Source organism: Xyrauchen texanus, chromosome 1 (assembly GCF_025860055.1).
Source record: "Xyrauchen texanus isolate HMW12.3.18 chromosome 1, RBS_HiC_50CHRs, whole genome shotgun sequence".
Taxonomy (NCBI): Eukaryota; Metazoa; Chordata; class Actinopteri; order Cypriniformes; family Catostomidae; genus Xyrauchen; species Xyrauchen texanus.
In genome coordinates this window covers 17,828,244-17,931,014 of record NC_068276.1, presented here as the reverse complement: position 1 = coordinate 17,931,014, position 102,771 = coordinate 17,828,244, and the positions used below count along the sequence as shown (strand labels likewise).

General features: G+C 38.5%; 3 protein-coding genes and 1 long non-coding RNA gene across 5 annotated transcripts; 2 read left to right on the top strand and 2 right to left on the bottom strand.

Annotated features, from left to right (window-relative positions):
- Positions 1-34,503: 34,503 nt before the first annotated feature.
- si:ch73-335l21.2 (RING finger domain-containing protein) lies at positions 34,504-63,515 on the top strand. 2 transcript variants are annotated; one of them, XM_052126895.1, is made up of 2 exons: positions 34,504-34,542; positions 62,397-63,515. In XM_052126895.1, exons 1-2 carry the CDS (start codon positions 34,539-34,541, stop codon positions 63,110-63,112), a joined length of 720 nt encoding a protein of 239 aa, XP_051982855.1. In that variant the 5' UTR covers positions 34,504-34,538; the 3' UTR covers positions 63,113-63,515. The 2 variants fall into 2 exon arrangements, with proteins under 2 accessions (XP_051982855.1, XP_051982863.1); XM_052126903.1 differs by lacking the exon at positions 34,504-34,542 and adding an exon at positions 52,520-56,211.
- Positions 44,117-45,626, bottom strand: LOC127643997 (E3 ubiquitin-protein ligase RNF182-like). The gene is made up of 2 exons (XM_052126983.1): positions 45,159-45,626; positions 44,117-44,868 (listed from the first exon to the last, which is right to left on the bottom strand). The coding sequence occupies exons 1-2, from the start codon at positions 45,568-45,570 to the stop codon at positions 44,810-44,812; spliced, it is 471 nt and encodes a 156-aa protein (XP_051982943.1). The 5' UTR covers positions 45,571-45,626; the 3' UTR covers positions 44,117-44,809.
- Positions 55,833-56,930, bottom strand: LOC127644012 (uncharacterized). Its single transcript, XR_007970613.1, has 4 exons — positions 56,600-56,930; positions 56,331-56,471; positions 56,078-56,243; positions 55,833-55,848 (listed from the first exon to the last, which is right to left on the bottom strand). It is a non-coding gene; the product is annotated as an uncharacterized LOC127644012 (long non-coding RNA).
- Positions 63,516-71,130: 7,615 nt separating the features above from the next.
- Positions 71,131-94,646, top strand: LOC127643864 (segment polarity protein dishevelled homolog DVL-2-like). The gene is made up of 15 exons (XM_052126786.1): positions 71,131-71,569; positions 77,620-77,689; positions 82,407-82,552; positions 85,531-85,640; positions 85,765-85,900; positions 86,629-86,716; positions 87,332-87,401; positions 87,565-87,704; positions 88,047-88,123; positions 88,261-88,328; positions 91,371-91,493; positions 91,675-91,806; positions 91,934-92,110; positions 92,283-92,501; positions 92,882-94,646. Exons 1-15 carry the CDS (start codon positions 71,409-71,411, stop codon positions 93,415-93,417), a joined length of 2,253 nt encoding a protein of 750 aa, XP_051982746.1. The 5' UTR covers positions 71,131-71,408; the 3' UTR covers positions 93,418-94,646.
- The last annotated feature ends 8,125 nt before the right edge of the window (positions 94,647-102,771 follow it).

The following is a 102,771-nucleotide window of genomic DNA, read 5'->3' as shown; positions in this document are numbered from 1 at the left end:
TATTGAATGAGAAGCCCCCCCCCCCACTCCACCCCTCTCAATTTGAGGAAGGATTCAAGAGCTTAAGTAGGAGGGAGAGAGGGTACAAGGGTGAGAAAGAGATGGCACAATGGGAGTGAGATAAAAAGAGAGACAGACAGACAGTGTGAGAAAGGCAGATGGAGAAAAGAAAGTGAAGGAAAGAACTGGGAAAATAAAGTGAGAAAGACAGACTTGAGAGACTGCAAATCAGATTAGGTTTCATGTCTGGAGGTAGTTGAGGAAATCTCACAAGTGGTTCAGGGTTCATTTGTTTGGGTTTTCTGTGCTATAGAGGGAACAACGATGAAAGCAGTTTCCCTGGCTGGACTCCAGATTTGGTCTCACTGGCAACATTCAAACTCCCACTAGCAGTCAATAAGATGGGACAGAAAATGGGAAGAATTAGTGGTTGCGATACAGGAAGAAATGAAGGGAAAGTTGTAGGAGAGAAAGTTGAGGATGAAAAAGAGAGAAGGGAGGAGTGGAAGAGGAATGCCTGTAAAATAAAATGTCTCTGGCTTAGGATGGTGAATGTATAGAAGAGTCTCTTTAACCCCTCAGGAAACCTAACTCCTATCAAAGAGGCGGTATGGCAAGCCACTTTTTAGATGCTGCTTTAAGTCTCTCATGCACCCTCAGACTCAGGAACAAGCCCATACACACACTGAGACTGTTTGAAGCTCTAGTGGCAAGGAGCCATGCTCCCTGTGTGGTAGTGCCACATGTGTTTCAGTGCTCCTTGAAGAGCAGTGGGTTTATGCATGCACAGCTACTGGCACTGATGGAGGTGAATTTCTCTACTACACCAGAGTGTTGGCGCAAGAGAGTGAGAGAGATCATTCATCCATAGCATAGCCGCAAGGCAGCAGTCATCCAAAAGGAGGGTAATGGGTAAAGTGAGGTGAAGCTGAGGCAATTTTTTAACCTCTTAATATCTTACAAAAATACTCATTACCACATCATTTGTATTCACATAGTGAGACGTAAGCTGTTTTGTAACACTCCCATGCACTGATAAAGTTGCTTAATTTTGAGTTATAAATAATGGCTTTCTTAATTCCCATGTGGTTTTTGCTTAACCAAACATATGCACACTTTCAGACACACATTCATTTGTTCAGAGAATGATACTTTCAATATATAAATGCTACTCTGGGACATAATTTGTGCTTTGCATTGATGAAACTGATTTTGAGAGGCTTTATATAACCTGTAATCCAATATTCAAAAGAACTGGCATTATTTTTACAGAACAAAAACCTAAATGATCAGAAATCCATCTAGGCCTGTACTGAACTCTAGCTTTTCTCTACCAATTATCTCACAGGTATGCATCAGAAAATTTAGCCAAAAAGGCCTTTCCATGGAATAGTCAAAACCCTAATGGGTGAATCTCACAAAAACTATCAAGAAGATAACAAGTCATATTTCACCCCAAAATCAAAACATAAATAAGAAATATTTTGCTTCAAGAAAATTCAAGAAAAAGGCCTATTTTTAGGACCATTGATATTTCAGATGATATACTACTTAAATTATGAAATGTTTAAGAATAATATTGCTATTTGTTGTTTTCTTTTTATGCTGATTTAAATAAATAAATAATTGTATTACATAACTTTACTTTAATACAGTAAAAATAAAAATCACCATTAAGAATAATGGGACTTACAAAAACGAAAACTCCTGGACACTTTTTGCTAATGGGAATTTGGGGGTAACGTGTGTTAGTTGTCATGAAAATGTTGTCATAATGCAAAAATCCTAATAGTATTTATGCAAAATATAACTTTAGATTTTGAGTTTAAATGTGAACTGGACATGCTTTCATGAAGTTCACACTAAAATGTACATAAAGATGGCCAAGTTTGTTTTTTGGTTGACTTTTAAATATATTTTTGACTATTTGACTATTTTGACTCTCTCTTTTTTTAGCAGTTTAGTGATGTATTAAGTAAACATTTCCAAGTTTATTTAAACCAATACCCTTGTACAGTATATTACAGTAACTGTGTACCATAAAATAGCTGATAATCAGTTATATAATAAATTAGTCTTTTATTGCAGATAGCTATCGTAAAATGTAGTCACTCTCGAACAGTAGCCAAGTCCCTAAAGCTCAGGCAGATCAGACAGAGAGAGAGAGAGAGAGAGAGAGAGAGAGAAAGAGAGAGACATGGAAAGTGTTAGTATACATGAGAGAGAGGGAGATGGAAAAAATATGGAGAGAGAGAGACGGACAAGGATTAAAGTTGACAGTAGGTAATCCACAGTTATTTATGCACATCAACGGGGCGGAGTAATGTATGGTCCCATAGGACTCGTATAGTGTTCCAGCAAACCCTGTGGAGCTTTGGGCAAGCCACTAAATCACCTGGGCCATTGAGTTCAAACTGAATAATCAGAATAGGATTATATTTTATTTAGACAACTGTAAATCTGTCTGAACTGCATTGATGCAAAAGTGCAGTTGGGTGTCCGAAAGAGGAATTTGGAATTTGTAGTATATCATTTAATCAATACTGTAGGCTATCAAACAAGCAAGAGTGCTGTTGTGCTGAATATCAGTATGGTTCCTTTGGCAGACTTGCACCTACAGCCAAATCACAGCCATGCTGATATATAGTAGAACAACACGATTGTGATTTGTGTTATTGCAGTTCTATAAACTTATAAAAACAGATATAACAGTTCTATAAACAATCAGTTAATATTGAGTAACTTACAACTATATGAGTACTTATTTTTTTCTATTTTTGCATTGTAATCAAAAATACCGGTAAGTAAAAATACGTCCAAACAAATCCAAAGCAAGATCAGTCATTGCATAAAGACAAGTTGATCTGAGAAAGTTGTGCTGATACATTTTCCTCAAAAAGGCTCTATATTTTGTAGCCATAGTTGTTAAGTAGCACTGGTCCAGGAGGGCACAAAGTAGGACAAGCTAAATCATGTAGATTTGGATGTCCTTATAGAACACCTGCGGCTGAGGGAGACGAACAAAGACAGACAGGTTTCTGTTTCTGTAGACACACCTGAGCTATATAGCTGCATTTTTCCTCCTCAAGGTTGTTTTTATATCAGGGTCTGCACTCTAAGAAAATATGGACTAGTTATACAGTTGTATACTCTGAAAAGCCCAAAGTTAAAGATCTGTGTGATATTGCTCAGGTAACAGCTGAAAAATCCTAATTTATTTAAACAGGTGAAGGTTTTGATTTTTCTTTTTATGTTAAAAATAATTTCTTTTCCTTTTTCTTTTCCAGAAACAACTATAAGTCATTCATAGTTTGACTTCCCCAAAAAGTGTAAACTCTGTGGCATTATGAAAACATTGGCTATGTTGGGAATGGAATACTACCGTACTGCATAGGGGAGACCGGGGATGAAAGTAACACCTTTTGTTTGAGCGTCAGTAACTCAGTGGTTGTTTGTGCTAGGTCTCTCAAATTTTGATACATACTACCCATATCTGTCTTCTACAAATATAACTCACTTGGACATCTATTACTCAATCATAGATTATGTGAGTTAGTGTCAAATACAAAGAGTTCCGTTGTTACAACCCACCCCACAACTGGGGTGAGTTGTAACACTAGCTGGGGATGGATGTAACAATGAGAGGTAATTTGCTAAAATAAGATTCACACTATACAAGAATATATTTATACAAGAACCAGTCATTTCCTGCCATGGATTTCTCCACCCATGACTGGGGGTGTTTACAGTGATTAGCCACTGCCAACTGGTATGCAAACTTCCTCACCTAAAAGCAAGTGATCAGTAAACATGTTATATCCTTGAATGTTGTATGACCCCTTTGGAGCAATAAGTAATAAACAAGCCACACTAATTGTTGCTGAAAAGCTCTTCATAATGGGGATAATAATTGTGGAGTGAAATATTTTCCTTAAACATATGAGTGCACCATTTTTTTTAATTATGCCTCTCGAGGGGTTAACCCATAGAACAGATCAGCTGCTTCTGTTAAATACTCTGTCAAGAGTTCCTCCTGTGCCTCACTGAAGACTTTCTGACTACTACGGTAGCCTACATGGGGCTTCTCACTTGAACCCTCCTCTCTTAGCTTCTTTGCGGCTTTACAATATCTGTACAATGTGACGTGACAGATGGAATGGGTCTTGGCGACTGATCTCACAGATTTTCCCTGCCTGACTTCAATTGCAGCCTTTCTCAAAATGTCTGCAGGGACACCCCTGTCTGTCTTACGCTTCCACTGCCTAGGCATGCTAGAAAAAGGTGAAAAATACTAAAGTACAAAAAACAAAAAAAAGTACAAAGTCATCATAAGGGGATGGTTGTAACATTTTTCATGAACTGTTACAACAATCCCCACAACAACCAGCCATTACATAGCTAACTGTTTAAGGTATGTGGGTTTAAAGTTAGCATGAATGCTAAGCATGAAATTAAACTAGAGAAACGGCTACTTTAGGTGATATAAGTTGCAACATTGTATCTACAATAGAATGAAAGCTAGGCAAAAAATAATCTTGATAAAAAAAAAATACTTTTTTACCTGAAAATCAGTTTTTTGGTTATAAAATTCTCAGTGTTTCTAACAGAGACATGCAAATTCTCATGTGAGCTCGAAAAGGAAATTGGAGTCTACGATATTGATGACATCATCGCAGCTCTTTTCTGATTGGTCAAACTGACAGCGTTACAACTAACCCAGTGTTACAACACTCCCCGGTCTCCCCTACTGCACAGTATACACTGCTGCCCACTATTGTTTTTTAAATAATACTTAACCAGAATTTCCCCATAAAAAGGAAAAATTTCAAATGTAAAATATCTAACAGTCTATCAGACAGTAATGAGATTAAATGGAGAACAAATCGAGACTTTTTTCTGAGGTCCCCCTTTTCTCAGGTTTTCTCCTGTGGAAAAGTCCAGAGTAATCTCACATTTATCTTCTTCAGTTTGATGTCTCAAACATTTTCTCAAACTGTGCTTGGATTTATAAAGATACCACAAATACCACAGTCTGCCATTAAAAGTCAGACATTTTTATATGAATTCAAACAAATTCTTATAAAATTTTTCAAGACCTAATCTGGACTATGCTGTTCACATTTATAGCCCTTTACTCTTACTCTATGTCAAGAATTGTCTCATTAGAGTTTGTTTTTTTATTTCTCCTTAAGAGTTTTTGGAGAAACATCTAACACAAAGTTGATCTGATCACAAGTGGGTAAACTGGGTCTAAAGCATTTTGTGATTACATCACAAAAATCACATATGAAGGTAGTCAACCAAGTTACGAATGAACTCTTTGGTGGTGGTTTGTGTGATCGGACTTATATCCACCTTGAATACTTCATGCCGGGCATTTACACTATGTCTATTCATAATTGGATAGCAATCCGATCAGTAAAAACGCACAAAGTGACCAAGTGTAAATACCCCCAAAAACATATGTGACCACATTGTATTTGAGGTGTAAATGCTAATCCATCCTAAATGCGTCCTGGAAAGAAGTGAAGCACCACCCCTCAATCCCCCTGTCAATGAAACGCTGCACTAAATAAAGAGTTTAAACTTTGCCAGTTTTGAGCGGCTTTAAAAGTAAAATTAGAATACACACACAAGCAAGAGAACTTCACAGATCTTCTTCAGTGTGTCTAATATCAACATGCAGGGACAAAGATGACAAGCACACACATCTGAAGCTCCGCTTAATACAGGTACTTCACTGTAAACAACAGATAATTCTGCTGGAAAATGTTGCGATTGTGCTTAGATAAAATTTTAGATGCAACTGTGACTAACAACGTGCCAGTTTTATTCGCTCATTCCTTGTCTTTTTGACTTTTTTGTGGTTCATTATCATGTAGTAACACAATGACATAGCAATTGATGCATGTCATCACCCTCGAAATCCGAACACAAGTTGTCACTGGAGACGTGTTTAAGCAACCAGGTGTAAACAGTGATGGGTCGTCTGACCACATGTGATCGAATCACCTGAGACGCATCTTAATACCAGGTGTAAACGGGGTTTGAGAACCCTGAGAACAGCAAGTCCTGGTTCTACTGATGGCCAGTCAATACCTGGAACCAGGACACTTCAGTCAATAGTCTAGAATGCACTATATTTAATCTTATTGTATCTAGAAGAAATAATTGAGATATTAAAGAGATCTCTTCTGTCTTATGGGAAGCATGTCACGGCAAGACTTTGGTAGCCACATTAGATATTTAAAAGAATGCTTAATGTAAGCTTTGCTTCAATACATACAGCATTAACCCAATAAAAAATGAATTTACCACATAAACTATTTATTTACTATTTATTTATAATTGCTATTTTCCAACACATAAGGGCCCAAATGTTTCAGCTTGTGTAACTCAGGAAAATAACATGGAAAAGGAACGTTTGTTTGAGGTCTTTTAGAAAAAGATTGTGAGTTGATGCCAGAGTTTATACAAAGTCACACGGCCTGAGTATTTGCAAGGGGCCCTTTTTTAATATTCTTCACAAAACCACACTCAGTGCTACTCCCCCAGCCTCTCAAATATTCTTACTCTCCAGGATACATAAACTGTTTTAGAGAAATAAAATGTTTTATTCCAGTGATACTGTGCTCATTGACATGCTTATGCAATCTATGTCATTGTAGTATTACAGTGTGTGCTTTTTACACTTGGCACGACAGCAATTACGTCACTCCAGCTGTCAGTAATACTGTCCCAGCTTCACCTACAGCTGTAACAATCCTCACAGGCTACAATGTGCTACAACCCGCCCCCCACCCGCTCCACACGCTTGCCTGTTTTGTGCCTGTTTGGCAGCCCTGCTTAACTCAGCAGATGTGAATGTAGAGTTGCAGTTTTGCAGTACAATAAAACAAACCAGGTACATTTTCAACCCACACATACTGATTGTGCAGAGTGTGTGTGTGTGTGTGTGCCCAACTATAGATGTAGTATACAAATGTCCAGCTGTGAGAGTATTACACATTGTGTGCGTGCGTGCATGCGCTCGAGAGTGTGTGACATCAGTTAGTGCCCAGAGCTACTATCTTTTGATACTTAATCTCCCATTGACTGCACACAGAGAGAGGAAATGGGAGTATTTCAGACTGTAAAGGATGAATAGACAACTCAGTCCCAATTTTAGGTGCTGTGAGGGACCGAGAAATAGAGAGAGAGAGAGAGAGAGAGAGAGAGAGAGAATAGGCCCAAAACATACTCTAAGCAAGTACATGAATGCAGACACTTCTAGATTTTCTAAATGTGTCAGAAACGTTCTTTGTCCGTCCAGGGGGGACCCTCTGAGTATTTCTCCAGTACAAAAGAGCTGCCGTACCAGCTCAATTCGAGCACTGGTCAGAACGCATTCACAACACAATGCAAGTAATCTTTCATTCTCAGCATTGCTGCAAGGGGTGTTAGAGCGGAAATTAGTGTGAACTAATTAGTGTCTTCAACGTGAGTTTTCTCTTTCAGGTCAACAAGTGCAATGGAGGAGCAACAGTTTGAAGAGAATCTTGCTGAGCATGTTAGATTTGAAATACCTGTTACATAACACATCTGTTTTAATGGCACAGACATTTGAGGTAACTCTATTCCCCCTTTGAGGGCAGAAGTTTGTTATTACCACAGTAACACTAGAACGAACATTAAGTATAATCAATGTTACTTTGGGCTTGCATGCATTTGCATTTGCGTAGAACAGGCTTCTGAACTAAGAGCGACAGAGAAAGTGCTGGAGAGTGAAAGAGCAGTTACAAAATCCCTGTGCACATGTGATCCCTTTCTTTTGGTCCTGATGAGAAACTGCAGCAGACATGATTTTAGTTCACCTCTTTTACTGAGCTGATCAGTTAAATTTGGGATCTGCACAACTAAAAATGTGGGACAATCATTTACTTGTACAGTTGAACTTATCTGCCCCATGACTTTAATAACTGATCAACATGGACATGGAAGCTTAAATCATCACATCTGAAGTGAGAATATTTCTTTCCTTTCCCCAGTAGATAAGGTGAACTTGAATAATTGAATGGACATAAAGGCAAAAAAAGGGCATTTCCATACTTGTATAATTGATAAGGGGTCCGCTCCATGGCTTGCATAACCTAAAGTACATAAATAATACACATGTCACACATCCCATGCACGTGTTGCACAGGACTAGCTAAACTCAGTTTGTTGTATTGAACAAGTAAGATATGAAAAAGACAAAAATAGTCAATATTTCTATTATTTACTAGCAACCAACGTCTTATAAATGGTCTGAATTCATTTCTTGTTTGTGCGATTTTGCCAACTCACTTAAGCGCATACTTGCATGAAAATTCCAAAACTTTATGGCCATGCCCACTGACTTACGCATATGCTGTTTCCCACTGCACTTAAGACATTGTGTTCTTAAAATAGGGTTCTACCCAGTGTATGCCTTTCATGTACATGTACTATTAGAAGATAAACATGACCAAACTCATTTAATAACATTTGACATTCATTGTAATATAAGCTTAACATAATTTTGGCGAACTTCACAAAGATTAATTCACGAGTTCACTGGTACATACAGTATAGTCCTGGTGCGCATTAAGGTAAACATATTTGGCATGCTGTCCATACTGGGCTTGATCTCTGAGTTCCCCCAAGACTAATGCAAGAAATGGACAAACAATTTTGAAATAATTGGTATAGACATTATATTAAGGTGGTGATGGGAAGGTGAAGGGATGCTGGAAGAATTGTTGCTGCTGCAAGTGTCTGAGCAGCATGTATATCCTTAGGAAAGGATTGGCAGGTCTAGATGAACAAGCTCTTCCCGAATTTGCGTTCGGAGCTTCATTTTAATTTCACTTTGTAACATAGCTGATTTGTGCCAGTGTCATTATCGTTTCCATGTCAAGTGTTAGATATGAAAACAGAGGCCATTGAAGTGCATTCTGAATATTCTGTCACATTTTACCTGCAGTATTTACCCACATAATACTCATTTACATTCAATTCAATGGTTCCATGGCACGATACAGACCAAGGCCAAACAATGACTCACGGAACATTCAGTAAGGAGCAATTATTTAGAAGGAAACCAGAGAGAAAGAAAAAGAAAGAGCAAGTGGGGGAGAGGGACAGGATGTTGTAGAGTTTGATCTGCTGTCTTTTTACGTCAAAGAAACATGGCTACACACTTACCATAGCAATGCTAAGTGACCTTGTCTCTGTTCCTCTCACTCTGTGATCTCAAGAGGCTTTCTGCCCAAGTTTTCTCTGCCAGTTTCATATTGGTCTTTACAAAACCATCTTTTTCTCTGGCACTTTTCTTTACTCGTTGCTGTCTTAATCTTATCTCTACTGCCTTTCTTATTTCTTCCCCTGAAACTCTCTTCCTTGTTATATATCTGTAAAGCAGTTCAATGGAAAGGAGGAGACGAGAACCGGCCTGGCGATTATAAACAATATTTTAATGATTAACTTAAACAAAAGACAAACACACACACGATAGACATGTCCGCAAACGATCTCTCTATCGTCGCACCACCGTCCGCAATCGGCCGGTATCCCTCTCGGAGGCTTAATTAGCCTGATAAGGGACCGGGTGTGTATAATCACGACCCGGGCCCGCCCTCCGCCCTCCGCCCTGCCACAATATCCTTGTTAATATTTATTTATGCAGTCCTGATATTTTCAAACCAGGCTATGAATTCATCATAATCTCAGAGATTTTAGACTATACATCACATTTACATTATCTGCATTTGTGAACATGTGGGTTTATGCACGTGTGTGTGTGTGTGTGTGTGTGTGTGTGTGTGTGTGTGTGTGTGTGTGTGTGTGAGAGAGAGAAAGAGAGAGAGAGAGAGAGAGAGAGCGAGAGAGAGAGAGAGAATAATCACTTCATTTCAGACCTGACAGGGCTGTTTCTGTTGAAAGTGAGGGTGCCAGCTCAGACAGCAAAGACAGAACGATGGAAAGATAAGAAGAGGAAAGTAAGAATAAGAAAAAAACAAGTCTATCAGGGTGGTTCTTTTTCTTTTTTTGGTTTGGTTTTACGGCCCGTGTGTTGGATTGTCACTGATTTTGTATCTCACTAAAACCATTGGGTGTGTAGAGAGAATGAGTGTGTGTGTTTCAGCTGTAACTAGAGTAAGTAAAGTATTTTTCAGATCTACTTTCACAGGTTAAAGTTAATGGAAAGTCCCACTACCCTTACACATTCCAGGTCATGTTAGGTTGTGGGTGCAAGTGTATGCATGGTATGGTTCTTCTTTACTTAGTTACGTCTCTCTTTGGGGTCACGGCATTGTTCAGCAAGCACTTCTATCGAGTTACATATCCTGAGTAGAGGTCGACCGATATTGTTTTTTTCAGGCCGATGCCGATATTTTGAAATCCGGGTCGGCCGATGGCCGATTAATGCAGCCGATTTAATTTGACCGATATGTGCTTGTTTTTAACCTCTTATTTGAACCTTTTATTTGAAAGATAAAATGTAACACAAATATTTACTTAAGATAGACAAAATTTCTCAACAAATACATTTATTGAACACTTGACCAATCTGCACTTGTACACTTAAAATTAAAAATGTATAATGTAAAAACATATTATATAAATAATGTACAACAAATATATTAAATAAACAAAGCAGGTGTTACGAACTGCTCCGAGACACGAAGGTTGAGATCCAAATGCAGCTTTAATTAAGGGGCAATCCAGACACGTAATCCAATATTCAGAGCATCCAAGAGAAGCACAGGCATAACTAGGGATGGGTATCGTTAAGGTTTTAATGGTATTACTACTCTTACCGATACTGCTTATCGATCCGGTACTTTAACGGTATTCTTAACGGTTCTTTTTGTTATATATATATATATATATATATATATATATATATATATATATATATATATATATATATATATATATAACACAAAGATAAACGCTATATAGGCACAGTGATTTAATTTCAGGAAGGTCTACTAACATTACTGTTCAGGTGTGGTCTAAAAAGAAATCTAATAAAGTAATCAATTGTAAAATAACACTGCATAGTTTATCATAGATAGATTAATGCAGATTAATGCAGAAGTTATTCATTCAAGAGCTGTAAGTGATTTTCTCTTTGCCTTTTGTTGTTTGATTCGCAGTAATGGCTCAATCGTCAGCGTGTTTATTAGACAGCTTCCCCTTTAAGACCGAGTTCAGATCTAATAGACTCCTGATGCAGCATATTTTCTCCCAACTATTTCCATAACTACATCCATTTAAGACATAAACTGTGTTTAAGTGAATCTCCAAGCCGGTCGTTTTGACATATTTTTTGTGTATAGTTGATCGTTTAGACGCATGAAACACAAAGTAGCCTATAGTTTGCTTGTCTCGTTGCGGTGTGTTTCGGAGCGCGCACCACCTTGGGAACGGTATCTCTTGCTCTCTTTTATTATTAAACGCGTCCCGCAATTTAGCAACAGTACCATTTTACAACAATCACCGATCGTGCTGATTCTGACGTTAAGTTTGAGTTTTAGGGAGAAATGTCAGTGCACCGCTGTGAAGGGAAGGATGTTGTGCTAGACAGAATGCGGCTTATGTATAAATATTCTTTTTATAATCTTTGGAAGGCGAAATATAAAATAAAATCAGACTAATATCACAGATCTAAACCAGGCTACGTTTGAATGTTTAGTTCTGTCACTCATTTAGCTGGGCTGTGTTGTGCTCGCTGTGCGCGAGATCTCTCTCTCTCTCTCTCTGACTGCTGAATAGCTAAATTGCATCACAGACAAATGGTTTCATAGAATTATTATACATAGAAATGGCTGGCGAGATAAAATAACTTTCTCTTTATAGCAATAATAAATGTATTTTCTTAATTTCTCCAGTACCGACAGCAGAACCGGTAACGTCCGAGCTTACCAAAGCCAGTCCTTCAATAGCCTATACTGCGTTGGTATATTTTTATGACTTATTTCTCTGCATTGAGTGACAACCCTCTCAAATATAAGACACACAAACAGAACAAATAAAAGTCTCAGATTCACTGTCTGTAATTGCAAAATTCTTGCTTACTTATTATGACATGATAGCAACCCTTCTGCTGTGATAATGCAACTTCAACTACGCTATCAATATCCAAAGTAGCCGAACGTCATGTCGCGTTTTTTCTTGAAGTTGGCAGTAAAATATCAAAAGTTTTTAATTAAATATAAATAAGTTATACAAATCTAATCCTTACTGTTTTCTCCAAGGAATTTAGCTCCTTCCTTAGGCACTGATGTCTGCTCACTCTGCTGGAAAATGACTCTAGGGGCAGTGTGCGTCGAACACGTGTTCCACAACAACACTAGGCTGCCCACAGATGCGCCTGCCTAATAATCGGCTTGATATACTTGGAAATTGGCCGATGCCGATTATGTAAAAAATGCTAAAAATCGGCCGATTAATCGGCCGGCCGATTAATCGGTCGACCTCTAATCCTGAGTCTGGAAAATAGATTCGATCTCTTACACACACTGCAGACACAGTTCTGATGGTTCTCTTAGTAGTCAGGTGTAGGTGTATTTACTGTATATGTGTTTGTGTTGTTGTGTTAGTGTGTGCATGCTTGTGTATATTATGTTTGTCTTTTCTGTACCAAAGGTTAAGCTCTCTTTATCTGAGCCGAGCCCTGTGGTTGGAGCTGTGATGCTAACACAGACAAAGAAAGCCTTTTGTTATTTCCCAATCATGTTCCCCCAATGGGCTAACCATTAGCATTCCCATTCATGTCATTGACAGTTGCTCAGCTGACACATGCATCGCTGGAAGTACGCTACATGGATTCTGTCCTTTTGCTTGCAATTACGATAAAATTTTTTAATATGCAACAACAAATTTTAAATCATTCGCACGTGTGCAATAAGTGTCATGTCTGCTTTATGAGGAGTGTTGCAACAAAGAACATGTGCAACAAGCCTGATGTCTGCCTTGCTATTGCCGAATCTCAATCACTCGAACTTTAGTGGGTTGCAGTAACGTTCCTTCATGTGCATTGGTCGTGGGGCCGCACTCAAGGGTTGTGCATTTACAGCCTGTTCACAAAAAAAGAGAGTGGCAGAAACATATGCATTCAAGAAAAACATTAGATGTTTGGCCTCAAAGTCTGCAGGTCTACTGTAGTTGCTCGGTTTCAAGAGGACAAGCTTTTTCTGAATCCATGGTCGATGGATGTGGGTTTTTATTTTAATTGGCCTGTTCTTAAATAATTCTGATTATTGTTATGTTAATGAGAATGATTCAGATCAAAGTAGGATTGTTTTTTGATTACACAGCAGGAAGTTGAACACAAGGAAATACAAATTCAGGATATGTGACATATCCTGAACGTGACCAGTAAACATCTGTCTCCTGCATTTAGTGGTTTTGCTGTCCCTTTTCCTCTTTTGCAATGTTTGATATTGCTTAATTCTGTTTCAGTGTTCAGTTGCTCAATTCTGTCTTTGTCCATGATCATTCTCTTTAAACATGTGCTCACCCTCTGGAGAGGAGATCTGGTCTCCTCTACACAAACACCAAATACATGTGCACACACATATTACACACTGGATCTTGGTGTCCGATTCTTTTGCCAACTAGGTTTGTGTGTAAAGAGCTTATGGTTTCCGTGCCTCTGGGAAACAAAAATTAATAAGGTCTGCTAATGAATAATTTTTTCCCACAGCCATGAGTTTGTGTGTATTTGTGTGAGCTAGAGATGAATATAAAAGTATTGAAAGATCAGACAGTAGTATTGTAGTGTCGCTCTGATCTTACAGAATATCTTAATAAAAAATGAGTGGTATTTGCTATGGCAAGCTTCACCATTACTATTGCTCATACCTATGAAACACCTATGAATGAATGACATGACATTATACCTCAAATTGTGCAGCTTGATGAGGAGAGGTGTGCTGACTTACTCAGAACCCCTTAACAACCTCATAACAATGACCTGGAAACCACCCACAACACCCTAGCAATGTGGCGGCCACTAAAATTGTTCTCGAAAAATGTAAAAATGTAGTTTGCAAAATTATTATACGTTTTTGTTTCCCCTTCTGTCACTCACTCAACGTTGTGTCGAATGAAGTGACACAAGGGGTCTTCCTGGGACGCCAAATGTGCCCCGCCCCGGACAGTAGCCGTGGAGGGCACCTTTTACTGCCCGTAACCGACCCCTCCGCTTGTCCGCTCTCACTACCATGGATGGTGGGGTGGTCCACAGGTACATGGATGTCCCCCAGGTGGATAGGGTGGTTGTGAACCGCCTTGTACTCCCCTCCAGAGCCTGTAGGATGATGTCATCATTGACCTCCAATGCCTACAGCGTCACCGCCTGCCCTGCATGCCATTGCTCTTCTGCAGGTCCATCAAGCCAAGGCACTTAGAGATCTGCACCTGGGTAGTCCCGACCCAATGTGCTGCAGGAACTGCGCTCTGCCACTGACCTCACTCTCGGCTCTCTTCGAGCCACGAAGATCACAGCGCAGGCACTTGGGTGGGCGATCCGGTCTCGACAGTTCACGTAACACGGTTAGTGCATGGCGTTTTTATATAGGACCCCTTGTGTCACTTCATTCGACACAACGTCGAGTGAGTGACAGAAGGGGAACGTCATGGTTACTGTTGTACATTGTGTACCTCCTGCCACAGCACTAGATCTACCACTGTAAACGGCCATACCTTATTTTCAGCTCCTCAGTGCAAAATCCTGACTGGCACTCGCTACACCGCTTCCCTTTTTACCCGCATGTCCGGGGCGGGGCATGCAAATTCTCTCTGCCAACTTGACATTGGCCTTTTCTCAGGTTCAGAGGTACGTTTGGCGTCCCAGGAAGACCCCTTGTGTCACTTCATTTGACACAACAACTCGTTCCTTCCCTCGGGAAACAGAGGTTACAACAGTAACCATGACGATTCATTATATACTATAAATATATAAAAACAATTATTTAACTAAATTGTACCCATCAGAGAGATGATAAAGTAAATGGAGAGTGTGTATGCATGCTCATACATGTTGGATATACAGTAAATCACCATTTGCACATTGTGGATGTGAAACTGTATTTTAGGAGCAGCTTACATTAATTGTGTGTAGACCCACTAGGACTGGTATAAAATTCTCTCATCATTTATTCACCCTCATGCAGTCCCATCTGTGTATGACTTTCTCCAAAATCCACATAATGGCAGCATAAAAGTAATCCATATGATTCCAGTGTTTAAATCCATGTGTTCAGACACAATATGATGGGTGTTGTTGAGAAACAGATCAATATTCATGTCCTTTTTTAACTGTAAATCTCCACTTTCACATTATTTTTCATCTGTTTTTGGCGATTCACATTCTTCGTGCGTATTGCCACCTATAGGGCAGGGAGGAGAATTTGTTGTAAAAAAACAATATTGATCTGTTTCCCACCCACACCTATCATCTCGCTTCAGAACACGAGTCATATGGATTACATTCATGCTGCCTTTATGTCCTTTTTGGAACTTCAAAGTTCTGGCCACCATTCACTTGCATGTACCTACAGAGATGAAATATTCTTCTAAAAGTCTTCTGTTTGTGTTCTGAAGAAGAAAGAAAGTCATATACAGTAAATGATGAGAGAACTTTAATTAATTGCCATTTTTTTCTTCAGAACAAAAACACCTACTTTGTATTTAAATTAGGCTTATTATAGATAGCATCTTATTCTCAAAAGTAAGCACTGTCTGCCGGACACAATTAATATTGCACTATTACTGCTCTTGGGCAGTGTTAGGTGAGTTACTTAAAAAAAGTAATCCAATACAAATGACTAATTAATTATAAAATCAATTACTTATAAAATCTTGATCATTGTCACATACAAGTCATACACTCATCAGCAGCTCATATTTCTCCCTCACAATGACTTCAAATAATGTTCATTTAAAAATATGTGCTTCAAAGCAATTTACGTAATTGAATGTCAGTAACTATTCTGATTACAAGAATTTAAAATGTAATGCGTTACACTACTTGACATAAAAAGTCATTTGATAACAGTTACTTATTACTTTGTAATTAGATTACACTTAGCACTGTGCACAGTAAGCAGGAGGTAAACTGAATTTTGTCATAAAGACATGTAGGCCTACATTTACTGTTAATCATGGCAGCAGTAATTCATCAAATGATGATCAAGTGATGGAGAAGAGTATATGGCATAATGTTCTAACACTCTGTATAGACAAGCAGACTGTCAGCATTTTAAAGAGCCGATTCATGTGCCTTGATCATAGCACCGCTGTACAATCTTAGTAAAGTGGGGAAAGCACCATGTGCCATGCAAATTATGTTCAGCACAAATTCTTGGGGCTTATTTGTGCCGGATTTGCACAATTCTTTTAGTTAATCAGGCGCTGAAGCAAAGCAGACAGCACATGCTGATAAAAAAGTAAGTCCCACCTAAATCTTTCTCATTTCTAACTGCTCTGTTCCCCTCTCTTCTCTCACTCACTGTCTGTCTGTCCGTGTCTCTGTCTGATATTGAATATGCATTTATATAAAGCGTAATGAAGTGATGAATGGAGTTGTTGAAAAACATTAGCTAGCTGCTTAACTCAACATTTGCGTCAGCTCCCCTCAGCCCCTCAGCGCTCCTGCTCTCCACCCATACACCTCTCCTTCCTCTCTGTAATTACCTTTAGTGCTCACACAGTTTTTTTTACTATCAAGAGATATAAAGGCCTTGCACCATCTCATAATTGCATCTTAGATGAGAAGAAGTGTAGATTTTAACCCAGTGACCCAAGCGGCAGCACATTCCAGGAACGATGGCTGTGTGTGTATGTCTGGGAGTGGAAACTGCTTGGCAAAGATTCTGCCTTTTACGCACAATATAAAACATGCCAGACCTGGGCAAATTCTGTCTGGTGTTTGTTTTTTATCTGATCTATGTAACAGTGCCTCTCTTTTTGTTTCTATGGATGACATCTGTGTCATTCATCAAGTGTGTCTTTGTGGGTTTGTGTGCTTGTCGTTTGCAGGTTACATACTGCAGGGCCTTTATGACATGCTCTATGAGCCACACTGACAAGAAAAAAATTGGCTTGTATTACCTCTCTTTTGCTCGCTGCTCTCTTGAACTCAATCTTTAACTCTTAGACACTTCCAGTGTATCTATATACTGTATACAGATGCCCCATAAAGTATATGAACACTTACAAATGTATGAATGTCATTGCATTAGATACAAAATATCAAACCAAATGGCATTCGTTTTTAAGAAAGAGAGTGCAAGAACACTTTTTTTAAGCAAAATATTTCACAAAAAGTAGTTTGTTAGGATATATGATAAAACAATAGGTATATTGTCCAAAATTACAACAACTTGTTTCTTATTTCAAAAAGGAATTCAAGCGTTCACTAAAAATTACCTTGGGTCCAGTTGATTTAAGGTAATTGCAAAGAAAATAAGAATTATTAATAATAATATTAATAATTGAGGAATGGTCTAGCATAACTTGTTTGCCAATTATACTTGTTATGATATTTTGTTATCTAATGCATTGACATTCATACATTTGTATCCATTAGTGGCTAAAAACTTTTTGGTCTCTGTAAATTAAATGTGCCATTATTTAAGGTTCTCTTTTATTCAAACAGCAGCAGATATGACAGACGTCCAGAAGTATCACCTAATCATAAAACGGCTGTTAAGGTGACAATGTTAAATGGTCTGCACTTATATAGTGCCTTTTAACCTTAGTGTTCTACAAAGCCCTTTACACTGTGTCTCATTCACCCATTCACGCATTCACTCACTCAAATGATGGCAGAAATGTCACGCAAGGCACTAGCCTGCCATTGGGAGTAACCCTGCGATTAGTGGACAACCTGCTTTACCACCTGAGCCACAGCTGCCCACAAAGGAAAAGAAAAGTACAAGCGGCAGAAGGATAGAGTTTGTCTCTGTTTTTGTCCCTCATTGAGAGATGAGTCGGGAAAGACACTGCTCATGAAAATATATTTGCCACAGCCTGTTGCCCGGTGTATGTGCGTGTGTGTGTGTGTGTGTGTGTGTGTGTGTGTGTGTGTGTGTGTGTGTGTGTGTGTGTGTGTGTGTGTGTGTGTGTGTGTGTGTGTGTGTGTTGACCAGACAGACGCTTAGCCTTAAGTTCTCACTGAAGCTCTGTGCTGTGAATCAAAGGACTAGGGTTACAAAATGTAACATTAAACTTGGAGGGGAAAGGGGGAAATGACAGAGAAAAAGAGAGGGAAGGAAAAAACAAGAGGAAAAAACTCTATTAATAATTAGTCATTTGATCAGGCGACATTTAGATCTGTTTTGGCATGGCTTTCAAGGGAATTGGTGTGTGTGTGTGTGTTTGTGTGGACGTTGGACAAATTCTGTCCAAAGCTGAAGCTCTGAAAAGCCCTTAGTCAGCATTGCTCAATAAATGTACTGCTTACTCTTGATTTTTCTTAATACCCTGAGCAAAACCCCTCCTAACTGTGAGCACAAAAAATAACTTCTTGACAAATTACTATACAAAACATTCTAAGATAAATGTTCACATACATACATATATATATAAGTATGTGTGCGGTATATATTGTGGTTGCTGACTTAAATTGAGCACTTCATTTTGAGCATTTCTATCTGAATGGGGGTGGGGCGGTGGGGGTTACTGCCCCTTGAGTCTTACTTTCGTACAAAATATAGGATGACCCATCTAATACATTACAGTTGGCAACAATACATTTTACACTGAAATCTTGATAAAAAAAAAAAGTGATTTGCCAACTATAAGACTGCCTACAATGAGCCTCGGCCGGCATGCCCACAGTCTGTCCAGATCGTTCACTGATTGTCTGATGCGTTTTTCAAACAAAACTGGAAAATAATTTCGAAAATTGCCAGCTCCGATCAAATTGCCGACAGCAAAACAGCATCTGGGAACTTTGTGGAAACTGACACACGACATTTAGATTTTTGTGGGTCTATTATTGTATCTACTATTTCAGATTTACCCATTCCTAAATGGCACATAAAAACAAAGCAAATTGTGGTTAGTAATTTTTAGGGATGCACCGAAATTTCGGCCGCCGAAAATTTTCGGCCGAAAATATGAGCCGAAAATATATACCTCCTCGCCCCGCCCCTCAGTGCTCAGATTTCACTCTGGATCGATGTAGCCCTTATCACAGCTGTTAGATAATTCCACAACGGCGCTACCAAACAAAGGCCGATCATGTCAGCGGTGTGGAAATTCTTCAAAGTTTCTGATAAGGACATCAAATTTGCGATCTGCAGTGTTTATTCAGCAGACCTTTCAAGATATATATATACAGAGTACAGCAAGAGATTCTACAGGAAAATGTCACAACTAGCGCAGCTACACCACAACTTGAGACGTATTTATCTGAACTACTCCAGAAGCGACAATCCCCTTGACTACGGGCGCATAAACAAACACCGCTTTCCTTTGCTTGCACGGATTGCGCACAGGTATTTATCTGCCCAAGCACCAGCACAGAGAGTGAGAAACTGTTCAGTGCAGCATCTCATGTTCTTGATGAGCTTTCTGACAGGAGAGACTGTCAGAACGTTTAGCAACTTTTGTTCTTGAAGAGAAACCGGTCACTTGTACTTAAATAGAAAGCGGTCCAATATGATGTGTATAGCAATTACATTACACTTGTTCTTCACTTGAGGATACATCTGTCGTTTACAGTTGAGGTTGGATTTAGTTCAATTACTGCTGTTTTGCACAATCATTTTCACTTAAAGTATACATACGTTTACATAAACAGAATAGAGCACTGATCTATATATATAATTATATATTATAGTTATATAGATCAGTGGAATAGAGGCCCTCTGCCATTCTGTGTTCTGCCTGTTGTTTTAATTAAAATTACTGTTGCATATTTAAACTTTTTGAAAGATGTTAGCTAAGTTCATTACTTGACTGTTGTTGTGCATATAATAGTTTTCTAAAACTTTACATTATTTGGATAATTGTTAATAAAATCTGTAAAATTAGATTTTTACAGAACTGAAAGAAGAATAATATTTAATATAGTTTTAATATATTTTTTGTCCAATTTTGTTGTGCTACTTTCAATAAAAGTGTGATTTATTTTATTGTTTTGTAGTTTTTCAATTCAGATTAATTAAATTCATGAAATTAATGAAAAAGTATCAAATTAATACAATTATACACAAAAAAATGTTTTTTTTAAATAGGTAAAATTTCGGTTTCGGTTTTCGGCCAAGTGCATCCTGGATTTTCGGTTTCGTTTCGCCCAGAATTTTCATTTCGGTGCATCCCTAGTAATTTTACACATCAGTCAGACAAGAATTAGCTGAAATCCATCTGTGCTCACTGAAATTCAAACCACTGCCCCAGTAGCCAAAGCTGGAAGTGTTGTTGAACGTATTGGTAAAAAGTATTTTAGTTGTCTTTTAGAGTGTCGGCAAAAGAAAGTTATAAAAAAATAAGATGAATAAACTCTTTTAATTATTAGTTGTTTGATCAGGCGACATTTAAATGTCGTTATAAAGCTAATTGTTTTATATGTAAATGATTTAATACATTCAACAGGAATTCATATTTTATTAAACCCACAATATAAAGGCCTGAGTATACTTCGGTTGTCCGCATTGCTTATCGCTCCATGCACAGTATGCGTAATGCAAATTTCGTCATCAGCACAATCCGTATGCCATGTTGGCGCATGAACTGGCCATTGACTGTACTAAAAGAGTATAAAAAATCAGCTGTAGTGGGCATGTGTCAAACACACAAACCGCAATGCAGAAAAACAAAGTATACCTGGCCTTAACCCCAACCTAAACCTAATGCAAATTGCACTCATCATTGATAATGTAAATGCGATTACTTCCGTGTTTCCATGGGACCAAAACACCTGTCTTTGCAGCACAGAAAAAGGTAAACACATTTGAATTAATGCAAGATGTCTGGTGGGAGGTGTCAGTAACTCGACAGGGTCAGTGTCAGGGTACCTGAAAAATCGGCAGCAACATGTAGCGTTCCCATGTGATGATGTTGGTCATACGATCTCTTCTCTGTAAGTGGATGGTTATTGGCCCGAATAAACAACACTGTTTATTGTGAGTGCGTTTTCATGCACGTTCTTATACTAGTTGTGCTTAATAAGCCAACATAGGTGGTCATGTAATCGGCCTGGGGTTAAATGTCCCGGTCAAGGATGCAGAAGTGAGAAAGACTGAGATCTCAGTGCTGTTACTTCACAAGATATTGAACATGCTAATGTATACTGTATGACATGTATGTGATTTACAGTTTGTAGTTTAAGTTTTGAGGGCTGCTTGGAGATATTTAAGGTATTTTAATGATATGGTGCCTGGAGTTTGAGATGGCTAAAGGGAGAAAGAGACATTCAGAGAACGATTTATGCTGCATGTTTTAGCAAAGCCAAAAAGTGGTTGATCTTGAATAACGAGAGGTTACAGATGAGTCGGCAAAGTGTGTGTGTGTGTGTGTTCATTGTTGGGTTTTTACCCACTGTCCTTTGCTCTAATAAAGTGTGTCTGCTTCATTCCTTCATTCACTAGGGCATCCCAAATTAAAGCAAGTGTTTACACAAGCACACTGATTTACATTTTACAATTTTCATTGCACCCCCACTCACATTTGTACTTTATCAGCTTAAGAAAAGAAAATGAGAGCGCTGCTTGCCTGTGCAAAACATTTGTGCGATTGCTAGGTGGATGCCCACTGGTCAATAGAGCTCACACCTCTGAGCCTCTAAGATATTCTGGCCACTAGATATGGCTCAGGTCCATTATAATAGTAATAGCACACCTCTCCTCAACAAGCCACACAATTTTCTCATAGCTTCCTCATGTTTCATGGTACTTTCACTCTTCTCACTTTCTTCAAGTCATTATGTTACTCATTTACTTGATCTCTCTCGTTCTTTCTTTAAGTATTTGCAGTGTGATGGAATACAGCCATGTGCCTTTCCTGAGGGTATTCTCAAAGAGCGAGAGTGTGTGTGTATTTGTGTGTCTGTGTGTATTGCGCTTTTCACAGCTGTTGTTTCATGTCAATGTTGCAAGTCCCGATTGTATGACACACACACACATATATATGCTCAAGTACACACTTATGGATAAACACATCGTTATGTCACTCTTAAAGTTTGATGTGAAGCTAATCAGTGATTGACCATCTCAAAAGATAAAAATTAACGTCACCGACATACTGTCAGCGGTGGAATTTTCAGTATGTCATATGTTCTCTCTCTCTGTCTGGGTCTTACACAAAGGCACTCAGATACACACATAGCTGTTCATACATTCTTTCATACACAGGAGGCATTACATACTGCATGCCAGTATGCGATTTAGGGAATTGAAAAATGTCAGCATTTCTTCCTATCTTGCGCGCTCACTCGCACTCACACGCACGGTCGACAGACATCCTCTCACTCCCTTACCGTACTCACACTCTCACTGAGCTAATGTGTGCCGACCCAGACAGACAGATAAAACATAAAACATGTCACGTAGCAGACAGAGAGAGAGGGAGAAAGAGAGAGAGAGGGAGAGATGGGACAGAGTGGTCCCAGAGGCATTGTAAAATTGATCAGTGTACAGATGGAAGGATATGTGATGAAATGGGAGGGATGGATAGATCTCATTATAGCTCTTAGTGCAGGAAAATGGCTTCTACCTGCAGCAATGCAGCTTTCATGTCCGATCTACTGTTTTCAACATTAGTTTGTCCAATAATTATTTTAAGCACTTGAGTTTGTGTTTTGATACATGCTACGGTCACAGTCAGAGTCAGTAAAGCTGCATTGTCATGTTAAAGGACTCATAAACCAGTGGTTTAAGTTGCACTGTCCGATATGGCAAGGAAGTCTTGGACTTACATTGACACCTGACCACGTGGATGAAGCATCTTGTAAAAGCAAATGTTTTCAGTTACAGATACCACTGTGGAAATCCACTATTTTCAATCAGCCAAGAAAGTGTCCAATAATATGGAGGATAAAGACATAAAATTAGTGGTATTCGGATGGTCATGCACCCAGCTCCATGTAAAATTCTACAGCTTTTATAAGGCTACTGATATGACTGGAACGATTTTAAACATATTTTTCATAAACTCTTTTCTTTCTTTAGGGTAAAACTTTTTAATGAGGAAAACATAAAATGTGCATCTTTAACATTTACAATATATGTGTAATATAAGTAAATAAAGAAATATAGAAATTATGGGGGAAAATAAAAATGGACCATGTTAAATTGGGAAAAATGTACATATAAAATTTGGTATGCCAAAAAACATATGTCTCATCAATTGAAGTGATAAGTAGAGGTCTACCGATATTTGATTTAGCTGAAACCGATAACTAAGGTGGTGGGAAAGGCTGATAACCAATTCATCGGCTGAGTTTTTAAAACTCTGACATTTAAAAATGTCACAGACACAGGCAATTTGTACTAAATGAATAAAATCCCAGATACAGTTTATTGTACAGAATTTACAGAAATAAAATGATTATTTGGTGCATAACGCAGGACTTTTATGTATAAACAAGCCTGAGACACACCAGGGACTCTTATTTTGAAAAGACTAAATTGTGAAAAACTATCCGAAAATCTCCATTGAATTTTGCAGATAACAAAAGTTCCAAAAAACAAATATCGGCACAAATTAATCGGTAAAAAAGATATATCTGTCTACCTCTATTGATAAGTGCTATCTCAACGTAAATCAAAGTGTTGTTTTTTTTGTCTATCCCAGCACGTTTTTTTTTTTTACACAGTTTTGCTTTGGAAGGGGCAAGTGATGTGTGTTCCTAAATGTTTGTGCATCGATGCTACTCTGATCTCTTTCTTCCGCACTCTCTCTCTCTACTCTCTAATTATTATTTGAGGGTGCGTCTCAATCAGTTCCCTAGTTCAGTAGTCAGGGCACTGATCAAGCAGTCAGAACTTTTGCAGTGCTGTCTCATTCGCAAAATTGTTCTAGTACACAACGTTTCAGTTCACTCCCTAAAAAAATCCCACAATGCTCCGTAAAAACCAGGGAGCATCATTGCTTACTATGTACCCTTACCGGAAATGTCGTCATGTCCTCTTAAGTGTAAAACCATGAAGTCCAAGCCTTATTTTCTCCTCAAAAGAGAAAAGTGAAAAAATCTTTTAAATGTTTGCGTTGTAAAAAGGTTTAAAATGCACTCCAATATATTTGTATTTATTTATTTATGCCATTTATCTGTTATAATAACACTGTAGGTTTGAATATCTTCAAGGAAATTGAACAATAGTGTCATTTAAACAGGTATGGTGCTGATTAATAACAGATGTGCTTCTATGTGTGAGCTCATTAACATGTCGCAGGTGATTGAGTCATAAGTGTTTCAATGTTCAGTACCCTTACCAGTGCCCGAATTTGTGTTCACGATATTCTGATTCACGACATAGTGAGCTAATTGACACCCATGGTGAGTCTCTCTGTCTCTGTGTTCTTGATGGAACGACTTGTTCTGGGGGACTAAATATAGTGCTGTGCAGAGAGAAACAGAAGAGAGAGTAACCGTTTCACAATTAGAGCCCAGACAAGACAATTGTGGGTAACAAGCAAAAGGAACATTGGTCAATTTTCAGATCATCAAATGTAACAACATGTAATTTTTTGTGTACGTTAATAACAAATTAATATGGAAAAAGCAAATACTTTTTTAAATCATTCTTCAGATGTTGGGTTTGATTGAGATTTTGCTTCCAGTTATAATGGAGATGGAAATGGCAAATGGTTGATAAACAGCACACGTAGTACTTGTATAAAATGAATAGTTCCGGTCCTTGATGCTGATTAGTCAATACAGTGTTCCAGCTGTGCTAAAATACACAATATGGTAAACATGCTAAATCTTTGCATTTGGAGCCTATACTGTATGTGCCAGATGTAGCCTATATTTCAAGCCGCCATTGAATACGTGGTTTAGTAGTTTAGAGATCATAGCTGGAGTTTGCTTATTTTGGTTCTTCATGGCAATTAGTGTGGACGTGGCACAGCATAGCATGGTATATTTAGGTTTAGTAGTGTGTGCCCACATAAAGGCTGTAGATTGGACCCATCAAATGTCGAAAGCACTCTCTAAATGAGTTGCTGTCTCTTCTGTTTACATTTATTGAAATTACTTTTATTATTTCCATAAATAGCTTGTAATGTTTGAAAATGACAGGATGTTAGTCAGAGCAAGGGGAAGACTGGAGCGGTTGAGATTAGGCCATTTGTTCTATAAATAATGACAATCAATGTAATATTCAGTGTCCACACTCTTTAGGGTGCGTGGTGATGGTTTTATTTATTGCAGACCACCTGCTGACGCACTTTAGATTGATTGGATGACTTGCACACACACATTTGACGTAAGCATGCTTTATGCATCTATGTGATTTTACCCATGTGTGACCTCAAATATACTATACACCTCTCATAAACACAATTACGTATTATTCACAGTAATATGGGTTTATAGTAACATATCATGGCTTATCATTCTCATTAAACATTATGGGCATCTGACCCCTTTTAAAATGTAATTACAAATAGTTATTCTGATGAGAACAGCTGCTGAAGAACATTTGTATTGATTTTTGCATCAGGGCAGATGAACTGTTTATGGGGTAACAAGATCTCTAGGCCAGAAGTTGAATTTACCCTATTCTGAGACTTTAAATGTAATGATAAAACAGCTCTTAATGCATTACTTTTACTTTTATTGCATTATCTAAGAAAACGGTTTGCTTGACAAAGGTTGAAATGCATTCAAGAATGTGATTTGGAGTTCAATGTTTATGTAATTTCTGTCCTTTTCAGAATGTTGACGCGTGTTCCTGCTACAGTGAAATTCTGGGAATGCTGGAGCTCTCTTGTGCACCTGAATGTGCCTGCCGGAACAGAACAGAGAGAGGTGTGTGCGGACAAAGCCCAAAAAATCCTTGCAAGCACTTTTGAAAATCTATACTGAAAAGATTTGTTGCTGCAACCAGTGGGAAAATATGTGCCAAAAGAGAAAAGCAACAGCTGCCTTTGCTGTCCAGACTGTCTACAGACGAGCACAATATGCAATCACAGAGGAGGACGAAGACTGACTGCCAACCCGGAGCCAATAACAATAACCCTTGATCTTCAACACTAACTTGAACAGTTTGTGTCTTACGTTCAAAAAAGGATTTAATCATTGGATGATTCAAAATGTTGAACGTATTATGTACAGTATACACACAAAAAAAGTGCCTCTTGTTTTTGATTGTTGCTTTTTGAATATAGACGTTCATTTCTTTCAGGCACTGACTGACGTGCTTGAGGATAAAAGGTTTTCTTTCTGTTACGTTATGTAAAACAGAACTGATAAAAAAGGTAAAAATCAAAAGGTAAAGATGGTCTTTGGGAGTGCTCTAGACCATTTTGTTTTTGCGATTGAATCAAGGCTGTGAGGGCTGGACTTACAGTCAATTCAATGGGTCGTACTAACTAAATGTTCTAGATCACATCTTATGGCAACCGATGATTTTGAGAGGGTTTTTTTTCCTCTGGATTTTTGGCAAGACATATTTTAATGTTTTTTTCAGCTGAACAATTGACACCAAACAGTACAACCCAGTTGAAAGACTACGTCTATACCTCACAGCATTGTTTTAATGTATGAGAATTTATATACAGCATCTCTTGGTAGATGTCAACAGTGTTGATGGTGCTGTTTTGGGTGATAATTATGATGATGAAGATGAAGTAATTATTAAACTCACGTGGTGTTCATCATTGTGTTAAGCTAACCTTGCCTCCCAGCTTTATTAATTAAATTCATCACCCATCTTTTGACTGGTTCATCCTCCCTTTTTTCTCCTCCCATTTTCCTCCCTTCTCCCTAAGCTTGATACGTTCCAGCTATGCATTAGTGCTAAAGTGCCTGTCTCTCATATTTCTCCCTGTCTCTCTTAATCTCTTCCTCACCCTTCTGCTACCTTCACAGTAGCGCCCTGAAAGGCACCGGTAACAGACATTTGGCTCAGTGACATTAAGCGTCTATTTTTACTCAAAGGGTGGGGCAGTTCTGTGATGGTGTCCTGCGGTAACTTACCTCAACTGGCACGCACCGATGCAAGCTGACACGATCTACACTGGACTATACCAATGACAGTCTCAAATGGGGCTGTGTTAAAAGGTTCATATTTGAAAATCCTCCCCATTCGCTGTATCACAGTAACACCCATTGCTGGCCAACAGTGGTAAATAAACACATGAGAGTTATAAACATGATTCTGAATGTAGGCATCTGCTTTCATCATTTTTGTTTTTGTGATGATGAATATGTTCATTAAAGATTTTTTTTTTTTTTTTAAAGAGCCCATGAAATGAGTTTTGTGGCATTTAATCCATGTCTGTGAGCTTTTAGGTGATTTATATGCTAGTGTACTCCTAAAAGCAGCTTTTATCAGATTTATCACATTTCAATTTAAAGTCTTTCGCCTTAAGGGAAAGCTAAAACATATTGATGACTCATCCTGCACTACACAAATTATTTTCTTTAAATCAGATTCCCCCTAATACTACCTGCCACCAACTAGCAAGTAGCAAATTATGGTTTGTGTATCATAATAACCAGGGCCTATTGGCTATTTTCTTTTTAAGTGATATGTCCCACCCTAACTTCCTGTTTCAGTAGGAAATACTTCAACACAGAAATGACAAGTGAGCTGGTCAAAGGGATTAAATTTCATGGAATGTAAGGAAGAAGAAGACATATTTTGCCCATTCATCGGCCTCTGAAAGACCTCAGGGATTAATAGCTACTATAATGAATGCATGAGTGCCTCAATATTAATGCTTTTCAATGTTTGATGTTACGTGTACTTGCTTAGTGTACATGTATAGTGCATTTGTTCCTTCCTCTTAAATTAACTGGTTCAGTGTGCTCTGGTCTGTCATATGATTGCTTGGTGCAGAACATAACAAATAATGTTTATTGGATCCAGATTGAGCCGGTCTAACAGAAAATCAGTCTTTCTGCATTAGAAAGTCTTATTCTGTGAGGACCCTGACACAATAGCTATAAACTAATGCAGAACAGGCCGCAATGCAAAGAAATGTTGAACATAACCGGGTGCTTGAATGAATTTGAATGTTCATTCAAATAATGCCATGCTTAGCTATGCTGTAATTTGCAGAGTTAATTTCAATAATCAGACACTAAATTGCCGAAGTCTGAAGCTGTGTCCTCAGGAGACCTTGTTTAAAATACATTCAGAACACAGAATAGTCATATTGAAACAATTTCTGTCTCATTAGTCCACAAAACAGCTTAAAGTCTTTAAGAGGTTGAAGTCACAAGGCAAACAATGCCGTCCTTCTCTAATGCAGTTTACAGTGGTAGTTTTGGCTTACTTGGTGCCCTAGGCGAGATCCTACGTGGCACCCCTAATTTAAAATGTAACACTCCCCTTCTAGTTTTCACTGATGCAAAGTCATCAATGACTTTGTCATATCTGCCCAGCAATCACATGGTTGATGCTAATTTTTGCAAGACCCTAAAGAAGATCCTGTGTTGGCCTGGGTAGCTCAGTGAGTATTGAAGCTGACTACCACACCTGGAGTCGCAAGTTCGAATCCAGGGCGTGCTGAATGACACCAGTCAGGCTTCATAAGCTTCCAGTTGGCCCAGTTGCTAGGGTGGGTAGAGTCACGTTGGGGTATCCTCCTCGTGGTCACTATAATGTGGTTCTCACTCTCGGTGGGGCATGTGGTGAAGTGTATGCTGCAGAGAATAGCGTGAGCCTCCACAGGCGCTAGGTATCTGAGGTAATGTGCTCAACAAGCCACATAATAAGATGCGTGGATTGACTGTCACAGACGCAGAAGTAAATGAGATTCGTCCTCTGCCACCTGGATTGAGGCAAGTCACTACGCCACCACAAGGACTTAGAGCACATTGGGATTTGGGCATTCCAAATTGGGGAGAAAAGAGAAGAAAAAAAAAAAAAAGAAGATCCTGTGTCATGGTGTAGCCTACCAATAGGCCTACAGTTTATCATGGTTATCTTATGTTCATAATGTAAGAATACATTATGAACATCCATAATCCTAAACATATAGAGCCTTTATGGCTGCGTAGCCTGTTGGGCACCTTTCTCCCATTGCGATCTTGCAAGCTGTGCGGGGGCAGGGTGGCACTATTTTTGGCACCTATCTCCATAGTAATTTTGTGAGCTCTGTGCGGGGGCGGCCTGGCAGGTACCCTGTCATGCCGCCCCAGAGAGCATTGCCGCCCTATGCCAGGATCCGCTACTGGCAGTTTATTAACACTAAGAGGACCATGTGAATATAGTGCAACCAGTTCATTCAAAATTGGCAGATTGAGCGAGGACAGTTTTGTAGGCTTTGCTGCTGTTTTGTCATTTTGTCAACTTTACTAAAGATATACTAATGCATTCTGTGTATGGTTCCTGTTGACAGGGATTGTGAACAATGTCAATGCTTATTATTATTTGTATTTTTTTTGCCTGTGATGTTTTCATGCTGCTTATAAAAAGGGCAGACAAGCCAATGTTGATGATGTTTATGTCTATTTTGTTGCTCTGTACAAAAAATTCTGAAAATGATATATAGACTGGATATTGCTGAAATATGCAGTAAAATATATATATATAAAAATACATAAAATTGTTCTGTTTCTCACCCACATCTATCATATTGCTTCTGAAGACATGGATTTAACCACTGGAGTCTTATGGATTACATTTATGCTGACTGTATGTGCTTTTGGCAGTTTAATAGTTCTGGCCACCATTAACTTGCAATGAATTGCAATTTTGTCATACATTTTTGGGTTAACTAGTCCTTTAAGTGTCCAAATACTTTGTTGGGCCACTGTATATATTCCCTAATATATTGATCTTATATCTGCCCTCACATCCATACACTGCCCTTGCACTCCCTCTCTGTTGACAGATAGTGTGGTAACAGTATCTGAGACTATTCCTTTATTAATGGAAACCAATTGACTTTCACTCAGGCCTGATACCTACAATATACACAATCTGAAAAGGTCACTCCACAAATCTTATGTGGACGATCTGGTTTCAACTTATTTAGTGCACATGCTTACATTGGTCAAAGGCTGTATGTCTAGAATTGGAAGTAAGGGCATATACTCTATTTAGAGGTGGCCTATTATTTTAGTACTTGTATCATTTAGAACACAGCACAGCCCTGGGACAGCTCTTCTCAAGGTAGACTCAAGGTGAATAAAACCCTGATCCTTAAGTAGAACAGCTCTAACACACACACAAAAAAACAACAACTTTAAACTTTTACTTGCCGTAATCTTTTGCTATGTAATAGCATTTTGTAGCACACATCATTAGGACATGTAGGAAAAACCAGACGACCCTTTGACAGCTTTGTGATGACACTCTCATCTACAGGTGAAAAACAAATCTATGGGTGTGCTCCACTTGTGACTTGGTTGTAATCCACAAGCATCTAGTTTCTCAGCCTGGTCCGCAGAGCCTGTGTCTCTGGAAGGCTACAGGAAAGTCTTTTGAATTTTTGACACGACAAACACACATTTGACACGAAGTGATAACATTGCACCACGGTCATTGGCCTCATCCGCGACGGTGACGAGTCTGCATACAGACAGGGGGCTGAACAGCTGGCTGTCTGGTGCAGTCACAACAACCTTCAGCCGAACACACTCAAAACAGTGGAGATGATATTGGACTTCAGGAGAAATCTTCCCACAGTCATCCTGGTTCCTGGGCTCTACCATCTCTCAGGACCTGAAGCTGCTGACTCAGTTCTACTCGGCCATCATTGAGATGTCCTGTGTACATCTATAACTGTATGGTTCGGTTCAGCCACCAAATCAGACCGAAGGAAAATACAATGGACAGTCAGGACTTCTGAGAGGATTACTGGTGCCCCCTGCCCACCCTCCAAGACATGTACATCTCCAGAGTGTGGGAACGTGCCGGTAGAATCTCTCTAGACCCCACACACCCTGCCTACTGCCTCTTTGAACTGTTGCCCTCTGGCCAGCGCTACAGAGCACTGAGCGCCAGGACAACCAAGCACAAGAACAGTTTTTACCCTCAGGCCATTTATTACATGAACAATTAAATCAGGACTTCAGGACTCCCATAGTGCAATAATGTATAAACTTGGCATGCACATATGTAAATTCACTCATATTTAATTCAATAATTGTACATACCCCTAACTTGCACATATATTACCACTTGCACATGTTCATACGCTATGCTATGTTATATGTCCTATTTTTTTGTATGTCTACTCTTGCCTTGTTTTAAATTCTGTGTCTCACTGTTATGTTCTGCGTGCTCTTGCTTGCTTGTTTCTCCTATCACCTTGTGTATGTGAGCACACTTGGCAATAAAGCTCATTCTGATTCTGAGATACTGTAAGTGAGCATCTCTTCTATTTTTCTCCAATTTTTTTCTACTAATAATATCCAACATTGTAAGTACAAGCATCACAGTAGATATATATCATATGTGTCATCTAAATAAAAGTTGTGACAATTCCCACCACAGTGTAATTTCCTCCACATCTCAAATTCTTTATTGAGCAAAACAGAACTCTGTGATGGAAATGAAATGTTCAATGTTAACCTAACATTTTAAGTATCCTAATAAACATATAAACAATTACAAATATTTCCACACTTAAATTACAGCTTAATTGGAAATGACACACAGTAAAACTATTCTGCTCAATAGTCCTATTCACCAATTTTTTGTGTGCTCTTAAAACATTACTGTCTCATATTTGATCTTAAGCATGTGCATCAATGACTCTTTTGTTGACTTGGTTAACAAGTACACTAACTTTGATATATAAAAAAGATAATTAGGGAAAAATTGGTGGCACAACTGTGGTAGGAGAGTTGCATATACATTTTTTTTAATTGATAGAAATATCCCCACATTTCCCCATGGTTTATGTTTATTGTCCTCTTTGTTTGATTATTAATTCTACACATGCATTCATTTGTATTTATTGAATCAGTTTTCATAGTTTAATATTGAAAGTCTGGGCCTATGACAAGGGTAAAATTGTAAGGTCTATACTAAAAACTAAATATTGAAATCTGTTAGTTTTATTAAAAATCAACCCCTGGAACCTGAAATTGTCTGATGTTGAAGAAACACCCACATCAAACTCAATATCCCATGCAACTGATAGAAATGATTAAATTTAGCAGATGCTCAAAAACACAGCTGACAACTTTATTTACTGCATTATTGTTTGTTTGTTCGTTTTAATTAAATTAATTTTGTTCAAGCACAGGTGTTGTCTATTGCTTACTTTTCATGTAATACACATTCATATTGCTGTTAATAGCTACAGCTCAGAAACCTAATCTCTTACAGCCCAGCCATACAGCCGGAAGTCTTCCTACTTTATTACTTCCCTTCTGGCTGAGCAAGGCAGGAAGACCAGCGAATAAGTGTATGTGCATGTGTGTGCGTGTGTGTGTGTGAGAGAGAGACCTAAGTTCAATTCAGAATGGCATATTGCCACTGTAATCTTACTATTTCTGCCATGTCTTTATACAGCTGAAAAAGTAATATTGGTAGTCGTATGGTAGTCTGCAACCCCAAACTCAGCCCTAGTCTTGGTTATTATCATAAGCCAATCCTTTCTGTTACATTGTTTTATACAAATTTCTCTCAACACCCGCCTACCATTAGATTTAATTCTTCCACAGTTATAGCCAGTCAGTAATGTGTTTAATCCATGACCCTAATTGATTGCTCAGTCATTTGAGTGGTGGGTCCAACCAAAGTTCACCAGACGCAGGTCGATTGGGAACAGTGGTTTTGCTGTGTGTACTCATTGTCCACGGCAAGGAGGGTAATTATGTTTTAATGCATTTGAATTCCCTGTCATTATACCCTTGTTGCCTGATTGCTGTAATATACGTAGCTAAACAAATACAGCTTTCTCTGTGACCCTATTCGCCTGATAGTTTCTTTGACTTAAGTTTCTGTATTTCTCTATCTCCTTTTGCCACAGAAATGTGGGCATATATTAGCATTTTTATGTGCTGTTGGACCACTGAGTGAGGACAGAAGAAGAGGGACTCTTGTCAAGCTGAGGTTTAAGATTCAGAAGTCAGTTGTATACAATCAAACAAAAGTACTGCCTGTACTCTAGCAGCACCCAAATTCAAGTTGTACAGAGTGTGAATAGCATAGCGGTGAGAGAGTGGGGAGGGGTCATGTCACTGCGGGGCCTCTATATTTTATTTTCCCCAAGAGCTGCCTGAGAACCCACAGACACATGCTACAGAAATCCCCCGCAGCCGGAGAGAGGAGGGACCGAGGGAGGGACAGAAGAGGGTATGGTGAGAAAACGATAGAATGCAACATGTTCACACACAAGGACCCCCCTTTTTTTGTTTTTGGTCTTTACATTTTTCAGTCCACCATTGCTTGTTAAACCAAATTACATTAGGCAAATGCTAAAGAAAACATTTAACAGGTATTAAATACAATGAAGCTTTAGATTCTTCTCAGTGTTCATGGCAAACTTCTTAAGAAATTGGAATGTTCCACTTTCCAAGCATTTTTAGGGGGAAGTGTGGTAATCCGTTGTATGATATATGCATTCATGTTTGACAGAAAACCCCTCTTTTTTTCTTCTTTCTTTGTCCTAGCCTCATGCTGAGGCAATGTGGATGGGACTTAGGCAAGGGGATTTTTACTTAGGTCTTTCTAATGGGAAATGGTTGGGGTCATTCTTACAAACGTGGTGGTTACAGCTTTGATACTAGGCTATTGTAGAAACAAGGCGCTAACTGTTATTAATGATTGTAATGTTTTTTGTTCATCCAGTAGCAATCAGATTTCATTTGTAGCATAATGGTTTATTCAGGTTCTAATCATCCCTGCAAAATTTTTTGTTTTTTTTTGAGCATCCATTTTACTCTCTGGCAAATTGGCTAGACCTGCTATTTGAAATTCATAAACAAAATGTACATAAATTCTAGACAAGTGAAAAAGTAATGGAAAAATGAACATGCACTACTATTCTTGTTCAAAAAACACATGCTTTTCCAGGTACCTTTTGCACACAGGTAGCAAGTGCTAATTCAAACAGAACAGAACACGTGAAAAACACTCCACAATGAACTCGAAGAACTCTGTGTGTGTGTGTTTGTACAGCACATGCAGCCCCATCTGGTGGCCATCTGAGACACACACACTTTGAGAATATTTTGGAACTGGCCACTTGCCACATTTTCAGTCAATTGTTGTTAATAAAAAGGCTGTGTCGGTGCTACAAAATATCATAATATTTTTTTATTCATCAGTTCTGCAGTTTTTAGCAATCATTGAATTGCTGGTTCGCCACTAGCAAGCAGGACTTCTCTTTCATTATGAGCACATGGCGCAGGAAACTCGGTACCAAAATGAAGACACTTACAAATGGGTAAGTTAATTTTCCATAACTCTGCATTTGCCTGCACAAGCAGAATCATAGTTTTACAGGCACAGCAGTCCTCAGAAAGAGCACATATGCTTGGAAAGTTTCAGAAGGAATGGAAAATCTTTTGTCAGCAAAATGAACCCGGATCCATGGCACTGGGGATAAACTGATGAGGGGGAAAATATTTATCAACTTACAGTACTGTGCAAAAGTCGTCGGAAACAGTTGTCTTGCTCTCTGTTTTTTCCCTTCTGCTTTAGTGTGTCATTTGGAAATATACATTTTAGATGTTCAAACATTCCTTTAGCAAATACAATAAAAGGAGTTCTGCAACCGATAATATGGCCCCTACCGAACCGAATATGAACGTCACCGAGTCAGTCTGGGATTACATGAAATGAATCCTAAATCCTTATTAGAATATTCTGGGTTCAGTACATGTTAAAATCAATCGACAGCATTAGTGGCATAATGTTGATTCCCACAAAAATCATTTAGAATCATACATGATCATAGGGTTTGTTGACATTACATCGGCAACAAAGTTGCACAATTTGCTATAATTTTACACAGAAAAGATTAGTAAGTGATTTTATCACACTAAAATCATGTTTACACACATATTGTTTGTGTTGTGTCTATACTTTTGAAACAGTGAGTATTTTACATTTACAGATTGTTTTTTTTTTAAGAAAAGTAGGGGCGAATCGAAATATATTTTATTTTTGTGAAAATCAATATGGTCACAAATGCTGTCGATTGAGCTTAACTTGTATTGAACCCGTAACATTATTTTAAATAGAACTGTGGCAAGTTTCCAAAATGCTTGGGATAACATATCAGCCAAGTACCTTAAGCCTTACATAGCGTTGGGGTCAAAAATGACCCCTTTTGAACTTTACTCCTTTAAAAAACATGGTTTCCTTCATTTCAGTGGCATTAATACATTATAATATATATATATATATATATATATATATATATATATATATATATATATTTGTAAATTAAAAATCAATAAATCAGCCACAATGCAGAACACATACACAGAAATGAAGGATTGATACTATAACACATCCACAATGTGTAATGCAACCCACACACAATAACACACAGAAATTAAAAGGTGAAACTATAAAAGATAGCATTTTTTTTATAGAAATTGTCAAATATGCCACAATGCAGAACACACACAGAAATGAAGGGGAGAGATCATTATTGATTTGGGATGTTTGAAATAAATGAAAGGTAACAAACATTTTACTCTAAGTCTTCTCTTTGTAACACCATGGTTTGTAATCATCATGGCACTTCAATTCAAACACCACAAACCAAATAAATGCTAAACTTTAACAAAAAAAAATTTTTGTTGGTATGATTACCAGTATGTCTAAATATATATCCAAATTCAGAACTTGCGATAAGATCTAATAAAATAATTATGTTTGCTACAAACAGGCAAATGAGTGGGCCTCAATATCAACAATATCAACTGATATGCATCAACCCCAGCAGTGCGGAGGATGCCATATGCCCCAGGAGCTTCTGGAAAAGTTTTAAAGGCACCGTTGTGCCTGGTCTGAAGGTGGCGAGGCATTTCAGCACTGACTGCGCGACGCTTGTTGGTGAGGCGCGCTGACATTGAGACTGAGTCTAACTCCATGCCGAGAAAAGAGATGCTCTGAACCGGGGGAGCTTTCTCTTTTCCCAGTTGACCTGAAGCCCTAAACGGCTGAGGTGCCTGAGCACCTGGTCCCTGTGGGCGCACAGTAACTCTCGGGAGTGGGCCAGGATGAGCCAGTCGTCGAGGTAGTTTAGTATGCGAATGCCGGCTTCTCGGAACGGGGCAAGGGCTGCCTCTGCGACCTTCGTAAAGACGCAAGGGGACAGGGACATGCTGAAGGGGAGGACCTTGTACTGATCCACCTGGCCGTCGAACGCAAACCGTACTCGATGTTGAGGCAGTATTGAGATGTGGAAGTATGCGTCCTTCAGGTCTACCGCTGTGAACCAATCTAGATGCCGGACGCAAGTTAAAATATGTTTCTGCTGAGCATTTTGAACAGAAGTTTATGTAAGGTCCAGTTGAAAACTCACAAGTCCAAGATCGGTCGTAAGCCATCGCCTTTCTTGGTTACGATGAAGTAAGGGCTGTAGAGACCGTTCATCTCGGTTGGAGGGACAGGCTCTATCGCGCCTTTGAGCAAAGGTGTTGTGATTTCTGCACGCAGGGACTTGGCATGTTGGCCGTGTACTGCGGAAAAGCAGACGCCTGTGAAGGGGGGTGGGGGCCTGGCAAACTGAATTGCGTAACCGAGTCGGATGGTCCTGGCCAGCCAGCCAGACGGGTTGGGAAGTGAAGCCACGCATCCAAGCTCCGTGCTAGGGGCACTAAAGGGACGATTATTTCTGACGTACCCGGCGGGGCTTTGCAGCGGTGTGGAGCATGTAGTACGGTGTCGGGAGGCGAAAGTGCATCCCTAGGCTCTGGTGCTAAGAAAAGACGGGGCTTGGCCCGTGGCAGCAGGGTTGCGGCTGGGCAGGATGTGTGAAATGGCCTCCATCTGCTTTTTCACCACGGAGAACTGCTGGGCGAAGTCCTCGACGGTGTTGCCGAAGAGGCCGAACTGGGAGACAAGTTCAGCCACAGATGACGTTCCTGAACCACAGGTGTGGCCATCGCCTGCCCGAGTGACTGCGCTGTGGCCTTCATGGCCCTGAGGGTGAGGTCGGTTGCTAAGCGCAGTTCTTGCAGCATGTCGGGATCAAGAACCCTCGTGCAGATCTTTAAGTGCCTTGGCCTGGTGGACTTGCTGGAGGGCCATGGCATACAGGGCGGAAGCGGCCTGTCCGGTGGCGCTGTAGACTTTGGCGGTCAATGATTGCATCGTCCTACAGGCCTTGGAGGGGAGCACAGGGCGCACCAGTCAGGTGGCGGCGTTCTTGGGGCCTAGGTGGATCGCAACTGCCCTATCCACCTTGGGAATCGCTGTGTACCCGTGGGCCGCTCCGCGGTCGAGGGTTGTGGATGAGCGAGGGGCTTTGTGATGAGCAGAGAGGGTTGCTCTCCATGCAGTCGTCAGCTCATCATGCACCTCCGGGAAAAAAGGGACCGGGGGATGGCTGTGAGCGGCGCGCAGACCCCAGGAACCAATCATCTGTGGGGAGGATGGAGGGTTGCCCGGGCAAGCATGTCGGACATCTGGGCATCGGCCTCAGCCTGGGCGTGCTGGCCCGAAGGCAGCAGCCCAGACAAGTGCTCCGTGTCAGATGCCGATCCGCTCTCCAATGCAGCGGCGAGCTCATCCAGCTCGGGGGGCTCAAGAGGATAAGCAGGCTGGCTGTGAGGCGAGCCGCTGTTGCCTCGAGCCCAGACGGAAATCAGCGAGCGTGCCAGGGGGGCGGGAGGTTCGCGTGGACATACCTGGCGAAACCGCGCCCGCTGCCATCCCCGGATTACCTCCATTGCCAGCCGCGTTGTCCTAAATCCCGTGAGAAGAAGGAGCAATGCTGGGGCCGTCTGGAGTGGCGTTCCTTCGGTTGAAGGAAAGCCGCAACTGCAATGTTACCATGGTCATGTTCTTGCAATGAGAACATGAACCATCCACAAACGCTGACTCTTTGTGATCGCAGCCCAGACACACGAGACAGCGCTTGTGGCCGCCTGAAGCAGAGAGCACTCTACCGCATCCAGGAACTACACAGGGGCGGAAAGACATCTTTACAAAGACGCGTCCTGAAAAACGTTCAACGCCTCTGTGTATTGCTCTTTTAGAGAGAATTATTCTTTTATACAACTCTTTTAGTATTGCGCTGTCGAAGCGCCCAGTGGCAAACTGCACTGCCGTGGAGAGAAGGAGAAAGCCACTGAAGTGCGCCATAGATCCAACAGCAGTAATCGCTCAGAGGTAGAGGAACAGGTGTGTGACTCGCAGCTCACTGCATAGCCGAAGGTTGTGTCCGAAGAAAATATCTGATTGAAACAGACGCATTTCCCTGCCTTTATACCCGTATGTCCGGGGGCGGGACATGCAAATTCTGTCCTTTTTTCATAGATCAGAGGTATATTTGGCACTCAAGAGAGACCCCTAGTGTCGCTTCTTCAACACAACGTCGACAAGAATGCACCCGTAACAAAGGGTACACAAGCGTTAAAACTGCACACAAGTGTACCTAGGAGAATTTGTGCTGTTTTAAATGCAATTGGTGGTCACACTAAATATATATTTTATATTTATGTTTACTGCACTTTGTATGAAGTTCATTGATAAATTAACTGTGAAAAATTATTAATTACATAAGAAAAATACATTCTCCCTATACAACTTTTTTCACAGCTGCCTTAAACTTTTGCACATTACTTTATATAGATGGAGAAGGAATGAGTCTGTATGCATGCTTGTACGAGCCCCAACCCACATTTCAACAAATTTTATGTGATATGTACACATAAAATTAGGTTTTTTTCTTTCTAATGCCTCTCAAATTATTTTCAAAGTCAAACTTGAGCTCCTGCTAAATTACATTTTCATTTTTATGCATTTGGCTGATGCTTTTATCAAAAGTGACTTACAGTGCAATTATTACAGGGACAATCCCCCCAGAACAACCTGGAATTATGTGCCTTGCACAAGGGCACAATGGTGGTGGCCGTGGGGTTCGAACCAACGACCTTCTGATTAACAGCCCTGTGCATTTTAATCTTAAGGGATAGTTAATTCAAAAATAAACATTCTGCCATTAATAACACAGCCTCATGCTGTTCATAACTGGGAATTCTCTTGGAGCACAGGAGGAGATAATAGGCAAAATGTCATTTTGTGTTCCACACAAGTCATACAGGTTTAGATCAACAAGAGAGCAAGTAATGATGTCAGGATGAAACTACCCTTGCTTGAGAAGAAAATGGTTATTATCGGTCACATTATTTCTCAATAATGTGTCTACAAAGGGAAATAAAGAGAGTATGAAATTTCAAAATTCCCAAGTTTATTGACCGGTATTTTGACAGATTTTACACCATCAATCTACAGAGGAGAGAAACATCTCACATTGGTCTGAAGTATTCAGCTTGTCATTGTGAGATCTAAATCTGAGGTCATTGTAACCATCACGGTGGAGGGTTTCAAGATTTCCTCATAAAATGGAACAGTGCCTTGTGTTGCAGGTGTGGTATGATCCCAAGGATCCAGCTCTGGCTCAGAGGAAAGGACAGCTGGTTGTGTACTGGCTTCGCTGAATGAGGGTGGGGAGTCTGTGGTTAAGTCTGTGGCGTCTGTTGGTATGAGCTCAGGAAAATGTAAGCCTGTTGTATTTCGAACCATTTGTTCTTTGATGTTTTGTAACGCTAAGGTTGTAGTGGAGTTGTCTGTTTTTGTGGCAAAGGGAAGTACTGTAAAGCTTTCCTCAATCTTTTGTGTTGAGTTGGTGAAGTTTTGAACACTTCTTTGACCCAACTCTTTCTTTGGCATGGTGTCCAAAGAGCGTGGTTTTAACTTATTGAAGGAGGCACTACTTGCTATATCTGAAAATATAACTGGTGTCAAATTGTGTAGGCCTGTTTTTCGTGGAGATGCACTGAGGTTTGATGTGGTTGAAGTGGAGTTATCAAATGTATTAAGATACTTTCCAACTACAAAGCTGCTTGTGGGTCTGAATGCCTGGGACACACCAACAGCACTGAGGTCAATGTCCATTTTGGAAGCATTTTTGCTCACAGAGATTTGAGTCATTACATTTCTTGAGAATATTTTTGCCATACCATCAGATTTGATGGCAGATCTGTGTAAGGTTGGCAGATAGGTGGACTTTACAGAGCTATTAGATTTATTACGATGACTGCCAGCAGATCTATAAATCACTGACTGATAAGTTGGGAAGTTCATATTCAGTTTTTTTAAATTTCCTCCAGATCTCATTTGCTCTTGATTGACTTCAACCCGTTTACCAATCACAGCACTACTTGTTGGTGTTAATGTCATGGTACTGTACTTCTCACTAGTATTTGCATGTGTTACTCCAGCTGAGTTTCTGTCCTCATGATTTTGACTTTCATTTGTATTAAAGTTCTGCTGTACATGACTATGAAGTGGTTGTACAACAGCACTCAATGTTTCAGGAAATCCAGTCAATTTAGTAGTAAGAGCAGGCCTATGAATTGGAGAAACAATGTCTGATTTAGGGTTATTCTTAAAATTGTTGAATTTGTCAGGTCTTAAACGGTGGGACTCGCCATTAAATGACCTGTGTCCAGTGAAAAGTTGGTTGTTATGATTGAAAACTGTACTCTGTAAACCCATTTTATGAAAGATGCTAGGGATTCTTGGTAAAGGATTTGATGAGATGCTTTGGGTGTTGGGACCAGCAAATCTTCCATTTGATGTTCTCACAATTGCAGGACTTCTATCAAGGGCATGAGTACTTTGGGGTGAAACAAATCTATTTGTAGTCCACATCTGGGATGTCCCTGACTGACCTCTGTCAATTTGAAATCCCTTGAAATCTCTGTAGATCCCAGGTTTGGCGTTAGAATCTTCTGAGAGCAGCTGGCCATGGAACATTTTAGGGTAGTCCTGATGGAAAACAGCTCTGTTATTTTGACCAATGCCCACTGAAGCATCTGGGCTACTGAGAGACCACAGAGAAGCTTTCTTTTTTTCAGCTTGACCTCTTACAACATGGTGTTCTGGAGGACCAGATTGACTCCTACTTGAGACTTCATAAGAAGAGACAGTTTCATGCTGAGCTCCATTATCAAAAGATTCTGACTGACCCTGCTCAGGTAGGAAAAACTTGTTGCTGTTAGATATCAAGTGATTTTGAGCTATTTTGAGCTGCTGTTCCTCATTTGGCACACTTAGGGCAGTATGGGGACGAGCAGGGGCATATTGGACAGCATTAGATAAAGTGCTTACGAGAGGTTTTTGGCTGGTGTGCACTTTTGTTTGTTGTGGAGAGGCCTGCAATGCAGAGTAAGACATAAATCCTTCAAAAGCATATGGCTTTTTAGAGGTAAAATAATATGGTCGATTTTGGCTACTTAACATGCCTGAAATTTTCAATATGCTTGGAGTACCAGACACAGACTGGCTAGTGCTAGCAGATAGGGGAGATTTGCTGTCGACACTCCTCATTGTGTTAATTGGCACAGGATAATTTTGTTTTGCACTCTGGCCTGAGGAAAATAGATATGCTACTTTCATTGAATTATGCTGACTTGACTCCCTTAGTGAAGGATTTTTTGTGACTGGTAGTTTAATATTGGGTTTCTCTGCAGTGGTTTCACGCTCCAAAAGGGCCAAGGAGTTCTTTGGAAGTTGGATCCCTGGCCCACTGTAGACCATGCTTTGTTTTGGCAAATTAGATACTGTTGACATCTGCGTTTGCATGCCGTTATTTTTAGCTGATAAAACCCCTTTGTAAGAGTGGGCACTATTAGCCACTGGAGGACTGATGGCGGACACATCTATGGCCAAAGGATCATATTTCCTTTGACTGTGAAATGTTTCAATGGGCCCAGCCTGACTGCTATGACCACCAGTTTGTGTAGATGTCAGTGGACCAAGTTGAAAGCCCCTGAAAGCATAGGATGGCATAACCGGCTTTGTATTTCCAGGCTCAAAGCTACTTGGTTGACTTGCTTTTGGAGTGGCAATCCTTTCAAAATCAGACTGCCCGATTTGATCATGCTGAAAAATTAATTGAGATTTTTTTAAGGGAATGATGTTATGGATTATTTTTGAATCTGACTTTTTAATTGTTGGAGCAGGGATCTGAGGTATGAAAATCTTGGAAAGAGCTACATCCTTAATGGCTTTTGTCCCAGTAGATGAGACACGTGGCAAAGGTGTGTCCACTTGATTTATTGCTCTTATAATAGTGAGAGAATTGCTTAGTGTTATGAATTGCCTTGATGTTTTCTCAATCTGCCCATTCTGAAGAAAATTTCTATTACCAAACAGGATGTTTCCATCACTTTCATTCCTTATATTTTGGTTCACAGTTAAACTTCTAGAATAATCATCAGTTGGAATTCTTTCCCCTGCATACCCTGGTCTGATGATTGGCTGTACAGAAATATTTCCATTTAAAAAGGCCTCGTTGAGTTCAAATGGTTGTGAAATGTCTGGATACATTTCTGATTTAGAGTTTGAAATGTGCTGATATTTCAATGGCCCTGAACTCTTCACATTTGGAGCTTGAATTCTGTTTGCCAGACCTTCTTTCTTTACCAGCTCTGAAACTGTATCAATATCACTGGAGCGCTTTTGACTCCCTGTAATGTCAAATATATTTTGTTCCTGCTGAACACTTTGGAAATCATATATTCTCTTGGAATCTAATTTGTTATTATGTTTGGTGCTGGTTAAATTCAGGGGATTACTCCTACTCTTGACCTTGGACAGGAGATTGTTTGGAAATTGGTCTACATGGTTGTAGACAACATCTGAATATCCACTTGTCTCATTGGGGCTAAAGCTTGGTTTTACATAGCCATAATTTCTTTCGCTGAATGGGATTGGGTTGATCCTGAGTGGCTGATAGTGGCTCCTATATTGTCCCAAATTTCTTTGAAGTGTTCCCTTTATTGGATTTTGTCTGGGTGGATTAACACTCTTGATATTTTCCAGCTGATGAATTTTGACCACTCTCGGTGGCTTTTTTCTTTCCTTGTTGGCTCCTAGGCATAGGTGTTATAGGGAACCAATTATATATTTTGTCATTAATGTATAAAAATTACTAGCAGTAAATATAAAGGGTGTTGATTTGCAAAACTTGTATTAAGGACTGAATTTACAATGCAATTAAAAAAACTGAACTGAATTTTGGGAATGCTAAACTCAAAGAAAACAATCAAGACCATTTTAAAACCAGTTATGAAGTTTGTAAATTGAGACTGAAACTTTTCAGAGAACTAAATGTTACCTATTGACAGTCCAGCAAAACATCCAGCAACACAAAGAGTCAAACAAACCAATGCCACTCTGAAATAAAGAAATAAGGAAACAGAAGTATAGTAAATCATTCCAATTCTAGTGGAAGGCTCCTATAGGAACTGTTGCACACAAATGAACTGAGTGCTTACCTCAGATAGTTTTGAGGACTCATGACTTTGCTGCAGATGCTCCTGCTCACAATTGCCCTTTCGATATAATTTAAATGTACATCAATCTAACCAAATTGCATTACTGCCTAAACAGAAAAAGTATTAGGGCTGAACTAAAGTTAAAAAAAAAGGTATCAGTTACTCAAAGCCAATACGTGAACACTGAAACACTAATAATGTTGATTATGATGATCAACATCATATTAATCACTGATGAGTCCCACCTGAATGCATTTAAATCTGAGGACACTATTCAACCTCACTCATTTTATAGGTTGTAACAAGAAAAAAAACATTGTTCATTTGTTTACACAGTAAGCAACCTCTGAATGTATACAACTTAAAAATATGGGACTTGGCCCTTGCTTAAAAGTGAGGGTTTTGTCACAGCACACACAATCAATTGGACACAGACTGACATGCTTGAAAATATAAAGAGAAGACAAGCAGTGCAATAAACTTATAAAAATGTGAATTTTTTATTTTTTACAAATGTAGCAGTACACAACGTATTTCCATCCTGTTCCTATAAAAATAACATAGTTAAAAATAAATACATGTAAAATAATGTCATTGTTTTTTTAAATAAAGATTGTTCAAAAAGACAAACATAATGGAACCTATCATTTTTATTCATTTGATACAAATATAACACTGAAATTCCCTCCTTATAAATTAAAAACAAAATGTAAAATGTAAGTGACAGTTTATAGTATTGGTCCATTATTGCAGGAGAAATCTGCCATGCATTGGCATAGTCCAATACACCTTTTGAATGATAACAATAATAATAATATTAAAAAGAAATACAATTATCCAGGCCTGAATGGAGAATAATCTGTAGGCAATGTGGTTCATTTCAGCTTTAAGCTCGACACATTTTATAAATATAGATTAATACAATATATAAATATTCTTGAATGTATCTGTTTGTTTATGGGTTGTGCTGGGATATCCCAAACTCTCTGTTATGACAATGCGACACACCCAACAGTAAACAGTACTCTTATGCCCGCCAGCACCGCTGGTGATGTTCCTACTTTAAAATGTGCTAGAACAGAACAACTTCTTCCAGGTGTTCCCATTGGTTCTGCAAGGTGTGGCCCGGGTGCTTGAGGGGTGCATAAGATACAATCTTGACACTTGGGATTATCTTGGTGTTGGTTACACAATGTAGCAGGACATCATTGCCAGGTCCCTTAAATCCTCATCAGTCATGCAGTCTGAAAACACAAAAGACAAGAAATCACAATGAGTGCTTTGGGTTCTCAAATCATTAAAAAGGCAATAAACAAAGTGAAAACATTTTTAAAGGAACATTCCGGCTTCAGGTTAAGCTCAATCGACAGCATTTGTGGCATCTTGTTGATTACCACAAAAACATTTATTGACTCGTTCCTCCTTTCCTTTAATTAACGCAAAAGGTTACAGTGAGGCACTCCGATTGAGTTTAACCAGTACTGAACCCGGAATATTCCTTTAAGTGAGCAGGTTATTAAGTTAAAATACTCACTTCTCCTACTCTCCCCGGTGATTTGTTTGAAGAGGCGCCTTATGGATCTCATCAGGCGTCCGCTTGGAGATCTCGGCGGCGGACTGTCCTCTTTACGCGGGCTGGACGCTTCCTGGTCCGGCTCCTCGGTGTCTTCGTCGTCATCCGTACACCCCTCCAAGCTGCCCGCGGTCACCATCAGCTCCAAAATGTCCTCGTCTACCGGCAGATTATCTTTGATTGTCGCCTCTGACAGAGGCGTGGAGTGACGGCACAGCGGACACATAATCCGGGGTTCGGAGCTCTCCACGGACCGCGCGAGCGTCACCAGGCAGCTTTCGCAAAATGTGTGTTTGCAGCTCAGCTGTCGTGGACACCGCCGAACGACGTTGAAAGTCCGGTAGCAGATTCCGCACTCGGTTTCTGAAGGCATGCTGTCGGTTTGTTTGTTTTTGTCGCGTACTTGAGCAGTGTTGATGTTGAAGTGCCGTTGAGTCGTGCAGGGGATTCTTATATAACTGAAGGCGGAGGAATGTGCGTAGGAGGGAAGAGGCGGGGATTTCTCTCGGCCAAACCGGTTCAAACCCTCTAGCAACCTGACTAACATTTGCAAACAAAGTGATGTCACCCTCTGTTTCTTGGCCCGGTGATGTCATTACATCCACGAGTGTCAGCTTATACAATTATTGACATACATCGTTAAAAAGCCTATTTTTGACTTCTACACTTAAAAGGCGTCTTCAAGCATTTTATTTACTTTTCCACATGAAGGAAAATACAATAAAAAAAATAATAAAGGAAGATCATCTTGTAAAAAAAAAAAACTAAAAAAACTTGTATTACATTTAGTGGGTGGAAATTCCCAATAAACAAAAAGTCTGTTGATTTTAACAGGCATTTCCTATAACGATTGAAGCAAAACTGAAACTTGCATGTCAAACAAAATCTATATTTACAACTCCATTATTAATAGTGAATTTTGTTTTGTCCTTTTCCAGTTCTGTCCTCTTATTTTGTTTTTCTGAAAAAATGTTGTCATTAGGGTTCTGAATTTATGTAGATAAACAAATTGGTCAATTTATAATTGTTATTTTTAAGTTTGCCCAAAAATTATAATTCTCTTATCATTTACTTACTCTGAGGAACACAAAGATATTTTGAAGGATGAAGGATGTGTTTTTGTCCATACCATGCAAGGGTCAATGTGGTCCAAAATTTTCCAGCTCCAAAAAGGACATAAAAGTATACATACAACCAAGTGGTTTAATCCATGTCTTCTGAAGTGACATGATAGCTTTGGATGAAAAACAAAGTACAAATTAATTCCTTTTTACCCAAAACGCTTTACTTCCACCCAGCTATCCTATGCAGGTTCATGAGAGAAGCTCTTGCGCTTGATGCATGCACGTTTGCATGCTCTCACGAGAACTTCCAGTTTGCACAACCCTCAGTTGTTGCAAGAACATGCAAACGCGAATGCGTCAATTGCAAGGACACGTGAACGAGGCTCTCTCATGAAAATGCATAAGAGAGCTGAGCGGAAATGAGGATTTTTCATGAGGAAGGAATTAATTTTGATTTCTCAGCAGGAAACCGATGGAGTGCGTACTCAATGTAGGGAAGGAGGTATTGCCCAAGTGAAGGAGTTCAAGTACCTCGGGGTCTTGTTCACGAGTGAGGGGACAATGGAGCGGGAGGTTGGCCGAAGGATCGGGGTAGCGGGGGTGATATTGCACTCGCTATATCGCACCATTGTCACGAAAAGAGAGCTGAGCCAGAAGGCAAAGTTCTCGATCTACCGGTCAATTTTTGTTCCTACCCTCACCTATGGTCATGAAGGATGGGTCATGACCGAAAGAACTAGGTCGCAAGTACAAGTGGCCGAAATGGGCTTCCTCAAAAGGGTGGCGGGCTTCTCCCTTAGAGATAGGGTGAGGAGCTCAGTCATCCGTGAGGAGCTCGGAGTAGAGCCACTGTTCCTTTGTGTCGAAAGGAGTCAGTTGAGGTGGTTTTGGCATCTGGTAAGGATGCCCCCTGGCCGCCTCCCTAGGGAGGTGTTTCAGGCACGTCCAGCTGGGAGGAGGCCTCGGGGAAGACCCAGGATTAGGTGGAGAGACTACATCAGTGTAATGTGAGCTGGTTAATGTGGCTCGGGATAGGGAAGTTTGGGGCCCCCTGCTGGAGCTGCTGCCCCCGCGACCCGACTTCGGATAAGTGGTTGAAGATGGATGGATGGATTGTTTCCAAAGCGATAATATCGATTTAGAAGGCATAGATTACTGTTGGATTACTTTTATGCTGACTTTTTGTCCTTTTAAGAGCTTGAAAGTTTTGGACCCCATTGGCTTACATTGTAAGGACACCATTCATTCTTCAGAATATCTTTTTCATACACATACATGTCATACACACCTGGGATGGCACAAGGGTGACCAAATGATGAGAGAATTTTCATTTTTGGGTGAACTATCCCTTTAACCAAATTTTTTTTATTTTTATTATTGGACAGTGAAAACATGTCACATCAGCTGCTCATATATAGAATTGTATTTAACAGTACACTAAAATGGTTGAAATGTTATTTGAGATTTAAATTCTTAAAAGTCAGAATCAATTGACTATTCATTTGTTAATAATAAACAAATTATTCAGTGCCATGAATAGAATACAACAGAGCTGGACAGCATGAGCCTTATCTAAACAAAATCAACCCAACAGTGACTTCCCAGAATATATTTCCTCTCGCTTTGCCCTCCCCTTCATTCCCTGGCTTGGGTGTATCATTTACTCTCCGTTTCCTTCCTTCAGTGTAAATACTGAAGGAGTTGTGCTTGCGTGTTCTACGTGCTGTGGGATCAAGACAAAAAAGGGCATAAGGAAGTTGAGAAAGTCAACAATGAAAAAAGTGTGGCTGAATTGGAGATACGTCATTGCCAAGCAAATCAACGTGCTGTAAAACACTCACAATGAAACAAACCTATGACCCTTAACATGGCTCTTATGATTTAAAAATGTTTTTAGAGGAGATTTAAAGTCAGAACACTAGTTCTTTTCCACATAATTTAAGGAATATTCTGGGTTCAGTACAAGTTAAGCTCAATTGACAGCATTTGTGGCATAATATTGATTAACACACAAATGTATTTCGACTTGTCCCTGCCTTTAAATTAATCAAAAATATGGTTTACAGTGAGGCACTTACATTGGAAGTGAATGGGGGCCAATCTGTAAACGTTAAAATACTCAGTTTCAAAAGTATTGCCACATGTCATACACAATATGCGTGTTAACATGATTTTTAGTGTGAAAAAATTGTTTACAAACTTTTTCTGTCTAAAGTTATAGCCAATTCTAAAACTGCGTTGCTATGACAACGTAACCCTAAAGCGATGGTAAAAAAAAATGATGATTGAAAGAACTTTACAACAGCTCAAATAGTGCTCAACCCTGGTGAAAAAAAAATATGCTAAGTATACTTGAAGCCAGACTAATTATAAGTATGCTTCAAGTGTGTTAATGATTAGTTAACTTGAAGTGTGCTATTTTGGAACATCTAATTTTGTACCAAGTATATTTTAGTTGTAATTAAATTGTAGTAAAGCACAAGTGTATTTAGTGTACTTTTGTGTACTAAATTGGACCAACTTCAAGTATACTTTAAGTATATGCCAGTGTAGGGTAATAACATGCTTGATTAGTGATATTAAAGTGTACTTTGTGTTACAAGTACATTACAAATTAATTGCGAGTGTCTTCGAAACATACAAGCAATATACCATAAGTGTATTATATTTCAGTAAAAAGTATATGCTCAGTAACACCTTTGGCTTATTCAAAATACTACAAATTACACACTTTGTCTTCAATAACAAACTGTTATTACTTAGCTATACTTTGTACAATATACTTTAAACATTACATCGTCTTACACAAGACAGTATTTTACATACACTGTAAAATTTGACATGTTCAGTTTACTTAAAAATTAAGGAAACCGACTGCCTTATTTTTGCAAAGCAGACTTACTTACTAAAATGAAGTTATATTAAATGTTCCTATGCAAGTAATGTCAACTTGTTATTATTAAACTTAATAGTAAATTTCTAGTTAGCTTTACTTGCTTGTTTTTTGTTAATTACTATAAATTAATTAGTAACCTTACAAATTATTTATTAGTAAAATTACTCTTTTAAGTCAATTAACTTAAAATTAATACAATTCATTCACTTTACATCTGAAATACCACTAATCTCAACATGAGTTTACTTATCACTTAAAGTGGTGTACACTTAAAATACTACGTGCAATCGGTTTCCACATTCTCTTTAAGTAAACTGAACATTATTTTTCTAGTTCAAATAACGCACTTAACAAGTTTGAAATTCTCAACGGTTTATTTGTGTAATAAAAAGCTGAAACTCTTAAGAACAACACAATAAAAAAAACTATGCCTTTAAAACAACCTGTTCTCAAGACTTAGACCTCTTACAGCACTCTGCTGCTTGACAACATAATATCTGAACCAAAAACAAGGTATAAAGCATTTGCAGAACAGGCACTGTGCAAACTCCAAAACAGTATTTATTTAAAAAAAGAAAGAGCCTTTACAATTTGGAAAAACCTGCAACTGTTTTTGGAAAGATTCTTAAACTGAACTGCAATTACAGCAAAATATGCCAGAAACAAGTTCAGCTTAAAAGATGATTTTTAAGGGTTTGGAGTTTGAGATTCTTTCTTCCCAAAGACAGAAATATGCCCTGAATAAAATCAAATGTGTTCCTCATTGTCTTTGGATGGTCTAAATTTAGAGCATAGATAAAAGCAAATGGAGACATACAGAATGTGGCAAATTTGGGACATCATCCATGACAATTCTTCCCTCCATTGCATCCATGTTGAGGGCATGTGGACGTTTGGCAGGCATGCCTTCAGGTAAAACTGTGAGCAGTCCAACATCTAATTCACTGAAGCCTTCATCTACATCTGAATCCTATAAGAGAATGAAAAATAGGAAGTGTGAATTTCATATTCATTGCAACAGTGCTGGATATATTCTAGTGACCAGGGGCTGTTCATTAACCAAAAAAATTAAAACTTCATTCATTTTTGATAACCACAGCAGTGCAATCATCAAGCACAAGGAAATGTAATCAAGCTTTAAATCATGAGAGAGAGAGGACAAGATTTACGGAGTTACAAAACGGAACATATCGTTTCAGAAGACATGGATTAAATCATTTTTGGGTGAACTATAATACTTAAAAAAATAAAACTATAAACTTTGTTTTTCTAGTTTACTGTATCATATTGCATGTCTTCAGAAGACTTGGAAAATCACAAGTTCAATGGAATACTTTATTGTACTTTTACATTGTTCTGAATTATTAAATGACAAAAATTATCAAATAATTAATTCACCCTCAAGCCATCCTAGGTGTTTATGGCTTTATTCTTTCAGCCAAACACAATCAGAGATATATTACAAAATATCCCGGACGGCTGTGACCGGAAGCCAGTTATTATATTTCATAAAGTTATAAATATGGATATTTTCTTACAAAAATGCATCGCTTGGCTTTAGAAGGCCTTTATTAACCCCCTGGAGCCGTATGGATGATTTTTTTGGATGGATGGATGCGCTTTTTTGGGCTTCAAAATCGAAGGTACCATTCACTCCCATTATAAAGCTTGGAAGAGACAGTGTTTGTCTGAAAGAAGAATGTCATATACACCTAGGATGGCGGTGGGACCAAGTCATTGTATTCCAAGTCACAAGTAAGTCTCAAGTCATTGCATTAAAGTCTCAAGTCAAGGCAGGCAAGTCAATTTACAAGTCCTTAGTGCACTTTGCGCAAATTAGTGTCAGAGTATTAATTTACTATAGTAAATGTATACTAATTTTATCTAGAAGTTTCTAATTTATAATCTAATTTTATCTTTTTTTTTATTTTTATCGATATCTACCTGTAAAGACCAAAGAGGGTAATAAAGATGATACATGGATCTTATCTTTGGACACACATTAAGGCAAACCAAACTTTTACTCTAAACACGCAGTGAAAGGACGCTGAACGTGCTGAACTGGTGAATGAAATCTGAAATACTACCAGGCAGTGGCTAATTGCAGACATTTAAGTTGCATATACGAGTTATATACTGTAAAGCGCTGCGGACAGAGTAAATTATCAGTTTTGTGATTTTTAGAACCATAACCAATATAATTAAATAAATATAGCTAAACGCATAACAGAGGACCAGCACGTCTGCAAAGGAATGAGTGTGTTTACATGCACGTTCTGACCAGTTATGCTCAAAAAGCACCAACGTGTGTGGTCACAATAAATGACGTTCCTTTATCGAGGTCATACAACAGCATAATAAAACACTGGGTAGATTTAGTCCATTACACCAATTGCTATAACACGTTAAATGCTACTGACCGCAGTAAAAAGTAGTTTGCGTTTCGATATGCAGAATTTGTTAGCCTGTAAATCTGCTATGTGCTGCCATAGACATGTATGTTACTGAACCATAGCTGACGTAAATTAGTTAACAACTTACCTCTGTCTGAGGATTTTCAGATGCCTCACAAAATTGGACGTTGTCTACAAGCTGTCTGTAATTTTGGAACCACAGGTTCTACATGTTGCAATCCTTTTGTTGCCTTTAACGCTGTTTTCAATATATCCCAATTATATCACCTTTGGTATAATTTTTGCTGTGTCCTTGTCCTTAAATGTGCGCCAGCTTTCATGGAAGCTGATTGGTTGGTTGTCTGATTCGTTGAATAAGGAGTGTTGACATGCAGATTTGTAAATCAAATGAATCGTTTATTTGGGAAATTAATTGTTGATTTACTGCACATTTTTAATTATACAACTCTTATCTTTGGTTTTAAAAAGTATAAGTATTTCCAAGTCAGACGGCTGAAGTCCAAGTCAAGTTGCAAGTCATTGCTGTCAAAGTCGAGTCGCAAGTCTTTTTTAATTCTATCGAGTCACGAGTCATCAAATTAGTGACTCGAGTCCGAGTCAAGTCCAAGTCATGCGACTCGAGTCCACACCTCTGCAAATCAGAATTATTTCACAAGAGACAAATACAATGTCGAATGTAAAAGTACATCCAGAACTTTTTCATAACCCAATATATAACATAATGTAATAAAGCAAATTGACAATTTAAAAAATAATAAACATCAATAAAAATACTTACAAAGCTTATCCTGAAGAATTCCTCTGGGTCATCCCCCAGGAGGATTGACTGCGGTCAAGCCAGCCACCACGTCAAAATGAGCAGTCAAACTAGCCGCCCCTATATTTCGTGGTGCGCGTTTACACTGACTATTACAGTATGATCGTCAGAACTAAAAAACGGTTAAATTCCTGCAAAGGCAATTTCACATTCATTCATTATGTCTGTCTGAAAGACAGAACGAAAGAAAGATTTTAGCACACCTCACAACCGGTCACTGCATGATATTGAATTCCAAAATAAGAGCCCACCAAAACTCGAATATTAGATGTTTTGTCCATACATTCAGAAACTCAGCTGGAGATGGGGAACTCCATATATATTCTCAATCACTACACAGCATGGGTGATTCTGCATGGGGAAAGCTCACAGCTTGTCCTGCAGTTTGTCAAAGGTGATCACAGTGGTTGCAAGGACTACAGTGTGGATGTGCAATTTTGTGTTTGTGCAGGGACCTTATGTATGAAAAATTATAAATGATCTATTGCAGCACTACATACTGAATGTATAGTGAATATGCAAGCTTTCTATATTGCTTTGAAAAGCTAAATTGACTAATTATGGTTTACAGTGCAAATGTAATTATTATTTAACTTCTTCATTAGGTCAACTTTGACAATTACCAGGCAATTCTTTCATTCGTGAACATCTGCGACGTCCACTGGAAACTTCTGGTGAGTAGCAGAATGATATCTATATGTCATTATTTACAGTGTCTGGTGTATTATTAAAAGATGTATTGGCTGCATTTCCCCCTTATCATTTTCAGTACATAAATGCTGTCAACCACACAGTGTACTTGATGGATCCATCAAAAAATAACAGAAAGCTGATTCCATTCATGCTTCCAAAAAAATCAGGTATTCATTTTATAACTCATTAAATTCCTAAACCAAGGAGTGGTCGTTGGTGGAGATACATATTCACGGATTTACATTCACTAAAAGGGTTACACCAAATATGAATCCAGTAGCCTGGTAAAAAATTTAAGAAATTCACTATATCATATATTTTTCCCGAATCGCAAATTAAATTAATGACATCACAATTTATGGAGACATTACAAATGTTGTAAAGACTTTGAATTACATTAAATTAATGGATTTATTTACATGCCATACCTTGTAATTTGGTTTAAACTTAATGAAATTAAGAGTTTAAGATAATTATTTGGGTGTACTTAGACTTTCACGATTAGAAGAGGAGTTATAATTTTAGAATTTACTTATCATTTGAAAGCAAAGCTTTTTGTAATCTTTTCCCCAAAGCTTTTTGTAATCTTTTCCTAATTAATACATATTCCCGTAATACAATAAAATTAAGTTGATGTTTGTTTCAACAATTTACAAAACATGACACAATATAAAATAATTGGAATATTGTAGTTGGGAATGCTGACCTATGCTGGAGTCTGACACAGTCCACACAATGTTTGTAAATGTTATTATTTGTTTAGATGGCCAGGGCAATAGTGAGGGCATTTCCAGGTGTTCCAGTTTTACATTTTGGAACATCAAAAAAGGAAATGGCACAAGAGCGGAAAATGATGGCTCTGCAGATACTGAAAGAATCAGGTTTGTAAAGCAAGTGTTTGTCTGTTGCGTGGAGGGATACAAAATAAAATGCAGCTTAACAGTTTAGACTCTAGTCAGAATTCAAATGCACAATGCAGAAGTCTAGTGTAATGTAAAAACTGTAGCAGAAAAAATGCAGCTTCAGAGGGAAATAGATGGTTATAACAATAATTCACAATTCAAAGAAAGAATTCACACTAGTTAAGATGTCTTCTGACGGTCAACACTCACAGCCAGGTTGTATATTATTACATTAAAGCTACCAGAAAATGTAGGGTTGCCAGAGTAGTATCAGCTAAGACAGACAGAATACGGCCTGTGAAGCCATGGTGGCCAGTAATTTCAGGACAACTTATGGTGAGCTATAACACAGAGCAGCTTACAGCTGTTATAAAATGGCTACTACAAAAAGCTGTAAAGATTTCATAAAATGGTCAGTAACAAAAAATATTTTATATATTAAATATTTTATTGCTAAAAATACTTTTTCACCATCGAGTGTCGTTATTTAACAGCATTATGTAGAATTTTAATAAGACAAAAAAAACAAAACAGCAGCACAGTAATACTGATGCCACAGGAGGGTGTATATAGTTTGTTGGCAATGGCTTCTAATGCAGCACATGCAATCATAAACACAGAGGGGATCAACTGAATTACAAATAAAGATGACATTCTCAGAGCAGGCAAAAGGAAAATTGATCACGGGTAATACATGCCAGTAATGCAAGTAAACAAGCCTGGCAAATAACAAAAAAAGATTCCAGATGACTATGCAGAGGCCTGAAGGCATGGAAATATTGCAAGCAATGAGACGTAATACATGCAATACATGAAATGAGACATAAACAGCAACACCATAGATATACTGTGACATAAATAGGTTCACAAAAATGAAAAGGGGTATAAATGGACAGTTTATAATAGTAAAAATAATGTCTTGACACAAGTTACACACATTGTTATTTTCACTCTAGGTAATACAGTACAGTATTTTAAAACCTGGTTTAAAAGCAACATTTAGTAATTACCTAAATATCTCGCTGGTTTTATATATATATAAATAAATGCAGTCTTCGCTGTATGTAATGTTGATATTGTAAGGTGGTTCCTTTAAAAAGGACATGGAACATTAAATTATTGTTACCAATTTATTTATTTCTAATACTTTAGTGTTTGATGAGACCAATCACTGTTCCATGTGCGCACAGAAAGAGCCAAATGGAAGTAGGCAACGTGTGACAAAGTGGGTGAGTTTTTTTGTTCACTTGTAAAAGGAGAATTGGAAAGTGAAAAGGAGTAGCAATTTAAAACGTGGATCTGTGTATGTAGCAGTTCAGTGATATTTCTAACTTATTTTAGATCCAGTGTGACCGCTGCAAGAGGTGGTACCATGAAAAATGCCTGGGCATGTCTCAGAAGAAGCTGAAATGGGCCAGAGTCAATAATTGGGACTGCATTTTGTGCCGTTAAATCTGTTGAGTTAACATAATTACTACATTTATGTTATTTATCTTTTTATTTAAATTATGCTATTGTCTTTTTTTTTGGTAAAATAATATTGTTAATTACATTCTGTCCATTTAAAGAAGTGTTCACATATTCACTATAAAAAAAAGTGTTAAAGAGTTTTAAATAATTTGTAAATAAAATTATTTAAATAAAAAAATGTTAAATGTGAAATTCAATAACAGAATGTCTTGTACTTTTGTAAGTGACACTGTGAGATGGTGTCCTCTCCACCTGAGGTGAAATTTGTCTGTAGACAAAACGTCTAATATTTGAGTTTTGGGGGGCTCTTATTTTGGAAGACAACATCAGAATATCCTGAAACATTGAAGTTCACACGTTGAGAAGGTGTCCTCCCCATCTGAGGTGAAATTGGTCTGTGAAAGCAAGGACTTTTATTTTTATGATTTTCTGAATGTATGGACAAAAATGGTAATATATGAGTTTTTTGGGGGGGGGGCTCTTATTTTGGAATTCAATATATCATGCAGTGACAGGTTGTGAAATGTGCTAAAATCTTTCTTTCGTTCTGTCTTTCTTTCTGACAGACAGACGGACAGACATAATTAATGAATGAATGTGAAATTGCCTTTGCAGGAATTTAACCTGTTTTTAGTTCTGACGGTCATACCGCAATAGCCAGTGTATACGCGCACCACGAAATACAGGGGCGGCTAGTTTGACTGCTCATTTCGACGTGGCGGCTGGCTTGACCGCAGTGAGGATTGGAAGACCCTGAGGTACTGCAGTGCAAACATGTTACATCAGATCACTACGAAAAAGTAGAGACAGGTAGAAGTGAGGGTAACAATCATAGCCAAATCATGATTTAAAGAAGACAATAATCACAAAGGAATACCTTGAGTCAACATGATGCATAATTTCATCAAGTGTTCTTCCCTGATTTCCTCCTTTTCTCATATAATTTTCAGTGAAACTTGCAGAATGCGTGTCCAACGCTGCATAGAACTCAGATCTTCCCCAGATATGCGATTGAATTCTGCAAAGACCCAAGCAAAAATATGTGGTTATTAACATTCAATTACACAAGTACAAAAAAAAACAAAAAATTATTAAGAGTATTAAACCAATAAAGCAGAAAATGAGGTTTAAATCAAAATATATTACCTTGCATTTACCGAAGAAGAACGTCGAATCCTCAGTCCATGTGCTTCTGCTTTCAAGGCCATTACAATAAATAACATATACAAATTTCAATAGCAGAGTGTTTATTTAAATCCCACATGGTTTTATAATTGTAAAACAACAAAATGTACCAACTGTAGCTCCCTCCAATGATAGACATGAGGCACGAGGTCAAAGTTAAAAGAGCCCTTATGAGGAGCTAAATCATCTTTTATTTTTCCCCTCGTCTTCTTTCTTCTAGGTTTGTCTGCTTGCATGTTTATTACTTAGTGTAGCTGAATTTATTTTCTGTTGTCTTTTTTGGCGCTTTGCGCAACAGGTGTTTTCTTAATTAGTTACGGGCGGAACACTGGCGCCGCAATGAATAGTTCCGCCTCCAAACTACTATAGGTACCAAAAAATAGCAGGATAAACAGCTATAATTTAAACTGCCGATGGGAGGCAGTTACACCAACCATGCTTTTAAATTAAAAGAACGCTGAAAGAAACAAACAAACCAAAAAAATAAAAAAATTTGGAACAGCGGCCACACACGAACTACGCATTGTTATTTTTTTCTTGCTGAAATGCTCATTTTTACACTTGCGCCTAAAATATATTTTTAAGTAAAGTGCAAATAAATACACTTTTAATAGAATTTTCGCTTCAAGTATATTTATCTAAAATATATTTTTAGATAATATACTAAAGTACAATTATTTTAAACTATGTTAAAAGTTGTATTGTGAAAATTGGTGAAAGCATGATGCTAATATACTTTAAATCTATTTATAGTACAATTTTGGTTAGTATATTTTCAATATACAATTAAAAAAAAATAGGCAAGGCAAGTTTATTTATATAGCACATTTAATAATAATAAATTGATCAATTGTCACACATTATACATACATTTCTGCATATGCATGGTGAAATTATTTATTTTTCATATATCCCAGCTAAGCTGGGGTCAGAGTGCAGGGTCAGCCATGATACGGCACCCCTGGAGCAGAAGGTTCAAGGTTCTTGCTCAAGGGCCCCACAGTGGTGTCAAGGCTTGAACCCCTGACCTTCTGGTCAGTAACCCTTAACCGCTGAGCCATCACTGCGGTTAATTGGTAATTCAAAGCGCTTTACATAGAAGAGATACAATAAAGTATAATTTTTTCACTAGGGAAGTTTAACAGAAGAATTAATGCAAGTGCATTTTTTAAATTTTAAGCTTCACATTTTTGCCTTTAAACCCTCCAAAATCTAGCATGATGATCAGAATGATAGAATAGTCAACATCGATCGTTTGCTTTTCAAAAAAAACATTTGTGTGTGGTAATCAGCATTATGCCACAAAAGCTGTTGATAGAAAGTAACTTGTATTGAACCCAGAATATTACTTTAACCCTTTAATGCATACCTTGGGTCATGGACCCGGGACCTCATTCCACCACCTGTTCCTCAACCATTTTTTTGGAGTTGTGCCCACACCTCTTTAGTATTCCTCAATCTTTCAATTACAATGTAACGCAAAAATAAAAAAAATAAAAAAAATATATATATATATATATATATATACATTTATAATGGCTTAAGTACCAAAAGTGTATAGGGTCATTAGAGCCCCATAGGTATGTATGAGTATATATTTTTTATTTGTTTTGCACTTCTATAAAATATATTGTTATGATTATTTCAGACATATATAAGTTTACTATCACAGGATATCGATTTATTTGTTTATTACAAGATAAATGAGTACTATATTCATACTAATAAATGCTATATCATGTTGATTTGCTGTGCAACAATGGTGAATTATCAGTATCCCATGCATGTGCACACACATTATACATGCTATTTTTCACCTGATTTACAATTGAAATTGCTTTTTGATTAAGAAATAACATGAAAGTAAACTATAGCAAGTACAACACATGAACAGTATGATTTCACTATTGTGTACTACTGAAATTATCTACTGAAAGCTTCTATTTAGTCTAAATAAGTGCCTGAGAAAATACTTATGTGTAGCTTTTTTTGCAACTCACATGTATGTTATGTGTTATGTGAAGCTCAATATGTGTTTGACTGTTAGTTGTGTCTAATGAAATTTCAGTGTGAAAGTAATACTGTTCAAGAGTTTTCCTGATTTGTTGCATCATCTCTTTGATATATGAAAAATGAAACCTAAAAATATATATGTTTTTTTTTATTTTCTAATTGTCTCAAAAATATTTGGAACATTTTACACTATCTAGACATTTTGTAGATCCGTGCCGGGTCTTTAAAGACCCGAATATGTAAGAGCGTTTGGTGAAATTACAGTGCATTTAAGGGTTCATTTTAAAATAGTTACTGCAGTGCCAGAAATTACCTGTCTTTCACATATTGTATTGAAACAAAGTAACATTTTTGTTAAAGTAAAATTTCATAAATCAAAATTTGTCAAATTAATACAAATTTGCTGCACAGCGAGACACATCAATCTATGAAAGCATACACATTATCAATAGCTTTGTGCTGCCCCTCTCCTAGTAACCAAGTCATCTCTTGATAATAAATGTCAGCGAAAGAAGCTCCCACCCCGGTGACACTAAGCATGGCATCAGGGGAGGCACAGTTACTGGGAAAGGGCGTGTGAGAGAGCAGTAAACGAAAAGTATACACATTCAGAGATGAAATGGACTGAGTTACACTGTAACACAGCTCAGTTAAGATTTTTTTAGGGTTTTGTAATGGCAAACATGCCACATGTGACATTAAACTGCATAATGGAACCAGTGCTAACATTTGAAAGGGCACAGAAAGCTTTATCTTGAAAAAAAAAGCAGAAGGGCTGCACCGGTGAGTGAATCTTTCATCTTTCTCTCACACACTATAAACTGTGGAGCTAATGGAGCACTCAGCTGTGGTTGCCCTAAATGTCAGCATTAGCCATCCAATGGAAATCCAAATGTCTCTGCATATATTAACTACATATTTATTTGACCTGTGTAACTGTGGCAGTTGTCAAAAATATATACAATATAATTCAATAGCATGATTGCATATTATGTCATAAAACCACCTGTCAAATGATTTTATTCATTTTTGTGTAGCTATAGTGTGTCAGTTGCATATTTCAAAATCGACACAACAAATGTAAATAACATGCAAATAAACAGATTTGGATCTTCAGTGCTAAAATATTAATAAGTGCTTTAGCCAATCTGTAGTCCTATGATGTTATTTTTAAATTCTATAGAGATCTGCATTGCTAGGTAGCCCCTCCTGTGAGTGATGGTTGCTCTGACTATGCCCACTCGAGAGTTGGCATGAGTCTGTAATAAGAAAACAGACAGCAGTAAACAGTCCTTATAATCCCAGCTGTATTTGTGGGAACATCATTTTTTTATGTGTAATTATCGTCAAAGTGTAACATTTTTTTGCTTGTTGAAACAAAAATTGTATCATAAATTTTGTGTCAAAGAGAATATTTGACACTTGCACAGGAAAGCACAATTTGATGCAAACATCACAAATGTTTCTACCCACACCAAACACTGCTCTTCATTCTTACATGCAGGTAAATACATGCATACATTTACTTATTCACTCTCACTTGTATACACACACATATGTGATGTATTCTCTTATTTATTAACAGTTTCATTCTAATGCCAACAAAGGTTTTACCATTCTAATGCAGACTAGACTATGTGTGCATTTCTGTCGGCCTGACAAAAGGCTCCAAACTTCATTCTAGAACACTGTCTCAATATATAATGACCTACCCTCAGATTTCAGACACAGGAAATGCAAGAGAAATAATATACACTTACTGTTGTAAAACTGGGTTGGTTCCACTTCTCATTTATAAACTAGATGAGATCTGTTTAACCAGGTTTAATCTGGCAAATAAAAAGTGAAATGTTTCATGTATATGTGCGTTTATGGATGAATAGGGTTAGGAACCTAAAAGTTATTAGTATTGCTGTCATAAAATGAGGACACAAAAGATTGCTCCAGATGAGCTGGAACTTAAAACTGTGAACTAGCTAAATGACAAGTTAATGATATACAACAAATTACTTCACACAAAAAATGTAATAATCTCTCTTATTGCATATCAATAATTCATTAAAAGTTCAAACTGAAGTGTGTGAATTTTTCAGTCTTAAAATACTTTCTCCTATGCCAGCTAAAGATGCGAAGGCAACTGCAAGTAAGCCATTCGTAGGCTGATTTCCTCAAAAACTGTGAAAAACAAAAATCTTTGACGCTAAAAAATTGTTTATTTGTTTTAAGCAGCTCTTCCGGTCGACACAGCAACATTGACTCAACCAATAAAGTGAGATTGAGGCGGGACTATCTGTTAGATCAACCAATGGGAGATGGAGGGTGTATTCGGAAAGCTGTTTGAAAACAGTTTAATTTTGCAATTCAGTTTGGTGGCGCCAAATTGCAAAAACAGTTGCAATATGTGGTGTTGTGGGCATGGCCCAGCAACGTCTGTGGAGAGCGAGGCCGTGAGAGGAAGAGCGGTAAGGATTGACACCTGTGGGAAATTATATCTAACAGCTGTTTTGTGTTACAGTGAGAGCTGGAGAGGGATAAAAGAGCAGTCCTGACCGCCGGAGGAGAGAGAGAGAGAGAAAACTGAACCTGTGTGTGTGCTATGGCTGAAAAGCCCAAACAGAGATTAATTGTTCAGAGTGAATAAAGTTTACGTTAGAGTGTTTAAGCCAGCTCCCGCATCCTCCTTCCCAACCGAGCAAGGAAGTCAGAGATTTGTCACACTGTAATAATCTTTGTTCAAACAGATTCCATAAAATGCCCCCCTATTTCATTGGTCATACAAACAGATACACTGTAAAATCAAATTAGTTGACCTTAGACTTTTTAAGGCAATTGGTTTGCATGCTTTTCTATGCAAATGTACTTATTTGGCTCAAGTAAACTGAACTTAATTTTTTAAGTAATTGTAACTACAAGTAACAAGATAACATTAAAAGTAAACTTAACTAATCTGTGAGTAAAGTATTATTGTTTTATTTACTGGTAATTAGTTTAATTGAGTTGTAGCATGTCTTATAAAAGGGAAATTACATTATGACTGAAAGCCATTTTAGCCACATGGCACATTGGAATCTACTCAGTACTTCTTAGTGCACATACTGTAAATCTGCACTTTTGTAAAATACAACTGAGTAAAGAAGAATGGCTTTAATTTACCAGAAGTAACACTAATCACTCTAATGGGCTTACAGTATGTGTATTCCACAGAGCCATTATTTTGTACTTGATAAGTTTGAGTTAGTAGTACATGAAGCCAACGTTTAAATAACGTATATATTTTGTTAGGATTCCAAATTTTGACATTTCAAGTATTGATTAATTAGGACCACTTAAGTTTTTTTTATTATTAATGACAACTTTAGGGTTTGGAGAGTAACAGTAACTTAAATAAAACTAGTAAGAATAGTAAAACATTAAGCTTAAGTTGAGTAAACCATTTTTATTTTTATTTTAGATAACTATTAATGGAAGAGGTACAATGTAGTCACACCTTAAAGTCACACTATTGGTCGAGTGTACTCTATGTTGCTCTGTCAGGCTGAATAAGTCACTCAAATATATCACAATCAAATATTTTTATAGTGTCACAGAGGTACAATTACACTTTTAGGTGAAATCAACCTACAAATGATGTACCTACAGCTATAGGATAAGAGAACGATTTTAATAATAAAAGATGACATACATCAGCTTTAATCAAAATATCTCATCTGGCATTTAAACCAAAGTATTATTATTTTTTATATAGGTGAATCTTATGAAAGAGGACGAACCTGGAAGTCCCCACCAAAGGCCAAAAGTCAGATCGCCCATCTTTGTATCATCTGTTGGGTCACGTTACCCTTCATCATGTCAGAGACTCGACCAACTCTTGCAGAAGCCGAGACACCCTGTATTGCAGAGTCTCCAGAGGTGGAGTGCCCAGTCTGCTATCAGGAGTACGATCAGGGCTCCAAACTCCCACGCATGCTGGAATGCCTTCATGTCTTCTGCACGGAGTGTCTCCGCAAAATCCAGCTCACTCCGTTGCACCCTCCTGACCCCAACAGTGCCCCCTCAATCTCCTGCCCCCTGTGCCGCCACTCTACCCCACTACAGGGTGGCGATGCACACTCTCTCCCCTGCAACTCACGGATTCTCGCCCAGCTCCCACCCGTAGCCTTCAGTCTGCCTGTGTCAGTGTCTGCCCGACTGGCCACGGTGACCCAACGGTTTGTGCTGTCCCTGGGGGAGAGGGACACCCGCTTTATAATCCTTCCCACAGTTAGTCTGAGGGTGGAGCAGATGGGAGATGGTACAGAAATGGTAAACCCTCCTGGAGTGCTGCATCAAGAGATGGAAGTTTTTAGGAGACAAAGAAAGACGCTGATGTGTGTTCAGATGCTGGCTGTCATCTTCTGGATTATGTTTGTGCTGATTTGTGTGGTCGGGGTTGTATTTGGGCCAAGTCTCTTTCATAACTAAGATATAAAGGAGAATCAACATGTGGATCAACAGGCAATACGTTAACATACCATTTAAAATTAAGACAATATATATTTGGACACTTTCTGTTTGAAACATGTCCATACTCAGTCTCTCAGAAGATACTGTACCTTTTAAGGTGCAAGGGCCGTCATAAAGAATACAGTTATGTACCCCAAATCTCTAACGGGAGGTACAAAACAGAACCTCTTAGGTACAGTTTAGTACTGTTTTTACTGTATAATGTACATGTGATGAGCTGTGGCTGCTTTGCTAGGACCTGTTTAAATATGAAGGAATTGACTTCATGCATCACTGAAAATGACACTAGGCCGAAAGTAATAGGCTAAGAAAAGTGAAGGTTGTTCTGAGAAAAGTTCTAGAATCATGTGTTTGCAGAGGCCATTTGGTTTAATATGTTGTTTTAAATGTAATTAAATTAATACATTTTTAAGTGTGACTTAAGTGTACAAATACTTTTTGGAGTCACTGCATATGCATAATTTAGCTATTATAATGTGAGAGTATATCATCTTACAAACATCCTTGTCCTTGTCTGTTTATGTGAATATTTATTGTCTACATTTTTAGTAAATTAAGGGCAACATTCTCTTTATATTTGCCTTGTCAACATTAGCTTTAACTAACATTTTTAGTGATGTGCTTTTCAGGCAAATAGCCTACTCAGTTAACATTGTGTAACTGTGATGTGTACGTTGTTTATATGCAAACCAGTCTGTGGCAAAATACATTGGTGTTTAGTTTGAACAAACAATGAGTGAAAGGTTTGTAGCAGGAAGTTGCTGAATGGAATATAAAGTCATGGAGACTGTCCAGCTTGGACTTGTTTACAAAAGATAATAAGTCCCTCTTGTGGATGATGCACAGACCCACATGATCAGTTTTAGTTGCATGGTAAGGTGTGCAGGGACTTATTAATTCAAATAACTGAAATTCTTGCACTGTAAAGTCAAGGGTGAAAATCAAATGAAAAGAAGTTTTGCATTTAAGAGGAACTTTCTTGCAGCAATGCATTAATAATATGGATATTTTCAGTCAAGAACATAAACTTATTTTTGTTATCTCAGTAGCTGTGTTATAGGGGATACTGGGGCTAGATGTCATACAGTAGTTATTCAATATTTCTCAGGGTAGGTTTTATTTTTGAAAGTCAATTTCTATAAAGGCCTTACAGTCTTGCCTACAAAAAAAAGCTATCAAACATTTCTTAGGCTATTACTGTAAAAGTCATGTTGACATTTTGTGACATCAAGCACCTTATAACAGGGTTTGTTATTACACTACAGTATATGGGCTTTTCGAAGTTGTAATTATGGGAAACTACAGAATACTTTTATTTGAAATATAAAATCTACTATCTACAGTAAAAAATAAATAAATATATATATACAGTGGGTACGGAAAGTATTCAGACCCCCTTAAATTTTTCACTCTTTGTTATATTGCAGCCATTTGCTAAAATCATTTAAGTTCATTTTTTTTCCTCATTATTGTACACACAGCACCCCATATTGACAGAAAAACACAGAATTGTTGACATTTTTGCACATTTATTAAAAAAGAAAAACTGAAATATCACAAGGTCCTAAGTATTCAGACCCTTTGCTGTGACACTCATATATTTAACTCAGGTGCTGTTCATTTCTTCTGATCATCCTTGAGATGGTTCTACACCTTCAATTGAGTCCAGCTGTGTTTGATTATACTGATTGGACTTGATTAAGAAAGCCACACACCTGTCTATATAAGACCTTACAGCTCACAGTGCAGGTCAGAGCAAATGAGAATCATGAGGTCAAAGGAACTGCCTGAAGAGCTCAGAGACAGAATTGTGGCAAGTCACAGATCTGGCCAAGGTTACAAAAAAATTTCTGCTGCCCTTAAGGTTCATAAGAGCACAGTGGCCTCCATAATCCTTAAATGGAAGACGTTTGGGATGACCAGAACCCTTCCTAGAGCTGGCCGTCCAGCCAAACTGAGCTATCGGGGGAGAAGAGCCTTGGTGAGAGAGGTAAAAAAGAACCCAAAGATCACTGTGGCTGAGCTCCAGAGATGCAGTCGGGAGATGGGAGAAAGTTGTAGTAAGTCAACCATCACTGCAGCCATCCACCAGTCGGGGCTTTATGGCAGAGTGGCCCGACGGAAGCCTCTCCTCAGTGCAAGACACATGAAAGCCTGCATGGAGTTTGCTAAAAAACACCTGAAGGACTCCAAGATAGTGATAAATAAGATTCTCTGGTCTGATGAGTCCAAGATAGAACTTTTTGGCCTTAATTCTAAGCGGTATGTGTGGAGAAAACCAGGCACTGCTCATGACCTGTCCAATACAGTCTCAGCAGTGAAGCATGGTGGTGGCAGCATCATGCTGTGGGGGTGTTTTTCAGCTGCAGGGACAGGACGACAGGTTGCAATCGAGGGAAAGATGAATGCGGCCAAGTACAGGGATATCCTGGACGAAAACCTTCTCCAGAGTGCTCTGGACCTCAGACTGGGCCGAAGGTTCACCTTCCAACAAGACAATGACCCTAAGCGCACCGCTAAAATAACGAAGGAGTGGCTTGAATGGCCCACACAGAGCCCTGACTTAAACCCAATTGAGCATCTCTGGAGAGACCTGAAAATGGCTGTCCACCAACGTTTACCATCCAACCTAACAGAACTGGAGAGGATCTGCAAGGAGGAATGGCAGAGGATACCCAAATCCAGACGTGAAAAACATGTTGCATCTTTCCCAAAAAGACTCATGGCTGTATTAGATCAAAAGGGTGCTTCTACTAAATACTGAACAACGGGTCTGAATACTTAGGACCATGTGATATTTCAGTTTTTCTTTTTTAATAAATGTGCAAAAATGTCAACAATTCTGTGTTTTTCTGTCAATATGGGGTGCTGTGTGTACAATGAGGAAAAAAAATGAACTTAAATGATTTTAGCAAATGGCTGCAATATAACAAAGAGTGAAAAATTTAAGGGGGTCTGAATACTTTCCGTACCCACTGTATACACACACACACACACACACACACACACACACACACACACACACACACACATGTTGTGTTTCCATGTTTTATGGGGACTTTCCATAGACATAATGGTTTTTATACTGTACAAACTTTATATTCTAACCCCTAAACCTAACCCTACCCCTAAACCTAACCTTCACAGAAAACTTTCTGCATTTTTACATTTTCAAAAAACATAATTTAGTATAATTTATAAGCTGTTTTCCTCATGGGGACCGACAAAATGTCCCCACAAGGTCAAAAATTTCGGGTTTTACTATCCTTATGGGGACATTTGGTCCCCACAAAGTGATAAATACACGCTCACACACACACACACACACACACACACACACACACACACACACACACACACATATATATATAATTTAATGTATCCAAGTATTTTGTGTGTGTGAAAATGTCCTCACTAATATAAAGAAATTTGTAGAAAACCCACTAGTGATGACATTTTAGGTGGTCCTCACTAGTAAAAAAAAAAGGCCCATAAACCAGCCAAATCATGTTTAGCTTTAATTCTACTAATGTGCACAGGTTTCTGTGAGGGTTAGGTTTAGAGGTAGGATTGGGGGATAGAAAATATCATTAGCCTGCTATGAAATCAATGGAAGTCTATGAGATGTCCTCACTAAAATAATAATATTAATAATAACAATTCCTTACATTTATATAGTGCATTTATAGGCACTTAAAGCACTTTACATAGTAATCTCCTCAAAAACCACCAGTGTGCAGCATCCACCTGGATGATATGACGGCAGCCATAGTGTACCAGAATGCTCACCAGACACTATTGATGGAGAGGAGAGAATATAGTGATGTAGCCAACTCAGGGATGGAGATTATTAGGAGGCCATGATAAACAAGGGCCAATGCTGGGAATTTTGGCAAAGACACCGGGGTCATACCCCTACTCTTTCCGGGATTTTTAATGACCACAGTGAGTCACGACCTCAGTTTAAGATCTCATCCGAAAGACAGTTTTTTTTACTGTATAGTTGCCCCGTCACGACATTTGGGCATTAGAACCCACACAGACCGCAGGGTGAGTACCGCCTGCTGGCCACTCTAACACCTCTTCCAGCAGCAACCTATAAGTTTTCTCCACGAGGTCTCCCATCCAGGTACTGGCCAGGCTCAACCCTGCTTAGCTTTAGTGGGCAACCAGGCAAGAGTGACATCTTATACATTATATAAAGCTAATTTAACCTAAATCATAATACTTTCATAATAATTATAGGCCTACATTTCATTTTTATGACCAAACATTAATTGAGAGACTACATGGAATGTTTGAAATTTAAAATGTTCATTTGTTACAACACTGGGGATTTAAAGGGATAGTTCACCCAAAACTTTTAATTCTCTCATCATTTTCTCACCCTAATGTCATCCTAGATGTGTACGATTTTCTTTCTTCTGCAAAACACAAACTAAATTTATAGAAGAATATCTCAGCTCTGTTGATCCATTCAATGCAATTGGATGGGTAACAGAATTTTAAAGCTCTAAAAAATACATAAATGCAGCCATTTACATAAAAGTAATCCATATGACTCCAGTGGTTAAATCTGTGTCTTCAGAAGCGATATGATAGGTGTGGGTGAGAAACAGATCAATATTTAAGTCCTTTTTTACTATACATTCGCCACCTTTGACCAGCCCCAACCAATAGGTGGTGATATGCACAAAGAATTAAAATCGCAAAAAACAAAAGAAAAAGAATGTGAAAGTGGAGATTTATAGTAAAAAATTACTTAAATATTGGTCTGTTTCTCACCTACACCTATCATATCACTTCTGAAAATATGGATTTAAACACTGGAGTCTTATGGATTACTTTTTTGCTGCCTTTTTATGCTTTTGGATCTTCAAAGTTCTGGTCACATTCACTTGCACTGTATGCACCTACAGAGCTAATATATTCTAAAAATCTTAATTTTTGTTCAGCAGAAGAAAGAAAGTCAAACACATCTGGGATGACATGAGGGTGAGTAAATTATGAGATAATTTTCATTGTTGGGTGAACTATTTCTTTTAAGCTAATTGCAACATTTTAAATCTTACAGCTGATTTTCTTTTTCTTCTTTTTTTCATTTTTGGAATTAAAACAGTTTATTTTCATTACAAATTACAATGTCAACATAAAACATAAACGTTGCAGTCCTTAGTATTTGGTATTTCCTCCTTTTGCGTTAATGACAGTATGCACTTAAACCGGAATGGACTCCACAAGCTTGATTTGAGAATGATCAACCAAGCATCTTGTGTGCTTCAATGGAAGCAAGAAAATCTGACCTTTCACACCAAGTTAACATGGTCAATGTCACAAATGTACTTTTTTTGATTCGTGACATACAATAGAAATACATAATGCAGTATCTTATTATTAGCCTATTATTTTAACTATTATTTTCATATTTATGTAAATTTCATATAACTATTCATAGTGTCCATACAAACACTATATTTTTATGACCACCTGTAGATTTTCCACCTCAGTAACCTCAGTCCTACCTCCAAAAAAGTACAGTTTGTTGATCACTTGAACGGAATGCTTGTGTGGACTACATTTTCACACAAGAGCTACAACTACAAATAAAAACACTCTCTTGGACATGCCCCAGTCCAAGCGGGCCAGTGGAGAGATGTCCTGAGTGCATGTGACTGGGCGCCCATTGCGTCACAGCGTGCTGGATTGAGCTGAACGCTAGAGAATGTCTCTTTTACGTACATAAACTCATTCCCTTCTGAGAAGAAGGGAATGAGACATGCGTGCTAATAAATATGGGGAGTGTCCTTCCACACAACCTAGTTGCAACGTCTCTACAATAACACCAATATCCTAATATTGGCTGTGATATTTGAGCCCTGACTTTTTTGGTCGCAAAGCTGTCCGCTATAAAAGCAGGTGCACAAACACCATTCGTCAGAATTTTCAGACTGAGGTGCATCACTTGCACCTCAGAAGAACACGGAGTCTTGTAGTGCGGCCAGCGTTCACAATGTCTCATTCCCTTCGTCTCAGGGAACCAAGGTTACGTACATAACCGAGACGTTCCCTTACAACTCAGTACACTTGGCATTGCATGCTAACGCATATGGGGAACAGAATCAAATCACGCCGCACAATACGACATAACCTTCCAGAGAGCAAACATGATGCCGCAGTCCTGCGGGACAGCGACTGACATAAGTATGCCGCAAGTGAGTGACCCTCATGTTGGGCCAGACGGGGAGCACTCAGAATGAATATATGAACTATAGTCATATAGTATGAAAGTACTTGTGACTTTATGGTAAATTACAATGGCCTGAATGCAGGTAGATGTGCTGCAGGAGAGCCCATACTTAAGGGGAGGGGCATAACTATATGTTTGGTAAATGAAATAGCATGCGCTCTAAACAGAGAGGACTTGTGAAGAGAGATAGGTTGTAAAACCTTGCGAATGTGTTTTGTGAAGACCATCCTGCTGCAAAACATGTCTTTTAAAGACACACCTTTCGTCCATGCCCATCAGGAATTAAATGGAGGAAGGAAGAAAGGCATGGTTAGAACCTTAGACACATAGCCTTTTCTGGGTTTAACAGTGGCTTTTGAAAGAGTGGGGCCAAACTCCAAACATCCCATGTCCCAAGAACTTTATGATTAAATCATATTTGCCTATAGTGGTGCCGGCTTAAGGTGCGTGATACACAGACATAATAGCCACATACACTTTGAGCGTTGACAGAGTGAGTCCTGCGTCTAATCGCTCTTGAAGAAATATGAGAATTTCATATATGGGGCAGTTTACTGGGTCTTTGCCATGTGAAAGACACCAATCAGCACAGAAATCGGTGCAGGTCTTGCGCTGAGGTGGCTGCCTTTGTTTGGGCCACGGCTTGCGAGGCTTTACCAGAGGCTCGGCTGCGACATTTGCCTGCACTGAGGCAGCTGGTGTGGGGTTTTTAGTCAGGCGCTGGAACAAGACAGAGAGGGAGCGAGCCGGTTGTAATAAAGTACTGCTCCATTTTGGCATAAAATTTCACATAGCCTGTGATTGTTGCGGAGTCATGATTTAGCACTCAGTAATTCTTTTCACAGAGCCTCTGAAAAGGCTGGCTGGAGACACTGGAGTTCTTTATGAACTTCAGGGAAGAACGGGGCAGATCTACGAGACGTGGTCGCTTGATGTCGTCTGGACCTATTCATCAAGGTGAGACTGCAGGTTCCTCTGGAGGAGACAAATCGACATTGTGTTCTTCGACCCCCTTGAAAGAACGCAAAGCATCTCCTTGTCAGTGGTGCGTAAACGCTCCTCGCCCTCACTGGGGGGAGGGACGATAACAACATCCAATGACCACTCACCTGATGCAGTGAGAGACATGACATAAGCGTCAGAACCACTGAACGAGATGAGGCCATGCACCTCAAATTCATCCTGCTCGACCTTGCGGCCCTGCCGTGCCTACTTATTTGATACCTTGGGTATCACAGAAGAGGCGGGTGGAAGTTTGAGGGAGGCTGAATCGCCCCACTGAACGAGGGCGATTCGCGAGCGTAGCGTCTTGAGACTCATGCCCTCGCAGTGAGTGCAGTCTGTCTCCATGAGAGCTGACTCTGCATGGGCGCGGCCCAGAACACTTATGGAAGGACATCTGTAAAAAGATGACTCATATTGACGGCGAAGCAGCAGAGGGCTTCTAGATGAGAGATGAACCGCTGTCTTGAAGGAAAAAAATTCTGAGTTTTTAGGAGTTTGCCCACCCGCTTTTATAGCGGACAGATTCGAGCCTAAAAAGGCGGGGCTCAAACACCATAGCCAATATAAGATTGTTGGTGTTATTGTAGAGAGGTTTCAACTAGGTCCTGTGGAAGGACACTCCCTATATGCATTAGCACGCAATGCCAAGTGTACTGACTCCTAAGGGAACTACATATTTCAAATCCCCCATGTGTTTTTGTATGTAAGGGGAAATGTTGTTACAGGATAGCTGGCAGTGTGACTGTGTGTTTTTGCAATTTTAACAAACTAAAACATGAGACATATGCGTGTTTCAGACACCATAGTTAGGCTAACGATGATGATTTAAAGTTTTGTTTTGGGGGTGGGGAAATGCACTGGAAATCCTGTTGTTGTATATAGTAGTATTGTGGTCTAGACGGCTTTCCTCAACCCCCTTCTCTGGTGCTGGCTAACATTAGCAGGATAGCCGTTGCCTCTTCCATACCTTTGTAGAACAAGAGGAGAGTTGAGTTAGGAGACATGGCGGAGACGAAAATAATTTATCACATTGACGAAGAGGAGACGCCGTACTTGGTGAAGATTCCCATAGAGTCTGAGAAAATCACTCTGCTGGATTTTAAACAGGTCTTGAACAAGCCGAACTACAAATTCTTCTTCAAGTCAATGGACCAGGACTTCGGGTAAGTGAAAACAAACGGCTGCTAGAAGTTGCACGCTGTAACAAAACAAACAAATATTCAGAAAGAATTAATAGCTTATGTCGTGCCAGATGTGAAGGGTTTTATGTTTTGTGTTTGTATGTGGTCTAACCGGTATCCAGCTTCAGCAGAGTATCTTTATGTCCAAATGTCTCCATAGTGTCGCGTGGGAAACAGTAACAATGCAAAATACTTAAGATAATTTATCCTCATGTACTGTCTTGTAGCTATTTGTATTCAGGCAAGTTTTGCATTCTGTAGTCAAACTTTACAAGCATGCCTGAATGGAAAATACCTGTACCTTAATTGCCAATATATTATCTGATCTGCTCAGCTCCATGACAGATTTATGAAGTGATTCAAAATCTACTTTAAAAATCATCTGTCAGGATTTATTAAATCAGTAGCCTACAGCCCAAATCACAAATTATGTTTGTGTCAGATAATTAAATGTTTGATATTTTAAGTGCTTGATTTCCCTTAACTTACAATACCCCTATCTCATTTCCACTCATTTAGTGAAATCCTCAAACTATCCCTTACTCGTTTGGTTACAGGCCAAGTTTTTAAAGATCTCTTTTACACAGCTGCCTTGCAGTATTTTATTAATTAATTTATTTTAAAGAGTGGAGCTCTTTGTCTAGGACCTCATATTTGGCTGTAATCTTCCTGCCATGGACAGAATACCAGCCAATACATTTTAGGCGTAGCCTGGTCTATTATGCATTCTTCAGGGGCTACTTGAGTCTAAATTGTAATCTTGGCAAATTAGGATGTCATCATCTGCCTGTAAATATTCCATCTAATTGACAGCTTGCATTTAAAGTTGCACTCAGTTTTTTATTTTTGCCTTGTTTAAATGTTTTACTTCTAAAGAAATTGATTGTAATTTTGAAATATAAAATCATGACCACTCATGGTGAGATGAGATGAAGACTCTTGTTATTCCAGTAACTTTATAAAAGCTTTTTTATTATACATGGAGATGGTCCCCTCATGGGGGCAGCCATGTTAGGATCACATGACCTGCTCAATACTACTCACTTATTCTCAGTAACCACCCTGATATTGGAGACTTTCTCTGATTGATTAAAGTAATCATGGCTAACTGTGAATATGAATTTCTACAATGGCATCTGTAACCGAAAACTTCTGAATTTGAATGATGCTGCATCCACTTCGCTAGTTGTCAGACAGTGTTAGTCCAAGACAAAATGTAAAAAAATTACTGAGTGCAATGTTATGTTCACTTGGTTATCTATTAAAGCAAATACATTCACTTAAAGCACTGTACAATGTAGAGCCACACAGAGCACACTGAAAAAAAGTGCATGATTTTATACTGACGCTGTCAGTTTACTATTACCTCATGCACTTGAATGCTATATGAAATTATGATTATGTAAATGTATCATTGAGTTAATGTGTTCCAAGGGTCCATTTGATTGCTATCACAATGGACACAGTCTGATGTAAAACAATAGAAGAATAGATAATCTTTGCCGTGTTTCTCATTTGCAATGACAAATTTACATCAGAAGATTGGAACTAACATAGTTACAGTATATAGGTGAAGGGATTTTCAAATTGGTTTTTTTAATCCCACAGCCAAAATCTTAGTGCACTGTGTCTGTTCTCTCCTATTCTTATTAAATGTTTGCAAAAATTGAACTGCATTATTGGGATCCGATTTTTTATATATTTTAGTGGGATAGCAGTATTTGAAGACTGTATCTTTTCTTCTTTCCCACCTTCGCAGAATGGCAATCAGTGTTTAGCCAGTTTTTGTTATTGTGGAAAGGGGTAGATGTGTGTGTATTGTTGTTGAATGGCATTGAAAGTGGATGTAAGATGATATGGTTGTAAAGTGGGGCAGATAGCAGTGGTGATTTGCAGTGTGTAGAGCCAGCTGTCAGTCTGAATGTGTGTGGTAGGGGACGGGGTTGGGTTGCTGGGCCGTGTTTGGAGACAGGCCATTTGCTTAGTGCCTGGGATAGAATCAACAGAAAGAGAGTGAGAGATAAAGGGCGAGCAGAAAAGAGTGGGGGACCCCTCGGCCTCTCCAGGGGCCCTCTACATTTTTGTTGCTTTTTTGTTTTACCTCTCCTACAGAGTACAGCACTGATCCAAAGCAGGCTTATTCTTCTCAGACTGTGGAAGTCATGAAAAATTTAATATTCAGATTGATTTGTTATGAGGCCAAATAGTAATACGGTTTGAAGACTTAACATGACTTGAACCTATTTTGTTGTAAGAGCTGTTGTTGAAACCAGGTCTCAAGTGAGGTTGAGTGCAGTAGAGATGTTGGGCTTAATTAACGTCATTAGCAGGTTTGTGGGTGGGATTGCTAAAATGCAAGAGAAAATAATGTAATTGTATTAAAGTGTTGATTTGAGGAATTCTGAAATGGTTTATGAAATTTGCAGAGTTGCATCATCTGTTCATTTGAAAATAATTCGCTACAGTTTCTGGCTTCTTATTGATATTCATTTTCACATGAAGAAAAATATAGTCAATAATACAATTATATTGTTATTTTATTATAAGTTAATAGTTATTAGCACTTCTACTATTGCTCATAATTAGGAATTTGAGCAAACTAACTAAACTCACACCTCACTATCAAACAACTGCACTGCTTAGCAAGCATCAGTATTATAATTGCTAATACTAGGGTAACTCATTCACTTTTTATATATTTTTATAACAAAAAAGTAGCTAACAACAATGAAGCTATAAAGAAATAAAATGTTATTATGAAACTTCCCAATGATATTTAATTTTACCATAAATTTTACAGAATTTATCTGACACAACAACAACAACGATGATCTACAGTTGTGGCCAGAAAATTGGCACCCTTGGTAAATACGCGAAAATGAAGTCTGTGAAAAATATATCCATATTGTTTATCCTTTTGGTCATTCATTCAAAATATTCACTACAATCTATCAAATAGATCTCAAACAATTCCAAAGTTTTTATCAAAAAACTAATATTTTTTATCAAATATATGTGTTACACAATTATTGACACCCTTGTGTTCAATACTTTGTGCAACCACACTTTGCCAAGATAACAGCTCTGAGTTTTCTCTTATAATGCCTAATGAGGTTGGAGATCACATGGCAAGTGATCTGTGACCATTCCTCCATACAGAATCTCTCCAGATACTTAAAATTCAGATGTCCACGGTGGTGGACTCTCCTCTTCGGTTTACCACACAGGTTTTCTATGGAGTTTAGGTCAGGAGACTGGGATGGCCATGGGATAACCTTGATTTTGTGGTCACTGAACCATTTTTGTTTTGATTTCCATGTGTGTTTTGGATTATTGTCCTGCTTGAAGATTCAACCACAGCCCATTTGAAGCTTTCTGGCAGAGGCAGTCAGTTTTTTATTTTTTATCAGTTAGTATTTGATAGTCTATGATGCCATGTATCCAAACAAGATGTCCAGGACCTCTGGCATAAAAACATCCCCACAACATTAAAGATCCACCACCGCATTTAACCGTGAACATGAGGTACTTTTCCATATGGCTTCCTCTCTGTGTGCGCACCAAATTCATCTCTAGTGTTTACTGCCAAAACGCTCTGTTTTTGTTTTATCTGGCCATAGAACCCGGTCTCATTTGAAGTTCCAGTAGTGTCTGGCAATCTGAAGCTGCTTGAGTTTGTTGTTGGATGAGAGCAGAGGATTTCTTCTTGAAACTCTCCCAAATAACTTGTTGTGATGTAGGTGATGCTTGGTTGACCTAACTAATTCCTGCAATTCTCCTGCTGTGATCCTTGGAGAATTTTCCTCACCGTGCGTAGAGATACTATAGACACGCGTCCTCTTTCAGGCCGATTTGTAACATCTCCAAATGATTGGCTCTTCTTAATTATTGCCAAGATGGTGGAAATGGCTATTTTCTTATTGCCTCTTTCCATTTTGTGAAGCTCAATAACCTTTTGCTGAATATCAGAACTTAATTTTTTGGTCTTACAAAATGTGATGTATGGCTAAGAGAATTTGGCCTGTGTGTTACGTCATATTTATACCCCTGTGAAACAGAAAGCCATGGCTGAACAAATACACTGTAAGTAGATTGAATCGTTTGCTTTAACTGTTGCATTTATATGAACCGTCCAAACAAATCTAGCTCCATTAGCATAAAAAAATGAGAGAGGGTTTATAATGATTCTGTATGTGGCCTTTTTTATACTTGCTATTCCCAAGTACATGACTTTGATTAATATATTATCACATTTGACACTGATTGTTATCTAAATTACTGTAGTACAGGATTATTGTTATTTTACTGTATTCCTTACTGTCTTGTACTTACTCTATCTGTTGCTATTCTATTCCAGCTCTATTAAAGGGGTTGTTTGCACCAGACAGAGCTGAACAGTGTTTTTTTTTTTTACCTGCAGCCATTCACAAGGCCTCTCCAACTCTGTCATCATTTAAACAATTATTGTTACGTAAACCCAGACACTGGATATGTTTGACCTGAAGCAATGCGCACATTTTTCTATACATGTCAATGAGAACTCCATGAGGCTAATAGTTTGTGAGGAAAAAATAAATCCTGTGTGTAATTACAGTGACATTGGATCTTTCCCCATACTCCCTTTTTTCCCCTTGTTTCCTTGTTGCATTTCTTCCTTGTTTTTTGTATTTTTTTATGTATCACATTCACTCTTCTCCTCTTTTCTCACACTCCTGTTTTCAGTATGTGTTAGCTGGTGTCCTCAGATACCCCTGTAGCAGAGTCCCCAGCTGAATTGTTTGTTTTAACTGTTGCACTTATGTGAACCACCCAAATGAACAAATTCACTTAAATGTGTGTGCAAACAATGTATAAAAAAAAAAGCGCTACTATTCATTGGAAAAAGTAGCTCATTCCTGGGAAAGCTACATTATTGTAAAAGTGTAATTTTTCTTAGTTTACCGCATGATACCTCAAGTCATGTGACCTGTTGAGAAATGGTGTGCTATTTAAGAAGTCATACTTACAGTTTTCGCTTGTCAGATAAAACGGACAAAAAAAAAACCTCTTAAATGTACAATAAAGGATGGAGACAAGTCATATAGAATGAAGACCAGAGTATCACAGAAACTTGGGGTGACTCCCACCCAGTGCATCCTAGCAATAGCCTAGCTACTGCATAGCAACATGCTAAAAACCCCTCTGAACACCTTTAAACTTTTGTCTTCAGAAAAATTTACCTAGAAGCATGCCAAAATATGGAGGATATAATAGGATTTATTGGGTAGGATGCATTTATGACCCTGTTTAGACCTGGTATTATGATGCATTTTGGGTGATCCGAACACATGTGGTCAGCATTAAATACAGGTGTAAAGGGGGTCTAAAACATTTTGTGATTGGATAACCCGTACTAAATTTGTCAAAAATCACTAACCATCGCATTTGATATGTAAATGCTAGTCTTGCATCCCAGCAGCACGGAAGTGCCACCCTTTACCTGTCAATCAACCACTGCGCTTAAACAGGAGTTTAAACTTTGCCAGTTACAAGCGTCTTTGAAAGGAAATAACCGTCCGAATAACAAATGTGAAAAATTGGATACATACATAAGCACGAGAACTTCACAGATCTTCTTCAGTGTGTCTGATATTAAAATACAGGGACACAAATGAGAAGCACGGCCATCTGAAGCTCCTTTAAAATAGGTGCCCCACTAAAATATGATTGATCTGAATGCTGGATTTGTTTATGATTTCCAAATTTGTTGTTCTTTATATCATGCATTAACACACTGGCATAGTGGTTGATGTATGTCATGAAATCAGAGACCGTCTCCTCGAAATCCAAGCTCAAGTGGTCACAGATGACGCATTTAAATGACCAGGTTTATACAGCGATGTGTCTCGCATGACCACATGTGATTCGATCACCCTAGATACATCTTAATACCATGGCGTCTAAGAAGAAATCTGTCAAAATGTGTTTGCCTTTGTTGCCTGTTTTTGAGGATCTCAACTGTGTGTGTGTGTGTGTGTGTGTGTGGTGCACAGGGTGGTGAAGGAGGAGATCTCAGATGATAGTGCCAAGCTGCCCTGCTTCAATGGAAGAGTTGTTTCCTGGGTAAGCACTTTCTAATGAATTTGAATGAAATTGCACACAGAAAAATGTTGTTATTACCTGACAGATATCACTGAATTATGTGTCCTGAAATATCACCTGTCTCTGTAACAGCACTAGTCTCTATAAACACAAAAAAAATGATGCTGTACTGCAGTCACATTCCTTGATTAGCTAATCAGAAGACTTTGAGGCACGTTCTGCCTGTCCAATCATTTTGCACATTCACATAACAACCTGTATATGGGAAGCTGAGAGTGTGGTAGCTGAAGTCAAACACAATATTAAGCATCATAATCAGTTAGTTTGTCACACAAGAATGCCATTTTGCTACTGCTGCTTTTGACAACTCGTAAATTACGTGCTGCTGTTCTCATGCTCCTTCTCTGATTATAAAATTATCAGCAGTACAGCGGTATCCTAATGGACCTTTCACGCTGGCAGTTCAGTCCAAATCAGGGTTCAGTTTGCTTGAAAAATTGGTAATATGAAATCCGTATTTTGGACCAGAACGTGGAATGAAACCCTGGACTACCTGGAACTGTGGTACGGTTCAAATAAGTGAGAAGGCAACCTGTAATTGGGTCTGCATTTGTACATATAAGTTTCAGGGGAATGCAAGCAGGACTGCAAATGCATTGCTGTCTTCTCAAAAAAGACAGTTGCGAGCAGCAGATATAGACGCCTTTTGCTGGACTAGAGGTTGACCGATAGTGGGTTTGTGGATACCGATAACTAAGGTGGGAAAACAGACTAATGGCCGATTAATCAGCCAATAGATTTAAAAATGTATAATAAGGATGAAAACTTTCCACTCAATGTAAAATTGTGCTGAACTTTTGTAAGTATTACTTTCCATGGCGATACTTTAATACATTTCTCCCACACTGGTACTTTCTTCAAAGCCTTTGCCGTCTGAAATTAATGAAAATATTAATGAAAATGTTACAGGCCAAATGTGTTTGTTGTTCAGCAGTGACATAAAACACTGCCTTATAAAGCCAAATAGCGACTGTATTAAAGATGTCCCGATCGATCGGCCACCTATCAAAATCGGCCAATGTTTGTATTTGGGCCAGTGGTAGCTCAGCGGTTAAGGCTCTGGGTTACTGACCGAAAGGTCAGGGGTTCAAGCCCCAGCACCGTCAAGATACCACTGTTGGGTCCTTGAGCAAGGACCTTGACCCTATCTGCTCCAGGGGCGCTCTGACCCCAGCTTAGTTGGGATATGCGAAAACAACTGCATTTCATTGCATTCATTTTCTAGAGTCGTTACGGTAGTTATTCTGACTCATTGTACAGTGAACAGGAAGAGGATAGAGAGGCTGCTAACAGGTTTAAAAACAAATTAAACAACAAATATACATGCAAATATGATAAATGACTTGAAATGTGACAATCAGACTTTGTTTTGAGTGATAGATACTGTTTGAGCAATCATGAGTGCTTTTACCTTTACTGTCTTTAACACGAGCGCTCTGTGTCAATAAAAGACCTGCACACTTCAGATGCTCTCAATATCTCATCATCAGTCCCTCATCCCAATTTAAATCAGATTAATGTTGGTCACAATACCACTAATAATAAATATAACTGTTTAACCTTCAATAACGACACTGCGTCTTCATGCATTTGCTTAATAATTCGTGATTTGTGTTTTAAAAACAAACTGGCATATTCATCTCAATTACATCATGTCTGAAAGTTTACATTTGTGAATGCTTAGAATTGCCAACAACTCACCCTCCATAGGCCATTCTGTCATGCTTCAAGGGCTGAGCAAGCGCTCATTCAGTAGAGGAGCAGTGTATGTGCGATTGCCTGCATGCTGCAAAGAAGATTGGCCCTAAATCTAGGCCCGATCGCCGATCACGGATTTAAGACTAATATCAGCCGATTTTGATCGGTGGCCGATCGATTGGGACATCTCAAGTTATAAACAAATTAATTATCAAACTACCTTTGGTTGTCTTAAATTACTGATTTATTGTACCATGACACTAATAATAATAACGTGCATTGTATACATTACTTTGGCTTTACTGTTCCCAAGGTTTTAAACCCGCATTTTAAGTGTCCATCTCTATAGCCTAGTCATGTTGCACAACATACTCGAAGCGGAGTCAGTAATTGTTTTTATTTAACCTATAGAAGGTGCAGTTATACTTTAGAAACAAGTAGTTCATACTATAGAACCCTTCAGCGCCAGCCACAGAGAAATGAAACGAGAAATCATCAGAAACTACCTGACTTTATTTTTCAGATAGACGATAGTTAAAATATGCACCTATCAGCCCTGATAAATTGGTATATCCGATATATTGGTTGACCTCTATCCTGGATGTGCACATTTGCTGAGTTACGGCATGCAACACATAGAGGTGCAAGTGTTGTTCACTCTACTGTGCATAATGCACAAAAATAAAAATAAAAACACACAAATATAACAACGCTGTGTTCTCCATGTACACTGTGTACGTTTGTGACTAGTCCAGTAGTATGGAAATGTGGTGGGTTCAACAGAAACATAAGTGAGTCTGAAACCAGACCAATACTGCACTGGGAGCAGTAGCAAATGTACCCAGTATGAAACCACCTAAAAGGACAGGGTTTTGGAAAAAAGGGTGTGTGTATTCAATAAGGCTGCCTCTGACCAAAGATTATCCTAGTTGACTAGTAGTCGTTAATTTAAGCCAATAGTCGACTAGTCGTCGCACCTTTATTATATTAATAGAATTACTTGAATATATATATTTTGGGGGGCATCAGAAAATGGTTTGAGTTCCAGGGCTGAGAAAGATTGTTATAAGTAACATTGCTAACACTGTTCTACATTACAGAGAAATACTAAACATTTTACAAGCGCACACACGAAGCGAGCCGCAGTGACACCGGCAAAAGCGGTAATGATTCTAAATGTGTCGGAAAACCAGCAAGAGACTGTCTGAACATTTTGTTAATTTATATAGAGAAATGCACATCAGGATTGTGCCGACAGATGATGATATCGGGGATCAACGATGGTCAAAGTGATCGCCAATAGCTGATGCATTTGACCATGTCATGACGATATTTGGCTCGTTTTCCCATGTATTTAATTATAATTTTTAGGCTTTTATTATTATTATTATTATTATAAAAAATTATTTGCCCATAGACACAAAGACATGCACTTGAAGAAACACTCTTTATTATATTATTAAGAACAGATGGCAGAAAAGTGTCTTGACGCATGTTGACGCGCTGATACGGAGGTGGGCAGTCTCGTGGAATACACTCATCTAAGGATCTCACACTTTGTTTCTGCCTTCCGATATTTGTTTTTATTAAAAAAATGTATGAGCGTTGCAAATGACCTCGTACATCTCCGCTCAGGAGCTGCTTTGAGTTCAGTTCACTTTATTTCCACAGAGCAGTTCATTGTGAACGCAACTCTGCAGCCAGTAAAATAATACAAACTATATACAATAATACAAAAACATGTTCACCTCGAACCATGATTTATATTTCAGTGATTATTATCATCATTATAATGATCATTTTTGCATTTATAATTGTTTTTATGTCTTCATTTGTTAATAATAGTAATTTTCCGCCTGCATGACAGAGACTTGCCTGACGGTAAATGGAAAGGTGGTTATCAATAATGTGTTATATTACAACACATTTTAATTGCACTTATTTATTTTTTTCAGTTTCATTTGAAATTTTAGTTAAAATAATAAAAAATTAAGTTCGAAGTTTGAAATCAAGGTGTCTTGCTTTATTGTGTGTAGGCTTAACCCTAAACCTGCTTAACGAAAATAATCCCATAGTACCACCTAGCGTCCAACCAGCGGTAATACCGTGTTAATCGATTTCCTGCAGAGGTTTTTTTTTTTTTTTTTTGACCAACCGACCAATCAAAGACCAAGACTCTTCTCATCAGGTTAGTGGACTATCAGGGGGCAGCCCTAGTTTTCAGTGGCTTGTCTGGCAGAAGTTCCAGAACAGCTAACATCTCTTACAGCACCTTTAAATGTGTTTACTAAACTGTAATGTGAAACTTGACATTGACAGATGGAAACAGTTCTCGGTAATGTTATCAATCTGCACCACTTGAACAAACCTCACCAATGCTTCCCAGCCTGGCAGCAACAAGTAACAGTTAGCCTTGTTCTATTATTCAGCCCAGTAAAGCCCTCTAAAAGCTCTCAAAGAAAAGGGGGCTTTTAAGTCAAAAGACTTTGATGAAACCAGACCCACTGGGATGGAAATAGTAGACCACGTCCAACAGGATGGCTCAAAGTCCCTTGACAAGGAGTGTACAATAACATAGCATCACATAGCATGAGGCGTACAATGAGTATGAGGCCTTTTTTGACACATCTGCAGTTTTCTTCCCAAGAACTTGACTTTGATTAATTAGAAACATTATCACAGTTGACACTGACTGTAATCTAAGTTACGATAGTAAAGCTGGATTATTGTTATTTTACTGTATGTTGTTGTAGATTTTAAAGATTTTCTTGTTTGAAAGGAAGATAATCTGTTTTGATTTTATTCCAGCTCTATTAAAGGGGGTGTTTGCTCTGGACAAAACTGTAAATGAAAATATAAATCATGTGTGTTATGGATCTTTTCCCATACTCCCTTTTTTGTTGTGTTTCTTCCTTGTTTTTTATGTACCACATTTACTCTCGTCCCCTTTCTTTACTCACCTATCCTCTGTATGAGTTAGCTGGTGTCCTCAGATACTCCTGCAGCAGAGCCCCCAGCTCCTCCAGTAGAGGTCCCGTCTCAGCCCTCCCCTCCCCCTCCTCCCCTCCCTCCACCTCCAGCCGAGAGGACGGGGGGCATCGGAGACTCCAGACCTCCGTCCTTCCAGTAGGTTAATCTGCAACTCTGTTTCTCACTATGATTGTTGTTATGTGGTTACTGTCTTTAGAAGTACAGTGTGTAACACACACAGTTTCTTCTGCAAGAATAACATACAGTACATGTATTGCATATTCTCAGTAGAGTTCTATCTCAAGATTAATTTAAACAAAATATAAATACAAATTTCTCCTGAAGGAAATAAAGCACCCCAAGTGAACGAAACTGGTTCATACTACAAGTGACCTTGTTTTAAAATTAGTTTGTCGAGGGTGATGTCACGGAATTAACGCAAATACTGCAGGTATTTTTCACTGTGGTTTGCCCATGCATATGCCTTGTGAAGTTTGTGTTGAGCATCCTATAAAGAAGTGTACTTTTGAACAAGCTCAGAGAGACAGGCTAAGTTATCCATTGATTAGTTATCCATTGATAATGCTACAATCTCCTCAGCTGATACAGCTGGTCTAGTAGGTCAATAAATGTGAACAGAAGAAATATTACCAAAACAGACCTGTTGACACATTATCAGAACACAAACTCAGTGCATTTCATCATATGCATTTCATCAAATGTTCTCACCTCATAACAGGACAGTTGTAATACCTTTTGTAATAAATTCAATATTATGAGCTTGTCAAGGCAAGGTGACAATTGCTAGCCTTTTCAGTGTAAATTCAGTATATTAATGGTACTATTGCTGTTGGCTTACAAACAGTGGCCTCAGAAGGTAATTGCACACTTAAAGGCCCCAGCACACGTCTGGAGATGTTCTTCGTTCAGAGTTGAAAAGAAGTTTGAAATAGTTGAGCGATGACACAGTTTGCGAACATTCAGACACCGGCCACACTGTTGTGGAAGGCATTTAGAGGAGCATTTATAAATAAGGATGCTCATTACTACATGTAAAACATCAATTAATATAACAGTAAAATGTGTTTTTGATGACTTCATGCCTGAATCTACAACCCCAATACTGAAAAAGCTGAGACGGTATGAAAAATGCTAATAAAAACAAAAAGGAGTGATTTGTAAATTATATTCACCCTTTGCTATATTGAAAGACTCTGCCTCAAAGTAGGTGGAGCTCCAGGTCATATCTACCGTTGCAGAAAGAATGTGTTATGGAGCAGGTAAGAAGTTTTCCTGAACGTTCCAATGGAGAGCTGCAATGAAACAAACTCAAAACACCTTCGTTTTGTGCTGAATGATGCCACACCCGTTCATTCTTCGATGTTATTGGAAGTGTGCAGGGGCCTTAAACCACACTTAAAAATGTATGGATGTATTTGCATTATACAACAAAATATCAAGCCAAGTGGGATTTATTTCAAAGAAAGTTAGCACATCTAAAGCAAAGAATCAAATAAAAAAACTTTGTGGTTTTAAAATAATAAAACAATAAATATTCGATTCAAAATGAAGATAAATGTATCTCAACACTTTCTGATTGCCAAATGTTAGTTCCAATGTAATGAAATTAATTTGACTTTTTATCCAAAAGCGTCCTCGAAATACTTCTTAGGGCCACTATTACAAAAGATGGCAGATTGGTTTGTAGTGTCTCTTTGTTATGAAGGGAAATATAAATTGCCATGGCCTACCTACTCTCTTGTCCCTTAAATCTGGATCTCTTCTCATTCTCATGCACACGTTGTTGAATGGGATTCAGTGACATAGTTTACAGTTTTTGTTGAGCAACTTTCACCGAACGAAGACACATTTTTAAATTATGTTTAAACTACAGTTTAATGCTTCAAGATTTTGATGGGAGATTAACCTGTTTTTTTTTTATTTTTTTAGAAAGTGCCAACCACCATGTTTTGACAGGAGTTATATAACAACTTTTTTGTCTTGAAATTCGGCTGTATAACCTGTGCTTAAAGGGATAGTTCATCCACAAAATTTACATTTTCTCATCATTTACTCACCCTCATGCCATCCCAGATGTGTATGACTTTCTTTCTTCTGCCGAACACAAATTAAGATTTTTAGAAGAATATCTAAAATCTCTGTGATGGACTGGCGACCTGTCCAGGGTGTCCCCGCCTTTCACCCAATGTTAGCTGGGATAAGCTCCAGCCCCCCGCGACCCTGTACACAGGATAAGCGGTTGACGATGGATGGATGGATGGATATCTAAAATCTGTAGGTCATACAATGCAAGTGAATGGTGACCTGAACTCAGAAGGTCCAAAAAGCACAAAGGCAGCACAAAAGTAATCCATATGACTTCAGTGGTTAAATCCATATGTTCTAAAATTATATTACAGGTGTGGGTGAAAAACAGACCAATGTTTAAGTCACTTCCACACCTGAATGTAGAAGTGAAAGTGAAAGTGGAGATTTATAGTAAAAAAAGAACTTAAACATTGATCTGTTTATCACCCACATTTATATTGCTTCAGAAGATATAGATTTAACCACTGGAGTCTTATGGATTACTTTTATGATGCCTTTATGTGCTTTTTGGAGCATCTGAGTGCTGGCCACCATTCACTTGCATTGTATGGACCTACAGAGCTGAGATATTCTTCTAAAATCTTCATTTGTGTTTAGCAGTGGAAAGAAAGTCATACACATCTGGGATGGTATGAAGGTGAGTAAATTATTAAACAAATGTTATATTTTGGTGAACTATCCCTTAGATTCCAGTAATATTACACAAATTGCTGTTAGAGAATAAGAAAAAACACACAAACATGACATTTAGAGAGGTGTTTGACTAAAACATTTTGGAAAAAAGGACTAAGACAAAATACACTTCTCAGGTACTGTAAATTGATTTTGTTTTATAAAAGTTTAGATATGTTTACTGGAAACCAAGAATAAGATACTCATCAAGAGTAGAATCTTTACAGTGTAGCTGTTTTGCTATCAGTCTGTCATCAGGGAAATAGATTTTCTAAAGACAGGTAGTTTTTTCTTTAACATCATGCATAGATTTCAGAGGTATGTACTGAATGTAAATGGTGGTTTGTGTGTAGTCTCAACACTGTAGGCAGTCTGGAGACCTTAGACGATCAGACAGAGACCGAATCAGTCGTGTCTTTCAGGAGAGAGAGGCCTCGCCCCAGAGAGAGCCAAGAGCAACATGGTGAGATACACACACACACACTGAGTTTGCTCTGCCACTTATGGTTTTTTTAAACTAACGTCATTATTTTGTAAATGATCTCAACTGTTTTAAGTTTGTGTTAACAACAGTGTTTCGGTCTCAGGGCCACGTATGAATGGTCAGTCCCGTATGGACAGACACCTGGCAGGCTATGAGAGTGCGACCACAATGATGAGCAGTGAACTAGAGACCACCAGCTTCTGTGATTCAGATGATGATGATGATGATGCAATGAGCAGGTCTGAGAGGGTTTAATTTCAATAAAACACAAACACGTAACCAGTTCTTAAAGGGATAGGTCACCCAAAAGTGACTTGCCCTTATACTTTTCCAAACATATGTGACTTTCTTCCATGGAACGTAAAAGCCTCAGTCACCATTCACTTCCATTGCAAATATGTTTTTTCATACAATGGAAGTGAATGGTGACTGAGGCTGTCAGCCTAACATATCCTTTTGTGTTTCTTTCTTTGATTTAATATAGAAAGTCATAAGTGTTTGCAGCAACATAAGGAGGATGAGTAAATGATGACAGACTTTATTAATCCGTCAAACGAGTCCATGTCATCTCAATCTTCATTTTACGGATTTGTTTCATGTAATAATAACTCATTTAAATAAGCAGGTCTCACCCAGACTTGGGGATCTCAAGATGACTTTAAATAATTTTAAATTAGTTTAAATGCTGAAATGAGCTAAAATGAAGACGTGGGCCTTCAACATATAAACTGACAGTTCCTGAAACATCTGGAATCACAAAATGAATTGTAAAAATTATTTGTATTTATTGTACACTCCAAGTTTCTGGGGCTTTGAATAATTTCATGAATATGTTGTGAACCACTTATTTAAATTATTGAACTTGATAAGTGTATGAGCATTTGTGCACAACTTTATTCAGTTTTTATTCAATATAGCAGATTATGCTTTGATGATTATTGTTTGTTTTATAAATGTTTGTAAACAGGTTCAGTAGCTCCACAGAGCAGAGCACAGCATCTAGATTACTGAAGCGTCATCGCAGACGCAGGAAACAGCGCCCTCAGCTGGAAAGGGTATGGCATGCTGACTGCGTGGGTGCATGTGTGTGTGTGTGTGTGTGTGTGTGTGAGCGTGTATTTATCACTTTGTGGGGACCAAATGTCCCCATAAGGATAGTAAAACCCGAAATTTTTGACCTTGTGGGGACATTCCCCATGAGGAAAACAGCTTATAAATCATACTAAATTATGTTTTTTGAAAATGTAAAAATGCAGAAAGTTTTCTATGAGGGTTAGGTTTAGGGGTAGGGTTAGGTTTAGGGGATAGAATATAAAGTTTGTACAGTATAAAAACCATTATGTCTATGGAAAGTCCCCATAAAACATGGAAACACAACATGTGTGTGTGTGTGTGTGTGTGTGTGTGTGTGTGTGTGTGTGTGTGTGTGTGTGTGTGTGTGTGTGAAACAACATGTTTTAATCATTTAAAATAAAAAAGTCACTTAAAAATACATGAATAAATAATACATAAAAAAACCGAACAAACACAAAACAAAAACTACATGCATACAACAGCACACAGAACACACGTTTAAGAGTAATACTGTGGATGAAACACCTGTTTGTTCTTGATTGTCTTTTCAGAAAAGTTTGATTTTTATGAGTTTCCCTTTCTGTGTTTTATTACAGGCCTCCTCTTTCAGTAGTGTAACAGATTCAACCATGTCCTTAAATATTATCACAGTCACTCTTAACATGGGTTGGTGCCATTCCTTTAGCTTCTTTCTTCTTTTTTTTGTATTTTTTCTCTGTTTAATATATTTTTGCATTGTTCCCATTATTTATTGCATGTAAATTGTTTAATACAAAATAGACTCTACTCTTGTCCATCTGTCTGATGCTTGTGCACTTCTTTCCTACAGAGAAGTATAATTTCTTGGGCATTAGTATAGTGGGTCAGAGTAACGAGAGAGGAGATGGAGGCATCTACATTGGCTCTATCATGAAGGGAGGAGCTGTGGGTGCTGACGGACGTATTGAGCCTGGCGACATGCTGCTGCAGGTGTGTGTGTTTGTGTGAACTTATGGGAGGCACAACTGTAAGACCTGTACATGTCTTAATGTTTTTCTTCTGTGTGATCATCCAGCCTTTCAGATTGTGACACAACTGCCATTGTAATGGCTCTCAACCTAAATGGCTAAATTTTTATACCACGTGTTTAGTCCACGGCCTGCTTTAAACATATAATCATAAATGTTTGTGTAGTAATTACATCTAGACAAGATGAGTTATTTTACTGCTGCAGGTATGAGTTGTGCTTAATGTGATTAAGCCGATTCATATTTAATTGATTGTTATAAAGTTAAAAAAGGTTTTGTTTTCTAATTTGTCTTTTATTTGCAGGTGAACGATATCAACTTTGAGAACATGAGTAATGATGATGCAGTCAAGGTGTTACGTGAGATCGTACACAAACCAGGGTGAGCCATCAGAGTGTTACATTGCACTTACTGTAGGAAAGCCGATTTCACATTATATGCAAAGCATATACTAGCTAGTACATCAGTATACAGCAGTATATAACCTGCAAATGTAATTATGAAATTAATTCTCCTAGACCCATCATCCTGACTGTAGCAAAATGTTGGGACCCCTCCCCTCAAGGATACTTCACCCTGCCACGCAGTGAGTCTCATTATCTAATCTCTGTTTTCACATGACATTTACATTTAAGGCAACTAGCAGGCCACTTTTATCCAGAGCAACTTACATAAAGTGTTTTAGGCTGCTTTGATCAGCAGATGGCAGGCATGCATTTCATAAAGTTATCTGCTTGTCAAAAAAGTGGTTCTACAAAAACAAACAAAATTTATAAAAATACAAACAAGTAATATATAATAAAAATAAACGTAATAAAAATAAACGTAATACAAACAAGTACTATATAATACAAATAAATGTAATAAAAACACATGTTGTGTAATACAAATAAATGTAATACAAATACAAATACATGCTGTGTAATTACAATAAACATAATACAAATACAAACACATGTTAGGTAATACAAATAAATATAATACAAATAAAAAACAAGTACTATGTAATACAAATAAACTTAATACAAACAAGTGTTGGGTAATGCAAATAAATGCAATACAAATACAAACAAAAACACATGCTGTGTAATACAAATACAAACAAGTACTATCTAATACAAATATACGTAATACAAACAAGTACTACATAATACAAATAAACGTAATACTGATACAAATAAATGTAAAGTGCATTCATAACGTATTCAGACCCCTTCATTTTATTCTCATTTTGTTACATTGCAGCCTTATGCTAAAATGCTTTAAAAATTATATTTTTGACATCAATCTACATTCCATACCCAATAATCACAAAGCAAAAAACAGATTTTTGATAACTTTGCAGATTTATGGAAAAATAAAAAACTTTAGTAATGATTAACTTCAGTAATGGTTGAAGCACTTTTGGCAGTGATTACAGCCTCAAGTCTTTTTCGGGGTATTATGCGACAAACTTTGCGCACCTGGATTTGGAGATTGTTTGCAATTCTTCTCTGCAGATCCTCTCAAGCTCTGTCAGGTTGGATGGGGACTGACATTTTCAGGTCTTTCCAAAGATGTTTGATTGAGTTCAAGTCCTTACTCTTGCTTCGCAACTCAATGACATTTACAGAGTTGTCCCTTAGCTACTCTTGTTTCCTTGGCAGTGTGCTTGGGGTCATTTTCCTGTTGGAAGGTGAACCTTCGTCCCAGTCTGAGCGCTTTGGACCAGGTTTTCATTATAGATATCTCTGTATTTTGCTGCGTTCAGATTTCCTTCAAACCTGACCAGGCCCCCAGTCCCTGACATTGAAAAACACCCCCACGGCATGATGCTACCACCACCCTGCTTAACCGTTGGGATGGTATTGCTCAGTTGATGAGTGGTGCCTGGTTTCCTCCAGACTTCGTTTCATCAGACCAGAGAATCTTGTTTCTCACAGTCTGAGAGTCCTTTTTGTGCTTTTTTGCAAATTACAAGTGAGCTTTCATGTGTCTTGCACTGAGGAGAGGCTTGCATCTGGCCACTCTGCCATAATGCCCAGATCGGTGGAATGTTGCAGTGATTGATGCCCTTCTGCAAGTTTCTCCCATCTCCACACATGAACTCTGGAGCTCAACCAGAGTGACCATCGGGTTCTTGGTCACCTCTCTTACCAAGGCCCTTCTCCATTGGTTGCTCAGGTGGTCAGCTCTAGGAAGAGTCCTGGTTGTTTCAAACTTCCATTTAAGAATTATGGATGCCACTGTGCCCCTTGAAACCTTCAATGCATCCCAAAAAAATGTTTTAGCCTTCCCCAGATCTGTGCCTCAACACAATCCTGTCTCTGAGCTCTGTAGGCAGTTTCTTTGACCTCATGGCTTGGTTTTTGCTCTGATATGCATTTTCAGCTGTGAGATCTTATATAGACAGGTGTGTACCTTTCCAAATCATGACCAAAAGTTGGATTCCAATAAAAAAAAAATCTGGTTTTTGCTTTGTCATTATGGAATATGGAGTGTAGATTGATGTGAAAAATTATAATTTAAAGCATTTTATCTTAAGACTGGGACTGTCTGGGATGATCAACAGCAGACAAGAGGTGTATTTGGAAGGCTGTTGAAAACAAAGATTATTTTATTCACAATTCTGTTCAGTGGCGCTAGTGGTGTAGAAATTATACAGCTTTAATGCAAACACAAAGTACTAATACATATTAACAAGCCAATATGCAAGGGATAATGTACAGTCACCATATTATGTCCAGCTTTGCAACATCGTCCTGATCAGGGTTACTCTTGTGAGAGTATCTGAACATTATCCGAACTGTACATAAATTAAAAGGCAACTTAATACATAAATTAATAAATTATTAGTGCACATGAAATGTTAAAGGGATAGTTCACCCAAAAATGTTTATTCTCTCATCATTCACCCTCATGCTATCCCAGATGTGTATGACTTTCTTTCTTTCGTCTGCAGAACATAAATACATAAATATACAAATACAAAACAATAATTCAGCTCTGTTGGTCCTCACAATGCAAGTGAATGTGACCGTAACTTTAATAGCTCAAAAGCAGTATAAAAGTAATCCATAAAAAATGACTTGTCTGTTTTTCACCCACACCTATCATATCACTTCTGAAGACATGGATTTAACCACTAGAGTCATATGGATTACTTTTATGCTGACTTTGTGCTTTTTGGACCATTCACTTGCATTGTGAGGACCCGCAGAGCTGAAATATTCTTCTAAAAATCTTAATTTGTGTTGAGGAGAAGAAATTAATTCATATACATCTTGGATGGCAAGGGGGTGAGTAGAGAATTTTCATTTTTGGGTGAACTATCCCTTAATTTGAGTGTCATTTGTTTTATTTTGTGAGGGGAAAAAAAGAGGTTGCAGATTGATAAGAGAGAAATGTTCCCTGGGAAATGAATGTTTCACCATAGAATGCTGCGACTGACCAATCAGAATCATGCGTTTCAGACAGTTGTGATTTTATATTTATATCTATATATTAATCTCTCTATATTTTATTATAATGCAATATAATAATGCATTATTTTTCTTTTATGTCTTATTTATTTACATTGACAGACTTTTGAGATGTTATTTTTGAATGTTTTTTTTTATCTGACATCCCTCCCCATCTCCTCTGTCAGATGAGCCAATCCGGCCCATAGACCCTGCTGCGTGGGTCAGTCACTCTGTAGCACTGACAGGGGCTTTTCCGTCCTACCCTGGCAGCACAATCACCTCTAGCTCATCCGTCACTGAAACTGAACGTAAGCATTTGTCCATTCATTTCTGTCTGTAATTGACCTTTCCTATTTCAAGATGTTTGTTTTACAAGCAAGCTCTCTCTGAGCCCCCTCCCATTTCTTTTTCTGCTTTGCCCTCACTGTAATCAATTTATTATAACACCAATCTCTTTCTCATTTTCTCTTGTCCTCTCTCTGTCCGCAGGCTTCGATGAGTTTAACCTGACTCTGCGCTCCGACATGGCATCAGTCGCTAAGGCCATGGCATCTCCAGAATCAGGACTGGAGGTCAGAGACAGAATGTGGCTGAAGATCACCATTCCCAGTGCTTTCCTGGGTCGGTTTTACCTAAGAGCACCATATCCTAAACAAACAGTCAAGCAGGAAGCCCATATTTTGATGTTTTGCATTCATAAGTGGGCCTTAAGGCTAACGTGTGCTTCTGGATTTATGTTTGTTTGCAGGTTCAGATGTGGTTGAGTGGTTGTACCATCACATTGATGGTTTTCAGGACCGTCGAGAAGCTCGTAAATATGCCAGCAACCTACTAAAGGCTGGCTTCATCAGACATACCGTTAACAAGATCACCTTCTCTGAACAGTGTTACTACATTTTTGGAGACTTGAACAACTGTGAAAATTGTGAGTAGAATCAACTTTCCCACTTTCATATTCTATTTTGAGGGACAAAACTATTACCCAGTGTGGATTACAGTGCATCAATTTTGATTGAAAATTTATTAATTACCTTAAATTTTGTGTCTTAACTGCTTTTTTCATCTCTCTCTCTCTCTCTCTCACTTCCTCCACTCAGATATGGTCAACCTGTCTCTTAATGACAACGATGGCTCAAGTGGTGCTTCAGACCAGGACACATTGGCTCCACTTCCATTGCCAGGGGCAACACCGTGGCCCATGCTGCACTCCTTCCAATACCAGTACCCTCACCCCTTCTCCACACAGCCCCCTCCCTACCACGAACTGTCCAACTACAGCTACGGCCCAGGCAGTGCAGGCAGCCAGCATAGTGAAGGTAACAAACGACCCTAAGTCAAGGGGTTTAATGGTTAAAATTTCTCATGCTTTTGTAGTCATTGGTTTGGTTCGATTTGATAAATGCTTGGCATGTAGCTTTTACTGTCCCAGTGTATTCGCAACTGGGGTTGTACATAAAAATTAAAAACAATTTTTTTTTATTTTGTCTTTGTCCGATGATATCAAACAAGTAAGCCTATTGACTGAATTACCGATGTAGTATAAGAGGGGTCTGGTAATTGTATAGTTTGGGAAATGTTTGTTCAATGTGGGACTAATTTAGGTGTGCAAGAGGAATATTCTCATTCTTTGAAGAGATTTGTGTGCCTTGAGAACCTGCTGACACAGATTGTGTGTTTTGGTCTCTCTCTTCCTCAGGGAGTCACAGCAGTGGCTCTACACGGAGTGACGGAGAAAGGAGAAGGGGCAGTAAGAGTGTATCTGGCAGTACAGCGGGTGGGAGCACACTTGATGAAAAATCTCCTGGTGGGGGCGGGGCTGACTCACGTTCTGGCAGCGGCAGTGAATCAGACTCCTCTGTTCGCAGCAGCCTGAGACGGGACCACGGCTCGGCCACGGCCAGTGAACACAGTCGCTCAAGTCAGCGCTCGCATCATCGTATACCGCCCACTCACCTTGCTCCGTATCCGCCTGGAATCGCCATCCCTTACAACCCAATGATGGTGATGATGGTGCCCCAGCATCCACACCCACATTTAGCACTTGGAGCCCCACACCTACAAACACCCTTGCCCCCCCATCCTGGCTTGCTGCCCTCCAGCACTCCTGGTGGACCTCCTGGAGCTCCACCAACCCGAGACCTGGCCTCAGTCCCTCCTGAGCTCACGGCCTCCAGGCAGTCTTTCCACTTGGCCATGGGCAACCCCAGCGAGTTTTTTGTGGATGTTATGTAATGAAGGGGAAGAAAAGATTCAAATGTGTATAGGTTGATGCATGAGGGGATGGATGAATTATTTGTAATAGTGATGACTGTGTGTTTTGCTCACAGTTGACAGTAAATTCAGTTTACTATAAAACATGCAGGAGTTAGTGTTTGTCCTTACCGGTATGAACAGGGTTTATGTAAACAGCTGGAAATGTAAGGGTAGGAAGTCAGCACAGACTTCAAACTCTATTTCATCTTTGTGGCATAAATTGCAACACAAAGATAAATGGCAACAGGGTCTGGCCATCTAAATGACTGTTTTGCGAAGAGAACTGGCTTACTCTTTCTCAGAGTGCTATTTTTTTCCTTAAATGTTTGACAGATTTTGGGAGGCTCTAAAGCCCCTCATCAAAAATATTTCTGATGTGAATTTCAAGTTCACTTTGACAAATTCAAGTTCATGTCAGGTCTTGTAATGTGTGTCTGTCTTTGTGTGTTTGGGGATTTATTTTCAAAATTGCTCAGTCAGGATAGGGGCACTGCAGTTACACCCTTTTAATTGACCAAAATTAAGGACATGATTTCCACTGGAACACAAGCATGTTTTTAAAAACCCAACCAAATGAAGAGTGAAGCCACAGTGGTGACCTGGTCATGTTGTCAAATTGGTTTTAATATTAAACTAACCAATGCTAAAAATTTAAAAGTTTATATGCCTTCAAGAACCTTAAAAAGGAATCAGTTTATTATTTAAAATAAACTGCTAGTTACAAAGGTTTATGTCTTCAAATAATGTTTAAAGTGTACCAAGGACAATGCACTCTTTACTGTATGCTTTAAAAAAAGATTGTCTGTGTACTGCTGAATAGAGCCAGGGTTTATGGAAATTAATATTTTCTTGTCATTTTCTGGGATTTCAAGAACTCACAAAACATGGCTGTTCTGTCTGTTGGTATTAGAAGAACGTTTTTTTTTTTTGTAAGAGTGCTAAGTGCTAAAAAGGTAGACGGAAGAAGATTAACCCTATAAAAAGGTATGTTTAGGGTAGAATGGGTTATGTGATTATTCCCATTTCTACTCCAGAGATTGTTATTTGTCTTTTTATGGCTGATAATCATAACCCTTTTTTAAGTATGTGTTTATTGATATACAGGTTAAAGTATCCAGGTGCTACATTATAGATATGATTATTGAAGGAGTGCCATGTTACTTTTGTATGTCTTCAGTCAAAATAAATTTGTGATAGAATAAATTCCAAATCTGGTCATTAAGTTTTGTCTATGCAATGGATCAAATTATTATGATTATATCTTAGCTTTGTGTTTCAGTTTCAAGCTTTGTACTCCGTAACATAAATGACCATGGTTAAATGTCCAATTACACACACAATCACGTCAGGTTATTACATTATTTCTTTTTTTATATTTAGTCTCCAAACTAAATAAGGTCCCTGTGCGTCTCCAACTCATTTAAGCTGATTTAAGGCTTCAAATTCTGTTCATCATCTTCATATCACTTTATGATAGACTTATAGGTCCAGTTTAACATCCTGAATTTTGTTGTTTCAGTGGGAGTTAAAGCTGTATCTGTCAACACATTCTCCTAATCAAATAAAGATATACAAAATATAGATTTTTCCTAAGCAAAAATTCAAGCACATGCAAAACCTTTATGTGCAATTAAAAACATCCAAAAACGTGTATCCTCTCTCTCTCTCTCTCTCTCTCTCTCTCTCTCTCTCTCTCTCTCTGTGTCTCCAAGCAGCAGTGCAGCACACATCAGCATATCAGACACGCAGGCAGGCAGGCAGTAGCCTCTCCCAGCTCCTATCCCAGTTGTGTTTCTCTTTGCTTGTGTGGAGGTGAGTGGTGATGAACAAAAGACTAAACTACCATTGCCTTCAATTTACAGCTAATTAGCCAAAAGTCAAATATAGTTAACTTGTATCTTGCTAACATGCATGACTCATGAGCTACTAGCTAATGTAATAAGTTAGCTAATTAACTTAAGGCGTTAACTAATTAAAATGTGCAAATTTGCATACTTTTTTTTTTATAAATAATTTGGAGAATTGCTATTGTTTTTCCCACTTGAGCCCCTGCCCCCCCAAAATGTCTGTGCATGTCCCTGATGAAGTTAAATTCCTGACCTGAAGGATTTTTTTGTCATATATGCAAAATATATTAAAAAATATGTATTTGTGATCAGTAAAAAAACATCCATGAACACATTCAGCATACAAGTGTATATCATATATTGCCATTTTCAGATTCGTATCTACTGTATTAATAACTCTTCAAATAATAATCACATTTTATTACACAACTAATGAGGATTTTAAGTGAATGTTAGGGATTCTTCGTATAGATGTGGGGTTTTGTGTCTCATCATTCAGCACGCAGGGTGAAGATTAAACAGTAGCTGTGATGTATTTGTGCTGTCTGAAAGTTCAGAATGATTTTGATCGTGAACGCACAATGTGGAGAAGACTAAACTGTTTATATGGAGATGATTCAAGCGCAGCTGTGCTGAGTATGTTGCGACAGCTTAAGGCTTTTCAAACGTTTGTTTGGCCACTGTCAAACACAAAGGAAAGCGATGGGAGTCCCTCAGATTTGCGTTTTTTCCGGAACATTTGTGGGAATTCACAAATAATCCATAGATTGGTTGAATTTGCTAGAAATGTTGCGATCGCAAAATCATGGAGAGACTGTATATTTAATCAAATCTATGCAGTAGGCCTAAATATGAACGTAAACAAAGTGACGGAGCGCCCCCGTTGGTACAGTGAGCATCGACAATTTAACAAGATTACAATGTTTAACATGAATTTTAGTTCATTCAACTTTTCACAAGTGTAACATTTATACCTTTGATTTGCTTTTGTTTGGTTCTTTGTGACTTTGTTGCATCTCAAACCATTATGCTATTGTTATTATGCACAAGTATGCTGAGTCGTTTTGCTTTAGTGTATCGTGTAAATTTGCCAAGATTAAATTCAAAAGTAGGCCTATTGCTTTGGTCTAGACTCTAGAAGTGTTCTGTTAACTCTCAAAACTATAATTACTAAAACTGAAACTAAAATATATAAAAACGAAATAGAAATGTGTTTACAAAATAAAAACTAAACTAAAATTAATAAAATCATTCATGAAACTAACTAAAACTAAACTGAAATTTTGCAAATCTGAAAACGAAAGAAAATATTTGAAACGGCAAAACTATAATAACCTTGGTCCACATGACATGCAGGAGTGCCTGGCAATGGGGCTCTGTGCCAAAGTCTTTGTTACGTAATTATTGTGTTTGACATCTCTGATCGCTAACTTTAAAGAAATAGTTCACCCAAAAATTAAACTTCTCTCATCATTTACTCACCCTCATGCCATCCCAGATGTGTATGACTTTCTTCTGCAGAACACAAATGAAGATTTTTGGAAAAATATCTCACCTCTGTTGATCCAATAAATGCAAGTGAATTGTGACCAGCACTTTGAAGCTCCAAAAAGCACATAAATGAAACAAAAGTAATCCTTACGTCTCCAGTGGTTAAATCCATGTCTTCATAGATGTGGGTAAAAAGCAGATCAATATTTAAGTCCTTTTGTACTATAAATCTCAACTTTCACTTCCACTTTCTTTTGTTGTTGTTGTGTTTTTGTGGGATTCGTATTCTTCATGCATATCGCCATCTATGGTTGGGACTGGTCAAAGGTGTAGATTTATAGTTAAAAAGGACTTAAATATTGATATGTTTCTCACCCACACCTAATATCACATCTGAAAATAAAGATGTAACCTCTGGAGTCTTATGGATTACTTTTATGTGGTTTTCTGTGCTTATAATTTTTGGTCACCATTCACTTGCATTGTGAGGAGAGCTGAAATTTGCTTTTAAACATGATAATTTGTGTTCTGCAGAAGAAAGAAAGAAAGTCATACACACCTGGGATGTCATGAGGGTGCATAAACGATTAAACAATTTCATTTTTGGGTGAACTATCACTTTAAGAGTTCATTTTTAGAGAGGCCAATGAAAAAATTAAATACCATTATGACTGATTCAGTATTTGCTGGTTAGTATGTTTTGTATGAACAGAGGGAAAAAGTTAGAAGGTTATGTGATCCTTGTCAACACTCTCTGCTCTGCTTGGCAGCTCTTTTCTGTCACAATGTCAAACCATGAAAACAATGTTGCATTATGTGTGAAGTTATAGGAAGCCCTGACTATACCAAATGCAAGTGTGAAATCAGTCATTTTGCGAATAATTTCACAATGTCTTGTCACGAAGACTAATAAAGCTGTTCAGGTTGTAGTCCAAAAACCTGGAGGAGTATTTGCCATGGGTTCCCTCTGTATTTTCCTATGGGTTTTTATAAGAGGGTTTGTGAACTTATGAGTAAAATAAGGTCTGTGGTAAACATTACTTGATTCTAAATGGACGTTTTGTTCTACAACATAAATTACACATAAAATGTGAATTTTGAGGCCGTACTGAATGACATTCTTTTCTAAAAAAAAAAAATCACACGGTGGCTTCAAAATGCCCATTTGAGGCATAACTGTGTGTAATATATGTTGAAAAACAACATCTAGGTATCCATGTAAAATCTAGCTCTGACAGAGCACACACACTGAGTCAAAGCTGTCCTGTGAGTTTGGTGTAGGAGACAATATAGCCGCCTTCTGTCCATAGCACAAACAAGAACTGAACAAACAAGAGTTTTTGATGCAGCCTCTATTAAAACAACTGCAGTTCGCTCCTCCGTGGCCAGTACTACACCTTCAATGGAAGCAAGATCTGGATCAGGTGTGTGATATTTCTTTTAACCCTTTGTTTAGCTAGACACAAACAGAAATGCACATTTGCAATGTCATTGTTACAATGTCTACAGCGTTTGTGGCCACCAGGGGGAATCCCCACTGAACATATCACAGTTCGATCCATCCATGTAGACTTGAACACCCTTTTTAAAATATCCCTTTATTATAAATTGGTACATATGTTACAAGTATACACAATGATCTTAGACAGTACAGAAAAGTAAACCTTACTGTTGGTTGACAAGTCAATTGAGTGAAAGAGTTAAATGGTACAAGGACATTATAGAACACTGAACAAAACAAATAAAAACCTATATTTTAAATAAAGACAAAAAGAAATAAAACATAAGAAGGTAAGAAGGCATAAAAGGATACATCAATTAAGGCAAATAGTTGAAAGTCAGTGCAAAGTTTTATCATTCTACTAGCTTCTTTTGTAAATAGCGAGTGATTTTCTGTTCAGATAAAATTTCATCTCTTTTTAGAAAACAGGGAAAATAGGTTTAGTTTCATTTATAAACCTCATAAACATTAAATTTATAACAAAGCAAGCACTTTCTTTTGCAGGATCTGACAAAAAAATACCCATAGATAATATTTAGAAAATGCATTGAAGGGGGTCTGGGTAGCTCAGTGAGTAAAGACACTGAATACCACAGCAGGAGTCTCAACTTCAAATCTAGGGTGTGCTGAGTGACTCCAGCCAGGTCTCTTAAGCAACCAATTGGCCCGGTTGCTAGGGTGGGCAGAGTCACATTGGGTTAACGTACTTGTGGTTGCTATAAGGTGGTTCTCGCTCTCGGTGGGGCACGTGGTGAGTTGTGCGTGGATGCCGTGGAGAATAGCGTGAAGCCTCCACACTCACTAGTTCTCCACGGTAACGCACTCAACAAGCCACGTGATAAGATGCGTGATAAGAAGTTTGGCAAAAGGAACACTTGGCATCCATATCAGTGTAACATCTAGATGTCTTTTTGTTCATGTTTTGTTTATGTCCTTTATTTTGAAATGTTTGTTCATGTTCCATGCCATGTTTTGTTCCTGTTTCCTTGTCATGTGACCATCCTGTTTCCCTCCTTGTTCATGTGTCTTGTTTTCATTGGTTCATTGTTTGATTACCTTATTATTAGTTCTAGTTTGTCATTGGTTTATGGTTATTAGTCTTGTTATCTTGTTTAGTTTTCTGTTTGATCATTGGTTTATGTTTCCGCTTTTCAATGTATTTAAGCCCTCATGTTGCCATTGTCCAGGGTCGAGTATTGTTAATGTATCGTTGTTTGTGTGACATCGTGTTATTGTTCATGCCAAGTACATAGTCAAGTCAAGTCAAGTCAAGTCAAGTCAAGTCAAGTTCATGTTTTTGTTTTGTTCACGTTTGGAGTTATGGTTTTTTGGACATCACGTTTGTAAAATAAACTGCACATGGGTGTTCTGCTTAATCATCGTCTTCGTTTGCATCTTCATCATTGCCATTGCCAGCTACAATCGTTACAATCATTTCTACATTTTTTAGGAAATGAGGCTGTCGACACAAGTGAGAGGTTAATTTTTTTTTAAAAGCATACAAATACCAGATGGAATAGCTCCCATAACTGTAGCAAATTCTTTAGTAGTAACAGGTATATTATATTTTGAGGGAAATTCTGTATACCTCAAAAGTCCTTCATTATTAAACAGCTGACTAAAAAGAAACACTCCGTTACTGAACCAGTGATCATAAAACAGAGACTTCTTCTTAAATAAAATATTTCCATTGTTCCAAATGAAACAGCTATGGGGGGAAAATTCTGCTTATAAATGAGATTCCCAGCTAGACTTAAACACCCTTGTTGAATGATGAAAATTTCAAAATTATGTCATCATACTATTTATGGCCTACCTCTTCAAGTTGTACAGTCATTCAGAAGTGTTTCTGTACAGTGTGGCTTTTGTACGTGAGTGAGGTGTTCTCATATCTTGGTATGACAACATAATTTATGTATCTGCTCACAACACATAGTTACAAACTGTATCATTAGGTAAATATTTTAATACAGATGAAATGTAGAGAACCGATTGACTCATAATTATGTCATAATGGTGTGATTAATGGTGCTTGGCAAGCCTCACTATTATTAAGTCATCCCGTACTGATTGTGCTATGGACTTAAATAATACCTGAAAGAAGAGAGCAATCAGGCTTTGGGGTTTTCTCTTGGCAGAAGATAAAATTGGCAAAAATACCATAGACTAGTGCCTGAAGTTCTGATGAAGATGGACCACTGGGTGAAACCTATATAAACTTTTTTATTGGTTCTCAATTTTTCTTGGGCACAACTCTCTTTGAAACTAGACAAACTTTTTCCAAGTCACATTACACAGCATAATGGTGACTTCCATCTGACATACAGGTATTTTTTCTGCCTTGTGTTTTGAATCAGTCAATTTTAATAATATAAGTATGTAATAATATTCATAAATAATATAGATATCCAAAATGACATATTGTCATTATCATGTATCCTTTTATGTACATGTTGTTATCTATCTTTAAGTATACTACATCAGTCATTTTCAATTCCAGTCCTGGGGGTCCTGGGGTACTGCACATTTTGGATAATTTGTTTCATGTAGTAGAGGCTCCACAACCTGAACTGGGTGACATCCAAAATGTGCAGTGCTGTGGGTACAAACTGGAATAGACACTGTATTACAACATAAATGGGTTTGGAAATAAGATCTCCTCTCTTAGGATTTCATCATTTGCCATGTTCAATACATTTTTGTCAACTTTACATGAGCCATTTTTTCACGGGTGAGTGTTGACTTGTACTCTTAACTACCTGTTTAAATAATTGTTGAAAGCATCTGCCTAGAACAACAATGTATGTCAACACATGATTGCAGCATGTCTTGCTGGGTAACAAGTTACTGGGAGGAGCACTTTAAATCATTCAATTTGAATATACAATGGTATGATTTGAGAGAAACAACACCCCCATGAGATTTTGTTCTAGACTGTCAGATGTTTTGGTTTTATAGGTTTTTCTCCACCTCCCACCCACAATATAGGTATACAATATTTGTTTTTACATAAATTACATAAAATTAATATTTAAGATTCTGGACCATTTCTAGGTAACTAACCAAATAAGCAAATATGTGACATTCAGCACATTTACATGCACGTTCCTACACTAATATTCTTAATAAGCTGACAATGAGTGTGGTCATGTAAACGCAATAAATGGCATTCCTTTATTGCACTTTGAGAGGCTGCTGTTATAAACTATGTAGGTCATAAACGACGTAGGAATAAACGCTTGACAAGGATAGATTTATCACGTTTATGAAAACATCTAGGATACTAGTGTAACCCCCGTTCCCTGATGGAGGGAACAAGACGTTGTGTCGATTGTAGTGACACAAGGGGCTTCTTTCGGGAGCCTCAGATACCTCTGAATATGATAAAAGGCCAATGCCCAAATGGCGAACAGAATTACTATGTCCTGCCCCCGGACATATGGGTATGAAAGGCAGGGATCATGCATCTGTTTAGTCAGGTTCTGCACTGAGGAGCCGAGAGTAAGGTTCAGCCATTACAGTGGCTTGGTACAGTGTTGTGGCAAGGGGGACACAATGTCTCGTTCCCTCCATCAGGGAACGGGGGTTACACTAGTAACCTAGACGTTCCCCCTCTGTCACTCACTCGACGTTGTGTTGATTTTAGTGACAAAATGTGTCCCATTAAATAATGACACTTACACTGAACCATGTTACGTGATCTGCTGATGCTGGTGCAAGCTGTTGCGTGCCAAAGGAGCATGGGCATCAGACTCTGCACGTAACCTCCCTAATGCCCCACTAAGACGTCATATTGTTTTACTAGGTTCCCGGCATCCAACCAAGGTTTTCCCTTGAGGGGTGGGAACAAGCGACGTGACAAGCATGGGAGCCGGCCGCGCCAGCTGCGGCCTCTTCCTCACTATGTTTCTCCTAATAGAGTGTTAGATGCGGCTGGGGCTATCTAGCTATAACACGTGTTCTTTTCCAGTCATAGTCTTTCAGGTGGGAAAGACTCCACGGAGACCACATCCTGCCCAGGCTGGGGAGGTGAATATGTGGCAAATACGTCACATTGGCTTACGAGCCACACATGAAAGAGGCACGGTGATAGGTTCTACCTGGTGAGGGAAGAGCTCTACAAACACAGTGGCCAGGGGCAGAGGGAACTGCCCAAGGGAGACTCAGGTTCGCCAACAGGGGGACCGTACCATGGAAAATACAACACTGGGTTACCGTGATGAGCAATATCTGTGGAGCACCTATTCCAGTACAGAGTAATTAGTATCCGCAGTGGGTCTGGTTGGGAATTCCTCCGGCTAGGCAGGAAGTACATCCAGGGAGCGCGAGCTTTGTTGACTCACTGCTCTGCAAATGTCTGCTAGAGAGGTGCCGTTGGCCAGTGCCCACGAGAATGCCACACTCCACATATAGCGTGTTCAAACACGCAAGGGGTCGGGCACGGCCTGGGTCTAATATGCCGGTGCAAAGGCATTGACGACCCAGTCGACAAGC

Bases quoted from the DNA above. Each gene is read 5' to 3' on its own strand.
- LOC127643997 (XM_052126983.1), bottom strand. From the start codon at position 45,570: ATGCCTTCAGAAACCGAGTGCGGAATCTGCTACCGGACTTTCAACGTC. The intron at 44,869-45,158 runs GTGAGTATTTTA...TTGTGTTTTCAG, and splicing joins CACCGGGGAGAGTAGGAGAA to ACTGCATGACTGATGAGGAT.
- LOC127643864 (XM_052126786.1), top strand. From the start codon at position 71,409: ATGGCGGAGACGAAAATAATTTATCACATTGACGAAGAGGAGACGCCG. The intron at 77,690-82,406 runs GTAAGCACTTTC...TGTATGAGTTAG, and splicing joins ATGGAAGAGTTGTTTCCTGG to CTGGTGTCCTCAGATACTCC. The intron at 88,329-91,370 runs GTGAGTCTCATT...CTCCTCTGTCAG, and splicing joins ATACTTCACCCTGCCACGCA to ATGAGCCAATCCGGCCCATA.